Source organism: Moschus berezovskii, chromosome 19 (genome assembly GCF_049115385.1).
Source record: "Moschus berezovskii isolate FMDL1 chromosome 19, NW_MosBer_1.0, whole genome shotgun sequence".
NCBI lineage: Eukaryota > Metazoa > Chordata > Mammalia > Artiodactyla > Moschidae > Moschus > Moschus berezovskii.
The window spans coordinates 17176639-17320817 of NC_142478.1; the positions used below are offsets into that span (position 1 = coordinate 17176639).

A 144179-nucleotide genomic window follows, 5' to 3' on the forward strand; every position below is an offset into this window, starting at 1 on the left:
TGGCGGGGGTGGGAAGCCATTTTAAATACAGCTAATGTCCCTGTATTGAGGCTCGGTTAGGGTGTCTGTTAGGTTGGTTGACTGTCAGAGGGTGGGGACCCTTGTGTCGACATCAATAGGGCTAACTAAAAATTGTCTGATGTCCTTCCCACTTTCTTTTTGACTCTCTCCTAACTTTCTAGATTGTTGTAAGAGCTCTCTGCAGTTTAGTATGTGAATCAAATCCTGTGCTCTTTTATTGTCTTCTCCAATTCTAAAACACTGACAATTAAAATTCAAACCCAGAATTTTTTGTGGCCCAAAAAACCAATAACTAGCTAGGCCCTATTTCTAAAAATTAGAATTTCACACTAAAAATACAGAAGCCTTTTAGTTTCTCTGTAATTCCAGAAGCCAAGGGTAATCTGAAATTGGAAAACAAGAAAAGCGAAATACTGGAAGAGCAAGATAGAAATATTACTTTGTGACTCAAGTAGGCTCATCTGTACCATTTTCCCCCTAGATTCCACATACATACGTTAATATCTGATACTTGTCTTTCTGCACAGAGTGTGTTTGCATATAGATTACTATACACACATTAAGCTCACACATACACGCTGCATACACATACGTTCCTGGCAGTGGAGTTTCTGGGTCAAAGCGTATGTGCGCCTGAATGTTGCTATATACTGCCATATTGTGAGGGGTCTTCAACGATACAGACTGCAGGGCCCACACCTGGCAGTTTTCACTCAGTAGGTCTGTGGTGAGGCCCCCTGCTTCTAGATTTTAGGGAGCTTGCCCAGGACTGATGATCAGCCAGGACTGTGGACCAGAGGAGCGATTCTCAAAGCACACCTGTTCCTCGGTTGCTGGGTGTCAGACACCCACTGTCTGGCCCCAGGAAGGTGGAGGGGGTGAGAACTGCGGGACTTCAGGCCTCAAAGCCGGCCCCTTCTCCCATCAGGTCATGTGGTGGGACATCTGGAAGTTGAGTGAGCCCACCAAACTCGTCGTCATGGACATTACCAAAAAGGAGCAGCTGGAGCACGCCTTGGGGGCCGTCTCCCTGGAGTTCGAGTCCACTCTGGTGGGTGTCCCCTCCTCTGCCCTCCCCACCTTCCATGGCCGGGGCAGCCAGAGCTGAGGGCAGGCCCGTGGCTGCTGTATCAGAGGGTTGTGGGCCCCAGGCTGCTTCTTAACCTTGTGATCTGGACGGTCCTCTGTGGTCCTCCTGGACCTGCGTGGTCTTTGCAACCACTTTCCAGCAGGGGGCAGCATAGTAGAGGCAGAAAGCCACTTCAATTCCCCGAATTACCATCTGGCCAGTGTCCCGGCCAATCAGAAGACGAGCTTTCTGACTGGAGGGGATTCCAGAGATGCTCCATTCTGTAAGAAGAGCCCTGTCCGGGATTAGCATCCGGATGCCAGGCTCTGCCTCTGTCCCTGCCTCGTGTCCTCCTTTGGGACCCTGGGCTGGCAGCTCAGCCCCTGGGGGGAAAGAAGAGGTGTTGGAGAGGAAACTGAGCTCAGAGGAGGCTCCTGGGCAAACTGATCACAGGCCTATGATGGCACTTAGTAACTGAGGAGGAGCAGGAAAGAATCTGCAAAGCGGAGGGCTTCCCTGCTGATCCACGTTAAGAATCCACCTTCCAATGCAGGAGACGCAGGTCTGATCCCCGATCCAAGAACTGACATCCGATATGCCACAAGGCAACTAAGCCCACACACTGCAACTCCTGAGCCCAAGTGCTGCACCTGAGACCCAACACAGCCAAATAAATGAGCTAAAAAAACAGAAGAAAAATAAGACATAGTGGCCTCCCTGGTGGCTCAGTGGTAAAGAGTCCGCCTGCCAATGCAGGAGACTCAGGTTCGAGCCCTGATCTGGGAAGATCCCACGTGCCGCAGAGCAGCTAAGCCCGGGTGCCACGATTGTTGGACCTGCGCTCCAGAGCCTGGGAGCTGCTACCGCTGAGCCCACCTGCGTAACTGCTGCGTAACTTCAGTGTGACTGCTGAAGCCCACGTGCCCTGGAGCCCGTGCGCCGCCACACAAGACACCACTGCCGTGAGAAGCCCACGCTCCACAGTGAAGAGTAGGCCGTGCTCGCCACGACCAGAGGAAAACCCGAGTCACAGTGAAGACTCAGCACAGCCAGAAATAAAACCCAGGAAGAAGAAATAGCAGAGCAGTCATGTGGATGTGTCCAAGGAGGGAGGCATCTGGAAGCTTAAATGAAGATTCCCTCCAAAGCAGTAAAATGACCTTCCCAGATGGCTTCTGGCCTGACCCCCTCCTGGGATCGTCATTGGTTTGCCTCCAGGCCGACACCCTTCCCAGGCTCTTAGGAGGTGGACGTGCTCTGGCCTCACGCTGGCCCTGGGAGTACCTCCCCCACCCCAAGCTGGGGGATGAATGTGGTGGGGGAGGTGGATGACAACTTTCCTGAACATCCGCCACCCCCCAAGCCCTGGGCACTGTGGGGAGGACTCAATAAAAGGTTCTGTCCTGGAATCAGAGATTTCTAGGCCACGTGCTAGAGGCAGTGACCACACCATTGCTGGTCCCCACGTGCCCCCCGCCTTGTCACTGAGTGGACATCGTGTGTTGGCCCCTTATAACTGCCTGATACGATGAGCTTGTGTAATTCACCCATGACCGTCTTGTAAGCTAATGGGATTATCATTATCCCAACTTTGCAGATAAACAAAATGAGTCTTAGTGGGGAGGTGAGTCACGTGCTCCAGAGCTCCGAGCAGCTGGGGCTCCAACCCAGGGCTCTGACTCCAGGGCGGGGCTCTCCACGCTCACCCCCACCGAGGGGTCTGAGGCATGAGGGCTCGTCTCCCTTCCTACTTGCCTTACTTTTCTGGGCGTCTCAAGCTCTCTCTCTTCACTTTCCTTTAATGTGTTCCCCCCCACCTCCATTTATAGGGCTTCCCCGATGCCTCAGCAGATAAAGAATCCTCCAGCAATGCAGGGGACACAGTAGACATGGGTTTGATCCCTGGGTCGGGAAGATCCCCTGGAGGAGGAGATGACAACCCACTCCAGTATTCTTGCCTGGAAAATCCCAGGGACAGAAGAGTCTGGCGGTCTGCAGTCCATGGGGTCACAAAGAGTCCGACACGACTGAGCGACTAAGCAAGCACGCCCTCCATTTGTAGCCCAGCCGTTCTTTTTAATTGTGGTAAAAAAAAAAAAATTAAAAACACATAATGTAAAATGTACCATCTTAACCATTCTTTTTTTTAAAAAAATTTATTTATTTGGCTGTGTCAGGCCTTAGTTGTGGCATGCGGGCGGGATCTCCGTTGCATCCAATGGGATCGTTCATTGCAGGGCATCAACTCTCTAGTCGTGGCTCATGAGCTTAGTTGCTCCGCGGCATGTGGGATCCTAGTTCCCCGACCAGGGATTGAACCCCTGTCCCCTGCACTCAAGGTGAATTCTTAACCCCTGGACCACCAGGGAAGTCTCCACTTTAACCATTAAGTGGACAATTCAGTAGTGTTAAGTGTATTTACAGTGGGATCTCCAGAACTAGAACATTTTCATCTTGCAAACAAACTCTGTAACTTTTAATCAACAAACTCCCCATCTTCCTTTCCGTCAGTCCCAACGAACTCCCCATCTTCCCTTCCCTCAGCCCCTTCGACTTTCTGTCTCTATGAAGTTGACTCCTCCGGGTTCCTCGTTCATTTTGGTGAATTCTTACTGTGTGTCTTTTTGTGACGGTCTCTTTTCGCTTAGCACGATGTTCTCACGGTTTATCCACAGTGGGGCACGTGGCAGAATTTTCCTTTTTTTTTGAGGCCAAATAGTACCGCATTGTATGAACAGATTGGGGTTCCCTGGCATCTCAGATGGAAAAGAATCTGCCTGCAGTGCAGCAGACCCGGGTTCGATCCCTGAGTCAGGCAGACTCCCTGGAGAAGGGAATGGCATCCCACTCCAGTCTTCTTGCCTGGAGAAGCCCATGGACAGAGGGGCCTGGCTGGTACAGTCCATGGGGTCACAAAATCGGACACGACTGAGCGACCAACACACACACACGTGAACAGACCACATTTTGGTTTTCCATTCATGTGGACACTTGGGTGGCTTTTACCTCTTAGCTGTTGTGAGTAAAGATGCTCTGGAGGGACTTCCCTGGTGGTGCAGTGACTAAGACTCTGAACTCCCAATGTAGAAGCCCAGGCTCAATCCATGGTCAGGGGACTAGATCCTGCATGCCCCAACGAAGACCCAGCCCAGCCAAATACTTTCTGAAAAGCAAAGCAAAAAGCAAACAAAAAACTCGAGCAGCAGTCACTAGACACGGGTGTACGGTGAAGCCCAAGTTTGCAGTGAGCAGTCGCTGGAGGCTGGAGGGGGCTCTTCTCGACTCCTGGGCCACCGCATTCATTCAGTCATTTCCTTTGTGTGTAAACAGACATACAGGATCTTTTTCTGGCAGAATGCTTAGTGCACACGTGATGCTGCTTGAAGGGCTGGTGATACAGCTCTAGGGAACAGATGACTGGGGGGGGCTTCATTGCTCCTGAGGCCCTTGAACAGGTGCTAAAGAAGGGTGGGATCAGCTCAAGTTGATCAAGCGTGGGGGCAGCCCCCCAAAGGGGGCGGGGCACAGCTCAAGCAGAGGCTTGAAAGGCAAGGCACTTGCGGCACCTTTGGGCCCCCGCCCCGCGGGTCCCACCGCTCTGACCCCGGAAAGCCGCTCTCACCCCGGAAAGCCGCTCTCCCTGCCTGCTTAACCCTGAGCTGACGTTTCAGGGAGCCTTCCACTCACGCGTCACCCCCTCCACAGCCAACCAAGTTCATGGTGGGCACCGAGCAAGGCGTCGTCATCTCCTGCAACCGCAAGGGCAAGACGCCTGCCGAGAAGATCGTGTGCACCTTCTCAGGCCACCATGGCCCCATCTACGCCCTGCAGAGAAACCCGTTCTACCCAAAGAACTTCCTGACCATCCTGGACCGCCCGCATCTGGTCAGAGGACAGCCGGGAGTCGTCCATCATGTGGACCAAGTGAGGGGGAGATTGGGGCGGGAGAGGGGTGCTGGGGCTGGACGAGACGGGGGAGCCCGGCCCAGTCCAGAGGTCTCTGCGCCTCTGTTCCTCCACCCATAAAAATGGAGAAGACGTTTCTCTCCAAACATCCAAGCTAATCTGGGAAATAGCTTGATTCAGCGACTTCAGAAAGGCAGTAAGCTTCAAACTGCCCGTTCATCTGTTGATGGACACTGAGGTTGCTTCCATATCTTGACAATTGTGAATGATTTGGCACTGAACATGTTAGGGGGTCAGGTGTCTCTTAAAGATGCTGACTTCAATTCCTTTGGATAAAGACCCAGAAGTGGGGGGCTTCCCTGTCAGTCCAGTGGTTAAGACTCCATGCGTTCAGTGCAGGGGATGTGGGTTCGATCCCTGGTCAGGGAACTAAGATCCCACATGCTTCGCAGCCAAAAGAGGAAAAAGACCCAGAAACAGGACTGAGGACCTTCCGTACTGTTTCCCATGGTGGTCGCACCAGTTTGCATTCCCACCAGCAGTACACAGGGTTCCCGTTTCTCCACATGCTCACCCACACTCATCTCTGGGTTTTCTAATAATTTAGCCATCCTCACGGGTGTGCGGTGATATCTCATTGGTTTTGGTTATCTTCCTCTGATGATTAGTGACTTCAGGCATCTTTTCACGTACCTGTCAGCTGTTTGTTTGTCGTCTTTGAAGAAACGTCTGTCCATGTCCTTTGCCCGCTTTTTTAATTGGGTTGTTTGGTTTGGTTTGGTTGTGCCATTGAGTTGTATGAGTGCCTTATATATTTGGGGTGTTAAACCTTTATCAGATATCTGGTTTGCAAATGTTTCCCCCCATTCCTTAGGTTGCTTTTTCATTCTGTTGACTGTTTCCTTCGCTCTGCAGGAGCGTTTTAAGTAGATACAATCCCACATACTTATTTTTGCTTTTGTTTCTTATGCTTTTGGTGCCAAATCCAAAAATTCATTGCCAAGGCCACTGTCAAGTAACTTTTCCTCTCTGTTTTCTTCTGGAAGCTTTATGGTTTCAGATCATATGTTTAAGTCTTTAGTTCATTGTGAGTTCAGTTTTGTATATAACATAAGGGTCCAGATTCATTTTTTGCTGTAGACATCTTTGAAAATCGAGGTTAAATCAAGTAGGCAATATAGCCCTCTCTTTATCTGAATAGTGCGAACATTACTGGGCAAATTTTCTTCCTCCGACTCCTTTTCAAGTGAGTCTCATGGCCGGGGGACCAGGCCCAGGCCTGTGCCCTTGAGTTAGGTATAGAGAAATACCAGAGCCAGTTTACGGTGCAAACTGTGAACTGAGGGTGGTAAGGCTGGCGTGGCTAGAAGTCAGACACCAGGAAGAACTTCCAGGCTGAGACCGAGGAGCCGGGAAGGGGTGGATGAGCAGGGTCTCGGCTCAGCAGGCTCTCCCTGTGTCCCAGTCCCTCCCACAGTCCCTGACCGGAGGTCCCGGCTCCCTACAGGTATCACATGGCTTATCTCACTGATGGCGCCTGGAGCCATGTGAGGCCGGCAGTTTTCTTCACCACCAAGATGGACGGGACCTTAGATATCTGGGACTTTGTGTTCAAGCAGTGCCACCCTGCCCTCAGCCTGAAGGTCACGTGCACCCCGCTCCCGGTGCATCCACACCCTCAGAAGCCTGGCCTTTCCTCTCGCCAGGCCTGTTCCTTCCGAAGCCTGGGCCCCAGCTCCCGGCAGCTGACGCTCCCAGCTGAGCCAGCCTTATCTTATCAGGAGAGGTGGGGCAGAGACCTGCAGGCTGGGGCCCTGGGAAAGAGCAGGGCTGTGGAAACTGCAGAATGAAAGGGGCGCTGGAGGGCCTTCCCTGGCAGTCCAGTGGTCAAGACTCTGCCCTCCAATGCAGGGGGCACAGGTTCGATCCCTGGTCGGGAAACTAGGATCCACATGCCTATCTGTGTGACCGTTAAAAAAAAAAAAAAGGAAAGAAAGTGAGGGTGGACTGAAGGGGTGGGCGTGGTGGCTGGGGTAAGGTGGGAGATGAGGCTGGAGTGAAGGGTCTTGCAACCGACCTTAGGGTGTGGACCCCCTCCTGTGGGTTGAGGCTGAGGTCCCCCTCAGTCAGGGAAGTCCCTAGGGGTGTTTGAATGGGGCTGCCAGCCTAAGCCTCCCCAAGAACCAGATGACCAGACAAGCAGAGGGTGACGTGGCTCCCCCGGGTCTGCCCAGCCCTCCAACAGGTCTGTGACGAAGCCCTCTTCTACCTCCGGGTGCAAGACAGTGGGTGCTTCATTGTCTGCGGCTCCCAGCTGGGGACGACCACCCTGCTGGAGGTCTCGAGTGGGCTGTGCGCCCTCCAGAGAAATGAGAAGAACACGGCTTCCTCGGTAGGTGCGGGTCCCCAGCGAGGCGGGCACACCGGCTCCGGTCCTGGCCTGGCCGCCTGGCCGAGCAGGCCGGTCAGCGAAGGGCAGATGCACTTCCACCGCCTCCTGGGAAGCAGGTGGACGTTTGGGGGTGGTGGGGGTTGGTCAGGGAACCGGCCTGAGAAATGGGTGTTGGCCGGGTCTGAACCCGCCCAGTCTTCATTGCTCAGGAAGCCCAGCGGCTCTGGGCAAGTCTCTTGACTTCTCCAGGCTTTGGTTTTCTTCAGCTGCAGATCCAAGCGGCGTGACTCGGTCGTTTTGTCTAGTTGTAAACAGTATACAGTTAGGGCTTCCCTGGTGGCTCAGATGGTAAAGTGTCTGCCTGAAGTGCGGGAGACTTGGGTTCGATCCCTGGGTCAGGAAGATCCCCTGAGAAGGAAATGGCAACCCACTCCTGTATTCTTGCCCGGAGAATCCCATGGACAGAGGAGCCTGGTGGGCTCCAGTCCATGGGGTCGCAAAGAGTCGGACACAACTTAGCAATTAAACCACCAAGCAACAAGGATTTCCTTTATAGCACAGGGAAACATATTAAATACTTATTAAAAAAAAAAAAGAAAGTGCTGGTACCTCCTCTTCCAGGAAGCCCTCCTGTAGTGGAAAAGCTGGATCGTGTGCCCCTTCTCTACACTCTGCCTGCCTCCCGGAGCCCAGCACTTGTTATTAAAATGGTCTGTTCCCCACTGTACTCTGAATGTCAGGCAGGAAATTACATCTGTCTCTGACCTGGAGGGTATCACTTAATGCCTGGGTTACATGCAAGGTGCCCAGCAGTTGTGGCCACTCGGCCTGACCTCCCTGTGCTGCCTCCGTGGCAGCCACGAGCACCCCACCCTCACCCCAGCCCTCCGCAGCTCAGCTCCAGTTCACCTGGCCGGGGGGCACAAGAGCTCCATTGTGTGCCCGAGTGGACAGGGAAGGCGGTGATGCTCTGAAGAGTGGGGTGCGGGCTGGGGTCCAGACAGATGGAGACCCAGACAAAACCCTCTTTTAAGAGGGGCTCGTGGCAGCTGTACTGACAATGTCCTGATTCAGGAGGCGGGATGTCAAAGGAACCAGATGCCCACGGTGCCCATGAACTTGGCAGTGCCCAGAGGTCATCTGAAGGTGATCAGTGGGTGATGGGCATCTGTGCAGGCTGCTCACCCTCCCCTGCACTGAAAGCCCCCAGAGGGTGCCCCTTGGGCCGCTGGCGCTGCCGGTGTGCCCAGGAGCTCTGACAGCAAGGGTGAGAGCCGTGCAGCTGGTCAGGTTCCCTTGCATCCCTCTTCTGGGACCCACGCCTGGGGACTTGTGGGCGGATATTTCTTCGTTTGGGTCTGACACTTGATCAGGGCTCCTGCTGCTGGTATTAGGGCCCGAGTCAGGAACTGGACACTGGGAGAGACTTACACGGCCCTGGGGCTGAAGCCCGGAGGCGGTGGCTGGAGACAGGTGTGCACGCCAGGTACACTGCAGGCTCCAGCGCCCTGCACTCAGCTCACTGTGGCCACCAGCATTTAGCAGCCTGTGAGGGGGGCCCGGGGCAGTGGCCTCCTTTCCCTGCACAGAGCCCCAGCCCAGCCTGTCTGGGGCATCCCCTCTCGTGGCTCCCCTGGAATCCCACCTGACTGGTTAAAACCTCAGCGTGAGGGTCCCGGTTTCGGGCCTCCTAGGAAGCTGTCTCGGAGAAGGCAATGGCAAGCCACTCCAGTACTCTTGCCTAGAAAATCCCATGGATGGAAGAGCCTGGTAGGCTGCAGTCCGTGGGGTCGCTAAGGGTCGGACACGACTGAGCGACTTCACTTTCACTTTTCACTTTCACACATTGGAGAAGGAAATGGCAACCCACTCCAGTGTTCTTGCCTGGAGAATCCCAGGGATGGGGGAGCCTGGTGGGCTTCCGTCTATGGGGTCACACAGAGTCGGACATGACTGAAGTGACTTAGCAGCAGCAGCAGCAGCAGGAAGCTGTCTTATCTCTTCCTTTTTCCCTCCACTGAGGATCTCAGAGGAGGGCCCTGCTGGGACCTGGGGAAGCAGGGGTGGTGGTGGGGGTCTTAGACCAGTTTAGATGCAGTGACCACCGCTGTGTACCTACTGGGAGGAGCCTGGTGGGAACCCCAAAGCTTAGGTCCTCCCAGGACCAGGGGCTCCTGGATCCTGGGGCCAGATGGGGATGCAAGAGGGACCCCTATACATCTCCTGAGTCCACGGTACTGGACCGGGCTCCCAAACCAGCCTCCTCTGTCTGCCCCCCAGTGGCCACCCTCCTGCCTCATCTCCTCTCAAGCTCTCTTTGGGCCGTCCCCGGCCCTGACTCCCCTGTTGACCCCGGAAAGGAGCTCTGAGACCCGGGGGTGCTCCCAGGGCAGCCCGTCCGCTCAGCGTCTTGTCCTGTGGCGGGACTCGCTTGGCCTTGACCCTGGTGCTCCCGGACACCGAGTCTCCTCTGGCCCCTCCCGCTCCTCCCCACATCCTGAGTGGGGGGTGAGGCCAGTGGTCAGGGTGGGCATCGGGGCGGGCCTGGGGCTCCTGGGTGACTGGCTGCCTCCGCTTGGGACCTTTGCAGATGGTGGTTCTCATGGACCCAATGGAGGATCCGGATGACATCCTGCGGGCGCACCGCTCCCGGGAGAAGTCCTACCTGTTGGACGTGGCCTTTGACTTCACTGCCAGCCAGGTGAGGGGGCGCCTGGGCCTGGGGACACACAGGATCCCCTCTCTGCCCTCTGACCAGCTTGGGAGGGAACCCTTAGGGGACCCCGGTCCCGAGCCCCAGGCGTCGCTCCATCACTCGCTCTCTCCCTGCCGTATCCCCACATGCACACGTGTGTGTGAGCCTGCGTGGCGCATACAGAGCCTTCTGCGTGGACACACCGCGGTCAGCACACAGATGCCACCCTCCACGGGGACCCAACAGCCCTCCCCACAGGTGGCCCCTAAGGGAGCTGCGGGAAGGTGCTTGAAGCCCACCTGGTGCTGGGAGGGGCACCTCGGGGAAGCTGACACCCTCCCAGGAACCCCGTCTCATCCATCTGCGGATGCTCCAAGGAGCAGGTGTGAGGCGTCCTCTGGGCTGGGGGCCGGGAACCAGCTGCTGGTGGGGAGGGTCTCAGGTGTCCTGAGCCCTCTAGTAGGCTGGCATTTCCCGCCCCCCAACCCGTGGGGGGAAAGCGGAGACACCCATCCCCCCTTCCAACCCCCTCTTCTCAGGGCCCAAGGGCTCCAGGGAGGAAACTGCCTCTGTCGGGGGTCAGGGTGGTCCCGTGGGCCTATGGGCTCTGCCCTGGCCGTGCCCCGGGCGCTAGGAGCCTCATTGAAGGCGTCATCTCAGGCTCCAATGCCACCATCTTTGCCTACGGCCCCACAGGTGAGGGCGAGTGCCCCCGAGAATCAAGCTCCTCACCCTCCGCCTCCGAGCTCATCTGGCCCAGGCCGGAGCAGGAATCAAGGATGTGGCCGATTGAATCTGCCCTCTCCCAGAGCCCTTTGGACCCAAAGCCCCACCCCCAGCCCAGGATGCCGTCTTCTCCCCTCCCCCACCTCCGGGTACCTGGGAGGCTCCAGCCTTGAGGACAGACCCAGGGTTGCCAGGGGTCCCCGCTCTGCCCGTCTCCGTCCTGCTCACCCCCGCCCCCTGCTCCGCCCCAGGCTGCGGGAGAACCTCCACCATGCTGGGCACAGACCGCGAGCCCGGCATCCACGTTCGGACCCTCAACGACCACTTCCGTGCCATCGAGGAGACCAGCGAGGACGTGGAAAACCAGGTGTCCACGTCCTGCCTGGAGGTGAGCCCTCGGTCCACCCTGCCCTGTGGGCTTGGGCCAGGAGGTCCACAGGACCGGGCTGGTTTGCCTCCCGGGGGTCAGGTCAGGGGGCAGTCTCCTGGGGGTGCTCATCACCGCTGCTCTCCCATGCGCGTGTGGTCGGCCTCATTTTATAAAAGCTCAGGTTCAGAGAGCCTAGGAACTAGACAGTCAGAGTCCCGAGGTCACACAGCAAGCGGGGGAACAGGAATTCAAACTCACGACCCTGGGGCTTTAGAGTCTAGCCCTGCCCACTTGGCTACTCCAAAGTGACCTGGTCACTGAGCCCCTAGCCACCCTCCCAGAGGCCATCCTCTGGACCCACTCCTTCCCTTCCCTGGTGGCTCAGATGGTAAAGAATCTGCTTGCAATGCAGGAGACCCAGGTTCAATCCCTGGCTTGGGAATATCCCCTGGAGAAGGAAATGGCAACCCACTCCATTCTTGCCTGGAGAATCCCATGGACAGAGGAGCCTGGCAGGCTACAGTCCATGGGGTCGCAGAGAGTCGGACACGACTGAGCCAACCCTGTTTGCTTTGCCAGGCTACCTGCAGGCACTCTGTATATGTAGGTACAGGTGAGAACGTTACATACACGGACAGGCTTAGACCTGCCAGCCTTCTCCACCTTGACACAGCCCCCGATGCCCACCTGTGGGAGTGCTATCACTGGGCAATAGCAGATCAGCGGGGGTGGGGACCCACAGAGGCCAGAAGCGGCGGGAGAGCCACTGGGCTAGGCTCCATCTGGCTCCTGGCCTCCCTGGCTCCCTCTGGAAGCTGATACTCTCCTGGGTGACAGCTCTGGAGGGGCAGCGAGGCATTGCTGCCAGCACCTGCTCCAGCCAGCGTCATGTGACTTAGCCAGCAAGATGCACTTCGGGGGCCGTGGTTGGCGAGGCTGGGTGAAGGTACCATAAGGGTTGCCTAGTAACCACCAGGGCTTGGCCGTGGGTTAGGTCCCGTGCTCTGCCCGGTGCCTGGCCGGCCTGCTACCTTCTGTGCTGTTGGCTCTGGCAGCCCAGTGTCTCCCCCCTGGATGCTGAAGCCCCCTTACGCCCACCCCATAGGAAGGAAGGAGAGGGTTCATCTCCTTAAGCCCGGGTTTCCTGAGAGGAGCCTGGAGCTCTCGGGAGGGATGGAGAGCCCAGCCGTTGCCTGAACCTCCTGCTCTTGGTCTCCCGTTAATGTCTGTCACCTGCCCCTTCCAACCGGTCCCATCAGATCTACAATGAGATGATCCGGGACCTGCTGAGCCCTGCCTTGGGGTATCTGAAGCTGAGGGAAGACTCCAGGGGAGTGATCCAGGTGGCCGGAATCACCGAGGTCTGCACCATCAATGCCAAAGAGGCGAGTCTTGTGCAGCCAGCAGGGTCGTGGAGGACACTAACCTCTGTGTGTGTGTTTGGGGTGTGACCAGAGGCGGCAGGGCTCTGCACCCGGGGAGACGCTGCGGCTCAGCTGGGCTGGAGCTGGGGCAGGCACAGAGGACCTGGATGACACGCCCGCGGCCACGCCGACCCTGGGGACCGGCCAGGCACCCTGCCTTCCAGTTGATAGACAGGCCCTGACCTCTCGGCCCCCACAGCACAAAGGGGGCTGACCCAGCCCTGCCTTGGGCCCCTTCCCAACCTTGCAGAGGCAGGACTGGGGAGCGTGCCCACGGGTCCCCAGGAGTGGCCTCCCTGCTCAGCCCTGCCCACCCAGATCATGCAGCTGCTGATGAGGGGAAACCGGCAGAGGACCCAGGAGCCCACGGCCGCCAACCAGGAGTCCTTGCGCTCCCACGCCGTGCCCCAGGTGGCCATGCGTCAGCGCAGCCTCGTCAGGGACGTCCTACAGGAGGTGCGGCAGGGCCGCCTCTTCATGATCGACCTGGCTGGCTCTGAGCGGGCCTCCCAGGTGAGGCCGGCTCCCACTGGGGCTGGGGGCAGAGCCTGGGGGGCCGGGTAGGGTGGCTGGCCCACCCTGCTCCCCAAGGGGCGGAGTGAGGACTGTCTCAGGGAGGGCGGGAGTTCGGGTGCTCTGGAGGGAAGGGCAGTGAGGGATGGCACAGAGGACAGGAAGGATGGCTGGGCTGGGCTGGGGTACCCTAGGGAGACGCCCCCAGGGGCTGTTAGTGGGAAGGGGCCTGGGAGTGTGAGGGTCTCTCCAGGGAAGGAGACAGTGCGTGTCCCGGAGGACGTGGGGAAACAGCCAGGAGAATGAATGGGCCCGGTGAGGAGCTGGGGCCCCGCGGAGAAGATGTCCCCTGATGGGGGAGACCCTGCCCACCATGTCAGGGAGAGAAAAGGGCCCGCCACCCACTTGTCAGTGTTCGTCCCCCTCCATCGCTGTCTGCCCAGCCCTGCCACCCAGACCTGGGCCCAGGCCCCCTCTTGTGGGCAAATTCAGAAGTTTCGTGGTCTCCTGCATCCATGGGCATCTCACCATTAGCACTGAGGCAAATGCAAGCACCAGGGAGAAGTAACAAGGGCTTCGTGCTGGAACATGTGGGGTTGGTTTCAATAGGGTGGAGCGGGAGAAACACATTCTCTTTCCATAAGGGCCTGAGGGCTTCCTGGAGGAAGGGGGCGGGCAGCAGCCAGTGGGGAGAGGGTGTGCCCTGCAGCCACCCGGTTCCAGCTTCATCAGGCTGGGCAGAGACATCTCCCGAGGGTGGCAGAGCCTCCTTGGACTTGATCCTGTCCTGTTCTCACATCCATTCACCCACAAATCCATGCATTTCCTAACGCACAGGCTTCCTTTTATATATATATAAATATATATATTTACTTATTCTTTATTTATGTATTAGCTGCTTTGGGTCTTAGTTATGGCACATGGAATCTTTAGTTGCAGCATGCAAATTCTTAACTGTGGCATGTGGGACCTAGTTCCCTAACCAGGGATCGAACACAGGCCCCCTGCATGGGGAGCGTGGAGTCATAGCCCCTGGACCACCAGGGGGTTCCTCACGCACCATCCTATACACATGTACACGCTGTCCCATGTACACATGCAATTCACACGCGCTCACACGCCCTTCCCCGCATACACACAAACTTCCGTCCTTCCCCTCCGGAGCCTGGCTCTCTCTCTAGAGCGGGGAGCCCACGGCCGTGCCAGCTCCCAGCTGAGCTGTCTGGGAAGTCTCGACCTCCCTCCATCTCGCCCTCGGCGCTGCCCTTAACTGTGCCCGCGAGTCGGTCCCCAGGGAGGCTAAGAGCCAGGCTCTCAGCCCTCCTTGGGAGCCTCCTGTCCCCGCTCTTGTCCAGCGTGCGTGCTCCGTTGCTTCAGCCGTGTCCAGCTCTGTGACCCCATGGAGTGTAGCCTGCCAGGCTCCTCTGTCCATGAGATTTTCCAGGCAAGGGTACTGGAGTGGGTTGCCATGCCCTCCTCCAGAGAATCTTCTAGACCCAGGGATCGAACTGGCATTTCCTGTGTCTCCTGCGTTGTCAGGCAGGTTCTTTACCACCAGCACCCACCTAGGAAGCCCCACTCTTGTCCAGAGACCTTCTCGTTCTCTGACCTTCGGGAATGCCCTCCCTGGGCAGAGGGCAGAGCAGGTCCTCAGCGTCTCTTCCTTGCAGAGCCCTGGGGGACGGGGAGGGATTTACAACCCAGGATGGCCTGAGGTGGGGAGTCATACGTGTTGCTCGACCCCCAGACACAGAGCCGTGGGCAGCGCATGAAAGAGGGGGCCCACATCAACCGCTCGCTGCTGGCCCTGGGCACCTGCATCAACACGCTGAGCGACAAGAGTACCAACAAGTACATCAACTATCGCGACAGCAAGCTCACCCGCCTCCTGAAGGTACCAGCTGCCACCGGGCCTGGGCCCTGGGCACCCGGGGGGGCGGGGGCTGCCAGCTTCACAGACGAAAATACAGGATACCCAGCTGCATGTGAACATCCGGATTGGGTATCATTGTGTATGTCCCATGCCATCTTTGGGACATTCAGTTCAGTTCAGTTCAGTTCAGTCGCTCAGTCGTGTCCGACTCTCCGCGACCCCATGAATCACAGCACGCCAGGCCTCCCTGTCCATCACCAACTCCCGGAGTACACTCAAACTCATGTCCACAGAGTCGGTGATGCCATCCAGCCATCTCATTCTCCGTCGTCCCCTTCTCCTCCCGCCCCCAACCTTTCCCAGCATCAGAGTCTTTTCCAGTGAGTCAACTCGTCTCATGAGGTGGCCAAAGTATTGGAGTTTCAGCTTTAGCATCAGTCCCTCCAATGAACATCCAGGATTGATCTCCTTTAGAATGGACTGGTTGGATCTCCTTGCAGTATAAGGGACTCTCAAGAGTCTTCTCCAACACCACAGTTCAAAAGCATCGATTCTTCTGCGATCAGCTTTCTTCACAGTCCAACTCTCACATCCATACATGACCACGGGAAAAACCATTGCCTTGACTAGACGGACCTTGGTCGGCAAAGTAATGTCTCTGCTTTTTAATATACTATCAAGGTTGGTCATAACTTTCCTTCCAAGGAGCAAGCGTCTTTTAATTTCATGGCTGCAATCAGCATCTGCAGTGATTTTGGAGCCCAAAAAAACAAAGTCTGACACTGTTTCCACTGTTTTTCCATCTATTTCCCATGAAGTGATGGGACCAGATGCCATGATCTTTGTTTTCTGAATGTTGAGCTTCAAGCCAACCTTTTCACTCTCCTCTTTCACTTTCATCAAGAGGCTTTTGAGTTCCTCTTCACTTTCTGCCATAAGGGTAGTGTCATCTGCATATCTGAGGTTATTGATATTTCTCCCAGCAATCTTGATTCCAGCTTGTGCTTCTTCCAGCCCAGCGTTCCTCATGATGTACTCTGCATATAAGTTAAATAAGCAAGGTGACAATATACAACCTTGACGCACTCCTTTTCCTATTTGGAACCAGTCTGTTGTTCCATGACCGGTTCTAACTGTTGCTTCCTGACCTGCATACAGGTTTCTCAAGAGGCAGGTCAGGTGGTCTGGGATTCCCATCTCTTTCAGAATGTTCCACAGTTTATTGTGATCCACACAGTCAAAGGCTTTGGCATAGTCAATGAAGCAGAAATAGATGTTTTTCTGAAACTCTCTTGCTTTCTCCATGATCCAGCGGATGTTGGCAATTTGATCTCTGGTGCCTCTGCCTTTTCTAAAACCTGCTTGAACATCTGGGAGTTCACGGTTTACATACTGCTGAAGCCTGGCTTGGAGAATTTTGAGCATGACTTTACTAGCGTGTGAGATGAGTGCAATTGTGCGGTAGTTTGAGCATTCTTTGGCATTGCCTTTCTTTGGGATTGGAATGAAGACTGACCTCTTCCAGTCCTGTGGCCACTGCTGAGTTTTCCAAATCTGCTGGCATATTGAGTGCAGCACTTTCACAGCATCATCTTTCAAGACTTGAAATAGCTCAACTGGAATTCCATCACCACCACTAGCTTTGTTCGTAGTGATGCTTTCTAAGGCCCACTTGACTTCACATTCCAAGATGTCTGGCTCTAGGTCAGTGATCACATTATCGTGACTATCTTGGTCGTGAAGATCTTTTTTGTACAGTTCTTCTGTGTATTCCTGCCACCTCTTCTTAATATCTTCTGCTTCTGTTAGGTCCATACCATTTCTGTCCTTTATCGAGCCCATCTTTGCATGAAAAGTTCCCTTGGAATCTAAGGTACAGCAGCTGCACTTTGCTGGAGCGGCTGTGAAGAGATTTTCCACGACCAAGGTAAGAGAAACCGAAATAAGACGGTAGGTATTGCTAGGGGGCACCAGAGGGCAGACAAACTGAAATCATAATCACAGGAAACTAGCTGATCTAATCACATGGACCACAGCCGAATGTGGTCCCCTGGAGAAGGGAATGGCAAACCACTTCAGTATACTTGCCTTGAGAACCCCGTGAACAGTAACAAAGGGCAAAATGATAGGATACTGAATGAGGAATTCCCCAGGTCGGTAGGTGCCCAGTATGCTACTGGAGCTCAGTGGAGAAATAACTATAGAAGGAATAAAGGGATGGAGCAAAAGCAAAACCAATACCCAGTTGTGGATGTGACCAATGATAGAAACAAGGTCCGGTGCTGTAAAGAGCAATATTGCATAGGAACCTGGAATGTTAGGTCCATGAATCAAGGCAAATTGGAAGTGGTCAAACAGGAGATGGCAAGAGTGAATGTCGACATTCTAGGAATCAGTGAACTAAAATGGACTGGAATGGGTGAATTTAACTCGGATGACCATTATATCTACTACTGTGGGCAGGAATCCCTTAGAAGAAATGGAGTAGCCATCATGGTAAACAAAAGAGTCCGAAATGCAGTACTTGGATGCAATCTTAAAAATGACAGGATGATTTCTGTTCGTTTCCAAGGCAAACCATTCAATATTACAGTAATCCAGGCCTATGCCCCAACCAGTAATGCTGAAGAAGCCGAAGTTAATCGGTTCTATGAAGACCTACAAGACCTTTTAGAACTAACACCCAAAAAAGATGTCCTTTTCATTATAGGGGACTGGAATGCAAAAGTAGGAAGTCAAGAAACACCTGGAGTAACTGGCAAATTTGGCCTTGGAGCACGGAATGAAGCAGGGCAAAGGCTAATAGAGTTTTGTCAAGAGAATGCACTGGTCATAGCAAACACCCTCTTCCAACAACACAAGAGAAGACTCTACACATGGACATCACCAGATGGTCAACACCGAAATCAGATTGATTATATTCTTTGTAGCCAAAGATGGAGAAGCTCTATACAGTTAGCAAAAACAAGACCAGGAGCTGACTGTGGCTCAGATCATGAACTCCTTATTGCGAAGTTCAGACTTAAATTGAAGAAAGTAGGGAAAACCACTAGACCATTCAGATATGACCTCAATCAAATCCCTTATGATTATGCAGTGGAAGTGAGAAATAGATTTAAGGGACTAGATCTGATTGATAGAGTGCCTGATGAACTCTGGACGGAGGTTCGTGACATTGTACAGGAGACAGGGACCAAGACCATCCCCATGGAAAAGAAATGCAAAAGAGCGAAATGGCTGTCTGAGGAGGCCTTACAAATAGCTGTAAAAAGAAGAGAGGCGAAAAGCAAAGGAGAAAAGCAAAGATATAAGCATCTGAATGCAGAGTTCCAAAGAATAGCAAGGAGAGATAAGAAAGCCTTCCTCAGTGATCAATGCAAAGAAATAGAGGAAAACAACAGAATAGGAAAAACAAGAGACCTCTTTGGGACATACTTATGCTTTAAAAAACGCTCACTCATTTATCCAAATTTCAGATCGAAACTGGGTATCCTGTATGTTAGGGCTTCCCAGGTGGTTCAGTGGGTAAAGAAAAAAAAAAAATCTGCCTGCAATGCAGGAGGTGCAGGAGACGTGGGTTTGATTCCTGGGTTGGGGATGGTCCCCTGGAGGAGGGTGTGGCAACCCACGCCGGAACTCTTGCCTGGAGAATCCCATGGACAGAGGAGCCAGTCCTCAGGGTCTGGAAGAGTCGCACATGGCTGAAGCGACGAAGCACGCGCTCGCAGGCCCTTGTTTGTGAACAGCAGGGAGGGAAAGAGGTTGCATCTGAGCATCTGACCGCCCCCCTCCCACCAGCCCCAGGGCTGTGGGTTTGAGGGAACTCGGAGTCATCTGGATTTGGAGGTTCAGGTGGACAGTCAGTCTCGTGGCTCCCAGAGGCTGCTGTTTTGGGGTTGAGGGCATGCTCCTGGCTGGGCTCTGAATGCAGTGCTTCACCCCCGGCCACACCCAGCTCCTTTTTGGAGAGGAGGGAGCCATTCTGCATGACTTGTGGGATCTTAATTTCCCAACCAGGGATTGAACCTCGGGTCCTCAGCCGTGAAAGCATGGAGTCCTAACCACTGGATGGAGGGGAATTCTCCGCAGTTGTTTCTATCGGGTCAGCGTGTCTGAGTTAGGGGGTCATTATTTCCATTTGCAGACAAGGAAACTGAGGCACTGGGAGGCTAAGCAACCTCCCCAAGGGCTCACGCCAGTAAGTGCTGGACGTGGGGCCCCAGCAGAGGTCTGGCTGGGCTGATGGCAGAGTTGCAGGTGACCTGACGCTGGGCATCAGCCCGCCAGCATCACTGCACCTACAGGCTGGGGGTACGAGAGCCGGCTCCTGCCACCTAGAAACCCGAGGGAGCCGAGGGTTAGGGAGGTGAAGGAGCTTGCTTGAAGTCGCTCAGCTGGTCACTGCCCCGCCCGAGGGCTTTGCCCCCAGGCCCCGGTAGCCCCGTACTCTCTCCCTTGAAGAGGGCAGGGCAAGCCCGGGGCAAGGGAGGCGGCGGCCACAGGCCCAGTTCACTCCATCACCAGCCTCTCTCCAACCAAGACCATGGCGCCTTCCACTGTCAGCAAAGGGGGTGACCTGGAAGGCCCAAGAGATGGCGGAGAAGCCCAGGACCCCTCAGAGCTCTTCCCGCTCTGGTTCCAACCAACGTTTCCTCATCCTCATGTTTATGAGGCGGGGAGAAGGAGAGCTGGGAGACCCGGACTCAGATGCTGGAAATTTTCAAGCACGAACTTTGGAGATGAAACTGGGAGAGGGAAGCAGTGGGGAGACGGCAGAGGGGGCGGGGAGGGGCCGCGGGGTGCTCGGCTCCCGCACCCGTGCATGTGTGAGAGAGAGCACACCCACGAGGGCATCACGGGGGAGCAGGTCCAGGGAGGCGGCCCCTGCTGACCGCCGCCCGCCCGGCCCGTCCAGAACTCCCTGGGGGGAAACTGCCGCACCGTGATGATCGCCCACATCAGCCCTGCGAGCAGCGCCTCCGAGGAGTCCCGGAACACCCTGACCTTCGCGGGCCAGGCCAAGACCATCAAGACGTGGGTGAGGGGGCCCCTGCTGTGTGCCCCCTGGACTCGCCTTTCTGGGCCAAGATTCAAGCCCCCTGGACTGATTCCAGGTCCTGCCACCCCCAGCCCCCCGAACACACACTCTGGACTGAGCCACCCTGCTCTGGCCCCCCGTAACTTGCCAGGGAGCCCACAGCTTCCGAGGGTCCCCTTCTTTTTCTAACTTGATCTGGCCGTGATCAGCCCTTGTTTTTGGGTGCGGGCTTCCTCTGTTTGCGGCGAACCGGGGGCTCCTCCCAAGTTCACAGTGGTGACTGGTGGATTCTCTTGTGGGATACGGGCTGTGGGGCGTGTGGGCTCAGTAAGGGTGGGGGTACGGGCTTGGTGGCCCCGTGGCATGTGAGAGCGTCCCAGACCAGACACTGGACCCACGTGCCCTGCATTGGCAGGCAGACGCTTGACCGTCGGACCACCAGGGAAGTCCCTGTGCTCCTCCGGTTCAGAGTCCGTGCTCGTCGCCAAGGCCTGGCGCCCAGCCCCTTCCTGCTTCCTCTCAAGAGGTGCTGGTTCAGACCTTTACTCCCAACTGTGACAATGTTGCTGACTTATGAGTGCTTCTACTGTGACCCTTTATCAGTTCATCTCGTGTGATCCTCAAGCGAGGCAGGCGTTACTTCTGTCCTCGCTTTACAGTTGAGGACAGTGAGGCTGGAGGGACCTAAGTGGCTTCCCAGGTGGGTAGGAGTGGCACTGAGGTCTGCCCAGTCACCTTTTCTGGTCAGTGTGTGAGAATCCTGGCTCTCTATGAGGTCATCTGGGTCCACTCGTGTCAAGAGCCTACATTCTCCTGACACTTCAGTTGTCCGGTGACTGTTTCAGGAGCTGGATGCGTTCTCTCTGCTCTCTCCATTAAGGAACTTAATGGTGGGAAGAGACCCTTAAAAGAGCGAATTGATAGTTCAGAGTGTTATTAATAGCAGGAAACCACACCAACAGCAGGGAGGCCAGTGGGATTCCCACGAACCTCTTTACAGACGGTGAGTGGGACTCTGAAGGATGAAGAGGAGACTCCAGAAGGGAGGGAGCAGTAAGGACAGAGGCTCCTAAGGCAGGGAGGAGGAGGTGTCCGCGGTGGAGGTGGGGCGAGGAGATCGGTTCCTCTGAATGAGAGAGCAGTGCGCCTTCAGCACCAGATGAGGACTCAGGGCGTTCCCCCAGCAGTCGGGAGCCAACGAAGGCTGAGTGGCGCAGAGGCCGGGGCTGGGGGCGGGGGCACAATTTTAGGAGTATGCCTCTGGTGGAGGCATGTAGTTTGATAGGTTGTAGGGTTGGAGGCAGAGCTTCCCTGGTGGCTCAAGTGGTAAAGAATCTGCCTGCAATGCGGGAGACCTGGGTTCAATCTCGGGGTTGGGACGATCCCCCGAGAAGGGCATGGCAACCCACTCCAGTGTTGGGCTTCCCTGCTGGCTCAGATGGTAAAGAAGACGCCCACAGTGAGGGAGACCTGGGTTCAACCCCGGGGTTGGGGAGATCCCCTGAAGGAGGGCATGGCAACCCACTCCAGCATTCTTGCCTGGAGAATCCCATGGACAGAGGAGCCTGGCGGGCCATAGTCCATGGGGTCGCAAAGAGTCAGACACAGCTGAGCGACTAAGCACAGCAGAGTCGGAGGCAAAGAGGTCATTACTGTCATCCAAGGAGACAGGAAAAGAGGGTCCCCGAGGCCAGGCCCTGGCCTCCAGGTGACTGTACCCCGCCCCCTCCCCCGGTGAAGCAGAACCTGCTCGGCATCTCCTACCACATCGCCCAGGACACGAACATCATCGCTGACCTCCGGGGCGAGATCCAGAGGCTCAAGTGCAAGATCGAGGAGCAGGGCGGGCGGAGCCCGGACCGAGCCCAGTGGAGCGGGGCGACATCCGTCACATCCAGGGTGCGTGCGTGCGTGAGGGGGAGCCCGTCTCCCGAAGCCCGTCCAGGCTGCCTCGGGGTGCTCTGTGGTCAGACAGCGCTGGCTTCAAAGCCGGGCTCGTTTTGACTGAGCAGCCTTTAAGCCTTCCATCCTTCAGCTGTCAAACAGAATCGCGATCTCTGCCTCAGAGACCTGACCCCAGAACTGGGTGGTATCAGAGTGAGAGCCACCTGGGCGTTTAGCTGTGTGCGGCCTTCATTCTGGGGACTGCAGTGAGGGCTGTGAGACTGCGCTCGGCATCACCAGAAGGGATACGGTTCCCTTACAGATTTTCTGTACTTGCTTTGACGATTTTGCAGCACATGGTAGTAAAGTGTCTAAGGGGTGCCTTTACTAGTGGACAGAAAGGCGCTTTAAAGGTTGGCGGAAGCCCAGTTCATTCAGGGAGGCTGGGAGTCACCTTTGGGTCACCGCCTGAAGACAGTGTACAAGTGGGATGTGGGGGGGGTAATCTAGGAGGTCTTCCTGGAGGAAGTGGTTACACGGAAGTCTTTTGGGGAGAAAGAGAGAGGGGAGGGCCCAGGCGGACCTAAACTTTCCTGGCCTCACCGTTCCTCCTCCGATGACCTCTCCCACTTCCCATTCAACCGGCAGCCGAGGTCCAGCTGCACAGTAGGCGGGGTGAACACGCTGTGATGGAACACCTTCGTGAGCAGCTGATCAGCACCTTCCAGGAGCAAATGGACATTCGGAGACGCCTGCTGGAGCTGGAGAACCGTGGCATGGAGCTGCGGATGGACACCTCCCGCCACCTGCTCACCGTCTCTGGGTAAGCACCGCTGGCCTGGGATGGGAGCCAGGAGCTGGAACCGCACCTTGTGCCCCCCCACCCCCATGGCCTGAATCCCCCGTTTCCTTTGGGGTTGGGGCTGCTGCAGGTCATGCCAGGCACTCAAGTGGCAGGAGGAGCGTCGGAAGGAGTCCTTCACTAAGGATGACACCGGGAAGGACTTGGGCACCTGGGACGGCCAGCCAGACATCAAGGAGCCTGCCGAGGTGGTGTCCGCCTGCAAAAGCATCGCTACGTTGATAAGCCAGCAGAAGAAGCTGCGAAAGCAGAAGGTCCCTGGGGCTGGGGGGGGGGCGGGGCAAGGGGGGTTGAGAGACTCAGCAGGAAGGGGCTGGGGGAGGCTTGTGGGAGGCGTGAAACCTGGGCTCTCAGGCCACAAATCCCCTGTGACTCTGAGTCTCTCTTTCGCATCTGAGGGCTTCCCTGGTGGCTCAGATGGTAAAGAATCCGCCTGCCATGCGGGAGATGCCGGTTCGATCCCTGGGTCGGGAAGATCCCCTGGAGTAGGAAATGGCTACCCATTCCAGTATTCTTGCCCGGAGAATCCCCATGGACAGAGGAGCCCGGCGGGTCACAGTCGGACACCAGCGAGGGACTGACACTGTGTGTGTGTGTGCTCGGTCGGTCTGACTCTTTGCTACCCCATGGGCTACATAGCCCGCCAGCCTCCTCTGTCCATGGGATTCTCCAGGCAAGCACTCATCTTTAAAATGGGGGTGGTCAACCCTAGTGGGGTTGATGAGAAGATTAAATAAATCCTTTCACATAGTAAAGACTCAGAAAACGGGTAGCCACCATTCTAATTAGGATTTTCCAGATCGCCCTTCTCTGTTCTGGAGCATAGCCATACCAGGGGGCTTCAGGGTCCACCAGTCCAGAGGGCATCAGGTGAGCTGGGGTTGAGCTGGTCCACGGAGCTCATTTCCCTGGATTCCCTGGTGGCTCAATGGTAAAGGGTCTGCCTGCCAATGCGGGAGACCGAGGTTCGATCCCTGGGTGGGGAAGATCCCTTGGAGAAGGAAATGGCAGCCCACTCCAGTATCCTTGCCTGGAGAATCCCATGGGAGAAGGAGCCTGGCGGGCTGCGGTCCAGGGGACCGCACAGAGTCGGGCAGAACTGAGCGACTTCCCTGCACGGAGCCTGTGTCAGGGATGGATTGCAAGAAGGTAGGCTCAGAGGGGTCACCCAGGAGCAGTCCCCAGTTGCAGAGTTCAAGACACAGCTTCGAAAAGCGGGCCTCGGAGCGGGGCTTCAGCCAGCCGCCCCGGGTCCGGGGACTTGGAGGGCCGAGGACCCGCTCAGCAGCGGGCGCGGGCGGCCCCTCTCCAGCCACCTGGTGCTGACGGCCCACTCGGCTCCGCAGCTGGCGCTGGAGCGGCGCTGTCGAGAGCTGCGCGCGCAGCGCCGCCGCCTGGAGGAGACGCTGCCGCAGCGCGTCAGCTCGAAGCAGCAGCGCGAGGCGCTCGGCCTGCTCTGCCGCGTGCATGAGCTGGAGCTGCGGAACGCCGAGATGCAGCCGCACGCCCTGCTCCACACCAGCGCGCTCCGCCACTGCCGCGAGGTCCGGCGCCAGCTGGAGCAGCGCCGCTGCCTCTGCGAGAAGATCATCCGCGCCCAGCGGCAGCTCATCCAGGGTAGGGGCCCCGCCCTGCACGTCCGACCTGCCGAGGGCCCGAGGGCCCGCGCTGAGCCCTGCCTCTCCGCTCCCCTACCGCAGATAGCAACCTGGCCGTCCCGCAGCACCTGAAGGAGCTGTACAAAGCGTACCTGCGGGAGCAGGAGGAGGGCAGCCTGGAGCGCGCCACCATGATGGACCGCCTGGCCTCTCAGGCCCTGCAGGTGGGTGCCCGGGCCGGACCATGCGCACATGACTAAGGGCGGGGCTGAGGACCAGGGCGGCGCCTGCCAGCACCTAGTGTGGCCTCGGACCCGGCTGGCTGGTCCCCAGAAAGCTGGCTTCTCCGTCAGCTTCTTATCTGACCCAAAGCCTCGCCAGGCTCCCCTCCTGTGGTGTTCTTCTCCGGCACGTGTCCCCGTCCAGGGTCTAAGGATCAGGGTTGGACATCTGAGATAGCACTAAGGGCCCCAGATGCCCTCCCAGGAGACCAGGCCACCAGGCGGTGCCACTGGGGATGCCTCGCAGACCACGGCTGGCCCCTGGGACTCAGAACACGAGCCCCCCTGTCTCCTGGGGCTCCCAGCCCAGATTACAGCCCCAGACAGCCTGTGTGCCTGTGTTAGGCAGGCTGTTTACTCAGTCCGAGACCAAGTCTTCCGACTCCCCTCTCCCTCCTTTCGCCTCCCCAGGACAGCACCTGGCCCAAGATTAGCCCCCCAGGAACCGTGCCGACCTCGGGGGAGTCTGACCTAGAAAATGTCAAGATGCCGAACTCCGAGTCCCCCCCCCAGGACAGAAGCTCAGCACTGCTCAGCACTGAGAGGTGAGCCTGAGGACCACTTCCGGCCGTCCAACCTGCCTGAGACACCGGGCCGTGTCTCAGAGATGCCATCCCAGACCTGGCTTCCCAGGGAGGGTGGAGCAGGAACGGAAGGCGGGGCGGGGGCACAGGTCTGAGCCGTACTTTGGGGTCCTCGTTCCCACAATGCAACAGTTCTCAGGAGGGGTGGGCGTGGGACTCCCTTGGTGGCAGCCTGGGCAACAACTGCCCATCCTCCTCTGCTGACCTCAGTGAAGCCAACCACATGTTCAAGGCCAGCTCCCGGGCCTGGCAAGCGAAGGGCTCCTTTGTGCCCACCCTACCCCGTATCCCGGCCAGCAACCTGGTGACACAGGAGGTTAGCAGCGGGCCCCATGGGCACCCCGGGCTCCCCTGATGTGGGTGGGAGTACCCGGGGGGGACACCCAATGGTTGGGATGGAACTTTTCCAAAACAGCCCTCTGAGGACAAAGGGTCCCTGCTGGGTCCAATGGCTTCTCTTCCCAACCCATTCATCTCACAGGCCACCACTCAGGTTGGTCCGAACGGCCAGATCAACTCCAATCTGTCAGAGATCCCGTTGACCCGCGAAGGTGTGTCCCCTGCCTCCCCCCACCCGCTCATCAGCCTGTGCCTGGAATCATCGCAACAGCTCAGAGCACCCAGCACAAAGCCCCTTCATTCCCTCTCCGCTGCTGAACGCACCCAGGCCTCATTCTAGAAAGACAGGCACTGGTGCCCAGAGAAGAGTACCCACCTGCCCTGTCCACACAGAGCAGGGGACACAGTCAGAAGCCAGAATGGGCAACACATGGCACTTGGGATCACGCCCCCTCCACTTGCCACTCGGAAATAATTGTAACAGCAGATACAGTCTGAGCCCTCCCTACCCTGTGGCCACAGGCGACCCCCATTATCTCAGCAATGCATCCTCAGAACCTGGGACTTCCCTGGCGGTCCAGCGGTTAAGACGCAGCACTTCCACTGCAGCGGGTGAAGGTTCGATCCCCAGTCAGGGAACTAAGATCCCATATGCCGTGTGTCATGGTCCAAAAAATACAATCTTCACAACCCACTGGGGTTAGTTTTACATGGTCAGTTTACAGGTGAAAAGAAGGCTCAGAAACTTGCCCAAAGTTTCTCAAACAGCAAGCAAGTTGGGGTGAGCTGCAGCAAAGAAAGGGGTGTTGGAGGTGCAGGAGCGGGAGGAAAATGTGGCCTTGATCCCGGGCTGGGTGCCCCTCTGTCCCGCCGCAGGGAAGAAGGAGACCCTGACCGACACCAAGGGCATCTCCGTGAAGGCTGCCCGGCAGCGCTTGCCGGCCCTTGGGGCCGAGGGGCGCCAACTGCTGGCACCCACCATGAGGCACAGCAGCCTGTCCCTGCACTCGCTGGGCGACACTGATGACATGGGGCTGCCCGGACTGCTGGCCTGCAAGCGGCCGCCCAGCCCCACCCTCCAGCACAGTGACAGCGAGGACAGCCTGTCCAGCAGCACGGGCGAGGCACCATCCCAGGTGGTCGAGTGTCATGGCGATGGCCCTTGTCCCACACTGCAAGGCCAGAAGAAAAGCCTAAGCAAGAAACGAGAGGAGTCCCTGGAGGCAAAGAGGAAGCGGAAGTCCCAGTCCTGTGAAGTCACAGGACAAGGGGTGAGCCTAGGGGGACAGGAGCTGGGGGTGTCAGGGCCCCCTCCTTGCCGGGTTCCGAAGGCTGGGCTCCTCCAGAGGCCTCAGGGTAACCCTGGCTGTGCACCACTCTCCATGGAGTGTCCCCCAAGTGAACCTAACATCTCCTTGTATCAGAGCCCCACGCAGATCCCAGCTCATCCGGCTCTCCAGCCAGCACTGCTCTCCCGCCCCAAGATGCACGTTGCTGGGCTCCGTCCTGTGGAGAATCACATCTCAGACCAGAGGATGCCAGTGGTTGGGCAGCGAACCCCTACCATCCGGCCCCTGGGAAAGGCCACGCTGCCTATGGCCAAGGTCAAACTCCCTCCATGCCAGAACTTGGGTGAGTACCAAGAAGTGTGGGGGGGAATAGCAATGGGGAGAGGGGAGCCCTTGGCCAGGCCAGGGAGGAGGCTGGTTGAGCTCCCTGCCCCTATGACTGCCCCTTGCTGGAAACAGGGTTCCTGAAGACTGTTGGTGGGACTGGCCTCTTGGGGGGTGCCCCTAGGGAGTTCAGAGCCACTGGGGTGATGACGGGGCATGGAGAGGCATGCCTTAAAGCACAGCTCCTGGCCCCTCCCCATTGCAGGCCCCGAGGACCCCTCCCCCCTCGCTGCCCCCTCCAAGCCACTGGATGTTTCCGGACGGGTTATTCGGATGCCCCGCCTGCCCTATGGCACAAATACCCAAGGCAAAGATGGACACTTCCAGCACAACTGAGGGGCCCTGCCTGGATCCGGCCCTCCTGCCCGCCAAGGCTTGATAGGGTGTGGCAGGAAAGGGAGACGGAGGCTGGGCAGATGGGGAAGACCTGGCGTCAGGAGCGCGGGATCTCAGAAGGCTGCGGCCCTGGGACCCAGGAGTTACGGGGGCGCCTGCCCCACACACTTCCGTGCCTTCAGTGCTACCGGGAATGGGAGCTGAGCCCAGGAGGCATGGCCTGGATGGCAGGACTCCCTGGCTTCCCAGCCCTGGATCCCAGGGCTCCCTGGGCAGAGACTCCTGTTGCTGAAACTCTCCTCTGAGATCTGCGGTCAGACTTGGCCTGAGGCATGGGGGGTGGGGTGGAGCAGGGAGGGACTGTTGGTGGGATAGGGCTCCTGGGCCCACATCTGGGACAAGGGCATGCTGGATGGTTGGGGAAGGGGCCGATGGGCATTTCCCCTACTGTGGCTGGGGGGTGGGAAGGAATCTAGTTTTGTTCCTGTGCAGTCGCTTCCCGCCCCCCAACTCCTTTTAAACAATAAAAATCCCATTTGAGTTTTGTTGGTTGTTGCGGAAACTAGACCTTGTCTGAAAGGTGGGTGATCCTGACAGACGGGGCTTCCCTTCCCGGCGGTGCTAACGCTGAAGAACCTGCCTGCAGTGCAGGAGACGCAGGAGATGTGGGCTCGATCCCGGGGTCAGGAAGGTCCCCTGGAGGAAGAAATGGCAACCTGCTCCAGGGTTCTCACCTGAGGAGTCCCACGGGTAAAGGACTGGCAGGCTGCAGTCCATGGGGCCGCAAAGGGCCGGACCCGGCTCAGCAAATGAGCACATCACTGATTAAGATTCACCCCAAGTCCCCTCCTCCCACCACACCCTCTTCCTCTCCGGCTGGTTGTACAGCACCAGTCAACCAACTCCTGCAATTCATCTTAGAATTATACCACACAAGACTATTTCCTACATGTTTGTTTTGTAATTATAGAGAAAACTTAAAGTAATCCAAATCTGTAGAAAAGAATTAGATAAATAACTTAAGGAATATCTATATGTTAAAATACTATTGAGAAGGAGAAAGTTTAATGATATGAGGGAAATTTCATAATATGTCAATATTCAGTGGGAAAAGCAAAATACAAAATTGCATGCCAACAAATACAACCTATACTGAAAGTTCCTTGAGGGCAGAGGCTCATGGCTATTCCTGCAGTGCTTAGTGCCCAGCTAACTGTAGGTTCCCAATAACAATTTGTTAAATAAGTGAAGAAAAAATATTTGCATCAGATATTGACCAAAATGTTGAAAATGTTGATGTTAACTGTAAACAATGGAATTACAAGTTTTTTCCTTTGTAGTGAAAACAATTTCTACTTTATGTTCTACCCATTCTGCTTTTCATGGGCTTATTAAATATTGCATTAATCAGTACCCTTTAATAAAGGGTTTACTTTCAGAGAATCACACTGTGCAATCCGTAACTAAATATGTCTTCATGAAAAGGAAGCTGTTGATAAAGAGTGATGAAATCCCTGTGACACTACCAGAACTCCTCTAGAAAAGACCCAAAGGTGCCCCTTTCTTCTCTCTTTTGAGGAAATAACATTGATGAGCAGAATACAGAACTCAACATCGAAAGCAAAGAGAAAAGAATATGCCCACTGAATCCACGTGTAAAGGGAAAGTAACAATATCCTTTAACCCATTGCCTGCTTTTCTTCCTGGTCAATAAACAAAAAATAGGCTGCTACAGTTCCCCCATAAGCCAAGCGAATAAATGGTGCCTGATTTTTCTAAAGCTGAATAATAGCCAATAGCAGAGCAAAAGTAAGTGATTAGATAAGCCTCCTGTCACAAGCATATATGGCAGGCAGCTACTCCCTTCTTGTTATACTTCTCCAAACACAATGCCAATTAAAATAGTAACCTTCTATTCTTCCCATGGAGAATGGTCAGGAAGAATTCCCCAAGCTGTAGGGAAACGGAGAGAGAAAGCAAGGGAGAGGTAGGGAGGGATCAAGGGAAAGGGGGAAGGAGGGAAGCAAAGAGTGAGAGAGAATCTCCATCTAGGCAGGAGTAGGTTTAAAATAGTCTTTTTAGTCAGCTTGAAAAAATGTCCCCAAACCGCAGAATAATGGCTACTACTTCCTTTTTCCCAAAGAAAGTGCATAGACTTTGACTGTTTTCCATCACCAGCTGAAGTAATTTCCAGTGTGTCCTTCAGGCCTTCCTACTTTCTAATTTCCTTGGGGGTAGCAAAAATCATAGGAGGATTAATCCTATGTATAGCCTTGCACAGCATAACACTATTTTTTTTAATTTATCTTATTGGATTCAAATTCCATTAGTATATTGGTTGGTTTTGCATACATTGACATGAATCCGCCCCGGGTGTACATGTGTTCCCTTTCTTGAACCACCCTCCCACCTCCCTGTTCCCCATATCCTCCCTCCAGGTCATCCCTGTGCACCAGCCCCAACATCCTGTATCATGCGTCGAACCTAGACTGGTCACTTATGATAAAATACATGCTACAATGCCGTTCTCCCCAGTCATCCCACCTTCCCCCTCTCCCACAGAGTCCCAAAGACTGTTCTATATACCTATGTCTCTTTTGCAGTCTCGTATACAGGGTTAAGGTTACCATCTTTCTAAATTCCATATATATGCGTTAGTATACTGTATTGATGTTTTCTTTCTGGCTTACTTCACTCTGTATAATTGGCTCCAATTTCATCCACCTCATTAAAACTGATTCAAATGCATTCTTTTTGATGGCTGAAAAATACTCCATTGTGTATATGTACCACTGCTTTCTTATCCATTCGTCTGCCGATGGACATCTAGGTTGCTTCCATGTCCTGGCTATTATAAACAGTGCTGCAGTGAACACTGGAGTACATGTGTCTCTTTCAATTCTGGTTTCCTCGGTGTGTACGCCCAGGAGTGCAATTGCTGGATCATATGGCAGTTCTATTTCCAGTTTCTTGAGGAATCTCCACACTGTTCTCCATAGTGGCTGTACTAGTTTGCATTCCCACCAACAGTGTAAGAGGGTTCCCTTCTCTCCACACCCTCTCCAGCATTTATTGCTTGTAAACGAGTCACAAAGAGTCAGACACGACTGAGCGACTAACTCCACACTCTACTAACTGATGTGTGTATGTGAAGGCACACAAATTATATATTAAACGAACAGTCCTCTCAATGACATTTTGAAGTAGGTATTACGTTTTACAGATGGGAAAGTCAAGGCTCACCTTCTTCACCTGTAAGGCCCTGCCACGTGAAAATCCTGGAGCTGCCACTGGGAGATGTGGGATGAATCTGTCTTTTGTGATGTGCTCTGTGGTCCACTCATTATCTCAGCCTTAATCCCTTTCTCCACTTCTCTTTTGCACAGCGGTGCCTTCTTCGACCAGTGCCATCGCTAGTACTACAGACTCATTCAATCATGGGGACGTTACTGATGCATCACCAGGAGGTTTGTTCCCGTTTTAAAACAGTTTTTCTCTGGAGTCACTGTTAGGATGCAGCTCTACTTAATGGACTGACTACTGCAGGGAAACTGACAAAGACCGAGAAATGGAAGCAAAATAGACAAAGTCTCTCCTCCACAGGAATTCTCCCTTCTGGAATGTTGCACAGGAATAATACTGTGGAGTAGAGAAATTAAAGCATTCTAGCAAAACACATAAATGATGAGCGTGACCATGAAATGGTAGGCCAGGTAAGAGGGATCCAGTGGTGCAGTGGTGAGAGGGGGGCTTATGGTCAAACCGGGCTGGACTCAGCCCTGAGCTTGGCCCTGTCCCAGGTGATGACCCTGAGTACATTGAACCCCGAGTTCTCCAAAGGGTCTCCGTCATCTTAATTTTAAAATGGGACTCATTATACCTATCTCACAGTGTTTCTCTAAGGATTACATAAGAAAATGTGTGTAAACTTGCTTGAGTGAGAGCCCAATACATCACACGTGCCCAGTAAAGTATAAGCCGTTTGGGTCCTGAGATAAGGATGATCAGGTGGCATTCACTCTCTCTGATTATTCTTCTACGGAGAAGTTGACTTTGAAAGAGCAGGCTGAAAACAGAAAAGAAGAAGGTCTTTTGTAGGTGGGATTTTGGCGGGGTCCTCTGGATTTAAAGTAAAGCCTCAAAGAAGACTTAGCATAGCTACTGGATCATTAGCTACTGGAAACGCTGAGAAAAAGGGAAGCAATGGGTTTTCAGAAGGACAGAGACCAAGAGAGGAAAATTAGGCTAAGTGCCTGGAACCAATTACTAACTTCTGGGTCCAGTTAAATAATCTACTTTTCAAAGTGATTTCAGTGTAAAGCCAACACGAATAGTGTCACCAGAAAACAGTCATGGGTCAGCTGCAGACACACATAGCAGCACATGCCATGAATCCGATAAATAATGAACTGCTAGAGAACGACCAAATACAATCAAGTCTTTGACGAGATCATGTTATGTAGTGCAATATGTTATTTGTAGTAAATTCAAGAATTGACATAAAATGGCATCGGGGGACAGGAGAATAATAAATATTATTGTGGACTAATAAGGGGGGATTAGAACTCAAAAGCCTCTTGATGAAAGTGAAAGAGGAGAGTGAAAAGGTTGGCTTGAAGCTCAACATTCAGAAAACAAAGATCATGGCATCTGGTCCCATCACTTCATGGGAAATAGATGGAAAAACTGTGGAAACAGTGTCAGACTTTACTTTTTTGGGCTCCAAAATCACTGCGGATGCTGATTGCAGCCATGAAATTAAAAGACGCTTATTACTCCTTGGAAGGAAATTTATGACCAACCTAGATAGTATATTTAAAAGCAGAGACATTACTTTGCCAACAAATGTCCGTCTAGTCAAAGCTATGATTTTTCCCGTGGTCATGTATGGATGTGAGAGTTGGACTGTGAAGAAAGCTGATCTCCAAAGAATTGATGCTTTTGAACTGTGGTGTTGGAGAAGACTCTTGAGAATCCCTTGTACTGCAAGGAGATCCAACCAGTCCATTCTGAAGGAGATCAATCCTGGGTGTTCATTGGAAGAACTGATGCTGAAGCTGAAACTGCAATACTTTGGCCACCTCATGCGAGGAGTTGACTCAGTGGAAAAAGACTCTGATTATGGGAAAGGTTGGGGGCGGGAGGAGAAGGGGACAACAGAGAGTGAGATGGCTGGATGGCATCACCAACTCTGTGGACATGAGTTTGAGTGAACTCCAGGAGTTGGTGATGGACAGGGAGGTTGGCGTGCTGTGATTCTTGGGGTCGCAGAGAGACCGACACGACTGAGCGACTGAACTGAATTGATCCAACTTCCTCAGCACCATTTATTGAAGACATTCCATTTTCCTGTATGTGTGCTTAATGCTCTTGCCAAAAATTGAGTGTACAGAGTTGGTGATGAACAGGGAGGCCTGGCGTGCTGTGATTCACGGGGTCGCGGAGAGTTGGACACGACTGAGCGACTGAACTGAGCTGAACGCTAGCAGAGCATTCAGTTCAGTTCAGTTCAGTAGCTCAGTCATGTCAGACTCTTTCTGGAACCATGGACTGCTGCACGCAAGGCCTCCCTGTCCATCACCAACTCCTGGAGTTTACTCACTCATGTCCATTGAGTCAGTGATGCCATCCAATCACCTCATCCTCTGCCATCCCCTTCTCCTCCCACCCTCAATCTTTCCCAGCATCAGGGTCTTTTCAAATGCATCAGTTCTTAGCATCAGGTGGCCAAAGAACTGGAGTTTCAGCTTCAACATCAGTCCTTCCAATGAATATTCAGAACTGATTTCCTTTTGGATTGACTGGTTGGATCTCCTTGCAGTCCAAGTGACTCTCAAGAGTCTTCTCCAACACCGCACTTCAAAAGCCTCAATTCTTCGGTGCTCAGCTTTCATTATAGTCCACATCTCACATCCATACATGACTACTGGAAAAGCCATAGCCTTGACTAGTCAGAGTTTTGTTGGCAAAGTAATGTCTCTGCTTTTTAATATGCTGTCTAGGTTGGTCAAAACTTTTCTTCCAAGGAGCAGGTATCTTTTAATTTCATTGCCGCAGTCACCATCTGCAGTGATTTTGAAGCCCGCCAAAATAAAGTCTGACACTGTTTCCCCATCTATTTGCCATGAAGTGATGGGACCAGATGCCATGATCTTGGTTTTCTGAATGTTGAGCTTTAAGCCAACTTTTTCACTCTCCTCTTTCACTTTCATCAAGAGCCTCTTTAGTTCTTCTTCACTTTCTGCCATAAGAGTAGTGTCATCTGCATATCTGAGGTTATTGATATCTCTCCCGGCGATCTTGATTCCAGCTTGTGCTTCTTCCAGCCCAGCGTTCCTCATGATGTACTCTGCATATAAGTTAAATTAGCAGGGTGACAATATACAGCCTTGACGTACTCCTTTTCCGATTTGGAACCAGTCTGTTTTTCCATGTCCAGTTCTAACTGTTGCTTCCTGACCTGCATACAGATTTCTCACGAGGCAGGCCCAGTGGTCTAGTATTCCCATCTCCTGAAGAATTTTTCACAGTTTGTTGTGATCCACACAGTCAAGTGCTTTGGCATAGTCAATAAAGCAGAAATAGATGTTTTTCTGAAACTCTCTCACTTTTTTGAAGATCTAGCAGATGTTGGCAATTTGATCTCTGGTTCCTCTGCCTTTTCTAAAACCAGCTTGAACATCTAGAAGTTCACGGTAGTGTTGAAGCCTGGCTTGGAGAGTTTTGAGCATTACTTTGGTAGTGTATAACATCAGTGCAATTGTGCTATAGTTTGAGCATTCTTTGGCCTTGGAATGAACACTGACCTTTTCCAGTCCTGTGGCCACTGCTGAGTTTTCCAAATTTGCTGGCATGTTGAGTGCAGCACTTTCACAGCATCATCTTTTAGGATTTGAAATAGCTCAACTGGAATTCCATCACCTCCACTAGCTTTGTTTGTAGTCTTGCTTCCTAAGGCCCACTTGACTTCACATTTCAGGATGTCTGGCTCTAGGTGAGTGATCACACCATTGTGATTATCTGGGTCCTGAATATCTGTTTTGTATAGTTCTTCTGTGTATTCTTGCCACCTCTTCTTAATATCTTCTGATTCTGTTAGAACCATACCATTTAAGGTAACTATATTAAGAACGTTTGCAGAAAGGAATCCAGTGAGACAGATGGCAATAACTCAGCTGTGGCAAAGTAAAGGTTTGGATTCTGATGACGGAAAACGGATAGCAACATGACTGAACGTGAGTCATGTTCACATTCACTCATGTCCAGCTCTTTTTGAGGATTGGACTGATGTTTATGTGGGATGTCAGCTCAATATGTCTCTTTCTGATCACCATTTTTACATTTTTAAAAAATGCACCACTTCTTGTAGAAGTCCATAGACGGTTCTTCCAGTAGTTTGTCATAACCTTCCATTTTAGTGTATACCGTGGTCTACTAATTCCAGATGAATGGAAACTTCTTGGGTAGCTGAAAGTAGATATTGGGATTATTAATGTTAAGACTGACACATTACCTCATACATTTTACTTGCTCACTGTTGAAAGATGAACTATATAGTTCTTTAAGCACAGCTAAGGAATAAAACCCACTAGACAGTCTCATTCCAAAGGGGTATTTTTTAAACATACTGTATGTATTCTGTTTCTTTTTTCTAATACAAGCATTTGGGGCTGAAGTTTCCTCTGAATGCTGCTTTGGCTGCATCCAACAAGCTTTGTTGTATAATATCTTTATTGGTAGTAGTATCAGTTCAGTAGATCAGTAGTATCAGTATTTATGAGTTAATTAAATGTGAGTTTCTAAATATCCATGCATACGTGATTTTGTAGTTATATTTTTATTATTTTGTATTTAATAGAATTTTCAGTATGTCCCCTAGTTTGTAGATAAATTGATGATTTTGAAATGGAAACCTATTCACATCAATTCAAGGATTAAAACTCCATAAAGTTCTCCCTGTTGCCTATAAATTGAAGTCTAAAGTATTTAATGACATTTAAAGGCTCTTCCTGATATGGCTTATGCTTACCTCTCCCCTACCACTCCTACACCCTCTTGCTATAATTCAGTCCCACTTTTCTTTAATTTTCTCTACCTGAGTTGGTCTTGATTATTGTCTCTCCACATATCATGTCCCCTTTTACCTAACTTAACCTTCAGGTATATTCTTTTTATTTCCACCTTTTGAAACTCTACTCTTAGCAGCTCTACACAGATGAGATACTTTCCCTATGTGTTTCCATGGTTCTCCCCACCCCTGAGTCCTAACTACCCTGTATTTAAATTGTTTTTTTCAATAAGTTACATGTTTTATTAGATTGTAAACTTCAGGAGGACAAGAGCCAAATGAACTGAACTGAACTGTACTTCTAATTCATTACTTGCTATATGTAAGTATTCAATAATTATTTGTCAAATAATAGTGACAGTAACCATCAATTACTAGATAATGACTATTTTTCCAGAAATTATGCAGAGATGAGTGTGGTCAGGAGGATATTGGTCTCCCTTAATAGCCATGTTTAGAACCTGTGGAGATCTTGTGTCACATGACAAGGAAGTTTTAAGGTTGCAGATGGAATAAAAGTTGTTAAATGTTTGATTTGAATGGGAAGATAGTCTTGTATTATCTGGGTGTGTCCAATATAATCACAAGGGTTCTTATAAGTGAAAGAGGTAGGCAGGAGAGGCAGTGTCAAAGGGCTGGAGAAAAACTCACACAGCCACTGCTGGCTTTGAAGATGGAAGGGGACCATAAGCCAAGGGATATGGGCAGCCTCTAGAAACTGGAAAAGGCAAAGAGCTCAATTGTCTCCTAAAGCTTTAAAAACTATGCATCATCATCAACATCTTGGTTTTAGCTGAATAAGGCCATTTCAGACTTTTAACCTTCAGAACTATAAAATAAGAACATGTTTTAATAGCAGAGTTGTGCCTTAAATTTACACAGAAAACAAAGCTTGTAAATAATTAACTTGGAAATTTAGCTGATCAAGTTTCCAAGCCAAATGTTGAAAGTTTAACTTTGTTTCATCTTGCTGCTCATATTAAAATGTGGGGGAAAGGAGAGAGAGAGAGATTGCAGGAAGACTCTTAAGGAAACAGGTTCCAGGACTTGGTGATTTGGGACATTCTCTGGAGAAGGAAATGGCAACCCACTCCAGTGTTCTTGCCTGGAGAATCCCAGGGATGGGGGAGCCTGGTGGGCTTCCGTCTATGGGTCACACAGAGTCGGACACGACTGAGGTGACTTAGCAGCAGCAGCATGTATTCTGACCTTATTTTGAAATATTATCTTTTTAGGACTATACACAGAACATCAACATGGTTTCTCACAGTCAGGTATGTTAATATTTGACAAAGAATGATGATCATTCCATTTAAAATTTTGTTTTGTGAGTTTTAAATGCCTTGGAACTAGAAGCATCAATTTTAATTTTAGGTTTATTTTCTTTCTGGTTTTCCTTTAAAAAATTTAATTGAAGTATAGTTACTGTACATTATCATTTGTTCTAGTTGTAGAATGTAGTGATTCACAACTTTTAAAAGGTATACTCCATTTATAGTTGTTATAAAATATGGGAATATCCCCTATGTGCTGTACAATATATGTGCTGCACTTAGATGTTCATTTGTGTCCAACTCTTTATGACACCATGGACTGTAGCCCGCCAGGTTCCTCTGTCCATGGGATTCTCCAGGCCAGAATACTGGAGTGGGTTGCCATTCCCTTCTACAGGGGATCTTCCCAACTCAGCGGTCAAACCCAGGTCCCCTGCACTATAGGCGGATTCTTTACTGTCTGAGCCAGCAGGGAAGCCCTGTACGATAATATATCCTTGCAGCTCATTTTATACATGACAGCTTGTACCTCTTACTCTCCTATCCCCATGTTGCCTTTCCCTCTTCCCTCTCCCCACTGGTAACCACTAGCTGATTATAAAAACAAGAGTTACTGATTTCAGTCACACAAACTGTAAAAGGAAATAAAATATGCTCTTTTCAAAATCACCATAGGTATTTCCAATTACCTTAAACATTTTAGAAACAGCAGTATATAATCTGATCATCATTTTTATTTTAAGTTATGTATCTTCAGCTTTCTAACCTACCAGGGGTTCATCCAGAATAAATACAGATCCTTCCTGTCTTAGTCCAGATTCATTTTAGACCCTGTGCTGCCTGTTGGGAGCTACCTTCCCCACGCTGTATTTGAGGACTCTCACTTTCCCTTGTTCATGGGGTTCTCAAGGCAAGAATACTGAAGTGGTTTGCCATTCCCTTCTCCAGTGGACCACACTCTGTCAGACCTCTCCACCATGACCCGTCCGTCTTGCGTGACCCCATATGGCATGACTTAGTTTCATTGAGTTAGACAAGGCTGTGGTCCATTTGATCAGATTGGCAAGCTGTCCGTATATTGTCACCCTGCTGATTTAACTTATTTGCAGAGTACGTCATGAGAAACATTGGGCTGGAAGAAGCACAAGCTAGAATCAAGATTGCCAGGAGAAATACCAATAACCGCAGATATGCAGATGGCGCCACCCTCATGGAAGAAAGTGAAGAAGAACTAAAGAGCCTCTTGATGAAAGTAAAAGAGGAGAGTGAAAAAGTTGGCTTAAAGCTCAACATTCAGAAAACTAAGATCATGGCATCCGGCCCCATCACTTCATGGCAGATAGATGGGGAAACAGTGGAAACAGTGGCTGACTTCATTTTTCTGGGCTCCAAAATCACTGCAGATGGTGATTGCAGCCATGAAAATAAAAGATGCTTACTCCTTGGAAGGAAAATTCTGACCAACCGAGACAGCATATTAAAAAACAGAGACATTACTTTGCCAACCAAGGTCCGTTTTAGTCAAGGCTGTGGTTTCTCCAATGGTCATGTATGGATCTGAGAGTTGGACTATAAAGAAAGCTGAACGCCGAAGAATTGATGCTTTTGAACTGCGGTGTTAGAGAAGACTCTTGAGAGTCCCATGGACTGCAAGGAGATCCAACCAGTCCATCCTAAAGGAGATCAGTCCTGGGTGTTCATTGGAAAGACTGATGTTGAAGCTGAAACTCCAATACTTTGGCCACCTGATGCAAAGAACTGACTCATTGGAAAAGACCCTGATGTTGGGACAGATTGAGGGCAGGAGGAGAAGGAGATGACAGAGGATGAGATAGTTGGATGGCATCATCGATCGATGGACATGGGTTTGAGTGGACTCCAGGATTGGTGATAGACAGGGAGGCCTGGCATGCTGCTGTTCATTGTGTCGCAAAGAGTTGGACACGACTGAGCGACTGAACTGAATTCTACTTTCCCCTGTAAAAAGACAAAGTGAATTTACTCTGATTTTCCCTGCTTCATTTTACAAATGCTATGTAGTCATATACCTCACACACAGCATCAAGCAGAAAAGAATCAAGCAGGATTTTGTTTCTGCGTATACAGTTTTTGAGGTTGCTGCTATCCACTTCTTTATTTTATCCTGAGTCTCCATATCAACACTTTTTGAAAACATGATTTTAATAGCTGCTTAATAGTCTCTTGTGGGGATAGTTGCTAATTTATATACCCATTTTCCAAGGGAAATAAGCATTTTAAGGTTCATGTTAATTGCTCTTCTCTTTAAAATGTAGTCCATCTGAAATACTCTTTATTGCTCATATTAATTCCCCCTCAGGTCTCTTTGACTAGGTTATCTGTTGAGAAAACGATCTGCAGCCCAACCTGGTATTACCCCAGCAGCAAATAGTGAATTTAAGCAAGTTGTTGGTTTGCTAAAGATTGGTTACACTGGATTTATTTGTGAACTGTGCTGCAGTTGTCTCATGAGCATTGGTGGGGCCTTCAGAGGGGCTCCAGGATTCTGGGCCTTTCAGACTTTGCACTGGTCCTCAGGTGCCCCTTTGTGCCCCTCAGCCTCCTCCATGTCTGCATCTCAACCCTTCATCTATCCCCCAGTTTCGGGGAGCTTGGGATGTCAACAGATATCTATCTCCATCTTTTCCCCAGTAAATATATTGTTCGTGGTGGCTCCATTTCCTGAAGCTACGAATATCAGTTTCATAAATAGTTTTCTTTAAAACCATAATGGGACTTCCCTGATGGCTCAGTGGTAAAAAATCCTTCTGCCAGTGCAGAAGACACAGGTTTGATCCCTCATCTTGGAAGATCCCGCATGCCATGGAACTAAGCTTGTTTGCTGCAACTATTGAGCCTGTGCTGTAGAGCCCAGAGGCCACAACTACTGAACCCACGTGCCACAACTACTGACGCCTGTGTGCTCTAGAGTCCATGCTTCACAACAAGGGAAGTCTCTGCAACGGGACATCCAAGCACTACAACTAGGGTGTAGCCCCCAGTCTCCGCAACCAGAGAAAAGCCCACACAGCAATGAAAACCCGGCACAGCCAAAAATAAATAAATAAAAATATGTGGGTACAAATAGACATAGACTCTATTTAGCAAGTTGCTGATAGCAAATTTATTTTCTGAGTCAAGCAGGAAAGACTTCCACAATCTCTTAGAGGAAATAAGACATTTGTGATAGAGTATCCAAACACCTTCTTTGGGGCTGCTTCAGATCTAGTTCATGTTGTTGCTGTTCCACCTCCTTGTAAAACTGATCTTCTTTGAATGACCACATGTCTCATTTTAATCTGCTTTGCAACGAGTTTCTGGGTCATCCTTTTTGATTCTGAGTGCTCACATTTTGTCTCATCACTTATGCTTCCTTTCTCTTTGCTAGTACAAGATCGTTTTTATTGATATTGACACATGTCTAAAGTGGCTTATAGTTTTAAAAATTAATTTTTACTGGAGTGTAATTTTTTTCATAATATTGTGTTAGTCTCCACTAAAGTGAATCAACTGTAGAAGGAGGAAACGGCAACCCATTCCAATCTTCTTGCTGAGATAATCCCATGAACAGAGGAGGCTGGTGGGTTAAGTCCATAGGGTCACAAAGAATTGGACACGACTAAGTGACTTGACCATCACCACATAATTGTTTCATAATATTGTGTTGCTGCTGCTGCTGTGAAGTTGCTTCAGTCATGTCCGACTCTGTGCGACCCATAGATGGCAGCCCACCAGGCTCCCCCATCCCTGGGATTCTCCAGGCAAGAATACTGGAGTGGGTTGCCATTTCCTTCTCCGAAGCATGAAATTGAAAAGTGAAAGTGAAGTCATTCAGCCGTGTCAGACTCTTCTCAACCCCATGGACTGCAGCCTACTAGGCTCCTCCGTCCATGGGATTTTCCAGGCAAGAGTACTGGAGTGGAGGTGCCATTGCCTTCTCCGAATATTGTGTTAGTCTCCACTATACAGTAAAGTGAATCAACTATACATATACATATATCCCCTATTTTTTGGATTTTCCTTCCCATTTAGAGCATTGAGTAGAGTTCTCCGAGCTATCCAGTAGGTTCCATTCGTTATGTATTTTATATATGTCAATTCCAATCTCCTAATTATCCACCCTATGCCTCCATAATGAGGCGTGTTTGGAGAGAAATCACCTAACAGGTTCCGTGTGGGCCCTAGCTGTTCCATTCAAATTCTATTCTGAATTAAAGATTTCTTGCATCTCATGTATTATTACATTGCTGTATGCCTTGTCATGAGCTAGAGAGTATTTCAAACCTCAGAGCACTCTAACAGTAATTCCAGTTCTCAGACATACTTACTTCAAGTAAGAAGCCGTTTTCTCTGTGGCCCGTAAGAATCTCCACATTAAAACAGAATTTTCCTGGCGACCTCAGCTTGACTCAGGCCCTTAGTCTCAGGCCTGCGTGTGTGTATTTAGTCGGTCTGTTGTGTCCAACTCTTTGTGTCCTCATGGACTGTAGCCCACCAGGCTCCTCTGTCCATGGGATCTCCAGGCAAAAGTCCTGGAGTGGGTTGCCATTCCCTCCTCCAGGGGATCTTCCCAACCCAGGGATCGAACCCAAGTCTCTGGCATTGCGGGAGGATTCTTTACCAGCTGAGCCACCAGGGAAGTCCAAGAATACTGGAGTCAGTAGCCTATCCCTTCTCCAGGGGAACTTCCCAACCCAGGAATCCAACCGGGGTCTCCTGCATTGCAGGCAGATTCTTTGCCAGCTGAGCCACTGGGAAGCCCAATTTCAGGCCTTCACAGTCTAATTCTCATTTGTCCAGTCGGGTGGCTCCTGACTGCTATTACCTTGAACTGCCCCCTGAGTTTATGCAAACTCATTTTAACATGTATCTGCCAGTTCCCTGAAGTGGAGACTCCACTGAAGGCTTTAATAATCCTGGTTAAGCAGATACCCACATGTCTACATGGACAGACAATGTACAACTTTGCATCATTTAAAAATGCCACCCAGCCTATCAACCGATGCCTGGAGAATGTGAGCCTGAAAGATAACAAAGTGTCGGCTGAGGTCACAGATGTCACATCAGTCATCCTTGGCGGTTTTCTTGCACTGACCTTGGGAAGCCAGCTTATGATCTCAGGATGGACCGAAAAATGATCTTTGTATTACTATTGTCAGGTAGGTGGCATGTTTTTTCTTTTTTAGCAGGATTCTGTTATATGGGACGTAGGATTATAGATACAAGAGAACGATCTCATTCTAGTCCTGTGTGACTTAACTGGATAACTGAGTGAGCAGGACTCAGACCCCAGTCTTGCTGTTTAGTCACTCAGTCGCACCCGACGCTTCTGTGACCCTGTTAACTGCAGCCCGCCAGGCTCCTCTGTCCATGGAATTTCCCAGGCAGGAATACTGGAGTGGGTGCCCATTTCCTTCCCCAGGGGATCATCCCGCCCCAGGGATCAAACCCACATCTCCTGCATTGGCAGGTAGGTTCTTAGCCACTGAGCCACCAGGACCCCAGCCCAGTCTGGTGGATGGAACTTTTATTGAGAGTGGGTTGGTAAGGTAGGGGAAGTTACCCATGGCTGGATCACCTTGAGAGGCGTGCTGTTCAATTGTAAGCCTAGCCAGCCTTGAAACAATTTAATCAAATAGTCTGAAAAACAAGTCTGTGTGAAAGAATGTGTTGCTTTATTGGCATTTTCCTGAGTTTAACTTCTAAATTAAAGAGGCATTAATGAAGGTGATGGGGGGGGTCTGTGTTCCTCATTTTCCAAAAAGTTTTCCCCAAAATTATAATTTCCTCCTTCACCTTGTAATTTCACCTTTTCAGCGGTATGAACCCTGAATCCATGGGGGCGGCGGCGGGGTGAGGGTGGGGTCGTTATTTTCCACTTTGTGGTCTGAGAAGTGATAGAGGAAAAAAACAGAAAGAAAGAACTCTTACTGGCTGAGGGGTTATGTGGTTTAGGCAGAAATGGAAGTCAATTCATTAAAATAAAAAGTAACATAGGCGTATTATGAAGTAGTATCAAATTAGCATTACTTTTAGCCTCTTCCTGAGAGTATTAGGATTAAAAGTTTTTCTCAAATACAGCATTTATGTGTCAGAAATACTAGTGCCCAGAACCTAGATAAGCAGCAGGCAATTATTTGAAATCTGTTTAGCCCCCTCAGATGTGGTTGTAATTTGAGTTACAGAGAGTCTCAAGAATCAACTGAACACTCTAGGATTTGGAGGAGGGATTCAGGAATTTTTTAGATATTAGATTGGCCAAAAAATTCACTCGTTAATAAGATGTTATAGAAATATCTGAACAAACTTTTTGCCTGACCCTGCACTAGGGGATAAATTAGTGTAATGGTTAAAGCACAGACATGATAGATCTAGTTTCAAACCTGGCTTCACATCTTACAGCCAGGGAGCATTAAGGCAAGTTACTTTCCATCCCTCAGCCTCAGTGTTCTTGTCTGTAAAACACAGTTAGTACCTGCCTAAATGGAGGAGCCTGGTAGGCTGCAGTCCATGGGGTCACTAAGGGTCGGATACGACTGAGCGACTTACTTTCACTTTTCACTTTCACACATTGGAGAAGGAAATGGCAACCCACTCCAGTGTTCTTGCCTGGAGAATCCCAGGGACGGGGAAGCCTGGTGGGCTTCCGTCTATGGGGTCACACAGAGTCGGACACGACTGAAGTGACTTAGCAGCAGCAGCAGCAGCAAGGCTGCCTACAAGTAGTCACCTAAGAACTAAATAATTACTGTAAGCGTCTGGCAGTAGTGAATAGGTATTTAGCTATGATGACAATTATAAACTAGGAAACAAACCTGGGTATAGGATGGTGATTTCTGAGAAGTGAAGGAGAAGGGGGAAATTCCAGGAAAACAGAAGACTAGCAGAGTTATCTTCCTGGAGAAGGAAATAGGAGCCCACTCCAGTATTCTTGCCTGGAGAATCCCATGGACAGAGAAGCCTAGTGGGCTGCAGTCCATAGGATGGCAGAGTGGAACACATTGAAGGGATTTAGCATGCACACACAAAGTTACTCGGATTTTGTAAATAGCAAAGAATAAAAACATTTAGCTTGAGGATAAGGACATACATGGCAGGAATATGATATAATATTTAAATATATTCAAATATACGTAAAGCTTTCACACAGAGGAGACCAGCGGTATTCACGGTGTGGTTCCAGAGGGCAGAGTGGGGTTACTGCCCCGAAGTAGACACATTTTGGGGAAAGGGGAGGGACACAATATTTGGAAAGGACTCCTGGAAATGAAAGAAATTCATGCTACAAAAGCTCAGGCAGAGAATGGGTTAAGGCCTTAATGAGACTTCGTGAGGTCAGCAAGTTTAAGTGACTCCAAAGACTGCCTTGATATCCATTGCCAAGGCTGTCATCGGCTTTGCATGTCTGGAATCCTCCAAAGAAACTCTCTTGATGTGACTTCTTTATAGAATACTCGAAAGATGTTGGAAATGATTGCCACCACCCTTACTCATTAGATGAAGAGGACACGAAAAGTGTGAGGAAATGGGAAAAGAGTTTGTTTTCTTTCTCCAATAATCACAGGATAGAGCCAGTATTTCTAAGTGTATCAGAGGACTTCGTCCTGTGGAGAGTAATTTTTTTTTCTATGATTTGATGTCCAATCCCTGAATTCCTTCACTCATTTGTGCATTCAAAAGTACGTATGAGGTACCCTGCACCAAGGCCACGACAGTGACACGAATGAGTTCCCAAGTTCATGTTCAGGGCAGGTGGGGGCAGATAGAGGGAGGGAACAGAGACATTCAGCAGAACAAGTATTGAAATAAGAAAAGAGTGAAAAATAGCACCCAGAAATAAACCAGGGAAGGTGATGAACATAATGCAGAAGGCCAACATAGAGAAGGGTACCAGGACCTTTTCCTCTGAGTTGCTGACATTTCTGATGAAAGTTGAACAAGGAGAAGATGCCAAACTTTCAAAATCTGGGGAGGGGTGGTGGAGGTAGAAGGGACATGAAGGACAGAAGTTCTGAGGCAGAAGAAGACAGAGTGTGTTCACGGAAAAGCCAAAGCTCTGATTTGAGTATAGGGTCCTAATGCTAAAAGCACCTGGAGAGAGCTCTGGGTCCACAGGCCTTGGTTATCTGCGTGCAGCTCACCACACACGCCTGCAGGCACACCATTAGAATGACTAAGCAAAGAAGCAAGGCTTCTCTTTTTCCTTCAGTAATCTAGGAAGAGAACGTTTCTCTCAATTTAATTGTTACAGGAATGAGTTCTGAACTGAGATTCAGGGACCACAGCACTCTACATTTCTTAAAAGTCATATCTGTGTGTTCATTTTTGTCTCCCCCACTCTGCTAGGCATATGTATGTGCTTAGTCTCTCAGTTGTATCCTACTTTCTGTGACCCCATGGACTGTAGCATATCAGACCTCTCTGTCCATGGAATATTCCAGGCAAGAATACTGGAGTAGGTTGCCATTCCCTTCTCCATGACATCTTCCTGACCCAGGGACTGAACCCTCGTCTCCTGTATTGCAGGCAGATTCTTTACCATCTGAGCCACCAGTGAAGTCTGCTAGGCATGCAGAAGGCTCTCAATTAATAATAGTTGCAGAAACAACAGATGATCAGAATTTTGATGCAGATCAGTTTAAGTGTGGAGAACTGATTGACTCGCATGGGTCTCATTGTCATCCTGCCTATCAAATAAAACACAGACTAGATGGCATCAAAATCCTTTTCATTTCTAATCTTCAGTGATTCCTCAAAGGTCAGCCTGAGATGATCCATAGGCTAGTTTCCAAATCTATAAATCTCTAGCTTGGTGTGAAGTTGGTTTTTTAGAAGGAAATGAACACTCTCACTCTGAACTCCTGGAGAAGGATTTCTAAGACGGGGAAGGAGGCACAGTATCTCAAAATCAACTTGCACTGGTTTCAAGCTGGGAAGTTGGACTTAACATCATTGTGATGAATTTCTTTGTACGTTGGTCTCTAGAGGATGACTAAAACATCTATGAACCTATTTTGGAAGCACATTTTATATAATTTCCCTAAATGTCTTTATAGGTTATATATTTACAAAACCTGTTGCAACACAGCTTTCAGGGACAAGTGGCACTCTTGGTTCACCAGGTAGGTTACCAGCCAACTCAGACAGGTAGTATCATTATCTGTGTATTTAATAGTATTAGTATCATATCTGTGTATTTAATAAGCACCTATCTGTGTGGTTTTCTATGACACATGAGTCAAATGAAAGCAACAACACTGAAAGGAAACATTTCAGGGTTAACTCTGGCTATACAAATTGGGGTAATTTTTCTGCTTTTTAATACTTTCTAAATTCTCTATGAAATGAATCATAAAATATAATTAGGAAAAGGTTTAAATTTTTTCAGATTAAGCCAAACACATACAACCTCTGCTTTCTAAGCTGTCTCTCTCATCAAGCAATGCCATTAAACATTAATAGAGAAAAACCTAGATATCAGCATACTCATTTCATTGTCCTTATTTACTGCTCAAATAAACTTGGTCGTGACATATACTGAAACTGATTTCAGGGATCTGATAGAGAAAAGAGCAAGAATTGCAGTAGACATATGAGATAACCCAAGGTTAATATTTTTCCATTTCCTGTTTTTTTTTTTATTTTACTTGGAGGCTAATTACTTTACAATATTGTATTGGTTTTGCCATACATTGACATGAATCCGCCCCAGGTGTACATGTGTTCCCCATCTTGAACCCCCCCCCCACCTCCCTCCCAATATCATCCCTCTGGATCATACAAGTGCACCAGCCCCGAGCATTCTATATCATGCATTGAACCTGGACTGGCGATTCGTTTCACATATGATAATATACATGTTTCAATGCCATTCTCCCAAATCATCCCACCCTCGCCCTCTCCCACAGAGTCCCAAAGACTGTTCTATACATCTGTGTCTCTTTTGCTGTCTTGTATACAGCGTTATCGTTACCATTTTTCTAAATTCCATATATATGCGTTAATATACTGTATTGGTGTTTTTCTTTCTGGCTTACTTTGCTCTGTATAATAGGCTCCAGTTTCATCCACCTCATTAGAATTGATTCAAATGTATTCTTTTTAATGGCTGAGTAATACTCCATTGTGTATATGTACCACTGCTTTCTTATCCATTCGTCTGCAGATGGACATCTAGGTCGCTTCCATGTCCTCGCTATTATAAACAGTGGTGCGATGAACATTGGGGTACATGTGTCTCTTTCAATTCTGGTTTCCTTGGTGTGTATGCCCAGAAGTGGGATTGCTGGGTCGTATGGCAGTTCTATTTCCAGTTTTTTAAGGAATCTCCACACTGTTCTCCGTAGTGGCTGTACAAGTTTTCATTCCCACCAACAATGTAAGAGGGTTCCCTTTTCTCCACACCCTCTCCAGAATTTATTGCTTGTAGACTTTTGGAAAGCAGCCATTCTGACTGGTGTGAAATGGTACCTCATTGTGGTTTTGATTTGCATTTCTCTGATAATGAGTGATGTTGAACATGTTTTCATGTGTTTGTTAGCCATCTGTATGTCGTCTTTGGAGAAATGTCTGTTTAGTTCTTTGGCCCGTTTTTTGATTGGGTCATTTATTTTTCTGGGATTGAGCTGCAGGAATTGCTTGTATATTTTTTAGATTAATTCTTTGTCAGTTGCTTCATTTGCTATTATTTTCTCCCATTCTGAAGGCTGTCTTTTTACCTTGCTTATAGTTTCCTTTGCTGTGCAGAAACTTTAAATTTTAATTAGGTCCCATTTGTTTATTTTTGCTTTTATTTCCAATATTCTGGGAGGTGGGTCATGGAGGATCCTGCTGTGATTTATGTCGGAGAGTGTTTGCCTATGTTCTCCTCTAGTTTTATAGTTTCTGGTCTTACGTTTAGATCTTTAATCCATTTTGAGTTTATATTTGTGTATGGTGTTAGAAAGTGTTTTAGTTTCATTCTTTTACAGGTAATTGACCAGTTTTCCCAGCACCACTTGTTAAAGAGATTGTCTTTTCTCCATTGAATATTCTTGCCTTCTTTGTCAAAGATAAGGTGTCCACAGGTGCGTGGATTTATCTCTGGCCTTTCTATTTTGTTCCATTGATCTGTATTTCTGTCTTTGTGCCAGTACCATACCGTCTTGATGACTGTGGCTTTGTAGTAGAGCCTGAAGTCCAGCAGGTTGATTCCTCCAGTTCCATTCTTCTTTCTCAAGATTGCTTTGCTTATTCGAGGTTTTTTGTATTTCCATACAAATTGTGAAATTATTTGTTTTAACTCTGTGAAAAATACAATTGGTAGCTTGATAGGGATTGCACTGCATCTCTAGATTGCTTTGGGTACTATACTCCTTTTCACTACATTGATTCTTCCGATCCATGAACATGGTATATTTCTCCGTCTATTAATGTTCTCTTTGATTTCTTTAACCAGTGTTTTATAGTTTTCTATATATAGGTCTTTTGTTTCTTTAGGTAGATATATCCCTAAGTATTTTATTCTTTTCGTTGCAATGGTGAATGGAATTGTTTCCTTATTTTCTCTTTCTGCTAAGTCTGCTACTGCTAAGTCACTTCAGTCGTGTCCGACTCTGTGTGACCCCATAGACGGAAGCCCACCAGGCTCCCCCATCCCTGGGATTCTCCAGGCAAGAACACTGGAGTGGGTTGCCATTTCCTTCTCCAATGTGTGAAAGTAAAAAGTGAAAGTGAAGTCGCTCAGTCGTGTCCTACTAGTAGCGACCCCATGGACTGCAGCCCACCAGGCTTCTCTGTCCATGCGATTCTCCAGGCAAGAGTACTGGAGTGGCTTGCCATTGCCTTCTCCGTTTCTCTTTCTATTGTCTCATTATTAATGTATAGGAATGCAAGTGATTACTGTGTGTTGATTTTATATCCTGCAACTTTACTATATTCATTGATTAGCTCTAGTAATTTTCTGGTGGAGTCTTTAGGGTTTTCTATGTAGAGGATCATGTCATCTGCAAACAGTGAGAGTTTTACTTCTTCTTTTCCAATTTGGATTCTTTTTATGTCTTTTTCTGCTCTGATTGCTGTGGCCAAAACTTCCAAAACTATATTGAATAGTAGTGGTGAGAGTGGACACCCTTGTCTTGTTCCTGACTTTAGGGGAAATGCTTTCAATTTTTCACCATTGAGGATAATGTTTGCTGTGGGTTTGTCATATATAGCTCTTATTATGTTGAGGTATGTTCCTTCTATTCCTGCTTTCTGGAGGGTTTTTTTTATCATAAATGGATGTTGAATTTTGTCAAAGACTTTCCCTGCATCTATTGAGATAATCATATGGCTTTTATTTTTCGATTTGTTAATGTGGTGTATTACATTGATTGATTTGTGGATGTTGAAGAATCCTTGCACTCCTGGGATAAAGCCCACTTGGTCATGATGTATGATCTTTTTAATGTGTTGTTGGATTCTGATTGCTGGAATTTTGTTAAGGATTTTTGCATCTATGTTCATCAGTGATATTGGCCTGTAGTTTTCTTTTTTTTTGGCATCTTTGTCAGGTTTTGGTATTAGGGTGATGGTGGCCTCACAGAATGAGTTTGGAAGTTCACCTTCCTCTGCAATTTTCTGGAAGAGTTTGAGTAGGATAGGTGTTAGCTGTTCTCTAAGTTTTTGATAGAATTCGGCTTTAAAGCCATCTGGACCTTGGCTTTTGTTTGCTGGAAGATTTCTGATTACAGTTTCAATTTCCGTGCTTGTGATGGGTCTGTTAAGATTTTCTATTTCTTCCTGCTTCAGTTTGGAAATTTGTACTTTTCTAAGAATTTGTCCGTTTCTTCCAAGTTGTCCGTTTCATTGGCATATAATTGCTGATAGTAGTCTCTTATGATCCTTTGTATTTCTGTGTTGTCTGTTGTGATCTCTCCATTTTCATTTCTAATTTTATTGATTTGATTTTTCTCCCTTTGTTTCTTGATGAGTCTGGCTAGTGGTCTGTCAATTTTATTTATCCTTTCAAAGAACCAGCTTTTGGCTTTGTTGATTTTTTCTATGGTTTCTTTTGTATTTATTTCTGCCCTAATTTTTAAGATTTCTTTCCTTCTACTAACCCTGGGGTTCTTCATTTCTTCTTTTTCTAGCTGCTTTAGGTATAGAGTTAGGTTATTTATTTGACTTTTTTCTTCTTTCTTGAGGTATGCCTGTATAGCTAGAACCTTCCCGTTAGCACTGTTTTGCAGTGTCCCACAGGTTTTGGGTTGTTGTGTTTTCATTTTCATCCGTTTCTATTCATATTTTGACTTCTTCTATGATTTTTTGGTTATTCAGCAGCATGTTCTGTTTTTTTTAATTGAAATATAATTGATTTACACTGTTATATTAGTAGTCAAGTGTACAACATAGTGATTCAGTATTTTTATTGATGATGCTGCATTTAGAGTTTTATGAAATATTGACTATATTCCTTGTTCTCTGTAATATATTCTTCTGCTGCTGCTAAGTCACTTCAGTCGTGTCTGACTCTGTGTGACCCCATAGACGGAAGCCCACCAGGCTCCCCCGTCCCTGGGATTCTCCAGGCAAGAACACTGGAGTGGGTTGCCATTTCCTTCTCCGATATATTCTTCTAGCTAATTTATATTATACATAATAGTTCATACCTCTTAATCCCTCACCCCTGTTTCACCCTTCCCCCCCACCCCCGCTCCCGACTGGTAACCACTAGTTTGTTCTCTGTATCTGGGAGTCTATTTCTGTTTTGTTACAGTCATTTATGCTATTTTTTTGATTCCACATATAAGTGATATAATAAAATATTTGTCTTCCTCTGACTTATTTCACTAAGTATAACACCTTTTAGGCCCATCCATGTTGTTGCCAAAGACAGAGTTTCATTCTTTTTTGCAGCTGAAAAATATTCCTCTGGGTGTGTGTGTGTCTGTGAGTGTGTGTCTGTGAGTGTGTGTCTGTGTGTGTTTGTGTGTGTGTGTGTGGTTGGGTGTCGGTGTGTGTTCTACATCTTCTCTATCCTCTCATTTGTTGATGGACTCTTCTCTTGCTTTCATACCTTGAGTATTGTAAACAATGCTGCTATGAACATTGGGCTTCATATGTTTTGGAATTACTGTTATCATTTTCTTTGCATATATACTAAGGAATGGAATTGCAGGATCCCATGGTAGCTCAGTTTTTACTTTTTGGAACAACTTCCATAGTATTTTTCATTATGGTGTCACCAATTTGCATTCCACCAGCAGTATACAAGGGTTCTGTTTTCTCCACAACCTCTCACCCTTTTGTGGATTTTTTGGATAGTCATTCTGACAGATGTGAGGTAATATCTCACTGTGGCTTTGATTTGCATTTCTCAGATGATTAGCCATGTTGAACATCTTTTCATGTGTCTGTTGGCCATATATACGGCTTCTTTGGAAAAGGTCCATTCTCTGTTTTTCTGTAGGACTTGTTTCTTTTATGATGCAGTAACTCATCCACAAGTCCCCAGCTGCCACACTCTACTTGCTAAGAGTAGTGGGAAAGTGGCAGCGTATAGAATCTTAGGAAGCTTTATTCACGGAGGGACTTCTACTGCCTCTTGGGAGGTTGGCAATGTTCTGACCATGTCTGTCTCAGAAAAGTAAATGACTCCAAAAATACTAAAATCCCCAAGCCACAAAACACTACATTCTTGTCTTGGTTCGCAAGCACCATACCAACCTTCAGTACATAGTGAAGGAGGAGAGTTCCAACCTCAGCTTGTCTAGAGCCTTGTCTTCCTTGATATTTTGATCAGATTGTTTCCTCCTTTAATGGTCTTAACACCCTTGATGAAAGCCAATTGCCATAGGTATAGGAGTTAATTTCTAGACTCTCAATTCTATTCCATCGATCCTTAGGGCAGCATCATACTGTTTTGACCACCATTGCTTTGTAGTAAGTTTTGAAATTATGAAATGTAAGTCATCCAGCTCTGTACTTTTTCAAGATGATTTTGGCTGTTTGGGGTACCTACAAGTTCCGTATGATTTTTAAGACCAAATTTTCTATTTGTGTAAACCTTTATATAAGTATATCTGTGTATACTAATTCATTTAACTAGCCAGTAACTCTACATGATTCATAATTATTATCCTCATTTTATATATTATGAAACCAAAATACAGAGTGGTTAAGTCTGCTGCACAAGGTCTCAGCTAATAACTAGTGAAATTAGTTTGAAACCAGGTATTCAGGCTCTAGAGTCTGTGCATTTAATCCACACATGATACCGCTTATTCATCATCCACATTGATGTTCTGAGCTTGGCCTTAACTTATGCTTTTTTTCCTTTTTAACATTTTTTTTTTTGTTTTTGGTTGGACCATTTGGCATGTGGAATCCTAATTCCTAGACTTAGGGTCAAACTCATGCCTCCTTCACTGGAAGTGAAGAGTCTTAACCACTGACTCTTCCGTACTCTTGCAACATTGTCACTTAATGTTTTACTCATGCTTTCACTAAAGTGAAGCCTGTAGTAAAGGCTGTAGTCTGTCTTCTCCTTTAGGTAAAGCTAATGAACCCTAATTTTATGACTATGATGGTAACCATTTGCTCATTTTTATCTGGGCTAAGTGGCTTTTTATCTACTACTCTTCCTTTGATATTGCTACTTATTTCTCAGTCATGATGATATTTAAAAGTCAAAAGGAAAGAAAATAAATCCAGAACACAAAAGGTGAACATAACGCATCTGTTGAAGGCCACTGGGAAGATGGACCATGGCAATGGCATTGTGTCTGACCAGGAGACACAGTCTCAGTCACTGAGTCGATGAGTCGCTAAGTCATATCCAGCTCTTCTCAAGCAAATCAGGCTAATATCCAATTGCTTTATAAACCTATTCAACACAAGATAAGGGTGATGTAAGACAGGGGTCCCCAATCCTTGTCAGGAACCGGGCCACACAGCAGGAGTGAGCAAAGCATCATCTGTATTTACAGCCACTCCCCATCCCTCATATCACCACCTGAGTTCCACCCCCTGTCAGATCTGCAGCAGCGTTAGATTCTCATAGGAGCATGAACCCTGCTGTGGACTGCAAATGGAAGGTACCTAGGTTGTGTGCTCCTTATGAGAATCTAATGTCTGATGATCTGAGGTGCAAATAGAGATTATCATTAGTGGAAAGGTTAATCACAAAGTAATCGTAATAGAGATAAAGTGCACAATGAATGTAATGTGGTTGATTCATCCCAAACCCTCTCCTCCCAACGTTCGTCCATGGGAAAAATTGTCTTTCATGAAACTGTTTCCTGCTGCCTGAAAGACTGGGGCTACTGATATTAGAACTTTTGAAATTTAAGAAAAGATCCTAACGATTAGGAAAATGAAGTTTCTACATATTTATCTAGTCTGGAGCAATATTCTTGCTGCAGGCACTGCATTAGACTCCAATGTCTGAGTACAAAGATGATTCTAATACACAGCATCAGGAGTGAACATACTGATCTAGTTTCTATTTTCCCATTCATTATTGTCCAGCCAGTGATGAGAAGTATCAGTGGTTGAGAACTTTCATTTTTAATTAGAATTTTTCTCATCCATTCAAACTTCCTTAATCCTGTATCTCATATGTTTAGGGAGTTTAGCTACACAAATTCCAATATCTTAAAGCTGGCACATCTAAAATACGTGAAATCTTCTTTAATTCTGAGGATTCATGGTAAAGCAAGAGTAACTGGACTGGAAGATATTTAGCAGGAAAAAAATGAAATTTCAGCTTATAAATTGTTCAGTTCACTTCAGTTCAGTCACTCAGTCGTGTGCGACTCTTTGCGACCCCATGAATCACAGCAAGCCAGGCCTCCCTGTCCATCACCAACTCCCAGAGATCACTGAAACTCATGTCCATCGAGTCGGTGATGCCATCCAGCCATCTCATTCTCTGTCCCCTTCTCCTCCCGCCCCTAACCTTTCCTAGCATCAGAGTCTTTTCCAGTGAGTCAACTGGTCGCATGAGGTGGCCAAAGTATTGCAGTTTCAGCTTTAGCATCAGTCCTTCCAATGAACACCCAGGATTGACCTCCTTTAGAATGGACTGGTTGGATCTCCTTGCAGTCCAAAGGACTCTCAAGAGTCTTCTCCAACACCACAGTTCAAAAGCATCAATTCTTCGGCGATCAGCTTTCTTCACAGTCCAACCCTCACATCCATACATGACCAGGGGAAAAACCATAGCCTTGACTAGACGGACCTTTGTTGGCAAAGTAATGTCTCTGCTTTTTAATATGCTATCAAGGTTGGTCATAACTTTCCTTCCAAGGAGTAAGCGTCTTTCAACGGAAGTAGGTTTCCTTTATTCAGGCAAGGAGGGATGACAGTCGGCCTAACAAATTGTTACCAGTCAGAAATATCTGTCCTTCCATAAGCTGGATCTGACACTGGAGGTCATTCTACCTCTATGTTAAGGGAATAACCCTCCCACCCTCAGCTTCTGCACAACGTAAATTATTATTTTTGCATCCTTTCAGTTAACCCTGATTTGCTAGAAGGGAAGGCTTATTGAGAGTTAGCTGCGTAACTTGGTGAGAGTTTCATCTTCTTTTAGTCAAACTTATTTGGTGCCCTCAACTTTTTTATTTTACATAGATGATGACAGAGCTTGGCAGACAGTTCTGCAGTCAAATAGGTGGGAATTGAAACTCCATCTCCACCATTTATCAGCTTCATGCTCTTAGGCAAGTTAGGCGATGTTTCTGATCTTTGTTTTTTATCCTATACACATAATAAATTATTATGTAATAATATACTCTCAGGTAATTGTTTTGAAGAGAAAATGCCTAGAATGCAGGTAATACGCAATTTGTTTGTTATGAATATTACTGTCTCAGACATGTGAATGTCTGTGATTTTGGAATAATGAAGTACCTTAAGCAGTGGTCCCCAACCTTTTTGGCACTGGGAACCAGTTTCATGGAAGACAAGTTTTCCGAAGACCAGGAGTGGGAGGGGTGGTTTGGGGATGATTCAATTTCATGAAATTTATTGTGCACTTAATTTCTGTTATTATTACATTAGCCTTACCTCAGATCATTAGACATTAGATCCCAGAGGCTGGGGACCCCTGCCTTTGAGGACACATATGTCTTTACTCTCATATTATAAGTGAGACACAGAGGCTTAGAAATTTCAGTGACTTACTCAGGTCTCCCACCCCTTGGCAAAGCCAAGACTAGAATCCTGATCTCCTTTCTCCCTGGGGCAATGAACAGAAATATCCCTTGCTTTCTATCTGTTCAGGCTGAAGAATGCACAGTGGCTGGGATTATAGGCTGGTTTTTCTCTCTGACTGGCTGGTTCAGTAATAGTTTGGAACAAGGAGAGTGAGTAGAATCTGGGCAGGACATAGCCTGACAGAGCCAAGCTATGAAGTTCCATCAGGAAAACCACTGTCCTCCTAGGCAATAACAGCTTCAAGGCAGACTTAGTGAGGAGCTGTTCTCTACCAAGCTGGGGAAAGCAGAGTTGTGACCCACTGGCTGCTGGGAACTGTCTAAGCAGGCCACTCTGTAGGTGAGCAGAAACTGGGTCATTGCATTTGACATCTGGCCTTCTGATTGCACCAGTGGACATGCTCTCTAAGAGCCATTAACCAGAGACGTCACACAAAATTTTGAGGGCTATTCAAAACACTAAGTGCAAATGTTATCCCATCTACTTTTTATCCTTTAGAAAGTCCGATTTTTCTGAATTGTAACTAGCTACCTTGACTTACTAAATCTCTCCAAAAAAATAAAAGTGAACAACAGCAGACAAAAGGGACATCTAACTATATTATCATACCTTGCTCAGATTGATGTTGTCAATCCTTTGCTTCAAGGGCAAAACTGAGTATTTCTTTTAAAACGTTGCTTCATGGCAATAGCTTTTTCCAAATATCTTTTGGAATAAGGAAGAGCCCTGTCCATTCTGTAAAAAAATAATAAGGTCTGGAAGAAAAGACATTGAGTTGGAAGCCAGCAAATGTGAGCTTTTCCCAGTTTTACCACAAATAAGCTGTTCAGAACTTTCACCAAACACATCACCGATCAGTTTTCAAGGTCATCCCAGTGCCAGAAAACTCTAACACTTAGAAAATGTCACTTTCTGACTTGGAAATTTTGAAGGCCTTTCATAGGTGGGGTATATCCTTGTAAGAGTCTGCTTTGCTCAGATAAGACTTCTGTCAATTGCAAGGCGGGAGGGAACCAAGCTAAAACCAATAACTGCATGAGATGACTTTATCACATCATGACAGGAGCTCAGAAGCTGGAAATTTGGGCAGAGAGCAAAACTGCAGGGTGGTGGTCCAACATTGCGTTTTATATTCTCTCGAATGACATTCCATGTTAGAAAGTCAGTTGTTTGGGAGAGCTGTGTGCCCAGTGGTTAGAGGGTAGCACAGAGGGCTGGGAGACTAGATCTCCATGCCTAATTATGTCTCTAGCCCACAAGTCAACCCACCTCTCCCGCACACTGGGAACCGCGGGCCTGTAGTGCTCCCTCCCACAATACCCAGACAGCCCAGGATGGTAGAGTTTTTCTGAACAACTGTGAGGTCAGAGGCATGACAGTACAAGACAAAAGAGATGACTATTCTGGAACAGTTCAGATGTTATGCAAGTATGAGCTGATACCGCCACACAGATTTGGAACATTTAATATTCCGGGTGGTACATTCATTCATTCATTCCTGCCTCTGAAACCTACAATTAAGTGATTCAGTCCAAGTAACAAATACATACTTTGTGCAAATGTCATGTTAGTACTTGGGCACTATGAAAAAAATTTTTAAACTAGGAGTTTGAGGCCTTGCTAAACCTACCCTTTTATTCCAATTTACACTAATTTGCCACTGAACATGAAACTCGTGTCAGTCTGAGAGGTTTGCCAATCTTTGCCTACTGGCTGCCCTCTAACGTCCACATAAATGCACACTGTATTCTCTTTCTTTATATTTTAGCCCTTTTTAAGGTCATTTCTTCACCTTAATTCGACCTCACACTTCCACCTAAAACTCTACCTATCCTTCAAGTTTCAGCCAGTGACTCAGTCCAAGTAGGCAGAGGGTAAGGACTTCAGAGTAAGTTTTCAGGGCCCAGTGAAGCTAAGGAAATGTGCTGCATTGGTCCAAGACCCACGTGTTCCTTAGGCAGTCTGATACTGGACACATCTTCCATTATGCCTCAAGGTAAAAGTGTTTCTCTTGGAGAGAGAGGTGGAATTTTACAGGTATAGTCTGGATATGTTCCTGAAAAAGAAATAAAAGGATTAAGGAAAAGACCCTCAGGCCAATATTGCTAGAGCAAAAACAATTTTTCTTAAAGGCTATAACAAGAGGACACGGAAGTCTAAGAGATATAATGGAAGTAATACAACAAATTGGTGTGAACAAATCATCAAAATGAAGACTATGTGATTATTATATCAATTCTAGCGCTTAGGGTATCTGGGAATCTCAAGGAATTTAGTTGTCATTTTTGCACGTACAGTGCACCCCAGTGTTCACCAGTTAATATGCTAAAACAGCGAAGAAATCTTGCTGACAGGATCTCAACCAGGTGGAGATCTGGGAAGCTGGAATATTATTGGAAAACAGCAGAATTAGGTCTCAATTTTGTTCCTTACCTACTTTGTTAAACTGAGCCAATCATTTAATTTTCAAATTTATTATCTATAAAGTAAGCAAGTGAGATTAAGTGTTCCAAGGGACTTGAAGGTAAAATGTAAAAGTATATTCTGAATTAATTAGGACAAAATTTATATTGACATTTAGTAAATGAACAAGGCAAACTGGAAAAGACCCTAATGCTGTGAAAGATAGAAGGCAGAAGAAGGGGGCAGCAGAGGATGAGATGGTCGGGTGGCGTCACTGACTCAATGAACATGAGTTTGAGCAAGCTCCGGGAGACAGTGAAGGACAGGGAAGCCTGGAGTGCTGCCGTCCATGGGGTCTCACAGAGTCTGAGCACGGAGAGACACACAGAGATGCAACTGAGCGACTCGACAACAAGTAACAGAAAGGGAAGGGCCTAGAGCAGAAGAGGGGGAAAAAAAGCAGGAAAGAGATGCTTCCTGGAATCCAGCCCCCAAGAGGTTCAGGCTAGAGTGTTAAAATTGTTCTGCTAAAGTTCAAATTGATTTTAAGGAGCTCTCGCTCCCTAAGCATTTTCTTATTTGGGTAGCAAAAATGTTTCACAAACTGATTATCCCTGGCAAACACCATGTTCCTCCTCTCTGACTTTGCTTAAAATTAGAAACTTGAAAGTGCCAGTTTTTAGAGGTGTGAGATCTTACCATTGGCTCTTTGACATATTCTTTTTACAACTTGCTGTAATTTTCTGTCCCTTTAAGGTCTTAGTCTACAGGCCTTCTCTACCAAAGGCTGTGCTGACAAGTGAAAAGGACCCTCTGTAAGGAGGAGCGGACTATTTGCAAAACGACTTATCTTGACCACTACTGAACACAAGATGGGATCCTCTTATGAAGAGCTCAGGGCATGGTTTATTGGCTTGTTTTTTCTTTTTCCTACATCCTCCTTTGTGCCAGAGACAGTGATCATCCCCAGATGAAAGTCTGGTTCAAACACTTCATCGTCTTTCCAGCTGCCTTAGGCAGTGGAAATTTCATGCCGTGGTCCACAACACCTGGCACATCACTGCCTTCTCTGCTTCTCACACCCTATGGTGCAGCCACATAGATTTTTGTGGTTCCCCCAGCCCACCAGGATGTCGTGAGTGCTGGGGTATCGCTGACACCACTGACTCTGTATCTAAATGTCCACAAAGTCGGTCGGGTGAAACCCTAGACCACTTTCAAGGTGAGTTCAGAGAACCCCTCCATAAGGTCTTTCCATTTCCTCCTTTTTCGAATAGAACTGACCATTGTTTCCTGTGCTACCACTTCACCATCCCCCTAAAATACTTAATTACACTTAAATTAAAATTTTGTCTCTCTTTCCTAAGCTGGGATGTCCTTGATGGAAAAACCATGAATTATTTTTTATTTCATTGTATCCCTAGTACAAAAGAGACATGCCAAAACCTTTGTGTAAATGAACAAACAAGTGAGTAAGTGTCCAAGGGGCCCAGGAACCATTGTTGGCTGAAAAAGAATGCACAACCTTAAAGTTGAGAATTATGTTTTATTTGGCAGAATTTCTGAGGACTTAAGCCCAGAAAAAGCCTCTCAGCTAGCTCTGAGGGACTGCATCGAAGAAGTAAGGGAGGATTTATATGAGTTTTACAACAGAAGTCAAGTAGTCAGAATGTCAAAATATTACTTTTAATTAAAGAAAGCCAGACATCGCAAGTTAATAAATTTAGCACTTTTCCCTCTATGGGAAGATGCAAGAGTCCGGGCTTACTACAGTCATTCCTTTGATATACACCTTAACCATCTAGAACCAATAGCCTGCTTTTCTGCCTCCTGAATCCCCTTAGGGTCTACAGTCTGGGGTGGCAGCAATGGCTGAAAGCATGGTGTCTGCAGCATCCTTTGTTCACTCCTATGGCAAGCGATTTTTTTTCATCCACACCATCAAGGCCTGTGAAACACTCCTGGATTCTAAACAGTCAATCATAAGAGTTCATTTAGCTTTAACATACTATGCCAAGCACTGGGATCTTGTGGAGTTTTTAGCCTAAACCCAGGTAGGGGAGGTCAGAGAAGACCTCCCAATAAAAATGGCCTTGAACTGGGACCTGAAAAGTGGATACCTAGCTAAGAAAGGGACCATGGGAGGATATTTCAGGCTAAGAGAAGACTAGGTACAAAGGTGTGGACATGGACCAGAGTATGCTGCATTTGAGGAACCAAGAGATGTCCAGATGCCTCGACCCCAAGAGGAGGGTGAAGTTGCAAGCACTGATGGGGAGGCAGGCAGGGGCTGGGGCATGCAGGGTCTTGTTGAGTTCAGTTCAGTCGCTTAGCCGTGTCCGACTCTTTGCGACCCCATGAATCACAGCACGCCAGGCCTCCCTGTCCGTCACCAACTCCCGGAGTTCACTCAAACTCATGTCCATCGAGTCGGTGATGCCATCCAGCCATCTCTTTCTCTGTTGTCCCCATCTCCTCCCGCCCCCAATCCTTCCCAGCATCAGTGTCTTTTCCAGTGAGTCAACTCCCCGCATGAGGTGGCCAAAGTATTGAAGTTTCAGCTTCAGCATCAGTCCTTCCAATGAACACCCAGGACTGATCTCCTTTAGAATGGACTGGTTGGATCTCCTTGCAGTCCAAGGGACTCTCAAGAGTCTTCTCCAACACCACAGTTCAAAAGCATCAATTCTTCAGCGATCAGCTTTCTTCACAGTCCAACTCTCACAGCCATACATGACCACGGGAAAAACCATAGCCTTGACTAGACGGACCTTGGTTGGCAAAGTAATGTCTCTGCTTTTTAATATGCTATCTAGGTTGGTCATAACTTTCCTACCAAGGAGTAAGCGTCTTTTTATTTCATGGCTGCAATCACCATCTGCAGTGATTTTGGAGCCCCAAAAAATAAAGTCTGACACTGTTTCCACTGTTTCCCCATCTATTTCCCATGAAGTGATGGGACCAGATGCCATGATCTTCGTTTTCTGAACGTTGAGCTTCAAGCCAACCTTTTCAGTCTCCTCTTTCACTTTCATCGAGAGGCCTTTGAGTTCCTCTTCACTTTCTGCCGTAAGAGTCTTGTAGGTGTTCATAAAGAGGAGGGGGCACCGTGCCATAGACTGAGCATACCTACCTGACTAACCACTGAAACTCCTGACTCAGACGCAGAAAGCCTGGAGTAGTGCGATCTTTGCACTCAGTCAAAACTCTAGATGGCTTCAGTTAAACTTTTAGCTACCCAGATGGCGCTAGTGGCAAAGAACTCGCCTGCCAATGCAAGACAAGAGATGCAGGTTCGATTCCTGGGTCAGGAAGATCCCCTGGAGGAGGAAATGGCAAGCCATTCCAGTATTCTTGCCTGAAGAATCCCATGGACGGAGGAGCCCGGTGGGCTACAGTCCATGGGGTCCAAAACAGTCGGACACAACTGAAGTGACTTAAGAACTTTATATTTGGTGTGGCTTTATTTTTTTGTTTTTCACTTTGGGATTTTTTTTCTTCTAGTTGTAAAGTTGCGTGCTTGTTATTGAAACATCAAAAGTACTGTGTCAGTCTGCTGTGGAGGCAGGTTTGCACTGTTCTTACACTCATTCTGTGCATGCCCCTTTGCATGTGGCTTCTTTCATTCATCATTACATTCATTTTAGGTGCGATCCAGACACTCACCTACCTGTCTCTCCGTCAGAACCTGGTCAAACAATTCGTTGCTCTATGTCAATTATATCTCAAGAAAATGAGAAGACCTTTTTAAAGAAGCAAGGAAATTGCCCACACATTTACAACTGCTAGTATTTCACTGAATACCCACTATGTACAGAGCCCTGTTCTAGTGTGGAAGAGATTCAAGATGCACCAGGCCTGGGATCTAGGAGCCCAGGGAAGCTTGTTTCAGAAAAGCTCATTGGTATCCACAGGGGTTATAATTGTGTGCCCTAAATGTGAATGAATTGCACTGAACTGAAAGCTGTAAAGGAAGATGTAACATTTTAACTAAGAGAGACAGATCATTTTTGTTCATTAGCTATTCTTTTTTATTTTTACATACTTTCATTGATTCCTAATGAAAATCTTTCTTTCCATAATTTTAATCTCAGTAGTTGCTGAACCTCAACATTCCTATGATCTAGTTATTGTTTAAAAACACTTGTTCTTAACAGATGCACACTACTGTATGTAAAATACATAAACAACAAGGACCTATTGTATAGCACAGGAAACTATATTCAATATTTAGTAATAACTTTAGTGGAAAAGGACCTGAAAATTGCATATATATGTGTGTGTATTTGTGTGTATGTATAACTTAATTATTTTTGAATTATAGAAAATCAACTATATTTCAACTGAAAAAAGCACTTGTTCTTACATTTTATACCTTTGCATCTGAATGATGAAGGATACCTTAGAGATACTAGTTATTTGTCACATCATATACCTAATTTGTGTGACAATTGATTATATATATGTGATGAATCAGGTGGGGCTTCACAGGTGGCTAAGGGGTCAAGAATCCACCTGCAATGCAGGAGATGCAATTCAGACCCTGGGTTGAGAAGATTCCCTGAAGAAGGAAATGGCAACTCACTCAAGTATTCTTGCCTGGAAAATCTCATGGACTGCAGTCCACGAGTCACAAAGAGTCGGATATGACTGAGCGACTAACTACACACTCTACTAACTGATGTGTGTATGTGAAGGCACACAAATTATATATTAAACTAACAGTCCTCTCAATGACATTTTGAAGTAGGTATTACGTTTTACAGATGGGAAAATCAAGGCTCACCTTCTTCACCTGTAAGGCCCTGCCACGTGAAAATCCTGGAGCTGCCACTGGGAGATGTGGGATGAATCTGTCTTTTGTGATGTGCTCTGTGGTCCACTCATTACCTCAGTCTTAATCCCTTTCTCCACTTCTCTTTTGCACAGCGGTGCCTTCTTCGACCAGTGCCATCGCTAGTACTACAGACTCATTCAATCATGGGGACGTTACTGATGCATCACCAGGAGGTTTGTTCCCGTTTTAAAACAGTTTTTCTCTGGAGTCACTGTTAGGATGCAGCTCTACTTAATGGACTGACTACTGCAGGGAAACTGACAAAGACCGAGAAATGGAAGCAAAATAGACAAAGTCTCTCCTCCACAGGAATTCTCCCTTCTGGAATGTTGCACAGGCATAATACTGTGGAGTAGAGAAATTAAAGCATTCTAGCAAAACACATAAATGATGAGCGTGACCATGAAATGGTAGGCCAGGTAAGAGGGATCCAGTGGTGCAGTGGTGAGAGGGGGGCTTATGGTCAAACCGGGCTGGACTCAGCCCTGAGCTTGGCCCTGTCCCAGGTGCTGACCCTGAGTACATTGAACCCCGAGTTCTCCAAAGGGTCTCCGTCATCTTAATTTTAAAATGGGACTCATTATACCTGTCTCACAGTGTTTCTCTAAGGATTACATAAGAAAATGTGTGTAAACTTGCTTGAGTGAGAGCCCAATACATCACACGTGCCCAATAAAGTATAAGCCGTCTGGGTCCTGAGATAAGGATGACCAGGTGGCATTCACTCTCTCTGATTCTTCTTCTACGGAGAAGTTGACTTTGAAAGAGCAGGCTGAAAACAGAAAAGAAGAAGGTCTTTTGTAGGTGGGATTTCGGCGGGGTCCTCTGGATTTAAAGTAAAGCCTCAAAGAAGACTTAGCATAGCTACTGGAAACGCTGAGAAAAAGGGAAGCAATGGGTTTTCAGAAGGACAGAGACCAACAGAGGAAAATTAGGCTAAGTGCCTAGAACCAATTACTAACTTCTGGGTCCAGTTAAATAATCTACTTTTCAAAGTGATTTCAGTGTAAAGCCAACACGAATAGTGTCAAACCAGAAAACAGTCATGGGTCAGCTGCAGACACACATAGCAGCATATGCCATGAATCCGATAAATAATGAACTGCTAGAGAACGACCAAATACAATCAAGTCTTTGACGAGGTCATGTTATGTAGTGCAATATGTTATTTGTAGTAAATTCAAGAATTGACATAACATGATATCAGGGGACAGGAGAAAAATAAATATTATTGTGGACTAATAAGGGGGGATTAGAACTCAAAAGCCTCGTGATGAAAGTGAAAGAGGAGAGTGAAAAGGTTGGCTTGAAGCTCAACATTCAGAAAACAAAGACCATGGCATCTGGTCCCATCACTTCATGGGAAATAGATGGAAAAACAGTGGAAACAGTGTCAGTATTTTTTTGGGCTCCAAAATCACTGTGGATGCTGATTGCAGCCATGAAATTAAAAGACGCTTACTCCTTGGAAGGAAAGTTATGACCAACCTAGATAGTATATTAAAAAGCAGAGACATTACATTGCCAACCAAGGTCCGTCTAGTCAAGGCTATGGTTTTTCCCGTGGTCATGTATGGATATGAGAGTTGGACTGTGAAGAAAACTGATCTCCGAAGAATTGATGCTTTTGAACTGTGGTGTTGAAGAAGACTCTTGAGAGTCCCTTGGACTGCAAGGAGATCCAACCAGTCCATTCTGAAGGAGATCAATCCTGGGTGTTCATTGGAAGGACTGATGCTAAAGCTGAAACTGCAATACTTTGGCCACCTCATGCGGGGAGTTGACTCACTGGAAAAGACTCTGATGCTGGGAAAGGTTGGGGGCGGGAGGAGAAGGGGACAACAGAGAGTGAGATGGCTGGATGGCATCACCAACTCTGTGGACATGAGTTTGAGTGATCTCCGGGAGTTGGTGATGGACAGGGAGGCCTGGCGTGCTGTGATTCATGGGGTCGCAGAGAGTCGGACACTACTGAGCGACTGAACTGAACTGATCCAACTTTCTCAGCACCATTTGTTGAAGACATTTCATTTTCCTGTATGTGTGCTTAATGCTCTTGCCAAAAATTGAGTGTACAGAGTTGGTGATGGACAGGGAGGCCTGGCGTGCTGTGATTCATGGGGTCGCGGAGAGTAGACACGACTGAGCAACTGAACTGAACTGAACTGAATTGAACACTAGCAGAGCATTCAGTTCAGTTCAGTTCAGTAGCTCAGTCATGTCAGACTCTTTGTGGAACCATGGACTGCTGCACGCAAGGCCTCCCTGTCCATCACCAACTCCTGGAGTTTACTCACTCATGTCCATTGAGTCAGTGATGCCATCCAATCACCTCATCCTCTGTCATCCCCTTCTCCTCCCACCCTCAATCTTTCCCAGCATCAGGGTCTTTTCAAATGCATCAGTTCTTAGCATCAGGTGGCCAAAGAACTGGAGTTTCCGCTTCAACATCAGTCCTTCCAATGAATATTCAGAACTGATTTCCTTTTGGATTGACTGGTTGGATCTCCTTGCAGTCCAAGTGACTCTCAAGAGTCTTCTCCAACACCACACTTCAAAAGCCTCAATTCTTCGGTGCTCAGCTTTCATTATAGTCCACATCTCACATCCATACATGACTACTGGAAAAGCCATAGCCTTGACTAGACAGAGTTTTGTTGGCAAAGTAATGTCTCTGCTTGTTAATATGCTGTCTGGGTTGGTCAAAACTTCTCTTCCAAGGAGCAAGTATCTTTTAATTTCATTGCCGCAGTCACCATCTGCAGTGATTTTGAAGCCTGCCATAATGAAGTCTGACACTGTTTCCCCATCTATTTCCCATGAAGTGATGGGACCAGATGCCATGATCTTGGTTTTCTGAATGTTGAGCTTTAAGCCAACTTTTTCACTCTCCTCTTTCACTTTCATCAAGAGCCTCTTTAGTTCTTCTTCACTTTCTGCCATAAGAGTAGTGTCATCTGCATATCTGAGGTTATTGATATCTCTCCCGGCGATCTTGATTCCAGCTTGTGCTTCTTCCAGCCCAGCGTTCCTCATGATGTACTCTGCATATAAGTTAAATAAGCAGGTGACAATATACAGCCTTGACATACTCCATTCCCGATTTGGAACCAGTCTGTTTTTCCATGTCCAGTTCTAACTGTTGCTTCCTGACCTGCATACAGATTTCTCAAGAGGCAGGCCCAGTGGTCTGGTATTCCCATCTCCTGAAGAATTTTTCACAGTTTGTTGTGATCCACACAGTCAAGTGCTTTGGCATAGTAATAAAGCAGAAATAGATGTTTTTCTGAAACTCTCTTACTTTTTTGAAGATCTAGCAGATGTTGGCAATTTGATCTCTGGTTCCTCTGCCTTTTCTAAAACCAGCTTGAACATCTAGAAGTTCACGGTAGTGTTGAAGCCTGGCTTGGAGAGTTTTGAGCATTACTTTGGTAGTGTATAACATCAGTGCAATTGTGCTATAGTTTGAGCATTCTTTGGCCTTGGAATGAACACTGACCTTTTCCAGTCCTGTGGCCACTGCTGAGTTTTCCAAATTTGCTGGCATGTTGAGTGCAGCACTTTCACAGCATCATCTTTTAGGATTTGAAATAGCTCAACTGGAATTCCATCACCTCCACTAGCTTTGTTTGTAGTCTTGCTTCCTAAGGCCCACTTGACTTCACATTTCAGGATGTCTGGCTCTAGGTGAGTGATCACACCATTGTGATTATCTGGGTCCTGAATATCTGTTTTGTATAGTTCTTCTGTGTATTCTTGCCACCTCTTCTTAATATCTTCTGATTCTGTTAGAACCATACCATTTAAGGTAACTATATTAAGAACGTTTGCAGAAAGGAATCCAGTGAGACAGATGGCAATAACTCAGCTGGGGCAAAGTAAAGGTTTGGATTCTGATGACAGAAAACGGATAGCAACATGACTGAACGTGAGTCATGTTCACGTTCACTCATGTCCAGCTCTTTTTGAGGATTGGACTGATGTTTATGTGGGATGTCAGCTCAATATGTCTCTTTCTGATCACCATTTTTACATTTTTAAAACATGCACCACTTCTTGTAGAAGTCCATAGACGGTTCTTCCAGTAGTTTGTCATAACGTTCCATTTTAGTGTATTCGGTGGTCTACTAATTCCAGACGAATGGAAACTTCTTGGGTAGCTGAAAGTAGATATTGGGATTATTAATGTTAAGACTGACACATTACCTCATACATTTTACTTGCTCACTGTTGAAAGATGAACTATATAGTTCTTTAAGCACAGCTAAGGAATAACAAAAACCCACTAGACAGTCTCATTCCAAAGGGGTATTTTTTAAACATACTGTATGTATTCTGACCTTATTTTGAAATATTATCTTTTTAGGACTGTACACAGAACATCAACATGGTTTCTCACAGTCAGGTATGTTAATATTTGACAAAGAATGATGATCATTCCATTTAAAATTTTGTTTTGTGAGTTTTAAATGCCTTGGAACTAGAAGCATCAATTTTAATTTTAGGTTTATTTTCTTTCTGATTTTCCTTTAAATTAATTGAAGTATAGTTACTGTACATTATCATTTGTTCCAGTTGTAGAATGTAGTGATTCACAACTTTTAAAAGGTATACTCCATTTATAGTTGTTATAAACTATGAGAATATCCCCTATGTGCTGTACAATATATGTGCTGTACTTAGATGTTCATTTGTGTCCAACTCTTTATGACACCATAGACTATAGCCCACCTGGTTCCTCTGTGCATGGGATTCTCCAGGCCAGAATACTGGAGTGGGTTGCCATTCCCTTCTACAGGGGATCTTCCCAACTCAGCGGTCAAACCCAGGTCCCCTGCACTATAGGCGGATTCTTTACTGTCTGAGCCAGCAGGGAAGCCCTGTACGATAATATATCCTTGCAGCTCCTTTTATACGTGACAGCTTGTACCTCTTACTCTCCTATCCCCATGTTGCCTTTCCCTCTTCCCTCTCCCCACTGGTAACCACTAGCTAATTATAAAAACAAGAGTTACTGATTTCAGTCACACAAACTGTAAAAGGAAATAAAATATGCTCTTTTCAAAATCACCATAGGTATTTCCAATTACCTTAAACATTTTAGAAACAGCAGTATATAATCTGATCATCATTTTTATTTTAAGTTATGTATCTTCAACTTTCTAACCTACCAGGGGTTCATCCTGAATAAATACAGATCCTTCCTGTCTTAGTCCAGATTCATTTTAGACCCTGTGCTGCCCGTTGGGAGCTACCTTCCCCACGCTGTATTTGAGGACTCTCACTTTCCCTTGTTCATGGGGTTCTCAAGGCAAGAATACTGAAGTGGTTTGCCATTCCCTTCTCCAGTGGACCACACTCTGTCAGACCTCTCCACCATGACCCGTCCGTCTTGCGTGACCCCATATGGCATGACTTAGTTTCATTGAGTTAGACAAGGCTGTGGTCCATTTGATCAGATTGGCAAGCTGTCCGTATATTGTCACCCTGCTGATTTAACTTATTTGCAGAGTACGTCATGAGAAACATTGGGCTGGAAGAAGCACAAGCTGGAATCAAGATTGCCAGGAGAAATACCAATAACCGCAGATATGCAGATGGCACCACCCTCATGGCAGAAAGTGAAGAAGAACTAAAGAGCCTCTTGATGAAAGTAAAAGAGGAGAGTGAAAAAGTTGGCTTAAAGCTCAACATTCAGAAAACTAAGATCATGGCATCCGGCCCCATCACTTCATGGCAGATAGATGGGGAAACAGTGGAAACAATGGCTGACTTCATTTTTCTGGGCTCCAAAATCACTGCAGATGGTGATTGCAGCCATGAAAATAAAAGATGCTTACTACTTGGAAGGAAAATTCTGACCAACCTAGACAGCATATTAAAAAACAGAGACATTACTTTGCCAACCAAGGTCCGTTTTAGTCAAGGCTGTGGTTTCTCCAATGGTCATGTATGGATCTGAGAGTTGGACTATAAAGAAAGCTGAGCGCTGAAGAATTGATGCTTTTGAACTGTGGTGTTAGAGAAGACTCTTGAGAGTCCCTTGGACTGCAAGGAGATCCAACCAGTCCATCCTAAAGGAGATCAGTCCTGGGTGTTCATTGGAAAGACTGATGTTGAAGCTGAAACTCCAATACTTTGGCCACCTGATGCAAAGAACTGACTCATTGGAAAAGACCCTGATGTTGGGAAAGATTGAGGGCAGGAGGAGAAGGAGATGACAGAGGATGAGATAGTTGGATGGCATCATCGATCGATGGATATGGGTTTGAGTGGACTCCAGGATTGGTGATAGACAGGGAGGCCTGGCATGCTGCTGTTCATTGTGTCGCAAAGAGTTGGACACGACTGAGCGACTGAACTGAATTCTACTTTCCCCTGTAAAAAGACAAAGTGAATTTACCCTGATTTTGCCTGCTTCATTTTACAAATGCTATGTAGTCATATACCTCACACACAGCATCAAGCAGAAAAGAATCAAGCAGGATTTTGTTTCTGCGTATACAGTTTTTGAGGTTGCTGTTATCCACTTCTTTATTTTATCCTGAGTCTCCATATCAACACTTTTTGAAAACATGATTTTAATAGCTGCTTAATAGTCTCTTGTGGGGATAGTTGCTAATTTATATACCCATTTTCCAAGGGAAATAAGCATTTTAAGGTTCATGTTAATTGCTCTTCTCTTTAAAATGTAGTCCATCTGGAATACTCTTTATTGCTCATATTAATTCCTCCTCAGGTCTCTTTGACTAGGTTATCTGTTGAGAAAACGATCTGCAGCCCAACCTGGTATTACCCCAGCAGCAAATAGTGAATTTAAGCAAGTTGTTGGTTTGCTAAAGATTGGTTACACTGGATTTATTTGTGAACTGTGCTGCAGTTGTCTCATGAGCATTGGTGGGGCCTTCAGAGGGGCTCCAGGATTCTGGGCCTTTCAGACTTTGCACTGGTCCTCAGGTGCCCCTTTGTGCCCCTCCGCCTCCTCCATGTCTGCATCTCAACCCTTCATCTATCCCCCAGTTTCAGGGAGCTTGGGATGTCAACGGATATCTATCTCCATCTTTTCCCCAGTAAATATATTGTTCGTGGTGGCTCCATTTCCTGAAGCTACAAATATCAGTTTCATAAATAGTTTTCTTTAAAACCATAATGGGACTTCCCTGATGGCTCAGTGGTAAAAAATCCTCCTGCCAGTGCAGAAGACACAGGTTTGATCCCTCATCTGGGAGGATCCCACATGCCATGGAACTAAGCTTGTTTGCTGCAACTACTGAGCCTGTGCTGTAGAGCCCAGAGGCCACAACTACTGAACCCACGTGCCACAACTACTGACACCCGTGTGCTCTAGAGTCCATGCTTCACAACAAGGAAAGTCTCTGCAACGGGACATCCAAGCACCACAGCTAGAGTGTAGCCCCCAGTCTCTGCAACCAGAGAAAAGCCCACACAGCAATGAAAACCCAGCACAGCCAAAAATAAATAAATAAAAATATGTGGGTACAAATAGACATAGACTCTATTTAGCCAGTTGCTGAGAGCAAATTTATTTTCTGAGTCAAGCAGGAAAGACTTGCACAATCTCTTAGAGGAAATAAGACATTTGTGATAGAGTATCCAAACACCTTCTTTGGGGCTGCTTCAGATCTAGTTCATGTTGTTGCTGTTCCACCTCCTTGTAAAACTGATCTTCTTTGAATGACCACATGTCTCATTTTAATCTGCTTTGCAACGAGTTTCTGGGTCATCCTTTTTGATTCTGAGTGCTCACATTTTGTCTCATCATTCCTTCACTTATGCTTCCTTTCTCTTTGCTAGTACAAGATCGTTTTTATTTGAGATTGACACATGTCTAAAATGGCTTATAATTTTAAAAATTAATCTTTACTGGAGTGTAATTTTTTTCATAATATTGTGTTAGTCTCCACTAAAGTGAATCAACTGTAGGAGGAGGAAACGGCAATCCATTCCAATCTTCTTGCTGAGATAATCCCATGAACAGAGGAGGCTGGTGGGTTAAGTCCATAGGGTCACAAAGAATTGGACACGACTAAGTGACTTGACCATCACCACATAATTGTTTCATAATATTGTGTTGCTGCTGCTGCTGTGAAGTTGCTTCAGTCATGTCCAACTCTGTGCGACCCCATAGATGGCAGCCCACCAGGCTCCCCCATCCCTGGGATTCTCCGGGCAAGAACACTGGAGTGGGTTGCCATTTCCTTCGCCGATGCATGAAAGTGAAAAGTGAAAGTGAAGTCATTCAGCCGTGTCAGACTCTTCTCAACCCCATGGACTGCAGCCTACTAGGCTCCTCCGTCCATGGGATTTCCGAGGAAAGAGTACTGGACTGGAGGTGCCATTGCCTTCTCCGAGTATTGTGTTAGTCTCCAGTATACAGTAAAGTGAATCAACTATACATATACATATATCCCCTCTTTTTTGGATTTTCCTTCCCATTTAGAGCATTGAGTAGAGTTCTCCGAGCTATCCAGTAGGTTCCATTCATTATGTATTTTATATATGTCAATTCCAATCTCCTAATTATCCACCCTATGCCTCCATAATGAGGTGTGTTTGGAGAGAAATCACCTAACAGGTTCCGTGTGGGCCCTAGCTGTTCCATTCAAATTCTATTCTGAATTAAAGATTTCTTGCATCTCATGTATTATTACATTGCTGTATGCCTTGTCATGAGCTAGAGAGTATTTCAAACCTCAGAGCACTCTAACAGTAATTCCAGTTCTCAAACATACTTACTTCAAGTAAGAAGCCGTTTTCTCTGTGGCCCGTAAGAATCTCCACATTAAAACAGAATTTTCCTGGCGACCTCAGCTTGACTCAGGCCCTTAGTCTCAGGCCTGCGTGTGTGTATTTAGTCGGTCTGTTGTGTCCAACTCTTTGTGTCCTCATGGACTGTAGCCCACCAGGCTCCTCTGTCCATGGGATCTCCAGGCAAAAGTCCTGGAGTGGGTTGCCATTCCCTCCTCCAGGGGATCTTCCCAACCCAGGGATCGAACCCAAGTCTCTGGCATTGCGGGAGGATTCTTTACCAGCTGAGCCACCAGGGAAGTCCAAGAATACTGGAGTCAGTAGCCTATCCCTTCTCCAGGGGAACTTCCCAACCCAGGAATCCAACCGGGGTCTCCTGCATTGCAGGCAGATTCTTTGCCAGCTGAGCCACTGGGAAGCCCAATTTCAGGCCTTCACAGTCTAATTCTCATTTGTCCAGTCGGGTGGCTCCTGACTGCTATTACCTTGAACTGCCCCCTGAGTTTATGCAAACTCATTTTAACATGTATCTGCCAGTTCCCTGAAGTGGAGACTCCACTGAAGGCTTTAATAATCCTGGTTAAGCAGATACCCACATATCTACATGGACAGACAATGTACAACTTTGCATCATTTAAAAATGCCACCCAGCCTATCAACCGATGCCTGGAGAATGTGAGCCTGAAAGATAACTGTGTTGGCTGAGGTCACAGATGTCACATCAGTCATCCTTGGCGGTTTTCTTGCACTGACCTTGGGAAGCCAGCTTATGATCTCAGGATGGACCGAAAAATGATCTTTGTATTACTATTGTCAGGTAGGTGGCATGTTTTTTCTTTTTTAGCAGGATTCTGTTATATGGGACGTAGGATTATAGATACAAGAGAACGATCTCATTCTAGTCCTGTGTGACTTAACTGGATAACTGAGTGAGCAGCACTCAGACCCCAGTCTTGCTGTTTAGTCGCTCAGTCGCACCCGACGCTTCTGTGACCCTGTTAACTGCAGCCCGCCAGGCTCCTCTGTCCATGGAATTTCCCAGGCAGGAATACTGGAGTGGGTGCCCATTTCCTTCCCCAGGGGATCATCCCGCCCCAGGGATCAAACCCACATCTCCTGCATTGGCAGGTAGGTTCTTAGCCACTGAGCCACCAGGACCCCAGCCCAGTCTGGTGGATGGGACTTTTATTGAGAGTGGGTTGGTAAGGTAGGGGAAGTTACCCATGGCTGGATGAGAGGCATACTGTTCAATTGTAAGCCTAGCCAGCCTTGAAACAATTTAATCAAATAGTCTGAAAAACAAGTCTGTGTGAAAGAATGTGTTGCTTTATTGGCATTTTCCTGAGTTTAACTTCTAAATTAAAGAGGCATTAATGAAGGTGATGGGGGGGTCTGTGTTTCTCATTTTCCAAAAAGTTTTCCCCAAAATTATAATTTCCTCCTTCACCTTGTAATTTCACCTTTTCAGCGGTATGAACCCTGAATCCATGGGGGCGGCGGCGGGGTGAGGGTGGGGTCGTTATTTTCCACTTTGTGGTCTGAGAAGTGATAGAGGAAAAAAACAGAAAGAAAGAACTCTTACTGGCTGAGGGGTTATGTGGTTTAGGCAGAAATGGAAGTCAATTCATTAAAATAAAAAGTAACATAGGCGTATTATGAAGTAGTATCAAATTAGCATTACTTTTAGCCTCTTCCTGAGAGTATTAGGATTAAAAGTTTTTCTCAAATACAGCATTTATGTGTCAGAAATACTAGTGCCCAGAACCTAGATAAGCAGCAGGCAATTATTTGAAATCTGTTTAGCCCCTTCAGATGTGGTTGTAATTTGAGTTACAGAGAGTGTAAAGAATCAACTGAACACTCTAGGATTTGGAGGAGGGATTCAGGAATTTTTTAGATATTAGATTGGCCAAAAAATTCACTCGTTAATAAGATGTTATAGAAATATCTGAACAAACTTTTTGCCTGACCCTGCACTAGGGGATAAAGTAGTGTAATGGTTAAAGCACAGACATGATAGATCTAGTTTCAAACCTGGCTTCACATCTTACAGCCAGGGAGCATTAAGGCAAGTTACTTTCCATCCCTCAGCCTCAGTGTTCTTGTCTGTAAAACACAGTTAGTACCTGCCTAAATGGAGGAGCCTGGTAGGCTGCAGTCCATGGGGTCACTAAGGGTCGGACACGACTGAGCGACTTACTTTCACTTTTCACTTTCACACATTGGAGAAGGAAATGGCAACCCACTTCAGTGTTCTTGCCTGGAGAATCCCAGGGACGGGGAAGCCTAGTGGGCTTCCGTCTATGGGGTCACACAGAGTCGGACACGACTGAAGTGACTTAGCAGCAGCAGCAGCAGCAAGGCTGCCTACAAGTAGTCACCTAAGAACTAAATAATTACTGTAATATCCTTACTGCAGCGTCTGGCAGTAGTGAATAGGTATTTAGCTATGATGACAATTATAAACTAGGAAACAAACCTGGGTATAGGATGGTGATTTCTGAGAAGTGAAGGAGAAGGGGGAAATTCCAGGAAAACAGAAGACTAGCAGAGTTATCTTCCTGGAGAAGGAAATAGGAGCCCACTCCAGTATTCTTGCCTGGAGAATCCCATGGACAGAGAAGCCTAGTGGGCTGCAGTCCATAGGATGGCAGAGTGGAACACATTGAAGGGATTTAGCATGCACACACAAAGTTACTCGGATTTTGTAAATAGCAAAGAATAAAAACATTTAGCTTGAGGATAAGGACATACATGGCAGGAATATGATATAATATTTAAATATATTCAAATATACGTAAAGCTTTCACACAGAGGAGACCAGCGGTATTCACGGTGTGGTTCCAGAGGGCAGAGTGGGGTTACTGCCCCGAAGTAGACACATTTTGGGGAAAGGGGAGGGACACAATATTTGGAAAGGACTCCTGGAAATGAAAGAAATTCATGCTACAAAAGCTCAGGCAGAGAATGGGTTAAGGCCTTAATGAGACTTCGTGAGGTCAGCAAGTTTAAGTGACTCCAAAGACTGCCTTGATATCCATTGCCAAGGCTGTCATCAGCTTTGCATGTCTGGAATCCTCCAAAGAAACTCTCTTGATGTGACTTCTTTATAGAATACTCGAAAGATGTTGGAAATGATTGCCACCACCCTTACTCATTAGATGAAGAGGACACGAAAAGTGTGAGGAAATGGGAAAAGAGTTTGTTTTCTTTCTCCAATAATCACAGGATAAAGCCAGTATTTCTAAGTGTATCAGAGGACTTCGTCCTGTGGAGAGTAATTTTTTTTCTATGATTTGATGTCCAATCCCTGAATTCCTTCACTCATTTGTGCATTCAAAAGTACGTATGAGGTACCCTGCACCAAGGCCACGACAGTGACACGAATGAGTTCCCAAGTTCATGTTCAGGGCAGGTGGGGGCAGATAGAGGGAGGGAACAGAGACATTCAGCAGAACAAGTATTGAAATAAGAAAAGAGTGAAAAATAGCACCCAGAAATAAACCAGGGAAGGTGATGAACATAATGCAGAAGGCCAACATAGAGAAGGGTACCAGGACCTTTTCCTCTGAGTTGCTGACATTTCTGATGAAAGTTGAACAAGGAGAAGATGCCAAACTTTCAAAATCTGGGGAGGGGTGGTGGAGGTAGAAGGGACATGAAGGACAGAAGTTCTGAGGCAGAAGAAGACAGAGTGTGTTCACGGAAAAGCCAAAGCTCTGATTTGAGTATAGGGTCCTAATGCTAAAAGCACCTGGAGAGAGCTCTGGGTCCACAGGCCTTGGTTATCTGCGTGCAGCTCACCACACACGCCTGCAGGCACACCATTAGAATGACTAAGCAAAGAAGCAAGGCTTCTCTTTTTCCTTCAGTAATCTAGGAAGAGAACGTTTCTCTCAATTTAATTGTTACAGGAATGAGTTCTGAACTGAGATTCAGGGACCACAGCACTCTACATTTCTTAAAAGTCATATCTGTGTGTTCATTTTTGTCTCCCCCACTCTGCTAGGCATATGTATGTGCTTAGTCTCTCAGTTGTATCCTACTTTCTGTGACCCCATGGACTGTAGCATATCAGACCTCTCTGTCCATGGAATATTCCAGGCAAGAATACTGGAGTAGGTTGCCATTCCCTTCTCCATGACATCTTCCTGACCCAGGGACTGAACCCTCGTCTCCTGTATTGCAGGCAGATTCTTTACCATCTGAGCCACCAGTGAAGTCTGCTAGGCATGCAGAAGGCTCTCAATTAATAATAGTTGCAGAAACAACAGATGATCAGAATTTTGATGCAGATCAGTTTAAGTGTGGAGAACTGATTGACTCGCATGGGTCTCATTGTCATCCTGCCTATCAAATAAAACACAGACTAGATGGCATCAAAATCCTTTTCATTTCTAATCTTCAGTGATTCCTCAAAGGTCAGCCTGAGATGATCCATAGGCTAGTTTCCAAATCTATAAATCTCTAGCTTGGTGTGAAGTTGGTTTTTTAGAAGGAAATGAACACTCTCACTCTGAACTCCTGGAGAAGGATTTCTAAGACGGGGAAGGAGGCACAGTATCTCAAAATCAACTTGCACTGGTTTCAAGCTGGGAAGTTGGACTTAACATCATTGTGATGAATTTCTTTGTACGTTGGTCTCTAGAGGATGACTAAAACATCTATGAACCTATTTTGGAAGCACATTTTATATAATTTCCCTAAATGTCTTTATAGGTTATATATTTACAAAACCTGTTGCAACACAGCTTTCAGGGACAAGTGGCACTCTTGGTTCACCAGGTAGGTTACCAGCCAACTCAGACAGGTAGTATCATTATCTGTGTATTTAATAGTATTAGTATCATATCTGTGTATTTAATAAGCACCTATCTGTGTGGTTTTCTATGACACATGAGTCAAATGAAAGCAACAACACTGAAAGGAAACATTTCAGGGTTAACTCTGGCTATACAAATTGGGGTAATTTTTCTGCTTTTTAATACTTTCTAAATTCTCTATGAAATGAATCATAAAATATAATTAGGAAAAGGTTTAAATTTTTTCAGATTAAGCCAAACACATACAACCTCTGCTTTCTAAGCTGTCTCTCTCATCAAGCAATGCCATTAAACATTAATAGAGAAAAACCTAGATATCAGCATACTCATTTCATTGTCCTTATTTACTGCTCAAATAAACTTGGTCGTGACATATACTGAAACTGATTTCAGGGATCTGATAGAGAAAAGAGCAAGAATTGCAGTAGACATATGAGATAACCCAAGGTTAATATTTTTCCATTTCCTGTTTTTTTTTTTATTTTACTTGGAGGCTAATTACTTTACAATATTGTATTGGTTTTGCCATACATTGACATGAATCCGCCCCAGGTGTACATGTGTTCCCCATCTTGAACCCCCCCCCCCACCTCCCTCCCAATATCATCCCTCTGGATCATACAAGTGCACCAGCCCCGAGCATTCTATATCATGCATTGAACCTGGACTGGCGATTCGTTTCACATATGATAATATACATGTTTCAATGCCATTCTCCCAAATCATCCCACCCTCGCCCTCTCCCACAGAGTCCCAAAGACTGTTCTATACATCTGTGTCTCTTTTGCTGTCTTGTATACAGCGTTATCGTTACCATTTTTCTAAATTCCATATATATGCGTTAATATACTGTATTGGTGTTTTTCTTTCTGGCTTACTTTGCTCTGTATAATAGGCTCCAGTTTCATCCACCTCATTAGAATTGATTCAAATGTATTCTTTTTAATGGCTGAGTAATACTCCATTGTGTATATGTACCACTGCTTTCTTATCCATTCGTCTGCAGATGGACATCTAGGTCGCTTCCATGTCCTCGCTATTATAAACAGTGGTGCGATGAACATTGGGGTACATGTGTCTCTTTCAATTCTGGTTTCCTTGGTGTGTATGCCCAGAAGTGGGATTGCTGGGTCGTATGGCAGTTCTATTTCCAGTTTTTTAAGGAATCTCCACACTGTTCTCCGTAGTGGCTGTACAAGTTTTCATTCCCACCAACAATGTAAGAGGGTTCCCTTTTCTCCACACCCTCTCCAGAATTTATTGCTTGTAGACTTTTGGAAAGCAGCCATTCTGACTGGTGTGAAATGGTACCTCATTGTGGTTTTGATTTGCATTTCTCTGATAATGAGTGATGTTGAACATGTTTTCATGTGTTTGTTAGCCATCTGTATGTCGTCTTTGGAGAAATGTCTGTTTAGTTCTTTGGCCCGTTTTTTGATTGGGTCATTTATTTTTCTGGGATTGAGCTGCAGGAATTGCTTGTATATTTTTTAGATTAATTCTTTGTCAGTTGCTTCATTTGCTATTATTTTCTCCCATTCTGAAGGCTGTCTTTTTACCTTGCTTATAGTTTCCTTTGCTGTGCAGAAACTTTAAATTTTAATTAGGTCCCATTTGTTTATTTTTGCTTTTATTTCCAATATTCTGGGAGGTGGGTCATGGAGGATCCTGCTGTGATTTATGTCGGAGAGTGTTTGCCTATGTTCTCCTCTAGTTTTATAGTTTCTGGTCTTACGTTTAGATCTTTAATCCATTTTGAGTTTATATTTGTGTATGGTGTTAGAAAGTGTTTTAGTTTCATTCTTTTACAGGTAATTGACCAGTTTTCCCAGCACCACTTGTTAAAGAGATTGTCTTTTCTCCATTGAATATTCTTGCCTTCTTTGTCAAAGATAAGGTGTCCACAGGTGCGTGGATTTATCTCTGGCCTTTCTATTTTGTTCCATTGATCTGTATTTCTGTCTTTGTGCCAGTACCATACCGTCTTGATGACTGTGGCTTTGTAGTAGAGCCTGAAGTCCAGCAGGTTGATTCCTCCAGTTCCATTCTTCTTTCTCAAGATTGCTTTGCTTATTCGAGGTTTTTTGTATTTCCATACAAATTGTGAAATTATTTGTTTTAACTCTGTGAAAAATACAATTGGTAGCTTGATAGGGATTGCACTGCATCTCTAGATTGCTTTGGGTACTATACTCCTTTTCACTACATTGATTCTTCCGATCCATGAACATGGTATATTTCTCCGTCTATTAATGTTCTCTTTGATTTCTTTAACCAGTGTTTTATAGTTTTCTATATATAGGTCTTTTGTTTCTTTAGGTAGATATATCCCTAAGTATTTTATTCTTTTCGTTGCAATGGTGAATGGAATTGTTTCCTTATTTTCTCTTTCTGCTAAGTCTGCTACTGCTAAGTCACTTCAGTCGTGTCCGACTCTGTGTGACCCCATAGACGGAAGCCCACCAGGCTCCCCCATCCCTGGGATTCTCCAGGCAAGAACACTGGAGTGGGTTGCCATTTCCTTCTCCAATGTGTGAAAGTAAAAAGTGAAAGTGAAGTCGCTCAGTCGTGTCCTACTAGTAGCGACCCCATGGACTGCAGCCCACCAGGCTTCTCTGTCCATGCGATTCTCCAGGCAAGAGTACTGGAGTGGCTTGCCATTGCCTTCTCCGTTTCTCTTTCTATTGTCTCATTATTAATGTATAGGAATGCAAGTGATTACTGTGTGTTGATTTTATATCCTGCAACTTTACTATATTCATTGATTAGCTCTAGTAATTTTCTGGTGGAGTCTTTAGGGTTTTCTATGTAGAGGATCATGTCATCTGCAAACAGTGAGAGTTTTACTTCTTCTTTTCCAATTTGGATTCTTTTTATGTCTTTTTCTGCTCTGATTGCTGTGGCCAAAACTTCCAAAACTATATTGAATAGTAGTGGTGAGAGTGGACACCCTTGTCTTGTTCCTGACTTTAGGGGAAATGCTTTCAATTTTTCACCATTGAGGATAATGTTTGCTGTGGGTTTGTCATATATAGCTCTTATTATGTTGAGGTATGTTCCTTCTATTCCTGCTTTCTGGAGGGTTTTTTTTATCATAAATGGATGTTGAATTTTGTCAAAGACTTTCCCTGCATCTATTGAGATAATCATATGGCTTTTATTTTTCGATTTGTTAATGTGGTGTATTACATTGATTGATTTGTGGATGTTGAAGAATCCTTGCACTCCTGGGATAAAGCCCACTTGGTCATGATGTATGATCTTTTTAATGTGTTGTTGGATTCTGATTGCTGGAATTTTGTTAAGGATTTTTGCATCTATGTTCATCAGTGATATTGGCCTGTAGTTTTCTTTTTTTTTGGCATCTTTGTCAGGTTTTGGTATTAGGGTGATGGTGGCCTCACAGAATGAGTTTGGAAGTTCACCTTCCTCTGCAATTTTCTGGAAGAGTTTGAGTAGGATAGGTGTTAGCTGTTCTCTAAGTTTTTGATAGAATTCGGCTTTAAAGCCATCTGGACCTTGGCTTTTGTTTGCTGGAAGATTTCTGATTACAGTTTCAATTTCCGTGCTTGTGATGGGTCTGTTAAGATTTTCTATTTCTTCCTGCTTCAGTTTGGAAATTTGTACTTTTCTAAGAATTTGTCCGTTTCTTCCAAGTTGTCCGTTTCATTGGCATATAATTGCTGATAGTAGTCTCTTATGATCCTTTGTATTTCTGTGTTGTCTGTTGTGATCTCTCCATTTTCATTTCTAATTTTATTGATTTGATTTTTCTCCCTTTGTTTCTTGATGAGTCTGGCTAGTGGTCTGTCAATTTTATTTATCCTTTCAAAGAACCAGCTTTTGGCTTTGTTGATTTTTTCTATGGTTTCTTTTGTATTTATTTCTGCCCTAATTTTTAAGATTTCTTTCCTTCTACTAACCCTGGGGTTCTTCATTTCTTCTTTTTCTAGCTGCTTTAGGTATAGAGTTAGGTTATTTATTTGACTTTTTTCTTCTTTCTTGAGGTATGCCTGTATAGCTAGAACCTTCCCGTTAGCACTGTTTTGCAGTGTCCCACAGGTTTTGGGTTGTTGTGTTTTCATTTTCATCCGTTTCTATTCATATTTTGACTTCTTCTATGATTTTTTGGTTATTCAGCAGCATGTTCTGTTTTTTTTAATTGAAATATAATTGATTTACACTGTTATATTAGTAGTCAAGTGTACAACATAGTGATTCAGTATTTTTATTGATGATGCTGCATTTAGAGTTTTATGAAATATTGACTATATTCCTTGTTCTCTGTAATATATTCTTCTGCTGCTGCTAAGTCACTTCAGTCGTGTCTGACTCTGTGTGACCCCATAGACGGAAGCCCACCAGGCTCCCCCGTCCCTGGGATTCTCCAGGCAAGAACACTGGAGTGGGTTGCCATTTCCTTCTCCGATATATTCTTCTAGCTAATTTATATTATACATAATAGTTCATACCTCTTAATCCCTCACCCCTGTTTCACCCTTCCCCCCCACCCCCGCTCCCGACTGGTAACCACTAGTTTGTTCTCTGTATCTGGGAGTCTATTTCTGTTTTGTTACAGTCATTTATGCTATTTTTTTGATTCCACATATAAGTGATATAATAAAATATTTGTCTTCCTCTGACTTATTTCACTAAGTATAACACCTTTTAGGCCCATCCATGTTGTTGCCAAAGACAGAGTTTCATTCTTTTTTGCAGCTGAAAAATATTCCTCTGGGTGTGTGTGTGTCTGTGAGTGTGTGTCTGTGAGTGTGTGTCTGTGTGTGTTTGTGTGTGTGTGTGTGGTTGGGTGTCGGTGTGTGTTCTACATCTTCTCTATCCTCTCATTTGTTGATGGACTCTTCTCTTGCTTTCATACCTTGAGTATTGTAAACAATGCTGCTATGAACATTGGGCTTCATATGTTTTGGAATTACTGTTATCATTTTCTTTGCATATATACTAAGGAATGGAATTGCAGGATCCCATGGTAGCTCAGTTTTTACTTTTTGGAACAACTTCCATAGTATTTTTCATTATGGTGTCACCAATTTGCATTCCACCAGCAGTATACAAGGGTTCTGTTTTCTCCACAACCTCTCACCCTTTTGTGGATTTTTTGGATAGTCATTCTGACAGATGTGAGGTAATATCTCACTGTGGCTTTGATTTGCATTTCTCAGATGATTAGCCATGTTGAACATCTTTTCATGTGTCTGTTGGCCATATATACGGCTTCTTTGGAAAAGGTCCATTCTCTGTTTTTCTGTAGGACTTGTTTCTTTTATGATGCAGTAACTCATCCACAAGTCCCCAGCTGCCACACTCTACTTGCTAAGAGTAGTGGGAAAGTGGCAGCGTATAGAATCTTAGGAAGCTTTATTCACGGAGGGACTTCTACTGCCTCTTGGGAGGTTGGCAATGTTCTGACCATGTCTGTCTCAGAAAAGTAAATGACTCCAAAAATACTAAAATCCCCAAGCCACAAAACACTACATTCTTGTCTTGGTTCGCAAGCACCATACCAACCTTCAGTACATAGTGAAGGAGGAGAGTTCCAACCTCAGCTTGTCTAGAGCCTTGTCTTCCTTGATATTTTGATCAGATTGTTTCCTCCTTTAATGGTCTTAACACCCTTGATGAAAGCCAATTGCCATAGGTATAGGAGTTAATTTCTAGACTCTCAATTCTATTCCATCGATCCTTAGGGCAGCATCATACTGTTTTGACCACCATTGCTTTGTAGTAAGTTTTGAAATTATGAAATGTAAGTCATCCAGCTCTGTACTTTTTCAAGATGATTTTGGCTGTTTGGGGTACCTACAAGTTCCGTATGATTTTTAAGACCAAATTTTCTATTTGTGTAAACCTTTATATAAGTATATCTGTGTATACTAATTCATTTAACTAGCCAGTAACTCTACATGATTCATAATTATTATCCTCATTTTATATATTATGAAACCAAAATACAGAGTGGTTAAGTCTGCTGCACAAGGTCTCAGCTAATAACTAGTGAAATTAGTTTGAAACCAGGTATTCAGGCTCTAGAGTCTGTGCATTTAATCCACACATGATACCGCTTATTCATCATCCACATTGATGTTCTGAGCTTGGCCTTAACTTATGCTTTTTTTCCTTTTTAACATTTTTTTTTTTGTTTTTGGTTGGACCATTTGGCATGTGGAATCCTAATTCCTAGACTTAGGGTCAAACTCATGCCTCCTTCACTGGAAGTGAAGAGTCTTAACCACTGACTCTTCCGTACTCTTGCAACATTGTCACTTAATGTTTTACTCATGCTTTCACTAAAGTGAAGCCTGTAGTAAAGGCTGTAGTCTGTCTTCTCCTTTAGGTAAAGCTAATGAACCCTAATTTTATGACTATGATGGTAACCATTTGCTCATTTTTATCTGGGCTAAGTGGCTTTTTATCTACTACTCTTCCTTTGATATTGCTACTTATTTCTCAGTCATGATGATATTTAAAAGTCAAAAGGAAAGAAAATAAATCCAGAACACAAAAGGTGAACATAACGCATCTGTTGAAGGCCACTGGGAAGATGGACCATGGCAATGGCATTGTGTCTGACCAGGAGACACAGTCTCAGTCACTGAGTCGATGAGTCGCTAAGTCATATCCAGCTCTTCTCAAGCAAATCAGGCTAATATCCAATTGCTTTATAAACCTATTCAACACAAGATAAGGGTGATGTAAGACAGGGGTCCCCAATCCTTGTCAGGAACCGGGCCACACAGCAGGAGTGAGCAAAGCATCATCTGTATTTACAGCCACTCCCCATCCCTCATATCACCACCTGAGTTCCACCCCCTGTCAGATCTGCAGCAGCGTTAGATTCTCATAGGAGCATGAACCCTGCTGTGGACTGCAAATGGAAGGTACCTAGGTTGTGTGCTCCTTATGAGAATCTAATGTCTGATGATCTGAGGTGCAAATAGAGATTATCATTAGTGGAAAGGTTAATCACAAAGTAATCGTAATAGAGATAAAGTGCACAATGAATGTAATGTGGTTGATTCATCCCAAACCCTCTCCTCCCAACGTTCGTCCATGGGAAAAATTGTCTTTCATGAAACTGTTTCCTGCTGCCTGAAAGACTGGGGCTACTGATATTAGAACTTTTGAAATTTAAGAAAAGATCCTAACGATTAGGAAAATGAAGTTTCTACATATTTATCTAGTCTGGAGCAATATTCTTGCTGCAGGCACTGCATTAGACTCCAATGTCTGAGTACAAAGATGATTCTAATACACAGCATCAGGAGTGAACATACTGATCTAGTTTCTATTTTCCCATTCATTATTGTCCAGCCAGTGATGAGAAGTATCAGTGGTTGAGAACTTTCATTTTTAATTAGAATTTTTCTCATCCATTCAAACTTCCTTAATCCTGTATCTCATATGTTTAGGGAGTTTAGCTACACAAATTCCAATATCTTAAAGCTGGCACATCTAAAATACGTGAAATCTTCTTTAATTCTGAGGATTCATGGTAAAGCAAGAGTAACTGGACTGGAAGATATTTAGCAGGAAAAAAATGAAATTTCAGCTTATAAATTGTTCAGTTCACTTCAGTTCAGTCACTCAGTCGTGTGCGACTCTTTGCGACCCCATGAATCACAGCAAGCCAGGCCTCCCTGTCCATCACCAACTCCCAGAGATCACTGAAACTCATGTCCATCGAGTCGGTGATGCCATCCAGCCATCTCATTCTCTGTCCCCTTCTCCTCCCGCCCCTAACCTTTCCTAGCATCAGAGTCTTTTCCAGTGAGTCAACTGGTCGCATGAGGTGGCCAAAGTATTGCAGTTTCAGCTTTAGCATCAGTCCTTCCAATGAACACCCAGGATTGACCTCCTTTAGAATGGACTGGTTGGATCTCCTTGCAGTCCAAAGGACTCTCAAGAGTCTTCTCCAACACCACAGTTCAAAAGCATCAATTCTTCGGCGATCAGCTTTCTTCACAGTCCAACCCTCACATCCATACATGACCAGGGGAAAAACCATAGCCTTGACTAGACGGACCTTTGTTGGCAAAGTAATGTCTCTGCTTTTTAATATGCTATCAAGGTTGGTCATAACTTTCCTTCCAAGGAGTAAGCGTCTTTCAACGGAAGTAGGTTTCCTTTATTCAGGCAAGGAGGGATGACAGTCGGCCTAACAAATTGTTACCAGTCAGAAATATCTGTCCTTCCATAAGCTGGATCTGACACTGGAGGTCATTCTACCTCTATGTTAAGGGAATAACCCTCCCACCCTCAGCTTCTGCACAACGTAAATTATTATTTTTGCATCCTTTCAGTTAACCCTGATTTGCTAGAAGGGAAGGCTTATTGAGAGTTAGCTGCGTAACTTGGTGAGAGTTTCATCTTCTTTTAGTCAAACTTATTTGGTGCCCTCAACTTTTTTATTTTACATAGATGATGACAGAGCTTGGCAGACAGTTCTGCAGTCAAATAGGTGGGAATTGAAACTCCATCTCCACCATTTATCAGCTTCATGCTCTTAGGCAAGTTAGGCGATGTTTCTGATCTTTGTTTTTTATCCTATACACATAATAAATTATTATGTAATAATATACTCTCAGGTAATTGTTTTGAAGAGAAAATGCCTAGAATGCAGGTAATACGCAATTTGTTTGTTATGAATATTACTGTCTCAGACATGTGAATGTCTGTGATTTTGGAATAATGAAGTACCTTAAGCAGTGGTCCCCAACCTTTTTGGCACTGGGAACCAGTTTCATGGAAGACAAGTTTTCCGAAGACCAGGAGTGGGAGGGGTGGTTTGGGGATGATTCAATTTCATGAAATTTATTGTGCACTTAATTTCTGTTATTATTACATTAGCCTTACCTCAGATCATTAGACATTAGATCCCAGAGGCTGGGGACCCCTGCCTTTGAGGACACATATGTCTTTACTCTCATATTATAAGTGAGACACAGAGGCTTAGAAATTTCAGTGACTTACTCAGGTCTCCCACCCCTTGGCAAAGCCAAGACTAGAATCCTGATCTCCTTTCTCCCTGGGGCAATGAACAGAAATATCCCTTGCTTTCTATCTGTTCAGGCTGAAGAATGCACAGTGGCTGGGATTATAGGCTGGTTTTTCTCTCTGACTGGCTGGTTCAGTAATAGTTTGGAACAAGGAGAGTGAGTAGAATCTGGGCAGGACATAGCCTGACAGAGCCAAGCTATGAAGTTCCATCAGGAAAACCACTGTCCTCCTAGGCAATAACAGCTTCAAGGCAGACTTAGTGAGGAGCTGTTCTCTACCAAGCTGGGGAAAGCAGAGTTGTGACCCACTGGCTGCTGGGAACTGTCTAAGCAGGCCACTCTGTAGGTGAGCAGAAACTGGGTCATTGCATTTGACATCTGGCCTTCTGATTGCACCAGTGGACATGCTCTCTAAGAGCCATTAACCAGAGACGTCACACAAAATTTTGAGGGCTATTCAAAACACTAAGTGCAAATGTTATCCCATCTACTTTTTATCCTTTAGAAAGTCCGATTTTTCTGAATTGTAACTAGCTACCTTGACTTACTAAATCTCTCCAAAAAAATAAAAGTGAACAACAGCAGACAAAAGGGACATCTAACTATATTATCATACCTTGCTCAGATTGATGTTGTCAATCCTTTGCTTCAAGGGCAAAACTGAGTATTTCTTTTAAAACGTTGCTTCATGGCAATAGCTTTTTCCAAATATCTTTTGGAATAAGGAAGAGCCCTGTCCATTCTGTAAAAAAATAATAAGGTCTGGAAGAAAAGACATTGAGTTGGAAGCCAGCAAATGTGAGCTTTTCCCAGTTTTACCACAAATAAGCTGTTCAGAACTTTCACCAAACACATCACCGATCAGTTTTCAAGGTCATCCCAGTGCCAGAAAACTCTAACACTTAGAAAATGTCACTTTCTGACTTGGAAATTTTGAAGGCCTTTCATAGGTGGGGTATATCCTTGTAAGAGTCTGCTTTGCTCAGATAAGACTTCTGTCAATTGCAAGGCGGGAGGGAACCAAGCTAAAACCAATAACTGCATGAGATGACTTTATCACATCATGACAGGAGCTCAGAAGCTGGAAATTTGGGCAGAGAGCAAAACTGCAGGGTGGTGGTCCAACATTGCGTTTTATATTCTCTCGAATGACATTCCATGTTAGAAAGTCAGTTGTTTGGGAGAGCTGTGTGCCCAGTGGTTAGAGGGTAGCACAGAGGGCTGGGAGACTAGATCTCCATGCCTAATTATGTCTCTAGCCCACAAGTCAACCCACCTCTCCCGCACACTGGGAACCGCGGGCCTGTAGTGCTCCCTCCCACAATACCCAGACAGCCCAGGATGGTAGAGTTTTTCTGAACAACTGTGAGGTCAGAGGCATGACAGTACAAGACAAAAGAGATGACTATTCTGGAACAGTTCAGATGTTATGCAAGTATGAGCTGATACCGCCACACAGATTTGGAACATTTAATATTCCGGGTGGTACATTCATTCATTCATTCCTGCCTCTGAAACCTACAATTAAGTGATTCAGTCCAAGTAACAAATACATACTTTGTGCAAATGTCATGTTAGTACTTGGGCACTATGAAAAAAATTTTTAAACTAGGAGTTTGAGGCCTTGCTAAACCTACCCTTTTATTCCAATTTACACTAATTTGCCACTGAACATGAAACTCGTGTCAGTCTGAGAGGTTTGCCAATCTTTGCCTACTGGCTGCCCTCTAACGTCCACATAAATGCACACTGTATTCTCTTTCTTTATATTTTAGCCCTTTTTAAGGTCATTTCTTCACCTTAATTCGACCTCACACTTCCACCTAAAACTCTACCTATCCTTCAAGTTTCAGCCAGTGACTCAGTCCAAGTAGGCAGAGGGTAAGGACTTCAGAGTAAGTTTTCAGGGCCCAGTGAAGCTAAGGAAATGTGCTGCATTGGTCCAAGACCCACGTGTTCCTTAGGCAGTCTGATACTGGACACATCTTCCATTATGCCTCAAGGTAAAAGTGTTTCTCTTGGAGAGAGAGGTGGAATTTTACAGGTATAGTCTGGATATGTTCCTGAAAAAGAAATAAAAGGATTAAGGAAAAGACCCTCAGGCCAATATTGCTAGAGCAAAAACAATTTTTCTTAAAGGCTATAACAAGAGGACACGGAAGTCTAAGAGATATAATGGAAGTAATACAACAAATTGGTGTGAACAAATCATCAAAATGAAGACTATGTGATTATTATATCAATTCTAGCGCTTAGGGTATCTGGGAATCTCAAGGAATTTAGTTGTCATTTTTGCACGTACAGTGCACCCCAGTGTTCACCAGTTAATATGCTAAAACAGCGAAGAAATCTTGCTGACAGGATCTCAACCAGGTGGAGATCTGGGAAGCTGGAATATTATTGGAAAACAGCAGAATTAGGTCTCAATTTTGTTCCTTACCTACTTTGTTAAACTGAGCCAATCATTTAATTTTCAAATTTATTATCTATAAAGTAAGCAAGTGAGATTAAGTGTTCCAAGGGACTTGAAGGTAAAATGTAAAAGTATATTCTGAATTAATTAGGACAAAATTTATATTGACATTTAGTAAATGAACAAGGCAAACTGGAAAAGACCCTAATGCTGTGAAAGATAGAAGGCAGAAGAAGGGGGCAGCAGAGGATGAGATGGTCGGGTGGCGTCACTGACTCAATGAACATGAGTTTGAGCAAGCTCCGGGAGACAGTGAAGGACAGGGAAGCCTGGAGTGCTGCCGTCCATGGGGTCTCACAGAGTCTGAGCACGGAGAGACACACAGAGATGCAACTGAGCGACTCGACAACAAGTAACAGAAAGGGAAGGGCCTAGAGCAGAAGAGGGGGAAAAAAAGCAGGAAAGAGATGCTTCCTGGAATCCAGCCCCCAAGAGGTTCAGGCTAGAGTGTTAAAATTGTTCTGCTAAAGTTCAAATTGATTTTAAGGAGCTCTCGCTCCCTAAGCATTTTCTTATTTGGGTAGCAAAAATGTTTCACAAACTGATTATCCCTGGCAAACACCATGTTCCTCCTCTCTGACTTTGCTTAAAATTAGAAACTTGAAAGTGCCAGTTTTTAGAGGTGTGAGATCTTACCATTGGCTCTTTGACATATTCTTTTTACAACTTGCTGTAATTTTCTGTCCCTTTAAGGTCTTAGTCTACAGGCCTTCTCTACCAAAGGCTGTGCTGACAAGTGAAAAGGACCCTCTGTAAGGAGGAGCGGACTATTTGCAAAACGACTTATCTTGACCACTACTGAACACAAGATGGGATCCTCTTATGAAGAGCTCAGGGCATGGTTTATTGGCTTGTTTTTTCTTTTTCCTACATCCTCCTTTGTGCCAGAGACAGTGATCATCCCCAGATGAAAGTCTGGTTCAAACACTTCATCGTCTTTCCAGCTGCCTTAGGCAGTGGAAATTTCATGCCGTGGTCCACAACACCTGGCACATCACTGCCTTCTCTGCTTCTCACACCCTATGGTGCAGCCACATAGATTTTTGTGGTTCCCCCAGCCCACCAGGATGTCGTGAGTGCTGGGGTATCGCTGACACCACTGACTCTGTATCTAAATGTCCACAAAGTCGGTCGGGTGAAACCCTAGACCACTTTCAAGGTGAGTTCAGAGAACCCCTCCATAAGGTCTTTCCATTTCCTCCTTTTTCGAATAGAACTGACCATTGTTTCCTGTGCTACCACTTCACCATCCCCCTAAAATACTTAATTACACTTAAATTAAAATTTTGTCTCTCTTTCCTAAGCTGGGATGTCCTTGATGGAAAAACCATGAATTATTTATTATTTCATTGTATCCCTAGTACAAAAGAGACATGCCAAAACCTTTGTGCAAATGAACAAACAAGTGAGTAAGTGTCCAAGGGGCCCAGGAACCATTGTTGGCTGAAAAAGAATGCACAACCTTAAAGTTGAGAATTATGTTTTATTTGGCGGAATTTCTGAGGACTTAAGCCCAGAAAAGGCCTCTCAGATAGCTCTGAGGGACTGCATCGAAGAAGTAAGGGAGGATTTATATGAGTTTTACAACAGAAGTCAAGTAGTCAGAATGTCAAAATATTACTTTTAATTAAAGAAAGCCAGACATCGCAAGTTAATAAATTTAGCACTTTTCCCTCTATGGGAAGATGCAAGAGTCCGGGCTTACTACAATCATTCCTTTGATATACACCTTAACCATCTAGAACCAATAGCCTGCTTTTCTGCCTCCTGAATCCCCTTAGGGTCTACAGTCTGGGGTGGCAGCAATGGCTGAAAGCATGGTGTCTGCAGCATCCTTTGTTCACTCCTATGGCAAGCAATTTTTTTACATCCACATCATCAAGGCCTGTGAAACACACCTGGATTCTAAACAGTCAATCATAAGATTTCATTTGGCTTTAACATACTATGCCAAGCACTGGGATCTTGTGGAGTTTTTAGCCTAAACCCAGGTAGGGGAGGTCAGAGAAGACCTCTCAATAAAAATGGCCTTGAACTGGGACCTGAAAAGTGGATAGCTAAGAAAGGGACCATAGGAGGATATTTCAGGCTAAGAGAAGACTAGGTACAAGGGTGTGGACATGGAGCAGAGTATGCTGCATTTGAGGAACCAAGAGATGTCCAGATGCCTCGAGCCCAAGAGGAGGGTGAAGTTGCAAACACTGATGGGGAGGCAGACAGGGGCTGGGGCATGCAGGGTCTTGTTGAGTTCAGTTCAGTCGCTTAGCCGTGTCCGACTCTTTGCGACCCCCTGAATCACAGCACGCCAGGCCTCCCTGTCCATCACCAACACCCGAGTTCACTCAAACTCATGTCCATTGAGTCGGTGATGCCATCTAGCCATCTCATTCTCTGTCGTCCCCATCTCCTCCCGCCCCCAATCCTTCCCAGCATCAGAGTCTTTTCCAGTGAGTCAACTCCCCGCATGAGGTGGCCAAAGTATTGAAGTTTCAGCTTCAGCATCAGTCCTTCCAATGAACACCCAGGACTGATCTCCTTTAGAATGGACTGGTTGGATCTCCTTGCAGTCCAAGGGACTCTCAAGAGTCTTCTCCAACACCACAGTTCAAAAGCATCAATTCTTCGGCGATCAGCTTTCTTCACAGTCCAACTCTCACAGCCATACATGACCACGGGAAAAACCATAGCCTTGACTAGACGGACCTTGGTTGGCAAAGTAATGTCTCTGCTTTTTAATATGCTATCTAGGTTGGTCATAACTTTCCTTCCAAGGAGTAAGCGTCTTTTTATTTCATGGCTGCAATCACCATCTGCAGTGATTTTGGAGCCCCAAAAAATAAAGTCTGACACTGTTTCCACTGTTTCCCCATCTATTTCCCATGAAGTGATGGGACCAGATGCCATGATCTTCGTTTTCTGAACGTTGAGCTTCAAGCCAACCTTTTCAGTCTCCTCTTTCACTTTCATCGAGAGGCCTTTGAGTTCCTCTTCACTTTCTGCCGTAAGAGTCTTGTAGGTGTTCATAAAGAGGAGGGGACACCGTGCCATAGACTGAGCATACCTACTTGACTAACCACTGAAACTCCTGACTCAGACGCAGAAAGCCTGGAGTAGTGCGATCTTTGCACTCAGTCAAAACTCTAGATGGCTTCAGTTAAACTTTTAGCTACCCAGATGGCGCTAGTGGCAAAGAACTCGCCTGCCAATGCAAGAGACAAGAGATGCAGGTTCGATTCCTGGGTCAGGAAGATCCCCTGGAGGAGGAAATGGCAAGCCATTCCAGTATTCTTGCCTGAAGAATCCCATGGACGGAGGAGCCCGGTGGGCTACAGTCCATGGGGTCCAAAACAGTCGGACACAACTGAAGTGACTTAAGAACTTTATATTTGGTGTGGCTTTATTTTTTTGTTTTTCACTTTGGGATTTTTTTTCTTCTAGTTGTAAAGTTGCGTGCTTGTTATTGAAACATCAAAAGTACTGTGTCAGTCTGCTGTGGAGGCAGGTTTCCACTGTTCTTACACTCATTCTGTGCATGCCCCTTTGCATGTGGCTTCTTTCATTCATCATTACATTCATTTTAGGTGCGATCCAGACACTCACCTACCTGTCTCTCCGTCAGAACCTGGTCAAACAATTCGTTGCTCTATGTCAATTATATCTCAAGAAAATGAGAAGACCTTTTTAAAGAAGCAAGGAAATTGCCCACACATTTACAACTGCTAGTATTTCACTGAATACCCACTATGTACAGAGCCCTGTTCTAGTGTGGAAGAGATTCAAGATGCACCAGAGCTGGGATCTAGGAGCCCAGGGAAGCTTGTTTCAGAAAAGCTCATTGGTATCCACAGGGGTTATAATTGTGTGCCCTAAATGTGAATGAATTGCACTGAACTGAAAGCTGTAAAGGAAGATGTAACATTTTAACTAAGAGAGACAGATCATTTTTGTTCATTAGCTATTCTTTTTTATTTTTACATACTTTCATTGATTCCTAATGAAAATCTTTCTTTCCATAATTTTAATCTCAGTAGTTGCTGAACCTCAACATTCCTATGATCTAGTTATTGTTTAAAAACACTTGTTCTTAACAGATGCACACTACTGTATGTAAAATACATAAACAACAAGGACCTATTGTATAGCACAGGAAACTATATTCAATATTTAGTAATAACTTTAATGGAAAAGGACCTGAAAATTGCATATATATGTGTGTGTATTTGTGTGTATGTATAACTTAATTATTTTTGAATTATAGAAAATCAACTGTATTTCAACTGAAAAAAGCCCTTGTTCTTACATTATATTTTATACCTTTGCATCTGAATGATGAAGGATACCTTAGAGATACTAGTTATTTGTCACATCATATACCTAATTTGTGTGACAATTGATTATATATATGTGATGAATCAGGTGGGGCTTCACAGGTGGCTAAGTGGTCAAGAATCCACCTGCAATGCAGGAGATGCAATTCAGACCCTGGGTTTAGAAGATCCCCTGGAGAAGGAAATGGCAACTCACTCAAATATTCTTGCCTGAAAAATCTCATGGACTGCAGTCCACGAGTCACAAAGAGTCGGATATGACTGAGCGACTAACTACACACTCTACTAACTGATGTGTGTATGTGAAGGCACACAAATTATATATTAAACTAACAGTCCTCTCAATGACATTTTGAAGTTGGTATTAACTTTTTACAGATGGGAAAATCAAGGCTCACCTTCTTTACCTGTAAGGCCCTGCCACGTGAAAATCCTGGAGCTGCCACTGGAGAGATGTGGGATGAATCTGTCTTTTGTGATGTGCTCTTTGGTCCACTCATTACCTCAGCCTTAATCCCTTTCTCCACTTCTCTTTTGCACAGCTGTGCCTTCTTCGACCAGTGCCATTGCTAGTACTACAAAGTCATTCAATCATAGGGACGTTTCTGATGCATCACCAGGAGGTTTGTTCCTGTTTTAAAACAGTTTTTCTCTGGAGTCACTGTTATGATGCAGCTCTACTTAATGGGACTGACTACTGCAGGGAAACTGACAAAGACCGAGAAATGGAAGCAAAATAGACAAAGTCTCTCTCCTCCACAGGAATTCTCGCTTCTGGAATGTTGCACAGGAATAATACTGTAGATTAGAGAAATTAAAGCATTCTAGCAAAACACATAAATGATGAGCGTGACCATGAAATGGTAGGCCAGGTAAGAGGGATCCAGTGGTGCAGTGGTGAGAGGGGGGCTTATGGTCAAACCGGGCTGGACTCAGCCCTGAACTTGGCCCTGTCCCAGGTGATGACCCTGAGTACACTGAACCCTGAGTTCTCCAAAGGGTCTCCGTCATCTTAATTTTAAAATGGGACTCATTATACCTATCTCACAGTGTTTCTCTAAGGATTACATAAGAAAATGTGTGTAAACTTGCTTGAGTGAGAGCCCAATACCTCACACGTGCCCAATAAAGTATAAGCCGTCTGGGTCCTGAGATAAGGATGATCAGGTGGCATTCACTCTCTCTGATTCTTCTTCTACGGAGAAGTTGACTTTGAAAGAGCAGGCTGAAAACAGAAAAGAAGAAGGTCTTTTGTAGGTGGGATTTTGGCGGGGTCCTCTGGATTTAAAGTAAAGCCTCAAAGAAGACTTAGCATAGCTACTGGATCTTTAGCTACTGGAAACGCTGAGAAAAAGGGAAGCAATGGGTTTTCAGAAGGACAGAGACCGAGAGGAAAATTAGGCTAAGTGCCTGGAACCAATTACTAACTTCTGGGTCCAGTTAAATAATCTACTTTTCAAAGTGATTTCAGTGTAAAGCCAACACGAATAGTGTCAAACCAGAAAACAGTCATGGGTCAGCTGCAGACACACATAGCACACATGCCATGAATCCTATAAATAATGAACTGCTAGAGAACGACCAAATACAATCAAGTCTTTGACGAGGTCATGTTATGTAGTGCAATATGTTATTTGTAGTAAATTCAAGAAATGACATAAAATGGCATCGGGGGACAGGAGAAAAATATTATTGTGGACTGATAAGGGGGGGATTAACGCTAGCAGAGCATTCAGTTCAGTTCAGTAGCTCAGTCATGTCAGACTCTGTGAAATCATGGACTGCTGCACGCAAGGCCTCCTTGTCCATCACCAACTCCTGGAGTTTACTCACTCATGTCCATTGAGTTGGTGATGACATCCAACCATCTTATCCACTGTTTTCCCCTTCTCCTCCTGCCATCAATCTTTCCCAGCATCAGGGTCTTTTCAAATCCATCAGTTCTTCACATCAGGTAGCCAAAGAATTGGAGTTCAACATCAGTCCTTCCAATTAACACCCAGGACTGATCTCTTTTAGGATGGACTGTTTGGATCTCCTTGCAGTCCAAAGGACTCTCAAGAGTCTTCTCCAACACCACAGTTCAAAAGCATCAATTATTCTCATAAAATGGCATCAGCTTTCTTTATAGTCCAGCTCTCACATACATACATGACTACTGGAAAAACCATAGCCTTGACTAGACAGATCTTCATTGGCAAAGTAATGTATCTGCTTTTTAATATGCTGTCTAGTTTGGTCATAACTTTTCTTCCAAGGAGTAAGCATCTTTTAATTTCATGTCTGCAGTCACCATCTGCAGTGATTTTGGAACCCCCAAAATAAAGTCTGCCACTGTTTCCCCATCTATTTTTCATGAAGTGACAGGATGGGATGCCATGATCTTGGTTTTCTGAATGCTGAGCTTTAAGCCAACTTTTTCACTCTCCTCTTTCACTTTCATCAAGAGGCTCTTTAGTTCTTCTTCACTTTCTGCCATACGGGTGCTGTCATCTGCATATCTGAGGTTATTGATATTTCTCCTGGAAATCTTAATTCCAGCTTGTACTTCATCCAGCCCACTGTTTCTAATGATGTACTCTGCATATAAACTAAATAAGCAGGGTGACGATATACCACCTTGACGTACTCTTTTTCCTTTTTGGAACCAGTCTGTTGTTCCATGTCCAGTTCTAACTGTTGCTTCCTGACCTGCATATAGGTTTCTCAAGAGGCAGGTCAGGTGATCTGGTATTCCCATCTCCTGAAGAATTTTCCACAGTTTGTTGTGATCCACACAGTCAAAGGCTTTGGCATAGTCAATAAAGCAAAAAGAGATGTTTTTCTGGAACTCCCTTGCTTTTTCAATGATCCAGCGGATGTTGGCAATTTGATCTCTGGTTCCTCTGCCTTTACTAAAACCAGCTTGAACATCTGGAATTTCATGGTTCACGTACTACTGAAGCCTAGCTTGGAGAATTTTGAGCATTACTTTACCAGCGTGTGAGATGAGTGTAATTGTGCAGTAGTTTGAGCATTCTTTGGCATTTTCTTTCTTTCGGATTGGAATAAAAACTGACCTTTTCCAGTCCTATGGCCACTGCTGACTTTTCCAAATTTGCTGACATATTGAGTGTAGCACTTTTATAGTGTTATCTTTCAGGATTTGAAATAACTCAACTGGAATTCCATCACCCTCACTTGCTTTGTCTGTAGTGATGCTTCCTAAGACCCACTGCACTTCGCATTCCAGGATGTCTGACTCTAGGTGAGTGATCACACCATTATGATTAACTGGGTCATGAAGATCTTTGTTGTACAGTTCTTCTGTGTATTCTTGCCACCTCTTCTTAATATCTTCTGCTTTTGTCAGGTCCATGCCATTTCTGTCCTTTATTAAGCTCATCTTTGCATGAAATGTTCCCTTGGTATATCAAATTTTCTTGAAGAGATCTCTAGTCTTTCCCATTTTATTGTTTTCCTCTATTTCTTTGCATTGAATGCTGAGGAAGGCTCTCTTATCTTTCCTTGATATTCTTTGGACTCTGCATTCAAATGGGTATATCTTTCCTTCTCTCATTTGCTTTTCGCTTCTGTTCTTTTCACAGCTATTTGTAATTCCTCCTCAGACAGCCATTTTGCTTTTTTGCATTTCTTTTTCCTGGGGATGGTCTTGATTCCTGTCTCCTCTACGGTGTCACGAACCTCTGTCCATAGTTCATCAGGTACTCTATCAGATCTAGTCCCTTAAATCTATTTGTCACTTCCACTGTATAGTCATAAGGGATTTGATTTAGGTCATACATGAATGGTCCAGTGACTTTCCCTACTTTCTTCGATTTAAGTCTGAATTTGGCAATAAGGAGTTCATGATCTGAGCCACAGTCAGCTCCTGGTCTTGTTTTTGCTGACTGCATAGAGCTTCTCCATCTTTGGCTGCAAAGAATACAATCAATCTGATTTTGGTGTTGGCCATCGGGTGATGTCCATGTGTAGAGTCTTCTCTTGTGTTGTTGGAAGAGGGTGTTTTCTATGACCAGTGCGTTCTCTTGGCAAAACTCTATTAGCCTTTGTCCTGTTTCATTTTGTACTCCAAGGCCAAATTTGCCTGTTATTCCAGGTGTTTCCTGACTTCCTACTTTTGCATTCCAGTCCCCTATAATGAAAACGACATCTCTTTTGGGTGTTAGTTCTAGAAGGTCTTGTAGGTCTTCAAAGAACCATTCAACTTTGGCTTCTTCAGCATTACTGGTCGGGGTATAGACCAGTTACTGTGATATTGAATGGATTGCCTTGGAAACGAACAGAGATAATTCTGTCATTTTTGAGATTGCATCCAAGTACTGCATTTCAGAATCTTTTGTTGACCATGATGTCTACTCCATTTCTTCTAAGGGATTCCTGCCCACAGTAGTAGATATAATGGTCATGTGAGTTAAATTCACCCATTTCAGTCCATTTTAGTTCGCTGATTCCTAGAATGTCTACATTCACTCTTGCCATCTCCTACTTGACCATTTCCAGTTTGCCTTGATTCATGGACCTAACATTCCAGGTTCCTATGCAATATTGCTGTTTACAGCATCGGACCGTGCTTCTATCACCAGTCACATCCACAGTTGGGTGTTGTTTTTGCTTTGGCTCCATCCCTTCATTCTTTCTGGAGTTATTTCTCCACTGATCTCCAGCAGCATACTGGGCAACTACCGACCTGGGGAGTTCCTCATTCAGTATCCTATCATTTTGCCTTTTCATACTGTTCATGGGGTTCTCAAGGCAAGTATACTGAAGTGGTTTGCCATTCCCTTCTCCAGTGGACCACATTCTGTCAGACCTCTCCACCATGACCCGTCTGTCTTGGGTGGCCCCACAGGCATGGCCTAGTTTCACTGAGTTAGACAAGGCTGTGGTCCATGTGATCAGTTTGGCTAATTTTCTGTGATTGTGGTTTCAGTCTGTCTGCCTTCTGATGGCCTCTCTCAACACCTACCATCTTACTTGCATTTCTCTTACCTTGAAATTGGGGTATCTCTTCACGGCTGCTCCCGACCTTGGACTTGGGGTATCTCCTCTCCACCCCTTACCACTTCTGTTAGGTCCGTACCATTTAAGGAACTATATTAAGAACGTTTGCAGAAGGGAATCCAGTGAGATTTCTGGCAAAAACTCAGCTGGGGCAAATAAGGGTTTGGATTCTGATTGTGGAAAATGGATAGCAATATAACTGAATTCACATTCAGTCATGTCCAGCTCTTTTTGAGGATTGCACTGCTGTTCATGTGGGATAACAGGTCAATATGTCAATTTCTGATCACCATTTTTACATTTTTTAAAAATGCACCGCTTCTTGTGGCAGTTCACAGATGATTCTTCCAATAGTTTGTCATATTGTCATGAGGTGGTCTACTAATTCCAGATGAGTGGAAACTTCTTGGGTAGCTGAAAGTAGATATTGGGATTATTAATGTTAAGACTGACGTATTACCTCATACATTTTACTTGCTTACTGTTGAAAGTTGAACTATATAGTTCTTTAAACACTGTTAAGCAATAACAAAAACCCACCAGACAGTCCATTCCAAAGGGGTATTTTTTAACCATGCTGTATTTTTTCTGACCTTATTTTGAAATATTATCTTTTTAGGACAAGACACAGAACATCAACATGATTTCTCACAGTCAGGTATGTTAATATTAGACAAGGAATGATGATCATTCCATGTGAAATTTTGTTTTGGGAGTTTTAAATGCCTTGGAACTAGAAGCATCAGTTTTAATTTTAGGTTTATTTTCTTTCTGATTTTGCTTTAAAAAACTTAATTGAAGTATAGTTGCTGTACATTATCAATTGTTCTAGTTGTAGAATATAGTGATTCACAACTTTTAAAAGTTATACTCCATTTATAGTTGTTATAAAATATGGGAATATCCCCTATGTGCTGTATAATATATGTGCTGTACTTAGATGTTCATTTGTGTCCAACTCTTTATGACACCATGGACTGTAGCCCACCTGGTTCCTCTGTCCATGGGATTCTTCAGGCCAGAATACTGGAGTGGGGTGCCATTCCCTTCTACAGGGGATCTTCCCAACTCAGCAGTCAAACCCAGGTCCCCTGCACTATAGGCGGATTCTTTACTGTCTGAGCCAGCAGGGAAGCCCTGTACAATAATATATCCTTGCAGCTCATTTTATACGTGACAGCTTGTACCTCTTACTCTCCTATCCCCATATTGCCTTTCCCTCTTCCCTCTCCCCACTGGTAACCACTAGCTAATTTTAAAATCAAGAGTGTTACTGATTTCAGTCACACAAATTGTAAAAGCATATAAAATATGCTCTTTTCAAAATCACAATAGGCATTTCCAATTACCTTAAACATTTTAGAAACAGTATATAATCTGATCATCATTTTTATTTTAAGTTATATATCTTCAGCTTTCTAACCTACCAGGGGTACATCCAGAATAAATACAGATCCTTCCTTTCTTAGTCCAGATTCGTTTCAGACCCTGTGCTGCCAGTTTGGAGCTACCTTCTCAACACTATTTGTGGACTATCACTTTCCCCTTTAAAAAGACAAAGTGATATTACCCTGATTTTCCCTGCTTTATTTTACAAATGCTGTGTAGTCATTTATTTCACACTTTTGTAATTTGCTCCTCTGTTTTTCTCCTACAGTAATGGTAGTCATTATTTTTGCGGTGATTGCTGCTATCATTGGAATTATCGTCGGAAGTGCCAGCCTTATTATGAAACTGCTAAGGGTGAGGACTCAGTTTTTAATTTTAAGTGCTGGTGTAAATAGCTCCAGGAGGGTTTAACTCTACTGCTTCAACTAAACTCAAAAGAAAAACAAAACTGCATGAAACTCCATCTTTTTCCACTGGACACAGAGAAGTCACTGAGTTACTCTAGCAGAATTTTTTTTTTTTGCATTTGCCTATAAAAAAAGTCCCCAAATACCAATCTGCCTGTTTTCCATGAAACATCCTCCAAGGCTTCTAGCTTGGTTTAATATATTTTGATGGATGTGGATGAAATAGTCAAATGTCTAATTATAGTATCTAGTTTAATTTGCATATGAAAAATCTTTAAAATAACATTATATATTTACTAATGATTCATGGGGTCGCAAAGAGTCGGTCACGACTGAGCGACTCAACTGAACAGAACTGAACTGAATGCCAAAACATTTGCTTTTTTATTCTATTTCCTTTTTTTTTAATTAATTTTTTTTTATTTTACAATATTATATTGGTTGGTTTTGCCCTACATTGACATTTCCTGGGACAGATTTTTCAAATTCCACCTATGAATTTTCAGCCATGAATGATGTTTTTCATCACTAAAGATACTTTTACTCTGTATGACAGCATTTCAAAGCATATCACCTTTGCTATAACCTCCTGTTTAAGGTAGTTCAGACACAACATTTGTGTGTGTGATTATAATGCTAGTAATTTGGAATTATAATCATAGGTCATTAAGTACCTAGTCGCAAAAGAGTGATGCAATTGAGTTCTCATTCACCCTCTATTTTTATCTTTCTTTGTGATCTCCATACCATAGCCATTTATATATGTATATATTCTTTTATAAAATGCTTGCTTTAGAGAGCTCACAAAACTGCAATGTCAGGGCTATAACACGATTGATAGTAAATCTACAGAGTTCCTTTGCCCTTTTTCTTTTTAAAATATTTTTGTTAGATGACTTTGATAATCATTCAAATCTGTGATTGATTAACAGTACTCCATGTCACTGTATCTTCTCTAAATAATATTTTCTTATTAAAAGTAAAGTCATTGAGAGTGTCTGCTCTAATATGAGAGATTTTGTAAGGACTTGAGTGAAAGATGACTCCTCTTGTTTGCACTTTAAAAGTTGGAGACAAAGTCATCCCCTTGTCTTCGGGCACAGATGACAAATTTAGTTGTCTTCCCTCTTGGCTGATGATCTAAATCTGAAAAAGATAATGACATACTTGGTTGGCAAAATTCAGAGAACATCTTCCATACGAATACAGTAGAATTGAGTCATGGTTACTACAACTAAAAGAACTATAGCTTTTTTTAAAAAAATTTCAATTCAGCTTTTCATTACAGCAGGGAACAGTCAGTGTTTCGGGTAATTGTTTACCTATGGAAATAACAAATGCTATTTATTTATTTATTTTAATTTTTATTTTTATTGGAGGCTAATTATTTTACAGTATTATATTGGTTGGTTTTGCCATACATTGACATGAATCCGCCCCGAGCGTACATGAGTTCCCCCTCCCGAACCCCCCTCCCACCTCCCTCCTCCCCTTATCCTCCCTCTGGGTCATCCCCGCATACCAGCCCCGAGCATCCTGTAACATGCATCGACCCTGAACTGGCGATTCGTTTCACATATGATAATATACATGTTTCAATGCCATTCTCCCAAACCATCCCACCCTCACCCTCTCCCACAGAGTCCCAAAGACTGTTCTATACATCTGTGTCTCTTTTGCTGTCTCGTATACAGGGTTATCATTTGCATCTTTCTAAATTCCATATATATGCGTTAGTATACTGTATTGGTGTTTTTCTTTCTGGCTTACTTCACTCTGTATAATAGGCTCTAGTTTCATCCACCTCATTAGAACTGGTTCAAATGCATTCTTTTCAAAGGCTGAGTAATACTCCATTGTGTATATGTACCAAAGCTTTCTTATCCATTCGTCTGCCGATGGACATCTAGGTTGCTTCCATGTCCTGGCTATTATAAACAGTGCTGCAATGAACATTGGAGTACATGTGTCTCTTTCAATTCCGGTTTCCTCGGTGTGTATGCCCAGGAGTGTGATTGGTGGATCATATGGCAGTTCTATTTCCAGTTTTTCCACACTGTTCTCCATAGTGGCTGTATTAGTTTGCATTCCCACCAACAGTGTAAGAGGGTTCCCTTTTCTCCACACCCTCTCCAGCATTTATTGCATGTAGACTTTTGGATAGCAGCCATTCTGACTGGTGTGAAATGGTATCTCATTGTGGTTTTGATTTGCATTTCTCTGATTATGAGGGATGTTGAGCATTTTTTCATGTGTTTGTTAGCCATTTGTATGTCATCTTTGGAGAAATGTCTGTTTAGTTCTTTGGCCCATTTTTTGAATGGGTCATTTATTTTTCTGGAATTGAGCTGCAGGAGCTGCTTGTATATTTTGGAGATTAATCCTTTATCAGTTGCTTCATTTGCTATTATTTTCTGCCATTCTGAAGGCTGTCTTTTCACCTTGCTTATAGTTTCCTTTGCTGTGCAGAAGCTTTTGATTTTAATTAGGTCCCATTTGTTGATTTTTGCTTTTATTTCCAATATTCTGGGAGGTGGGTCTTGGAGGATCCTGCTGTGATTTATGTCAGAGAGTGTTTTGCCTACGTTCTCCTCTAGGAGTTTTATAGTTTCCGGTCTTACATTTAGCTCTCTAATCCATTTTGAGTTTATTTTGGTGTATGGTATTAGGAAGTGTTCTAGTTTCATTCTTTTACAAGTGGCTGACCAGTTTTCCCAGCACCACTTGTTAAAGAGACTGTCTTTTCTCCATGTTATATTCTTGCCTCCTTAGTCAAAGATAAGGTGTCCATAGCTGCGTGGATTTATCTCTGGGCTTTCTATTTTGTTCCATTGATCTATATTTCTGTCTTTATGCCAGTACCATACTGTCTTGATGACTGTGGCTTTGTAATAGAGCCTGAAGTCCGGCAGGTTGATTCCCCCAGTTCCATTTTTCTTCCTCAAGATTGCTTTGGCTATTTGAGGTTTTTTGTATTTCCATACAAATTGTGAGATTATTTGTTCTAGTTCTGTGAAAAATATCGTTGGTACCTTGATAGGGATTGCATTGAATGTATAAATTACTTTGGGTAGTATACTCATTTTTACAATATTTATTCTTCCATTCCACGAACACGGTATATTTCTCCATCTATTAGTGTCCTCTTTGATTACTTTCAGTAGTGTTTTATAGTTTTCTATGTACAAGTCTTTTGTTTCCTTAGGTAGATATATTCCTAAGTATTTAATTCTTTTTGTTGCAACAGTGAATGGAATAGTTTCCTTAATTTCTTTTTCTATTTTCTCATTATTAGTGTATAGGAATGCAAGGGATTTCTGTGTTTATATTTTATATCCTGCAACTTTACTGTATTCATTGATGAGCTCTAGTAGTTTTGTGGTAGAGTCTTTAGGGTTTTCTGTGTAGAGGATCATGTCAGCAGCAAACAGTGAAAGTTTTACTTCTTTTCCAATTTGTATTCCTTTTATGTCTTTTTCTGCTCTGATGCTGTAGCCAAAACTTCCAGAACTATGTTGAATAGTAGTGGTGACTCCGAGTGGGCACCCTTATCTTGTTCCTGACTTTAGGGGAAATGCTTTCAGTTTTTCACCATTGAGGATAATGTTTGCTGTGGGTTTGTCATATATAGCTTTTATTATGTTGAGATATATCCCTTCTATTCCTACTTTCTGGAGGGTTTTTATCATAAATGGATGTTGAATTTTGTTGAAGGCTTTCTCTGCATCTATTGAGATAATCATATGATTTTTATGTTTCAGTTTGTTAATGTGGTGTATTATGTTGATTGATTTGCGGATACTTGAAGAATCCTTGCATTCCTGGGATAAAGCCCACTTGGTCATGATGTATGATCTTCTTAATGTGTTGTTGGATTCTGATTGCTAGAATTTTGTTAAGGATTTTTGCATCTATGTTCATCAGTGATATTGGCCTGTAGTTTTCTTTTTTTGTGGGATCTTTACCAGGTTTTGGGATTAGGGTGATGGTGGCCTCATAGAATGAGTTTGGAAGTTTCCCTTCCTCAGCAATTTTCTCGAAGAGTTTGAGTAGAATAGGTGTTAGCTCTTCTCTCAATTTTTGGTAGAATTCAGCTGTGAAGCTATCTAGACCTGGGCTTTTGTTTGCTGGAAAATTTCTGATTACAGCCTCTAGTTCCGTGCTCTTGATGGGTCTGTTCAGATTTTCTATTTCTTCCTGGTTCGGTTTTGGAAAGGTGTACTTTTCTAGGAATTTGTCCATTTCTTCCAAGTTATTCATTTTATTGCCATATAATTGCTGATAGTATTCTCTAATAATCCTTTGTATTTCTGTGTTGTCGGTTGTGATCTCTCCATTTTCATTTCTAATTTTATTGATTTGGTTCTTCTCCCTTTGTTTCTTGATGAGTCTGGCTAGTGGTTTGTCAATTTTATTTACCTTCTCAAAGAACCAGCTTTTGGCTTTGTTGATTTTTGCTAGGGTCTCTTTTGTTTCTTTTGCATTTATCTCTGCCCTAATTTTTATGATTTCTTTCCTTCTACTAACCCTGGGGTTCTTCATTTCTTCCTTTTCTAGTTTCTTTAGATGTAGAGTTAGGTTATTTAGTTGACTTTTTTCTTGTTTCTTGAGGTGTGCCTGTATTGCTATGAACTTCCCCCTTAGCACTGCTTTTACAGTGTCCCAGAGGTTTTGGGTTATTGTGTTTTCATTTTCATTCATTTCTATGCATATTTTGATTTCTCTTTTGATTTCTTCTATGATTTGTTCATTATTCAGCAGCGTGTTGTTCAGCCTCCATATGTTGGCATTTTTCATGGTTTTTCTCCCGTAATTGAGATCTAATCTTACTGCATTGTGGTCATAAAAGATGCTTGGAATGATTTCAATTTTTTTGAATTTACCAAGGCTAGATTTATGGCCCAGGATGTGATCTATCCTGGAAAAGGTTCCATGTGCGCTTGAGAAAAAGGTGAAATTCATTGTTTTGGGGTGAAATGTTCTATAGATATCTATTAGGTCTAACTGGGCTATTGTATCATTTAAAGTTTGTGTTTTCTTGTTAATTTTCTGTTTAGTTGATCTATCCATAGATGTAAGTGGGGTATTAAAATCTCCCACTATTATTGCATTGTTGTTAATTTCCCCTTTCATACTTGTTAGTAATTGTCTTACATATTGCGGTGCTCCTATGTTGGGTGCATAAATATTTATAATTGTTATATCTTCTTCTTGGATTGATCCTTTGATCATTATGTAGTTTCCTTCTTTGTCTCTTTTCACAGCCTTTGTTTTAAAGTCTATTTTATCTGATATGATTATTGCTACTCCTGCTTTCTTTTGGTCTCTATTTGCGTGGAATATCTTTTTCCAGCCCTTCACTTTCAGTCTGTATGTGTCCCTCGTTTTGAGGTGGGTCTCTTGTAGACAACATATATGGGGTTCTTGTTTCTGTATTCATTCAGCCAGCCTTTGTCTTTTGGTTGGGGCATTCAACCCATTTACGTTTAAGGTAATTATTGATAAGTATGATCCCGTTGCCATTTTCTTTATTGCTTTGGGTTCGAGTTTATACACCCTTTCTGTGTTTCCTGTCTAGAGAAGATCCTTTAGCATTTGTTGGAGAGCTGGTTTGGTGATGCTGAATTCTCTCAGCTTTTGCTTATCTGTAAAGCTTTTGATTTCTCCTTCATATTTGAATGAGATCCTCGCTGGGTACAGTAATCTGGGCTGTAGGTTATTTTCTTTCATCACTTTAAGTATGTCTTGCCATTTCCTCCTGGCCTGAAGAGTTTCTGTTGAAATATCAGCTGTTATCCTTATGGGAATCCCCTTGTATTTTATTTGCTGCTTTTCCCTTGCTGCTTTTAATATTTGTTCTTTGTGTTTGATCTTTGTTAATTTGATTAATATGAGTCTTGGAGTATTTCACCTTGGGTTTGTCCTGTTGGGAACTCTCTGGGTTTCTTGGACTTGGGTGATTATTTCTTTCCCCATTTTAGGGAAGTTTTCAACTATTATCTCCTCAAGTATTCTCTCATGGTCTTTCTTTTTGTCTTCTTCTTCTGGGACTCCTATGATTCGAATGTTGGGGTGTTTAATATTGTCCCATATGTCTCTAATATTGTCCTCATTTCTTTTAATTTGTTTTTCTTTTTTCCTCTCTGTTTCATTTATTTCTATAATTCTATCTTCTAGCTCGCTGATCCTGTCTTCTGCCTCTGTTATTCTACTGTTTGTTCCCTCCAGAGTGTTTCTGATCTCATCTATTGCATTATTCATTGTATATTGACTCTTTTTTATTTCCTCTAAGTCCTTATTAAACCTTTCTTCCATCTTCTCAATCCTCTTCTCCAGGTTATTTATCTGTAACTCCATTTTGCTTTCAAGATTTTGAATCATTTTCACCATCAAAATTCGAAATTCTTTATCAGGTAGATACCCTATATCTTCCTCTTTTGTTTGTGTTGGTGGGCATTTATCCTGTTCCTTTACTTGCTGGGTATTTCTCTGCCTCTTCATCTTGCTTATATTGCTTTGCTTGGGGTGGCCTTTCCCTCTTCTGGCAGTTTGTGGAGTTCTCTTTATTATGTAGTTTCCTCGCTGTGTGTGAGGTTGGACGGGTGACTTGTCAAGGTTCCCTGGTTAGGGAAGCTTGTGTTGGTGTTCTGGTGGGTGAAGCTGGATTTCTTCTCTCTGGAGTGCAATGAAGTGCCCAGTAATGAGTTATGAGATGTCAGTGGGTTTGGAGTGACTTTGGGCAGCCTGTATATTGAAGCTCAGGGCTATTTTCCTGTGTTGCTGGAGAATTTGCATGGTATCTCTTGCTCTAGAACTTGTTGACCCTTGGGTGGTGCTTGGTTTTAGTGTAGGTATGGAGGCGTTTGATGAGCTCCTGTTGATTAATGTTCCCTGGAGTCAGGAGTTCTCTGGTGTTCTCAGGATTCAGGCTTAAGCCTCTTGCCTCTTGTTTTTGGTCTTATTGTTGGAGTAGTCTCTAGACTTCTCTGTCTGTCATTTCCAAGGTGGTTCCCTCTGTTTTAGCTTCTGTTTGCTGGTCTCTTCAGTGTCTAATTTCTGCCCTGATATTAGGGGGCGGGTGGACACTTTTTAAGGCTCAGTTGTTCAGTCCTGTTCTGGGAAGGGAGGAACGCTGCAGACAAATATCTCTGGCGTCTGTGGGGAGTGCTTGCAGTGTCTCGGCCACACTGGGTTTGCCCCCGCTCACAGCGTGTGTGCTGTCCCAGTCTACACTGCACAGGCTCTAGGTTGCTCTGCCGGGAACTGTCTGAGGCCAGCGCTGGGTTGTATGCACTTCCCAGGTCTGAGCATCTCAAGTTCAGTTTCTCGGGTACTCCACTGAGGCACAGACTTGGCTGGGTCTGCGTTTTGTGCCTTCCTCGGTCCGAGCAGCTCAGGTGACCAGGTGTTTGGCGAGCATGGTCGCTGTGACTTATCGCCTCCCCAGTCCCTGCCACTCGGTTTTCTGGGTGTACAACCAGCGCACCTTCTCAGGCGGATATCTACTGGCCTGAGCCCAAGAAGTCTTGGTTAGCAACAAGCCTGCCTGCAGTTTGTATCGGATGCCTTTCTGGGGCCGCAGTTGCCCCCTCTGGTTCTGGCTGACCTCCCTGCCTGTCTCGGCGAGGGATGGGGGATGGGCCGACCGCAGCCGGCTCGCTCTGCTCAGTCCTTTGTTCTGTGAGCGGGGCTGGCGGAGTCTTAGGTTAGAGCTTTCTGCCTTTTCACGGGGAAGCTATCCCACAGTCTGCTTTGCTATCCCCAGTTCTCTCAGATTGCCCTCGCGGCATTCAAGCCCAGTCCTCTCTCTAAGCAGTTCAGCCGGCTCCTCCCTGCCCGGCCCCCGCTTGCTAATGGCTTATGCAGGCGTCTGCGCTGCTTCTCTGGTGGGAGTTACCGTTTGGCGGGTAACCTGTGGGTTTTAATTATTTCTTTCTTTTTCCTCCCAGTTATGTGGCCCTCTGAGGTTCCAAGGCTCGCCACAGATTCACCAGTGAGAGTGTTTCCTGGTGTTTGGAAACTTCTCTCTTTTTAAAGCCTCCCTTCCTGGGACGGAACTCTGTCCTTACCTCTTTTGTGTCTCTTTTTATCTTTTATGTTTTTTCCTACCTCCTTTTGAAGACAATGGGCTGCTTTTCTGGGTACCTGATGTCCTCTGCCAGCATTCAGAAGTTGTTTTGTGGACTTTACTCCACGTTCAAATGTTCTTTTGATGAATTTGTGGGGGAGAGAGTGGTCTCACCATCCTATTCCTCTGCCATCTTGTTCCTCCCTCCCAACAAATGCTATTTAGAAATACAAGTTTAAACCAAAGTTTGTAGGTATCTATGAAATAACAGCTTTTGCCACAAAAGAACTCTACAACATTAATTTTAATCGAAAGAAAACAAACTTTAGCCAAAACAATGTGCTTTTAATCTGAGGTATTTTTCTTACTGTGTCTAAGTTTATAAAATTGTGGTATTAACATTCTTCTGCCTTTTATTCATAGAGAAATCAAGTACAACCAAGCGTTCCTGAAACTACTAAACAAACAGAAGGAACAGGTTGGTGCTAATATTTTTATTGCCTTTTGCCATTTTGGAAGGAAAATAAATTAATAACTCACTTTTATACTCTTCAGTATAATGAAACTCTCTCTTAGGTGCAAAGTATCTTTTTTAAAAAACTAAAAAAATAAAATACTATATATAAAACAAAAACCAAGTTCTTTCCTGTACTTTTAATTTTCCAAACTACAAAGCTGAGTATAGGAGAACCTGTAGGGGGCTAGTTCAACAGCCCCAAATCTGAAGCCAGACTTTGGTTTGAATCCATTCTCCACCACCTAGCAGCGGTGTAGCCCTAAACCAGCTATTCTTACGGAGATAATAATAGTGAGTGGGCTGATAATTCAACATGGGCATAACGATGGTGTTCATCTCACAGAGTTTCATGAGGATTGAATGAACTACCACAAGTAGTGGAGTGCCCAGAACAGTTCTTGGCCAGAGTAAGCATCCAATGCCTAGTAGCTGTTAAAAATTTTGCAGGCTGCACACCCAACAATCTCTGCATGAATGGCCAGTCACTTGGCTCCTTTATCATTTCCACTCTCAGGTGGAAAGGGGATACATAAACATGGCGAAAACAGCAGGTGTATCTTATTCACCCAGAACAGTATTGGCTTAAGTAATGTTTTCCAAAAAGAGACAACCTTAAAAAGTATGAAATTTTTACATTTACAAACACCCAGATGTTAGTGCTTTCTTGCAGGAAAAAAAAAAAAAGTAAACTCTAACAAGACTGAAATATCCATGATCAGCATGAGAGCAAATTCATAAAAGCTGAGTAGTAGTTGCTGCCTGTGCTATGTGTTTTAATACCTAACAAATTTTATTAATTATGACTTGTTACATAATCTCACTAATTGAGTATATAGTTCTATTAATGTTAAACCTTGCCTGAGGTGTGAACCCAATGTCATGTGTTTGGGGAGATAATCACCAAACACAAGTCCCTGTAGAATGGGCTTTAAATGCTCAAGCAAAAGGGAACTGATTCTGCTTTCTACAAAATTGAAGTTTTTCCCATAATTATCAAAAATCATGACAGATCTTAGGGGCTGTAAATTTCCAGATTCCAATATTTAACCCTAGACCTAGCACTTATCTTCAAAGGACTTGCTAGGTATTTTAGACTCTGGGGTCATAATAAAACAGAGAATTTTAAACTCTCCAACCCAGCCATGTAACCTATATGCAGAATTAGGTTCATCACACTATCTTGTAGGTTCTTAAAGCTTGAAGATGATTAGTATATAATCGTTTAGTCCTAGCAGCAGCAGCAGAAGGTTCATGCTTTGTAGGGTGAATGGCGTGCATGTCATTCTCAGCTAGCAAGATTAATAAAACCCCAGATACCTAAAACAACAAACATTTCAGTCCTGAACCAGATTCACTTGTTTTAACTAAGGTTACTACATTATAGGATTTGCAGCTAGGTCAAATATGTGTTATTTCTTTTACCTACATTCTGCATTGTTCCAAAAAAAAAAAAATGTTTTGAAGCTATTTTTAAAATGGAGCAATTACTAGCCAGGACCCAATGTTTGGTTACCTAAATTTCTATATGCTTTTAACTACTGATTTACTTTGGTGACAATTTTAGTGTTTATTGTTTTGTCTACTTTTTTTTTTCCATATGATCTTGAAACTTTTTGTGCAATAGCCCACAAAATTTGAGACAATTTAATCCATCAAAGTTCATTAAAATATTCTTGTAAGTTTAAGAGGAACAGACATTTTCCAAATGCTTACTGTGGTTTGGGCACATACACGCTTATTAGATATACCAATAGGAGTCTCTGTCCTCTAGAAGCTGAGCATCTATTGGGGGAAACAGGCTGTGGTCATTGTAGGGAACAGGTTTCAAGGTAGCAGAGGCATTAGCATCTAAAAAGAGGAGGCGGGCATTAATAGAAAAGGCTTCTGCAGATGAAATCACCTGCTGCTGCTACTGCTGCTGCTGCTAAGTCGCTTCAGTCGTGTCTGACTCTGTGCGACCCCACAGACGGCAGGCCACCAGGCTCCCCCGTCCCTGGGATTCTCCAGGCAAGAACAATGGAGTGGGTTGCCATTTCCTACTCCAATGCATGAAAGGGAAAAGAGAAAGTGAAGTCGTTCAGTCGTGTCCGACCCTTAGCGACCCCATGGACTGCAGCCTACCAGGCTCCTCCGTCCACGGGATTTTCCAGGCAAGAGTACTGGATTGGGGTGCCATTGCCTTCTCCAGTTTAAGGACAGACAGATGTTTCCAGGGAAGAGTGAGTTCTAGACAAAAGTCCAGCTTGAGCAAAATCACAAAAGAAGACAGAATATGGTGTAGTCAAGGAACTGCGTGCATTTCCACATTCAGTTCAGTCAGTTCAGTTCAGTCGCTCAGTCGTGTCTGACTCTTTGTGACTTCATGGACTGCAGCACACCAGGCCTCCCTGTCCATCACCAACTCCCAGAGTTTACTCACACTCATGTCCATTGAGTCAGTGATGCCATCCAGCCTTCTCATCCTCTGTCGTCCCCTTCTCCTCCTGCCCTCAATCTTTCCCAGCATCAGGATCTTTTCCAGTGAGTCAGCTCTTCGCATCAGGTGGCCAAAGTATTGGAGTTTCAACTTCAACATCAGTCCTTCCAATGAATATTCACTGATCTCAATCAATATTCCAATGATCTCCTTTAAGATGGACTGTTTGGATCTCCTTGCACTCCAAGGGACTCTCAAGAGTCTTCTCCAACACCACAGTTCAAAAGCATCAATTCTGTGGTGTTCAGCTTTCTTTATAGTCCAATTCTCACATCCATACATGGCTACTGAAAAAGCCATAGCCTTGATTAGTTGGATCTTTGTTGGCAAAGTAACGTCTCTGCTTTTTAATATTCTGTCTAGGTTGGTCATAACTTTTCTTCCAAGGAGTAAGCGTCTTTTAATTTCATGGCTGCAGTCACCATCTACAGTGATTTGGGATTTCCACATTAGCAAGATTAATGACTCAGTTCTTCATTTATGTCTCAAATATATATAAAGGCAGTGGAAAGTGAGATGAATCAGATTTTAGGTTCAATTCATCTCTCCATATTTGTGCAAATAAAGTTATTAAATGTGTCTTAGTAAGTTAGTGAAATTGTTACCAGAGAGTAAATTATTGGCAGAAAGAAATCAGAGATGAGATACATAAGTCCAAAAAATAGAGTTTATTAAGTGATAGGATGTTCTCAGGGGGAGCATGAGTATATTCAGGTGGATAGCTGCTCTGAATTCCCTTAACAAACTGGTTGTATGAGGTATAAAAATGAGTGGGCAGAATGTTCATTGGGAGGGGAGAGGTTTGGAGTGATATTTCCTTATTTTCACCCCAGCTCCACCTTTCTAAGAAAAGGAGGGATCTTTGTCCTTATTCAGTCTCGATCAGAAGTGTCACAGCATCAGTACACGATGGAAACTTCTTATCTGCACAGCTAATTTTATTGTAACGAGAACATAATGAGCAAAAGGTTACATTTGGACATTGGAGATTCCGTCTTTTCCTACCTTTCTTTGTCTGCCTCCAGGACACTTGTTACTCCAAAATTTCTGGGTTCTCATCAGTCCAGAGGTTTCCTGTTTTCTGTCCGCCCAAGGACCCACTTTGTTTACAAGATGTGGGGTTTCCTGCCATTTGGCCTGTGCCTTCCTTTGTCTGCTCATTTTTGCCTATCTGCCTGTTCTAACAAAATGGGTTATCAAATCAGACCCCACTTCATAGGTAATTTGGGAAAACACACAAGATTCCAAAAAGTGGGTTAGCCCTATTTTTGTAGAATACTGCTCTAAAGTAACTCACAAGTCAAAAGGAATAAGAGATTGGAGTGATTATGCCATCTCAACAAGAACAAGAGATGTTGGGGTATAAAGAAGGAATTGCTTTTACCTCCTTGAACTTTCACAGGATTAATGGTTGGTGGGAAATGAGAATAAGTGAGTCTGAGTTAGCTGCCCATAGTGATGGCCACATGTGACTTCTACCAGTCCATTTGCTACAGCAGAATTTAGGGGTGCACCATTCCTGTAATTCCCCAATCACAGGAGACTGTGGGAAATGCTCTGCTTCCACAACAGCAAAGGTTCAGCCCATCTGTTTCACACAGTTTCTGGAAGTAACATAAATCCAACCTACTGGCTAAGGAAAGTGGAACATCACACTTGGTGGGGGAGGCTTGCCCTTCTTTCACATGCTAGAATCAGAGAGGAATTTAGCAGCGAGTTTCTGTACAGCCTTGCCCGTGCTTATGTCTACGAAAAAACAGTTACTTCTGAAAGAGATTACAAACTAGGAAGCTTGTCTTAAATTCAAACACATATGTGTAATTCCACTTACTTATCATTTACTGCTTTCCCACTCTTCCACCCCTTCACAAGTTCTCTATTAGCTTCTCATCTCTGCAGAAGTTAGGAAAAGAGCAGTTTTGTTTGTTCCTTAAGTTCTAAGGCTTTTAGAATAGATTTTCTAAGGAATTCTGTTTCACTACACAGAACTCTAATAGAGATAATCTGAAAAGAAATTCCTTTCATTTCCTAACAGTTGTATTCAAGGACAACTATGTAAGAATAAAGAACCCTGAAATGTATTTTATGAATTAATTTCCCATTGTATTTAAATATAACTGTGTTTTATACCACTGTTTTGTTTTTTCTCTATAAGACTCACCATAGTAATTGATGAGAGTCATCTCACCAAATCAAGTTTTGGAAGAACTCAAAGTCAAGACTTCAGTCATGTGAGAAATAAACATGTACATTTTGGTCAAGTGAAAAATGAACATGTAAAAAAACCAATATGTGGTGTACCTTCCAAGTTGTACAATTTCAGGATAAAAATTTTACCATAATGAGTCCAGTGACAAATGTTTTCTTTCATGCTTGCTTTCGTATGTTAACATAATTTTTATAATTAAATGACTTAGAATTCTTATTCAAAAGTTTAGTTGGTTTCGTCCACAGTTCTTTAAGACTGACATTCTGTTCTTGGCATTTTAATGATTATGCTTTCAAATGAACAGGTTTGTAACATTTAGATAAAATCTAAGTTTTCTTCTCCTTCTAAACTTCTGAGTCTATTTTCATTATTCGAATAAATTAAAAAGAGAGCGAAATGCTATTATTTCCTTCACTGCTGAACAGGCAAGGTATGTATTACATTAAAGATGATGTTTTAATCACACTAATAAATCTTGTGCTTGGAAATGCCTTTTATACATACATACATACACATATTTACATATATATAGATAAAGACATGGAATAGATATAAATATACAAAATGACACACACGTTCATCCTTTGACGCATAAATCAACACAAAAGTTTTTTCCTATTAAAAGAAGTGGGATACTACATATGTATAAATTGCTCATTTACAATAACTTGTCTGAAACTCTAAAGTGTTAACTCATTCAGGGCACAGACATGAACTGTGTTACACTGAAATATTTAATTAGGTCAGTGGGCAGAGTATCCTGAGAAAAAGACTTAATGACTTTGTTACAAAAGAGACTTCTGAATAACTCTGTAAATGCAACAAGATATGCAAATTCAACATGTAGTTCAATATATAAAAAGGTTACCCTGTATTCTCAATTAAATGCTTTAATCTGTCCAATCCTAGTTTCTATTATTAATAAAGTTTTGGAAATTGGTTTAAATAACTTAAAAGAAATTTCTGAATCCTGGAGACTAAAGTTTTGTGACTATACAGTTATCACTCATTTGTAGTAAAACTTGAAAAGCAATGTAAAAACATTGTATATTCTTGTGATATTCCATTTAAGCATCCATATAGCTTTTCATTATTGCATGATAATTAAGTAAATAGTATTATGTACATATTTGAATTTGGTAACTTAGATTTACTTTTCTATATGTTAAAAAAATCTAATTCTTAACTTACTTGCATGTTCAGAGAGTGTTGGTTGTACTAAATTGATTATAGAAAAATAAAGTATAAGAACAATGTATTTCTGTTGGTATATATATTTTGAAAGTAGTTGTAACAATATTATTGTGTTAAATTAATCGAGTGAATGGCCCAAGCATCAAGACAACTTTAAATGTATTCTTTTCAGTAAAAACAAATGTTGAACCAAGAGAGAACACGCGACTGACCTTGTCTCTAAAGCAATTTTCAAGTCAGAGACAATAAGACATCAGATGGCCCTGCCACCTATACCAGAGCAAGAGTCCAGATAAAAATTAAAATAGGAATTACTTTAACCTTGAACTTTCCCTCAATTTCTCTGTACTTCTATCGATGAATTTTTCATATTTAAATTTAACGTTTGTGGGAAGAAATGACCTTGACTCTTCATATTTTTATAATTAAGTCATTATAAGATTATAGTAAAGAAATCTTACCTACAAAGCTAACATGAGCCTGTAAATGGCGAACGTGGAATTTCTTAAACTTTGGGACTAGAGCCATGGGGTGTGAGTGAAGCTGATTAGAAAAAGTTATCCTAGGAGCACGGGAATATGGCGGAGGACTAGGAGGGGGCGACCACTTTCTCCCCCACAAAATCAGCAAAAGAACATTTGAACGCTGAATAAATCCCACAAAACAACTTCTGAATACCGGCAGAGGACATCAGGCACCCAGAAAAGCAGCCCATAGTCTTCAAAAGGAGGTAGGAAATAGTATAAAAGATAAAAAGAGAGGCAAAAGAGGGAGGGATGGAGCTCCGTCCTGGGAAGGGAGGCTTAAAAAAAAAGAAGTTTCCAAACACCTGGAAACACTGGCGAGTGGAAACTCAGAGGGCCACATAACTGGGAGACAAAAGACATAAATAATTAAAACCCACAGACTAAGTGCCCAGAGGAAACTCTCAGCGGAGAAGCAGCGCAGACACCCGCGCCCCCCACTAGCAGGCAGGGGCTGGGCAGGGAGGCGTGGGCACTTAGAGGGAGAACTGGAGGCGGCGCTTAGAGGGAGAACCAGGCTTGAACACCCAAGGGCAAACTGAGGGCCGAACTTAAGATAGAGAAGCAAAAAGGTGAAAAGCCTGCGAAAAACCCGAACCCAAGACTCCGCCAGCCCAGCTCACAGAACAAAGGACTGAGCAGAGCGAGCCGGCTGCAGGTGGCCCAGCCCCCAGCCCCCGCTGACACAGGCAGGGAGGGCGGCTAGCGCCGGAAGGGCCACGGCCCCAGAGAGGCTTCCCATACCAAGCTGCAGGCAGGCTTTTTTGCTAACCAAGACTTCTTGCGTTCAGGCCGGTCGATATCCTCCTGAGAAAGTGCACCAGTTGTACACCCAGAAAACCGAGCGGCAGGGACCGGGAGACCGGGAAGGCGATAAGTCGCAGCGACCACGCTCGCCAAACGCCTGGTCACCTGAGCTGCTCGGACCGGGGAAGGCACAAAACGCAGGCCCAGCCAAGTCTGCACTTTTGTGGAGTACCTGAGAACCTGAACCTGAGCCGCTCAGACCTGGGAAGTGCATGCAACCCAGAGCCGGCCGCGGACAGCTCCTGGCAGAGCAACCCAGAGCCTGAGCAGCATAAACAGGGAAAGCACACACGCCTCGAGCGGGAGCATTCCCAGTGTAGCCGAGACACTGCGAGCACTCCCCACAGACACCAGTGATATTTGTTAGCTGTGTTCCTCCCTCCCCACAGCAGGACTGAACAGGTGAGCCGGAAAAAAAAAAAAAAGTGTCCACCACCGCATCCTGGTGTCAGGACGGGAATTAGACACTGAGGAGACCAGAAAACAGAAGAGCTTTTTCAACAGAAGGAACTGCCTTGGAAGTAGCAGAGGGAGAAGCCTTGAGCCTACTGCAAGCATAAGACTGAAAAACAGATGCAGAGGCTTAAGTCCAAATCCTGAGAACACCAGAGATCTCCTGTTCCAGATAACATTAATTGATAGGTACTCATCAAATGCCTCCATACATACACTGAAACCAGGCACCACCCAAGGGTCAACAAGTTTCAGTAAAAGACATACTATGCAAACTATCCAGCAACACAGGAGAATAGCACTGAGCTTCAATATACAGGCTGCCCAAAGCCACTCCAAACCCACTGACATCTCAAACTCATTACTGGACACTTCATTGCACTCCAGAGAGAAGAAATCCAGCTCCACCCACCAGAACATCGACACAAGCTTCCCTAACCAGGGAACCTTGACAAGTCACCCATCCAACCCCACACACAACGATGTAACTACATAATAAAGAGAACTCCACAAACTGCCAAAAGATGGAAAGGCCACCCCGAACACAGCAATACAAGCAAGATGAAGAGGCAGAGAAATACCCAGCAAGTAAAGGAACAGGATAAATGCCCACCAACACAAACAAAAGAGGAAGATATAGGGAACCTACCCAATAAAGAATTTTGAATTTTAATTGTGAAAATGATTCAAAATCTGGAAAGGAAAATGGAGTTACAGATAAATAAACTGGAGAAAAGGATTGAGAAGATGGAAGAAATGTTTAATAAGGAATTAGAGGAAATAAAAAGAGTCAATATATAACGAATAATACAATAGATGAGATCAGAAACACTCTGGAGGGAACAAACAATAGCATAACGGAGGCAGAAGACAGGATAAGTGAGCTAGAAGATAGAATGGTAGAAATAAGTGAAACAGAGACGGAAAAAGAAAAACGAATTGAAAGAAATGAGGACAATATTAGAGACATATGGGACAATATTAAACACCCCAACATTCGAATCATAGGAGTCCCAGAAGAAGAAGACAAAAAGAAAGACCATGAGAGAATACTTGAGGAGATAATAATTGAAAATTTCCCTAAAATGGGGCAGGAAATAATCACCCAAGTCCAAGAAACCCAGAGAGTCCCCAACAGGACAAACCCAAGGCAAAATACTCCAAGGCACATATTAATCAAATTAACAAAGCTCAAACACAAAGAACAAATATTAAAAGCAGCGAAGGAAGAACAACAAATAACACACAAGGGGATCCCCATAAGGATAACAGCTGATATTTCAACAGAAACTCTTCAGGCCAGGAGGGAATGACAAGACATACTTAAAGTGATGAAAGAAAGTAACCTACAGCCCAGATTACTGTACCCAGCAAGGATCTCATTCAAATATGAAGGAGAAATCAAAAGCTTTACAGACAAGCAAAAGCTGAGAGAATTCAGCATCACCAAACCAGCTCTCCAACAAATGCTAAAGGATCTTCTCTAGACAGGAAACACAGAAAGGGTATATAAACTCGAACCCAAAACAATAAAGAAAATGGCAATGGGATCATACTTATCAATAATCACCCTAAACATAAATGGGTTGAATGCCCCAACCAAAAGACAAAGACTGGTTGAATGGATACAAAAACAAGACCCCCATATATGTTGTCTACAAGAGACCCACCTCAAAACGAGGGACACATACAGACTGAAAGTGAAGGGCTGGAAAAAGATATTCCACGCAAATAGAGACCAAAAGAAAGCAGGGGTAGCAATACTCATGTCAGATAAAATAAACTTTAAAACAAAGGCTGTGAAAAGAGACAAAGAAAGAAACCACATAATGATCAAAGGATCAATCCAAGAAGAAGATATAACAATTATAAATATTTATGCACCCAACATAGGAGCACCGCAATATGTAAGACAATTACTAACAAGTATGAAAGGGGAAATTAACAACAATGCAATAATAGTGGGAGATTTTAATACCCCACTTACATCTATGGATAGATCAACTAAACAGAAAATTAACAAGAAAACACAAACTTTAAATGATACAATAGCCCAGTTAGACCTAATAGATATCTATAGAACATTTCACCCCAAAACAATGAATTTCACCTTTTTCTCAAGCGCACGCGGAACCTTTTCCAGGATAGATCACATCCTGGGCCATAAATCTAGCCTTGGTAAATTCAAAAAAATTGAAATCATTCCAAGCATCTTTTATGACCACAATGCAGTAAGATTAGATCTCAATTACGGGAGAAAAACCATTAAAAATGCCAACATATGGAGGCTGAACAACACACTGCTGAATAATGAACAAATCATAGAAGAAATCAAAAGAGAAATCAAAATATGCATAGAAATGAATGAAAATGAAAACACAACAACCCAAAACCTCTGGGACACTGTAAAAGCAGTGCTAAGGGGGAAGTTCAAAGCAATACAGGCACACCTCAAGAAACAGGAAAAAAGTCAACTAAATAACCTAACTCTACATCTAAGGAAACTAGAAAAGGAAGAAATGAAGAACCCCAGGGTTAGTAGAAGGAAAGAAATCGTAAAAATTAGGGCAGAGATAAATGCAAAAGAAACAAAAGAGACCCTAGCAAAAATCAACAAAGCCAAAAGCTGGTTCTTTGAGAAGGTAAATAAAATGGACAAACCACTAGCCAGACTCATCAAGAAACAAAGGGAGAAGAACCAAATCAATAAAATTAGAAATGAAAATGGAGAGATCACAACTGACAACACAGAAATACAAACGATTATTAGAGAATACTATCAGCAATTATATGGCAATAAAATGAATAACCTGGAAGAAATGGACAAATTCCTAGAATAGTACAGCTTGCAAAAACTGAACCAGGAAGAAATAGAAAATCTGAACAGACCCATCACAAGCACGGAACTAGAGGCTGTAATCAGAAATCTTCCAGCCAACAAAAGCCCAGGTCCAGACGGCTTCACAGCTGAATTCTACCAAAAATTTAGAGAAGAGCTAACACCTATTCTACTCAAACTCTTCGAGAAAATTGCTGAGGAAGGGAAACTTCCAAACTCATTCTATGAGGCCACCATCACCCTAATCCCAAAACCTGGTAAAGATCCCACAAAAAAAGAAAACTACAGGCCAATATCACTGATGAACATAGATGCAAAAATCCTTAACAAAATTCTAGCAATCAGAATCCAACAACACATTAAAAAGATCATACATCATGACCAAGTGGGCTTTATCCCAGGAATGCAAGGATTCTTCAATATCCGCAAATCAATCAACATAATACACCACATTAACAAACTGAAACATAAAAATCATATGATTATCTCAATAGATGCAGAGAAAGCCTTCGACAAAATTCAACATCCATTTATGATAAAAACCCTCCAGAAAGTAGGAATAGAAGGGACATATCTCAACATAATAAAAGCTATATATGACAAACCCACAGCAAACATTATCCTCAATGGTGAAAAACTGAAAGCATTTCCCCTAAAGTCAGGAACAAGACAAGGGTGCCCACTCTCAGCACTACTATTCAACATAGTTCTGGAAGTTTTGGCTACAGCAATCAGAGCAGAAAAAGATATAAAAGGAATACAAATTGGAAAAGAAGTAAAACTTTCAATATTCGCTGCTGACATGATCCTCTACACAGAAAACGCTAAAGACTCTACCAGAAAACTACTAGAGCTCATCAATGAATACAGTAAAGTTGCAGGATATAAAATCAGCACACAGAAATCCCTTGCATTCCTATACACTAATAATGAGAAAATAGAGAAATTAAGGAAACTATTCCATTCATTGTTGCAATGAAAAGAATTAAATAGTTAGGAATATATCTACCTCAGGAAACAAAAGACTTGTACATAGAAAACTATAAAACACTAGTGAAAGTAATCAAAGAGGACACTAATAGATGGAGAAATATACCGTGTTCATGGAATGGAAGAATAAATATTGTGAAAATGAGTGTACTACCCAAAGTAATTTATACATTCAATGCAATCCCTATCAAGGTACCAACGATATTTTTCACAGAACTAGAACAAATAATCTCACAATTTGTATGGAAATACAAAAAACCTCAAATAGCCAAAGCAATCTTGAGGAAGGAAAATGGAACTGGGGGAATCAACCTGCCGGACTTCAGGCTCTATTACAAAGCCACAATCATCAAGACAGTATGGTACTGGCATAAAGACAGAACATAATAGAAAGCCCAGAGATAAATCCACGCACCTATGGACACCTAATCTTTGACAAAGGAAGCAAGAATATAAAATGGAGAAAAGACAGTCTCTTTAACAAGTGGTGCTGGGAAAACTGGTCAGCCACCTGTAAAAGAATGAAACTAGAACACTTCCTAACAATATACACCAAAATAAACTCAAAATGGATTAGAGAGCTAAATGTAAGACCAGATTCTATAAAACTCCTAGAGGAGAACATAGGCAAAACACTCTCCGACATAAATCACAGCAGGATCCTCCAAGACCCACCTCCCAGAATATTGGAAATAAAAGCAAAAATCAACAAATGGGACCTAATTAAAATCAAAAGCTTCTGCACAGCAAACGAAACTTTAAGCAAGGTGAAAAGACAGCCTTCAGAATGGAAGAAAATAATAGCAAATGAAGCAACTGATAAAGGATTAATCTCCAAAATATACAAGCAGCTCCTGCAGCTCAATTCCAGAAAAATAAATGACCCAATCAAAAAATGGGCCAAAGAACTAAACAGACATTTCTCCAAAGAAGACAAAAAGATGGCTAACAAACACATGAAAAAATGCTCAACATCCCTCATAATCAGAGAAATGCAAATCAAAACCACAATGAGATACCATTTCACACCAGTTAGAATGGCTGCTATCCAAAAGTCTACATGCAATAAATGCTGGAGAGGGTGTGGAGAAAAGGGAACCCTCTTACACTGTTGGTGGGAATGCAAACTAGTGCAGTCACTATGGAGAACAGTGTGGAGACTCCTCAAAAAACTGGAAATAGAAATGCCATATGATCCAGCAATCTCACTTCTGGGCATACACACCGAGGAAACCGGAATTGAAAGAGACACATGTACTCCAATGTTCATTGCAGCACTGTTTATAATAGCCAGGACATGGAAGCAACCTAGATGTCCATCTGCAGATGAATGGATAAGAAAGCAGTGGTACATATACACAATGGAGTATTTTTCAGCCATCAAAAAGAATGCATTTGAATCAGTTCTAATGAGGTGGACGAAATAGGAGCCTATTATACAGAGTGAAGTAAGCCAGAAAAAAAACATCAATACAGTATACTAACGCATATATATGGAATTTAGAAAGATGGTAGTCAAGGCTATGGTTTTTCCCGTGGTCTTGTATGGATGTGAGAGTTGGACTGTGAAGAAAGGTGATCGCCGAAGAATTGATGCTTTTAAACTGTGGTGCTGGAGAAGACTCTTGAGAGTCCCTTGGACTGCAAGGAGATCCAACCAGTCATTCTAAAGGCGATCAATCCTGGGTGTTCATTGGAAGGACTGATGCTAAAGCTGAAACTCCAATACTTTGGCCACCTCATGCAACGAGTTGACTCACTGGAAAAGAGTCTGATGCTAGGAGGGATTGGGGGTGGGAGGAGATGGTGACGACAGAGAATGAGATGGCTGGATGGCATCACTGACTCGATGGACATGAGATTGAGTGAACTCCGGGAGTTGGTGATGGACAGGGAGGCCTGGCATGCTGTGATTCATGGGGTCGCAAAGAGTCGGACATGACTGAGCAACTGAACTGAACTGAACTGAACTTTAACCCTGTATACGAGACTGCAAAAGAGACATAGGTATACAGAACAGTCTTTGGGACTCTGTGGGAGAAGGTGAAGTTGGGATGATTTGAGAGAATGGCATTGTAGCATGTATATTATCATATGTGAAATGAATCACCAGTCCAGGTTCGACGCATGATACAGAATGCTTGGGCCTGGTGCACGGGGATGACCTGGAGGGAGGATATGGGGAAGAGGGAGGTGGGAGGGGGGTTCAAGAGGGGGAAACACATGTACACCTGGGGTGGATTCGTGTCAATGTATGGCAAAACCAACCAATATATTAATGTAAGGTAATTTGCCTCCAATAAAATAAAATTTTAAAAAAGGAAAATGTTATCCTTTGGGCCTGGGTGTTTGCTTGTATAGGTGGGAGAAAAGGGTCTACAGTGGACAGAAAATGAATGGAGGATAGGGAGGTGCTGGAAGGCAGGACATGGAAGGCAAGGAATGATGTGGTGAAAGGGGAACTGTAGTGGACCTGTAATAGTACTTGAGGAAGAGTCTTCTGATATATTCTAAGCATTCGTCTTATCAAATGCTGCAAATGCCACACAAGCAAATCCTAAGAGCACTTAGGCAAAAATTAGTACAAAATTCTACCCAGTATTATGTATAGACTTCTTATTATGTTAACCCAGTGCTAATGTGTTTGTGCCCTTGGCTCTATTTAGTTGGAAATATGTCCACTGGAAACTGAAAAAGGACTTCACGCCACTAGCTTTAAACAAGGCATCTAAATTCTCATGTGTTTCTTGTCCTATGATTTGAATTCCATCCCCTCCTTAATGGACTTCCTTCATGGCTCAGTCAGTAAGGAGTCTGCCTGCAACGCAGGAGACCCGGGTTCAGTCCCTGAGTTGCGAAAATTCCCTGGAGAAGGAAATGGAACCCATTCCAGTATTCTTGCCTGGGAAATCCCATGGACAGAGGAGCCTGGCAGGCTACAGTGCATGGGGTTGCAAAGAGTTGGACACAACTGAGCGACTTCACTTATCTCTCTCCTTAACTGGGTGTTATTGAACAATGGGACTTCCATTCATTTCGTAATTCCTCCGTGGTTTCACAAAACTTGTTTCTTACATTTTCCTTAATATTTAAAATGACATTATGCATAGTAATATCATAAAGATTTCACACAGCATGATGTGGAGAGAGAATTGATCTTGATGCCAGAGTTTAAATCTTTGCTTATTTATTCACATATTTTCTGTTTCCTGGTCTGCAACGTGAGGATGAGAATGATTACCTTGCAAAATGTCTTGAGATTTATTCAAAATGAAGTCTATAGGGTGGCCAGCACCAAGGGGGTGCTTGTGTCCTCTGAACATTATAGCAGTCTGATTCTCACTTGAGAAATCTAAACAACAGATGCTCCAGTGCTGCCTGATGGTGCAGCCAGGAATAGTAGTGATGCCCGGTGTGACAGCATTTCTGAAGTTGGTGGGGGAGGGGCAGTGAGAAAAAGGCTTTCCTGTGGGCTTTATATGGGATACGTTGGGGGAGGGGTGATGTTGGGTATAGCAGAGATGGCTTCCTAGAGGAAGGAGCAGGTTTTAATAGAAAATAGAAGTGCTGCCAGACAACTAAGGACTGAACAAGATGGAAGCAACCAGTTGAGGTAGGGATGGATTTAGAAATGTCAAGAGAATGGTAAGTGAGAGGTCCCAGTGATGGGAAAGCTGCATAACCTGCAAAAGTACCTACAAGAGAAAGATTCAAACGAAAAATCTCTGCCAACAGTAGAACGCTGGGCCACTATGAAGATATTGGTATAGTCAAAACTTTCTTACCTATTTTTCCCTTATATGTTCAATGCAAGGGAGAGGGATCAGAAATTTCAGATATCAAGATACAGGAAGAAGAGTGAAAGCTCTAGGTAGGATGGGAAAAGGAAGATGACTATTTTTTCCCTAATCCTTTGGCCACCTCATGCGACGAGTTGACTCACTGGAAAAGACTCTGATGCTAGGAGAGATTGGGGTCGGGAGGAGACGGGGACGACAGAGAATGACATGACTGGATGGCATCACCGACTCGATGGACATGAGTTTGAGTGAACTCCGCGAGTTGCTGATGGACAGGGAGGCCTGGCGTGCTGTGATTCATGGGGTCGTGGAGAGTCAGACACGACAGAGCGACTGAACTGACTGACTGACTGAGGGAGATGGAAGGAGTAAAAACATCAATTTAAAATCAGAATGGAAAGTTTGATTACTTCGTTGGTAATCAAAATCAACCAAAAATCAAAATCGTTTAGTTTTTGTACAGCCCATTTACAGTTATTAGAAAATACTGGCTCTATTCCTCATGTTGTACAATATGTCCTTGTAGTTTATCTTACACCCAATAGTTAGTATCTCCAACTCCCTCACCACTATATTGCCCTTTCCCCCAGTGATAGCCATTAGTTTGTTAGTGTGTTCTCTAGATCTGTGAATCTGCTTCTTTTTTGCTGTGTTCACTAGTTTGCTATATTTTTTACATTCCATATATAACTGATATCATACAATATTTGTCTCTCTCTGTCTGACTTATTTCACTTAGCCCAGTGCCCTCCAAATGCAAAATTCCATTCTTTTTTATGGCTGAATAGTGTGTGTGTATGTATGTATATTCATGGATGCATGGACATATGTGGAGAAGGAAATGGCAACCCACTCCAGTGTTCTTGCCTGGAGAATCCCAGGGACGGGGGAGCCTGGTGGGCTATCGTCTATGGGGTCACACAGAGTCGGACACGACTGAAGCGACTTGGCAGCAGCAGCAGCATGGACATATGTATGGACATATGTATATATGTTCTGAACATATATTAATGCATATATGTATTTACACATGCTTACACAAATACAAATACTTATATGTATTTACATATGTGCTATATGTTAACTCTTTGCCACCCCATGGACTATAGCCTACACCAGGCTCCTCTGTCCATGGGATTTTCCAGGCAAGAATACTGGAGTAGGCTGCCATTACCTTCTCCAGGTTATATAACATACATGTGTTAATATACATATATAGCATATTATATACATATATGTTAATAACATACACAAGCTATTAACATATATGATATGTGTTACATATATAACATATGCTATATATGTATACATAGCATATGTTATGTGTTATATGTTAATATAGAATGCTTTATGTATGCATTTGTATATGCTAACATATATATGAACATATATATATAACTGAACATATGTATATACATATATATATCACATCTTCTTTATCCATGATGAACACTTAGGTTACTTCTGTATCTTGGTGATTGTAAATCATGTTGCTATGAATACTGAGGTCATAGTATCTTTTCAAATTAGTGTTCTTGCATATATCTGTAATTGCTGAGTAATATAGTACAGATATTTTAATCACTAACTGGAGCATGATTGGTATTACTTAATAGTGATCAGATAGTAATGGAGTCTCGGAGAAGGCAATGGCACCCCACTCCAGTACTCTTGCCTGGAAAATCCCAGGGACGGAGGAGCCTGGTGGGCTGCAGTCCATGGGGTCGCAAACAGTTGGAGATGACTGAGTGACTTCACTTTCACTTTTCCCTTTCATGAATTGGAGAAGGAAATGGCAACCCACTCCAGTGTTCTTGCCTGGAGAATCGCAGGGACAGGGAAGCCTGGTGGGCTGCCGTCTATGGGGTTGGACAGAGTCGGACACGACTGAAGCAACTTAGCAGCAGCAGCAGCAGCAGCAGTAATGGAGTCTACCCAGGCTTTGATGGAGGATCAATTGAAGACCAGTTCCATAGATTAAATTTTAAATGACACAGGAGATATAAAGTTATTTTTAATTTTATTTTGTGAATCTTATTCATTCAATATAATCATTACGTGTGTGTGTGTGTGTTAGTCTCCCAGTTATGTCCAACTATTTGCTACCCCATGGACTGTAGCCTGCCAGACTCCGCTGTCCATGGGATTCTCCAGGCAAGAGTACTGGAGTGGGTTGCCATCCCTTCTCCAGGGGATCCTCCTGACCCAGGGATCAAACTGAGGTTTCTTACATTGCAGGCAGATGCTTTACCATCTGAACCATCAGGGAAGCCCCAACCATTATCCTGATAGAATTATTAATGTAGCAAAATGACTTGTTGGCAAAAAAAAGATAAGGCATAATGAAAAGAACACTTGCAGATTGTCAGAATTACTCTGTAAATTGACTTGGAAACAGTAGAAAAATGTACCCCCAAATTTAAAAATTTGCTCATATATTTTGGCTCGTATTTTCATTTTGAAGAATGTGCACTAATAAAAACACAAAAGAGCAATTTAGAATTCATTATTTTGTAATTTATTTTGTGCATTCATGGCAGAAGCTAATAACGAAATAGTTCAAATGTCCCACAACTTGGTACTGTCTGTATGTCAATCATAATTTCCTTGTTAGTACATTAACAAAATAGACTGTTTCATAGCCATGAAAAGTAACAAGTATGTTTACTTTTTCCATACAAAAATGTGTACACAAATTACTGCTGCTGCTAAGTCACTTCAGTCGTGTCTGACTCTGTGTGACCCCATAGACGGCAGCCCACCAGGCTCCCCCGTCCCTGGGATTCTCCAGGCAAGAACACTGGAATGGGTTGCCATTTCCTTCTCCAATGTATGAAAGTGAAAAGTGAAAGTGAAGTCACTCAGTCGTGTCTGACCCTTAGCGACCCCACGGACTGCAGCCTACCAGGCGCCTCCATCCATGGGATTTTCTAGGCAATAGTACTGGAGTGGCTTGCCATTGCCTTCTCCAGTACACAAATTACTTTCAAGCAAAAAGGTAGAAAACATAGCATGGTTACTCTGAACTAAGCAGAAGTATAGGTGCATAAATCAACAAGTTCAGAAAAATAAAAGCAGGTACCAACATTCAATAGTTTCTTTCTTCCTGTTGTTGCTGAAGAATTATGGCTGCTGGTTTAAAAGTGGAATGCTACCAATGTTTGTATGTTCCTGCTAAATATCTCTAAGTTAGAGCTAGAGCTCTATTTCAAAACTGAGTATCAGAGGCATTTTGGGATACCATTATCTGTATCTTATGAAACATTTTTCGGGGTGTGATTGGAATGTGTGGTGACACGGCAAAAATAATCCTTGAAAAAAATGCTTCAAAAAAGGGCGAAAGAGAAAGATTTCTGTTTCCTAATTCATCAATAAGATAATTTAGTCTATACACCTTAGGAAGAATATGATTCTACATTTTTAATGTGTTGTAGTCTTAAAAACTGGACTTTCCAGGTGACTCAGTAGAAAAGAATCCACCTGCCAGTGCAGGATACTTGGGTTCAAACCCTAAGTCAGGAAGATCCACTGGAATAGGAAAACGCAACCCGCTACAATATTCTTGCCTGGGAAATCCATGGACTGAGGATCTTGGCAGGCTGCAGCCCATGGGGTCACAACTGAGCAGGAATGCAGTCCTAAAAATTATTTTTTCATATTAAGATGTGTATCTGTTTGTTGTAATGTTAGCAGAACGTATGTATATAATCTTGCATCAACTCAACAAATTTTACATCATTCAAATCCTAGTTTTAAAGGGTTAAATGAAATAATGCCATCTGAAGAACATAGACGGACCTAGAGATTATCATACTAAGCGAAATAAGTCAGAAAGACAAAAGCAAACCCTATAAAATATCTAAAATATTTTAGAGTTTATAAAATGTAAACTCTAAAATAAGAGGCAAATGATTATATGTACAAAACAGAAATGACTCAAGGACATAGAGAACAAATTTGTGCTTTCCACGGGGAAGGGGGTTGGAAGAGAGATGGACTGGGAGGCTGGGTTAGCAGATATAAGCTATTATATATGGAATAGATAAACAACAAGGTCTTTCTGTATAGATGAGAGAACTGTATTCAGTATCCTATGATAAACCATAATGAAAAAAAAAATTTTTAAGTATATATATTCTATTTTAAATATCTTTATATATGCATATATATGTGTGTGTGTGTATATATATATATAACTGAATCACTTTGCTGTATAGCAAAAATTTTCATTAAAAAATGCTGGGCAATGTCTCTAATAAAAGGTTCATGTATAGATGTGGAGATTAGGGAACTCTCATGCACTGTAGGTGGGAATGTAAATTGGTGCAGCCACTTCGAAAAATAGTATGGAGGTTTCTCAAAAAACTAAAAATAGAACTACCATAAGACCCAGCAACTCCACTCCTGGGTGTGTATCTGAAATAAACAAAAATACTAATGCAAAAAGACACATGCACTCCAAAGTTCAGAGTCGCATTATTTACAGTTGCCAAGGTATGGAGGCAACCTAAGGGTGCATCAGCAGGAGAATGGATAGAGAACACGTGGTGTGTGTACATATGATGGAATACTGCTCAGTCATCAAAGAGAATGACATTTTTGCCACTTGCAGCAACATGTTTGGATCCAGAGATTATCTTACTAAGGTGGGATAAGTGAAACAGAAAAAGATGAATACTGCTTGACACCACCTGTAATTGGAATCTAAAAAATACAACAAACTAGTGAGTAAAACAAAGAAGAAACAGACACAGGTATAGAGAACAAACCAGTGGTTAATAACCAGTGAGGGAGCAATCTAAGGGTAGGTGGGGAAAAAAGGTTAATTATGGGTTTACATGAAATCGTTCGTGTGAAATTTTTGAAAATTGTAAAGCACTATAGCATTTCTTAAATCTTTCATTCAACAAAAATAAATTATTAAAAAATTATATACTTGAAAAAAATGTACATATATTACCTTAATGATTTGCTATTTTCATCCAGTTTTCAAAATGTGAAACCCTTTGCAGTAGGATAGGTGAGATGGAATAAACGTCTCTTCAAAGACAAGAGCAGAGAACAGGCAAAAAGGGAATGAAGGCTTCAGACTGAATTCTCGCTGGGCAGCTGTCCCAGAGCAAATGAAATCACACAGGAGGGGATGCAGCAGGAATGTCACAGAAAAATTAAGATTCATTCAACTACTGCTGGAGCCTGGCTGCTGAAACCGCACTGATCAAGTATTTCATACTTTGAGTTCTTTGAAGGCAGGGACTGAGTTTTATTCAAATCTTTGTCTCTAAGCCAGGGTTTCTGACTGTCTTCCATTGGTATGGATTGATCTCAATCATAATTCATGTGCTTGAAGTTGAGAGTCTTACAGCCATAAACAGTAGAACAAGGAGAGGGATGAGAGCACCCAGGAAAGGGGCTGGCCTCCCAGGCGCTCTGGGGAGGACGGCAGATCCCGCTGAGAATGCTGAGTCAGAAACCTTCTAGGGACTCCATGAGGCCCACATGTCCATGAAGGAAAGTTAGAACCACAGGATCTAGTGTCACCTTGTGTGGGACTCCTTCCCCACACACATACCAGACGCATCATGACTGCCCTACTAGGGAGGAGGGGGTGTCTGAGACAGCTCTTGTCCTGTCCTGAAAGACAGGGGGCCCTAGCCACAAGCCCCATGCTTCCCTTGATAAACACTCAGAGGACCGTCACATATCTGTGCTGCTCAAGACCAGCATTTGAATAAATGCATACTATGACCACCCGAAACATTACTTTGAATGTGTAAAATCTAGAGTAATTTAGAAACCTCAGGACATGACCTAACAGTCACATTATGTTGTAATTTGTTAAATTTAGTAATAAAGAAAGATGTTTGTGGTATGCTTAAAGTGTGTGTTAGTTGCTCAGTCATATCCGACTCTTGGTGACCCCAGGGACTCTAGCCCACCAGGCTCTTCTGTCCATTGCAGAATTCTCCAGGCAAGAATACTGGAATGGGTTGCCATTTCCTTCTCCGGGAGATCTTCCTGACCCAGGGATCAAACCCTCGTCTCCTGCATTGCAGGCAGATTCTTTACCATCTGAGCCACCAGGGAAGCCCCATGTTTAAAGATGGATCCTAAACAACTCATGGATGTGTGTGTATGTGTGTGTCCAACTAGGTGATGATATCACAACTAATTTCAGTTTCCTTCTTTGCATATTTTTCTAGCTTCCAAATTTTCTATAGTAAGCTTGTATTACATTTTTCAAGAAGAAGTACAATAAAAGTCATTAACTTTTTTCGAAATTAAAACATAAAATCATGACAAGATAGTTGCTAAGCACATTTCCCTAGACAGACTGCATTAACCTGCATGGGATTTTATTTATAATTGGTAAAAATTATCATCCAAATCTATGCTCTTTGACTCTGTTGCATGTCTGAAATGTTTCAGAGACTGGTTAGTTGTGTCTTACTGAGACTTCAAAATGGCAGTTCATATTAAACACCAGAGTCTTATTTCCACAGTGGGGATCCAAAAAGTTGTTCAGTAAATATGGGTTTGGGAATAAAACTGGAAATGATGAACATCTGTTGAGTGGTTCTTTTTTTTTTTTTTAACCTATCTGCCCCCCTTAGAGTCATTCTTAGAATTTATCTAATGCTCAGATCAATCACTTTGCAATGAACAATATACAATTTCTCAAACTTCCCTTTCCCAAGTGCTATGACTAGAGTTCAACCTGAGTTCACATTATCAGTTGATGAACATCACTCAGTGGAGCCTATTAACTAGGGTTGTTGCCTCAGTTTGGGTTTCTTCCAATTGACTTTGCCAAATTCAATCAGGGCATCATATATTAGGAGAATATGTTATTCCAGTCTCTACTTGTTACTCATAGAATGTCCTTGACCCATCTCATGGCTCCTCTCTCTCACGGTGGCATTATTTGTAATAAGATGTGCTCTGAGGAAACCTAATAAAGTAATTTTTAGACTTTTTTTTTCAACTGAAGTTGAGTAATATTTCAAATATTTCCAACCATATGAGAATTATTTCCATTCTCAGCTGAAGGACATTATCTTTAAATTGACTGCAATCAGTTTAATGTAACTCTTACTTAACCTAAATCAATGAGATCCTTTCTAGGCCCACTCAAACATAAAAGTGCTGGATATTTTAATTTCCTCATGTCAAAGTACTCCCTTCCTTAGGTATTTTGAAATTAAGAAAAGGAGGGCACTGAAAAATGAGCATCATCATTTACTGAAACATACAGGTGAGGTTACCTGTATGAGTGCCACATTTTGTCTTTCAGTTTCTACTCATATTTCTCACATTTTATTCATCACAATGCAATGAGAATAATTTTTCTAGAGCATAAATTATATCAGGCACTTCCCATACTTAAGATCTCCAATGGGCTTCCCATTACACCAGAGTACACCCCACTCTTCAGCATGCTCTTCAAGGGTTTGCCCAACCTTATCCGCCAGGTCCATCCCTCTCTGGTTCTCTCATTGCTCACTAGTCTCCAGTCAAACCCTTTCCCTGAAACTCCAACACACTTGCTCCTTTCTCAAGAATTTTCTTTTTTCTTTTTTCTCTTTTTTGTCTCATATCTTTGCTGGGCTGCCTCCTTCACATCATTCCTGTCTCACACACTCAGTCAAGACTGTTGAGTCTGCTTCTCTGTTTGCTTTATTTACTACTGTATCTCCAAAGCTAGGAATAGAGAGTGAAATACAGAAAAACTCAAGAAAATGTTGTTGAATGAATTAAATCTCCCCAGCCAAGCTGAGGCAAAGCAGCTTCCTCTCTCCCCTCCCTCTTTAATTCTACATCTTTTCTTTATTTTCTTCATAACAGTCAGTCCCTAGGACTATCCTCTTGCAGTTTATTTGTAAACTGGTTACAAGTCTCCTTCTGATAAGGTAAAAAGCATTCAATCATTTATTTACCCAATATGGAATCTATTTTTCTAATTCCTTAGAGACATCTTGGAGAGATAATAAATTCTCTAGTCTCTTTTGTTGTTAAAAAACAATTTCAATTTCAAAATGCTAATCTCGTTGTTCGGTCACTAAGTCGTGTCCAACTCTTTGCGACCCCATGGACTGTAGCACATCAGGCTACCCCTGTCCTTCACCATCTCCTGGAATTTGCTCAAACTCATGTCCATTGAATAGGTGATGCCATCCAACCATTTCATCCTCTGTCATCCCCTTCTTCTCCTGTCCTCAATCTTTCCCAGCATTAGGGTCTTTTCCAATGAGTTGGCTCTTCGCATCAGGTGGTCAAAGTATTGGAGCTTCAGCTCAGCATCAGTCCTTCCAATGAATATTCAGGACTGATTTCCTTTAGGGTGGACTGGTTTGATCAGAAGAGGGTGTTTGGTTTGCTAAACAAGTGTGTTCTCTTGGCAAAACTCTGTTAGCCTTTTTGTACTCCAAAGCCAAACTTGCCTGTTACTCCAGGTATCTCTTGACTTCCTACTTTTTCACTCCAGTCCCCTATGATGAAAAGGACATCTTTTTGGTGTTAGCTCTAGAAGCTCTGCTCTTCCCCAGTAGTATATTGGACACCCACTGAGCTGGGGGGGTTCATCCTCCTGTGTCATATCTTTTAACCTTCTCATACTGTTCATGGGGTTCTCAAGGCAAGAATATTGAAATGATTTGCCATTCCCTTCTCCAGTGGACCACGTTTTGTCAGAACTCTCCACAATGACCCATCCATCCTGGGTGGATCTACACAGCATGGGCCATATCTTCACTGAGCTACACAAGGCTGTGGTCCATGTGATTATTTTGCAAAAAAAAAAAAAAAATTTATTGATTGAATGTTAATATATATTTATTACAACTTTGGGAAAAGTCACATACTATTTAAAAGAAAAATCTTTCAAAGATAGCACAGAGAGATTGGACGTGAAGAGGTAGAAAAAGATGTACACAGAAATTACCAAGTTAAAAAAAAAGGCTGATGATTAGCTGGGAAACTGGAAAAGTTCTCTCTTCATCCAAGTGGCGGGTATAAGAAAAATTTCATCAAGCTCAACCCTGAAGATTAGCACCCTCCACGCTGTTTGCTGTATGTATATTAAATCTCAATAAAAAGGTAAAGAGACTATAAAAAGTATATAAAGCTGATACACCCATATCAATATCAGACAAAATAGACTTACAAATAAGGCATTTTCAGAGATAAAGAGGACCGCCACGTGATGATAAAAAAAAAATTAGGAAGTCAAAATAATCATTAACTAGCTTACCAAAAAATTAAGCAACAGGAAAACAGTAAACATTTTAAACCATTCAGTACATCATTTGGAAAAAGTTAAAAGTTAACTAAATTTGAACTTTAAAAGTTAGGGAGAAAACAACAGAATAACCAAAAGCAAGGAGAAGGCAGGAAACAATAAAGAGCAGAAGTTAATGAAACAGAAGGTGAACTGCCCGGATCAGACAGCTGGAGGGAAGACGGAGAAACAGGGTTGAGATTTATTCTGCGTGAAACAACACTACCAAATAAACAAGCCAACAAACAAAATATATGAAACAATGATTTTCAGACACTGGACCCCAGGCAGCAGTAGGACAGCAACTCCCAAGAGAGGGGACGTGAGCTCTGAGGCCTGAAGCACTTCCCAACCCCCTGCACGGTCTCTGCAAAATAAGAAAGCAGAATTGAGACCAACAAAAAGCTAAGGCAGCTGGAGTTCACAGCGCAGAGGATCCCGGAGGAAAATTCTGCACAGAGAACTCTAGAATAATGTTCAGAGAGTCTCCTGAGGTCCCCTGAATAGCACAAGCATTTGAGGACACTATGCATGTGTTTCAAAACTATTCTAATAACATAATGACCAGTTTAAACGTCCAGAACCTCCTCTGGGTCTTCATTTTCTCATTTAGAGTAAAAGGTGGGGGTGGAATGACTCTGTCAGCACTAAAATGCCATGACCTTTCTGTAAGCTATTTTTTAAATGGGTCCCCTTTTGTTTTTTAGTTAGGGGAGGCATACACATCAATATTTTTTGCTTCTAATTCAGGTGAAGGAAATAGAAACTCAGCCCCTCCCAAGATGTCTTTCATTATAACCCTGCAGCTCTTCCACCTTTCATGGGTAATTCTGGATACCATCAAAGTCTTCCGGTTGTGAGAGAAGAATAAGCCTCAGGACATTAGAAAAGGTTTGTCCCTCATGGAAACAAGTGTTTAAAGTCAAGAGCAGAAAGCATAAATGAAAAAGCATAGTAAATATAGATACTTTTTAAAATAACTTTCTTTCACTCATTGCAATAAACCCAGAGGTCACAATGCAGATGTTTTCTAAGTGTTATTCTCTAAAAACATAGGAAAGTACAGGAACAAAGGAGAAAACTTAGAGGATATTAATTCATTTTGTCTGTGGTTAATTTTGTCACTGTCATCATAAAGAGTGATAACAAAGTGATGACAGAGTTTCTGACAAAAGTGAGATTCTTGAGAATGCATGAGAACATGGATGATTGAAAACCCAGAGTTTTATTTCATTTTCCTAACTCTGACTTCCAGCCTGTTCGAGAAGGGATCCTATCAGAGGAAAAAGTTGTACATGTAGATACTGTACTTGTATATATTAAAATTCAAAAAGTTGCTGTGAATGTGGAGAACAAACAATTTTAGAGATATCTCTTCAACAAGGTGACTTTTTGAGTGCACTATTATATCTTTTATTTTAAATACCACCCTTGAGTCAAGAGACGGAAATGGTAATAGCAGAACCTGGTGGAATTTCAACCTTCCTGCCCACACTGACATTGCTGTCTATAGCTGAATGTTCTTGGGATAGTGTCAAACCTGGATTTCACTCAACCCAAAGGAGATGAAAATTTATATCCACACAAAAACCTGCACTTGGATTTTAATAACAGCTTCAATCATAATTGCCCAAACTTGGAAGCAACCAAAATGTCCCTCGGTACGTGAATGGATAGATCAAACATGGTACATCCAAAAAATGTAATATTATGCAGTGGTAAGAAGAAATGAACTATTAAGCCATGAAAAGACATTGAGGAACCATAAATGAATGTTATTAAGTGAAAGAATCTATTCTAAAAAGGACACACTCTACAATTCCAACTACACAACATACTAATTAGAGAAAAGGGTGAAGGAAAAAAATTTAATTAATATGTAGACATTTAGAAATAAATTTTATCCTTAAATATGAATAATACAAGAAAATGCATATCATACTACTAGCAAGATCATCCAGTCTGATAAAGAGCCTATTTATTGCTCTTTTTTTTTCAAGAAGCTTTCCCAAGTTTAGAGAACATGAAGAATATTATTTGCAAAAATAGATGAGATAACATCATAAATACTTTTCAAATATCCCTTTGCCACCAGAAACTCAGATCTGCCTACGATCACCTCAGCCAAATTAATAAGTATCACCTTCCTTCTTTCTCATGATTCTCACAGATTTCTACATCTTTTTAACCCAAGAAGTCACAATACATCTGCCTGAAAGAAATATATCCAGCTATTTCAAAGACACACCTTCCAACTAAATGACCTTAAAAATAGAACTTCTGTAAGGTAAAAATCTACCAATTTTTTTTCTTCTAGGCTTTTCTAAAAACATTTTTTTCATGTGGATCATTTTTAAAGTCTTTATTGAATTTCTTACAATATTGCTTCTATTTTATGTTTTGATTTTTTGACCACAAGGCATGTGGGATTTTAGCTCCCTGACCAGGGATTGAACCTGCACCTTCTACATTGGAAAGCAAAGTCCCAACTACTGGCTGGCCAGGGTAGTCCTTCTTCTAGGTTTTTACCTATGTTCTTTAAGTTTTTTTTTTTAATATCCTCTAGGTCTTAGGATCTGAGCGGCTTCACTTTCACTTTTCACTTTCACACATTGGATAAGGAAATGGCAACCCACTCCAGTGTTCTTGCCTGGAGAATCCCAGGGACGGGGGAGCCTGGTGAGCTTCCGTCTATGGGGTCACACAGAGTTGGACACGACTGAAGTGACTTAGCAGCATCAGCAGCAGCAGCAGGTCTTAGGATAACGGGTACATTAAACCATTAGATTTTGCTCACATATTAAAGAAAATGTGTAGCCTAAAAGAAACAAAGCAAAGAGAGGCTATAAGAGTAAAGTTTATGCATAGATACAGGATAGAGTAAATTTGATGCTCAGGTACAGATGTCATCTGCAGGAATAGATGTAGCCCTTTTTACATGGCTGCTTCCAGTTGGGTCTTATGCACATTTTATGGTCGGTGTGACACAAGGCAGCATCCATCATTGAAAGAAGCCTGTTCCAAGACATCTTCCTAAAGCCAGTGAGAAAGAGAGATCTGGGCTTAGTTCTCTTTGTTCAGAATAATCATAGCCCTGAGTCTCTCCACCTACCACTTTTCATTTATTTTATTGAAATTTCAGTGCTGTGAGCAACTAAACCCTGGTTAACATAAGCATTTCTTCCATCTTCTTCAACATACCCAGTTCTGAATTTAATCTCAAGCTCTGACTGGCCTGCACACTGTAGACCTAATTCTCTAAGACTCACAGTGGCTGAAATCTTCTTTAATTAGACTTTCAAATCCTAGGGAGACCCCCAAATAATTACTTTAAAAATCTTTATACCTCTGCTCACACCCCTGTGTAAATAGATGCTCTGTTACCAAGAAATGGCTAGAGAAATGCCCAGGGGCTGTCATTCTCCAGGCAAGAACACTGGAGTGGGTTGCCATTTCCTTCTCCAATGTGTGAAAGTGAAAAGTGAAAGTGAAGTCGCTCAGTCGTGTCCGACCCTTAGCGACCCCACGGACTGCAGCCTACCAGGCTCCTCCGTCCATGGGATTTTCTAGGCAAGAGTACTGGAGTGGCTTGCTATTGCCTTCTCCGATCCAGAGCCAGGGAAGCAAAGCACCACAGTGATTAATTTGAATGGCAGGCTGTCTAATTTATTTCTGCGGAGGGAAATTTATTCATTTGCCAGGAATAATAGTAACACAAAATAAAAAGGCCAATGCAAATGCCAAGAAATTAAACATGGTAATAGAATTACATCATGCTGCTGTGTGGGGTACAGGTTTTAGTACAAGGGTAGGAAATTGATTTTTATTACCTAGACCGATCATGTCTTTATAAGTCTTATACCACCAATTTGAAATACTTCAGTCTTCTTCATTGTTTTTCTCCTAAAATCAAGCCAGCTGGAGGGCACATTCTTTTACTTTTACATGCCTGGTCTGTCAATGGACAGAAATTTTCTTGTTATCCAGAGCTACTGCTACTGCTAAGTCACTTCAGTCGTGTCCGACTCTGTGTGACCCCTTAGACGGAAGCCCACCAGGCTCCCCCATCCCTGGGATTCTCCAGGCAAGAACACTGGAGTGGGTTGCCATTTCCTTCTCCAATGTGTGAAAGTGAAAAGTGAAAGTGAAGTTGCTCAGACGCCTGGCTCCGGCGCAACCGACCACGTGCAGAATCGTGGCTGAGATGAGCTACCCCGCGCCCAGGGTTAGGGCGGTGGCCGAGAGGAGCTGTACCACGTCCAGGAGGCGGTGGCTGCTTGGGCACCGGAGGGCCGAGAGGAGCTGATCCACATTCAAAGCAGGAGGGGCGGCCTTGAGGAGATACCCCTCGTCCAAGGTAAGGTACAGTGGCTGCGCTTTGCTGGAGCAGCTGGGAAGAGATACTCCACGACCAAGTGGAATATAAGAATCCAGTGTTCTGGGGAGGAAGGAACAAGATGGCGGAGGGATAAGACGGCGAGACCACTTTCTCCCCCACAAATTCATCAAAAGAACATTTGAACGCAGAGTAAAGTCCACTAAACAACTTCTGAATACTGGCAGAGGACATCAGGCTCCCAGAAAATCAGCCCATTGTCTTCTAAAGGAGAGAGAAGAAATCCAGCTGCACCCACCAGAACACCGACACATGCTTCCCTAACCAGGGAACCCGGACAAGTCACCCGTCCAACCCCACACACAGCGAAGAAACTACATAATAAAGAGAACTCCACAAACTGCAAGAAGAGGGAAAGGCCACCCCAAGCAAAGCAATATAAGCAAGATGAAGAGGCAGAGAAATATCCAGCAAGTAAAGGAACAAGATAATTGCCCACCAACACAAACAAAAGAAGAAGATATAGGGAATTTACCTGATAAAGAATTTCAAATTTTGATGGTGAAAATGATTCAAAATCTTGAAAGCAAAATGGAGTTACAGATAAATAACCTGGAGAAAAGGATTGAGAAGATGGAAGAAAGATTTAATAAGGACTTAGAAGAAATAAAAAAGAGTCAATATACAATGAATAATGCAATAGATGAGATCAGAAACACTCTGGAGGGAACAAACAGTAGAATAACAGAGGCAGAAGACAGGATAAGCGAACTAGAAGATAGAATTGTAGAAATAAATGAAACAGAGAGGAAAAAAGAAAAACGAATTAAAAGAAATGAGGACAATATTAGAGACCTCTGGGACAATGTTAAACGCTCCAACATTCGAATCATAGGAGTCCCAGAAGAAGAAGACAAAAAGAAAGACCATGAGAGAATATTTGAGGAGATAATAGTTGAAAACTTCCCTAAAATGGGGAAAGAAATAATCACCCAAGTCCAAGAAACCCAGAGAGTCCCCAACAGGATAAACCCAAGGCGAAATACTCCAAGACACATATTAATCAAATTAACAAAGATCAAACACAAAGAACAAATATTAAAAGCAGCAAGGGAAAAGCAGCAAATAACACATAAGGGGATTCCCATAAGGATAACAGCTGATCTTTCAACAGAAACTCTTCAGGCCAGAAGGGAGTGGCAAGAAATACTTAACGTGATGAAAGAAAATACCCTACAGCCCAGATTACTATACCCAGCAAGGATCTCATTCAAATATGAAGGAGAAATCAAAAGCTTTACAGTCAAGCAAAAGCTGAGGGAATTCAGCATCACCAAACCAGCTCTCCAACAAATGCTAAAGGATCTTCTATAGATAGGAAACACAGAAAAAGTGTATAAACTTGAACCCAAAGCAATAAAGAAAATGGCTACGGGATCGTACTTATCAATAATTACCTTAAACGTAAATGGGTTGAAATTTTCAAAAAGGCTAGGAAACAATTCTCATAGCCATCAATAGTTCAGTGTTGAGTTCATGAATAGTTTTTAAAGTTTGGGACAAACTGTAGTATTTGCTATTTGAAGTACTATTTGTAATTGGCATATTACGATGTAACATTGGTCTTCATTTCCAACTTAAAACGCCTAAAAATGCCTAACAGGTTTTTAGATTTGTGAATTTTAATTGAAATGTATTTTACGATGTTACTAAACCTGCAGAAATATTGAAATATTTCAGAGAACTTATTCACTGTACATTTAATTTATTTTATTTATTAAAGTTATGAACTGTAGGAAGTTTTACTTGTTGGGTCAAATGCTTGTTGCTTCAAATGCTTGTTGCATTTGAAGTGCTAGTTACAAGAAAATCAAATACCTTCAATGTACAAATGCTATTAAGTTTTTAAAGGACTCTGGAGTATAAGTAAGTTTGTTTAAAGAAATTTAGTCTGTTCAACTTGAAAAAAAAAATAAAATTGGATTATTTGATTTAAAAAAAAATAAAAAATAAACAGCACAGTCTTTTATATATTGTTAAAAGTTTAAAAAAAAAATTCATTACAGCAAGGTTAGTTAGACACATGATGGATGCAGCTTTAATCCTGCCATATATTATTACAGTTAAAATGTAAATGATGAAAAATATTTTGTGCTTATCAGCATTTATGTGGAAATGTGTTTTACAGTGATATATGGTGTTATATTTCTATTATTGTGATGAGAAAGACAACAATACAGAAAGACGAAGTGTTTATTAAAACATGAAAAAAGAAAAAGAAATAAATGATTTTGCAGCACTGAAGAGATTATAGAAAGTAAATAAGCTAGATCAGACCTGTTTTATGTAGTAATTTTATAGTTTATTTTAATTATTTCAGTTGTAAAATATTGTTATACTGTTAATTAGTTCTGATTGTTCATATTAAACTATTGTAATGCAAATAAATAAATAAGGAAAAAAAAAAAGAAATTTAAAAAATAGCTGCCTTATTTGCTGGCAAGCTGCTGAAACTACTCTTTCCAATAACTGATTCCTCTACAGTTGCATCTAGTCGATGGTTTATCCATGTTATTGATAAAGAATATTCATTCTATTATCATAGTCTTCATGTTTAATGTTTCTATTCATTTTAGTTTCATGATTTTTCCCTGACCTATATTGCTACTGTCATTCCTCACTTTCTAAAATATATTTATCATGCTTATTTAAAAAAAAAAAAAAAAGAAAGTGAAGTCGCTCAGTTGTGTCCGACCCTTAGCGACCCCACGGACTGCAGCCTACCAGGCTCCTCCGTCCATGGGATTTTCTAGGCAAGAGTACTGGAGTGGCTTGCCATTGCCTTCTCCGATCCAGAGCTACAACAATAATATAAAACACAAACTTTCTCTGCCCTATAGAAGTACCTAAACTATTTGACTAAGTCTTCAAATAAAAAATCAGCCCTCATGATATAAAACATACTGTTTTAAGCATGCTTAACTATACAGTTCAGTGACACTAAGCTGAACATCTCCTGAATTTTTCACCTTCCTAAATTGATGACTCCCCATTCCCATCCCATTCCCCCACCTCCCAGTCCCAGGCATCTACCAGTGTGCTTTCTGACTCTATGAATTTGACTATTCTAGGTCCCTCATATAAGTGGAATCAAACAGTATTTGTCTGCACCTAATGTATATCGCAATGCATTTTAAAGGTTAACTTAATATATGTCCTACAAACAGATGGTATCTTCTTTTACTGTCCCTGTGCTAACAGTTATGTTCTCATTAGTTGTCTGTTCTATGCATAGTACTGTGTTGATGTCAATCGCAGTCTCCCAGTTTATTCACACCTCCTTGCCTTTCCCTGTTGATGTCCCTGTTTGCTCTCTGTCTCTCTATATTTCTGCTTTGCAAATAGGTTCATCTGTATTATTTTTCTGGATTTCACATATATGCATTAATGTATGATACTTGTTTGTTTCTTTCTGACTGTGACCTTTACCATACAAAAAAAAAATGAACAAAAAGATGCCGTGATATCATGCCCACTTTAGGGCTGAAGACACTGCAGTTCAGACATAGCCACAATGGTCCCCATTAGAGACACAAACTGTACACACTATACAGGACCCCAAGTTGTCTGAAAGAAATAAAGCATTTAACTCAGACCACTAAAACTCTATCTACCTATATTCTAAACAGAAATTACAAAGTATGTTATGATGGGGATTAAAAAATAGAAAAATGAGGGTTAAGTTTATTAAAGAATAGTGATTAACTAGATAAATCACTCGGAGAAGGCAATGGCAACCCACTCCAGTACTCTTGCCTGGAAAATCCCATGCACAGAGGAGCCTGGTGGGCTACAGTCCATGAGGTTGCAAAGAGTTGGACACGACTGAGCAACTTCATACCAGCAATTATATTAAATATTCTTCCTAAAAATCCCCATGGACAGAGGAGCCTGTGGGCTACAGTCCATGGGCTCACACAGCGTCAGACACGACTGAGAGACTAAGCACAGCACACGTGTGGCACGTGGGGTCTTAGCTTCCTGGCCAGGGATTGAACCCACACCTCCTGGGCTGGAAGCATGGAGTCTTAACCTCTGAACCACCAGGGAAGTCTGTGAATGACGTTTTGATAAGCTAAAATTTGCCACAACTTAGTATCTCGTTTGTTTTTTAAAAATTGAGTTAGAATATATCCCCTTCTTTGAAATCACATCATTAATTTTTCTTTTTTTACCCTCGTTAACTAACTGTAGCCAAGAAAACTGGAATAGGTCACTGAATAATTGTGCTTTCTTTTTACTTCATTTCTCTTTATAACTTTTCAAATACTATATAATTCTGTGTTTCCTGAAGTCTGTTGGGTTGACAAGTGGATATGTGTTATTGTGCTGTGGTGATTGCTGAAAATTTCAAAAGAGCAGAGAATTAAGTGTTGGGAGATACTTAAATCATGCAGTTCACCTTTTTTTTTTTTTTTAACAGTTAAGGAAACAGAGATAATTGTGTGACTTACTAGTGTTAGATGTGGGAAGAAGGGAAATATTTCTTAATCCTTAGCAAATAAAATAGATCAGAGCATTTATAAAAACAATTTCTTCCCTTTCTCCACCTATTCTGTCTGCCTAATTTTGCTCTTAACAGCTGTGTTCTGGGAAAGATGCAATGAGCTGCAGGACATAGAAAAGATCATGGCTCAGATTGAAAGAGGAGAGGCAAGAATTCAAAGAAGAATTAGTATCAAAAAAGCACTTGACACGAAGGTACTTTGAATATTAATAAGTATTGTAGTTAATAAAACAACTCCTGTCTGTAAGTATGAGAGTTAAAGTAACCCTTTAAAAGGAAAAGAAATGATTTAAAATTAAAGATTTCTTCAGAGAACAGCATTCAGACTTCATGGGCGTTCTCAACAGAATTTGCCGCAGCATTGCAGTTGGTTGATGGGGGTCAGAGTCTCTGTGATTCAGCTCTTTGCTCCATAGTGGTAGAAAGCCTGAGTCTGTCTTTCTTTTTAGAATAATAAAGACCAGAGTTGTTTTAGGACAAAGGTTATGATATGATGGAAGTGCTTTGGATAGAAAATGGATGTGAAATACATCCTGGTGGCTCAGATGGTAAAGCGTCTGCCTACAATGCGGCAGACCTGGGTTCAATCCCTGGGTTGGGAAGATCTGGAGAAGGAAATGGCAACCCACTCCAGTATCTTGCCTGGAAAATGCCATGGACGGAGGAACCTGGTAGGCTACAGTCCATGGGATCGCAAAGAGTCGGACACGACTGAGCGACTTCACTTCACCTGTCTTACAAGTTAGGTGCTGAGTTTCTGTAGTTAATTATCTTAACTTCTGTGTGCCTCATGCTCTCATTGGTAAATGGAGAGTGGTGATAACTATCCCAGTTGCTACATACGATTCCTCTGAGGATTAAATGAGATAAGAGGCTACAAAGTTATTTGAAAACTACAAGACACTGTGTAAAAATAACAAATTACTTTCAATAACCTCAGACACATAAACCTACCAAAAGTTTTAAGCCAGTGGTAAGTAAAGAAAAGCCATGCTATTGAAAAGCAGCTATGTATTTCTCATTTACTACGTTATAGTTTATGATTCTGGAGAAGGAGATGGCAACCCACTCCAGTATTCTTGGCTGGAAAATCCCACAGACAGAGGAGCCGGGCAGGGTATAGACCATGCGGTCGCAAAGAGTTGAACATGACTGAGTGACCGAGCACACAATTTATGATTTAAGTATGTTTTTCTATGTGGATTGGATATGCAAAAGGAAAAATTGCTTCTTCATCAACCATGTCTTTCCTTGGGTTTAAAGCATCATCAACTATTCAAATGACTTCAAACTTAAGGTCAGTCTCCTCTTTCTCCCACACCCTCCACATCCAGCCAATCAAGTCGTCACATCCTCTTGATTCTCTTCCTAGGAGGTCTTTACCTCCTCGCCTCATACCCACTGAAACTCTCCATGTCCTCAGGCCTGTTTTAGCTGCAAGTGGGTTGAGGAAGAAAAGAATGAACTGATTTATATAGCCAAAAATTTCAGAAGAAAAACTAGCTCTTGGCATATTTGAATTCAGATCAAATGATATTGTTCCGACCCTATTGTCTCCACCAGAGGGCTCCACCTGCCACACTGTCACTCACAGGCCCTACTCTTTCAGGGGCAAAAAGGCCACCAGGAACTTGGGTTTATCCTCCCAGATGAAACCGCAGTCATCTTTATTTTTATTTTTTGCCACCCTGCATGGCTTGTGGAATCTCACTTCCCTAACCAGGGACTGAACCTGGGTTATGGCAGTGAAAACCCAGAATCCTAACCACTAGACCACCAGGGAACTTCTCCCAGGAACTTTGATACAAGTCCAGCCTGGACTTTCTTTGTGCTGAATTGTACCCATTTTTTTCCCTGAACTAAGTCCTCTGATCAGAGAGAGAGGGAGCACACACTCAGTGGCCAACCGGGATCACCTGCCTGCCACACCCACCCACATCCAAATATCAGGCCCCAGGGACTATGTCAGTTCTACCTCCAATCACATGGACTGCCAGTGTACAAGAATTATCTTTCCATACAATCAGAATGATGAAATAATCAGAGAAGAAGGAGCGCAGAGGCTGGTCAAACAAAACATATGTCCATTATACTCTCCTAGGGGCTTCTCAGGTGGCCCTAGTGGTAAAGAATCCATCTGCCAAAGCAAGAGACATAAGAGACATGGGTTCAATCCCTGGGTCAGGAATATCCCTTGGAGTAGGAAATGGCCACCCACTTCAGTATTCTTGCCTGGAGAATCCCATGGAAAGAGGAGCCTGGCGGGCAATAGTCCATGGGGTTGCAAAGAGCCAGACACGACTGAAGCGACTTAGCACGCAACCTAGGGCTTCATAATCTACTATCCACAACCAGATTTAATAAAACTGACCTAAGGCTGCTCTTTGATAATACCAATTTAAAATTTTTTTCAAATATTAACTTCTGTACATTTTTTAATCGAAAGAATTAAAAGAAGCCACATACATGTATTATCCCAAAAGTTATCTAACCAGGCTGCGTCCATGTATATATTACTACAAAACCACACTCCTGGTTGCATTGTTTCCTTGTTCTTTCTCTTCTCAGGTTCCCAGTCAATTTCTCCCTCAGCGTTGTGAAACCCGATGCAAATTCTTTTTTTTCTTTTCGAGTGTGTACACATCATATTTTCCTTCTGTGGTCAAGACCATGCAAAAATCCAGACAATTACTTTCCTTTAAAACTGAATAGACACTATGCACTATTATAGACACTGCTGCTGTTGCTGCTGCTAAGTCGCTTCAGTCGTGTCCGACTCTGTGCGACCCCATAGACGGCAGCCCACCAGGCTCCCTTGTCCCTGGGATTTTCCAGGCAAGAACACTGGAGTGGGTTGACATTTCCTTCTCCAATGCATGAAAGCGAAAAGTGAAAATGAAGTCGCTTAGTCGCAACCCCATGGACTGCAGCCCACCAGGCTCCTCCGTTCATGGGATTTTCCAGGCAAGAGTACTGGAGTGGGGTGCCATTGCCTTCTCCGATTATAGACACTATATACTACTATTTGGGTTAAGCTAACCCATCTGTTTGTTTTGTTGTTACTGTTTTAATGCCTCGGGCGCTTTCTTTTTGATGCAAGACTGCATTTTCTCATATTTATGAGTTTATTTGTTCTACAGTGTTAAATGAATTTGAACAAATGCACCCATGTTATGCTAAACTTCCCTCGTCTTTCTTTGCTTCCTCTGCTGAGAATCTTTTATTCCCTGTCTTACAGCCTCTAGGCTTCCCATTTTTCTGCAGTGATTGTTATACTAACCATTCTCTTGCTTTCTTCCCTGGTGTTTCTGCTCTTCTTCAGTGTGGGGGGTGATTGCAGGAACCTTTCAGCCATTCTGACTTATATGAAAATACGGAGGAGTGAGAATCTAATCCCCTTTGGCTCAATACTTCATTCATGAGGAAATAGCCAAATATCCCCTTTTTGCACACTGTGGGCAAGCCATCTTGAAACATTTTACATGGTTCCCCATGGAGACCCCAGTGGAACTGAACCCCAGTTGCCTACACCAGTAACCCAGTTT

At 43.8% G+C, this 144179-nt stretch overlaps 2 protein-coding genes and 1 long non-coding RNA gene across 4 annotated transcripts; all 3 read left to right on the forward strand.

Annotated features, from left to right (window-relative positions):
- Nucleotides 1–6510: 6510 nt before the first annotated feature.
- LOC129542880 (kinesin-like protein KIF19) lies at nt 6511–27732 on the forward strand. Its single transcript, XM_088827850.1, is given in 24 exon segments — nt 6511–6660; nt 7242–7521; nt 8246–8370; nt 8463–8541; nt 8639–8655; nt 9669–9896; nt 9979–10089; nt 10584–10779; nt 11061–11197; nt 12439–12564; nt 12922–13116; nt 14864–15010; nt 19905–20023; nt 21695–21707; nt 21771–21993; nt 22560–22734; nt 22844–23027; nt 24012–24390; nt 24474–24595; nt 25064–25197; nt 25447–25787; nt 26452–26846; nt 27000–27207; nt 27454–27732. Coding segments are annotated over 24 exon segments (4215 nt in total). The 3' UTR covers nt 27585–27732.
- Nucleotides 27733–42021: 14289 nt separating this feature from the next.
- Nucleotides 42022–66777, forward strand: LOC148774830 (uncharacterized). The gene is made up of 4 exons (XR_016035286.1): nt 42022–42103; nt 46001–46066; nt 62460–62540; nt 66734–66777. It is a non-coding gene; the product is annotated as an uncharacterized LOC148774830 (long non-coding RNA).
- A 5107-nt stretch (nt 66778–71884) lies between these two features.
- On the forward strand, nt 71885–113392 carry GYPA (glycophorin A (MNS blood group)). 2 transcript variants are annotated; one of them, XM_088827823.1, is made up of 7 exons: nt 71885–71953; nt 75856–75921; nt 92320–92400; nt 97401–97439; nt 98439–98524; nt 107069–107123; nt 111794–113392. In XM_088827823.1, exons 1-7 carry the CDS (start codon nt 71917–71919, stop codon nt 111802–111804), a joined length of 375 nt encoding a protein of 124 aa, XP_088683949.1. In that variant the 5' UTR covers nt 71885–71916; the 3' UTR covers nt 111805–113392. The 2 variants fall into 2 exon arrangements, with proteins under 2 accessions (XP_088683949.1, XP_088683950.1); XM_088827824.1 differs by lacking the exon at nt 92320–92400 and having other exon boundaries at nt 111794–113391.
- Nucleotides 113393–144179: the final 30787 nt, after the last annotated feature.

Coding starts and splice junctions, on each gene's coding strand:
- GYPA (XM_088827823.1), top strand. CDS start 71,917: ATGGACCGAAAAATGATCTTTGTATTACTATTGTCAG. Junction 71,954..75,855: donor CTTTGTATTACTATTGTCAG/GTAGGTGGCATG, acceptor ATGTCTTTATAG/GTTATATATTTACAAAACCT. Junction 97,440..98,438: donor ACATGATTTCTCACAGTCAG/GTATGTTAATAT, acceptor TTTCTCCTACAG/TAATGGTAGTCATTATTTTT.